The sequence below is a fragment of the Ciconia boyciana genome, chromosome 1 (genome assembly GCF_034638445.1).
Source record: "Ciconia boyciana chromosome 1, ASM3463844v1, whole genome shotgun sequence".
NCBI classification, from domain to species: Eukaryota; Metazoa; Chordata; class Aves; order Ciconiiformes; family Ciconiidae; genus Ciconia; species Ciconia boyciana.
The window spans coordinates 117,902,521-118,011,338 of NC_132934.1; the positions used below are offsets into that span (position 1 = coordinate 117,902,521).

The 108,818-nt window shown below is 44.4% G+C and overlaps 1 protein-coding gene across 3 annotated transcripts; it reads left to right on the forward strand.

Moving 5' to 3' along the window:
- Window positions 1-297: 297 nt before the first annotated feature.
- KCNE2 (potassium voltage-gated channel subfamily E regulatory subunit 2) lies at window positions 298-107,298 on the forward strand. 3 transcript variants are annotated; one of them, XM_072851993.1, is made up of 7 exons: window positions 298-319; window positions 37,393-37,516; window positions 53,735-53,860; window positions 55,502-55,793; window positions 56,166-56,293; window positions 60,963-61,162; window positions 106,903-107,298. In XM_072851993.1, exon 7 carries the CDS (start codon window positions 106,921-106,923, stop codon window positions 107,296-107,298), a length of 378 nt encoding a protein of 125 aa, XP_072708094.1. In that variant the 5' UTR covers window positions 298-319; window positions 37,393-37,516; window positions 53,735-53,860; window positions 55,502-55,793; window positions 56,166-56,293; window positions 60,963-61,162; window positions 106,903-106,920. The 3 variants fall into 3 exon arrangements, 1 of the variants encoding a protein (XP_072708094.1); XR_012040760.1 differs by lacking the exons at window positions 298-319; window positions 37,393-37,516; window positions 106,903-107,298 and adding exons at window positions 78,463-78,547; window positions 78,858-81,978; XR_012040761.1 differs by lacking the exons at window positions 298-319; window positions 37,393-37,516; window positions 106,903-107,298 and adding an exon at window positions 75,626-75,750.
- The last annotated feature ends 1,520 nt before the right edge of the window (window positions 107,299-108,818 follow it).

Genomic DNA, 108,818 nt, shown 5'->3' on the forward strand with positions numbered 1-108,818 from the left:
CTATTTGGCCTGCTTAGCAACTCTTGAAATTTGACAGGCACATGCAGTCAGTAGAGAGATTTAGAAAACTTGGCACCGAGGCATGCTTCAGACCACGACTTCAGAAGCTAAGCAGAAGTTTATAGGTGGCTCCTTGGGAATGCTGTAGTGCTAGGCACAGAGGCTGAGAGCAGAAAGACTGTTTTGTGTGCTCTTAGTGCTCCAGAAAGCATGCCAGAAAGCAAGATGGAGGAATTCTTCTGGATTACTACAAAAGGAATATAAGGGAGAGTACACAAGACTGAAAAGGAAGAGACAAAGATTTGATCAGTAGAGCCCAGTAAGTAATGGAGATCCGTTTTCACAAAGTATGTACCGACTACAACTGGCTACGACCGTCAGACTCAGCATGGGAGATGGTGAGGATTAAAGATAAGGAGGCAACTTCAATTTAATCCCTGTTGCTTTATATAAGCATTGCTGGGTTGTTTGGGCATACTCACCTCCTCCAGGACTCAGCCTCCTGGATGAACCAAAGTCATGCACAGACTGAGACTGGTGTTGGCTGCAGCTTTGCTTGGAGAGTTGTTGAAATGGGGAGATGCATTGTCAGTGATGCAGAGGGTACAAAGCAAAGTAAAAACAGTCTGGGTCTGGGCAGATGAACATTGGCTTGGCAATAGAGATTCTTTCCCTGCCTCCTGGAGAAAGTGGCCAAGATTGACAAGTGATGTAGTTTTGGGGGGAGAAAAGTAACACTGGAGGAGTTCTATGCTACCTGGGGTCAAAGCCCCCTGGTGCTTATGCTCTCCATGACAGAAGCCAGCACCACCCTCCCCTCGTTCCTGCCTCACAGTGTCATACAGGAGCGGCCCATGCTATGCTCAGCTTCCCTCTCCAGCCTGCAGGAGGAGGGATAGACAGACAGAGCCACAGTGCTTACGGGAGGGAAGTCTCGCCATATTGGGCAGACTTGACCAAAACACACTGGGAGCAGAGTGTGTAGTTTAGTCATTCTGCAGTTACTCATTTGACACTCTAGGCGATGCTGGGCAAACTGGGTCTTGTGGAAGCAGCAAGCCACAGGGACACCAGGTCCTATGCATGCGTGGATAAGCACAAGTATTTCTAGTGTTTGTTTCCTGTTTCCCTCTTGTATAGATGTTCTTTCACTCCTGTTCACTTTCTAATGTGAACATGGGTCTGGACTGGAAATCTTTGTGAGTACATGGAAAGGTTACCCACTATTCATCCCTCAGTGACTGAATAGCAACCTGGAAACTATTCCCAAACCAGTCAAAAGCCTCCTTCCTCGATGGTCCTGTGGTCCCTGTGGTCCCTGTGGTCAGGACCACAAATAAACCCTGTGGTCATCATCTTGAGTTTGGAGAGGACAAACCCCCTATATGAATCTCTGGGGGAAAAAAGTAAAAAGCATCTTATTTGTTTAGATGTTGTATCCATGTCCTTGTATCTTAGATAGCAGTGTTTTGACTAACTGGGAAGGTTCTGGAGCTCTCCACCTCAGAAGAGGACTCAAAAGTGCCAAGGTAGAGCAAATCAGTTAACTTAGAGAAGTTGAGGGATAGAGGAGATGATTGGTTTTGTTTTCAATCTTACAGTGGCCAATGAGATTAAGCCTGAACAATGTTTTTGCCATTCTATCTCCACGATAAACCCTGGAAACTGCTCCTGCTGATAGAATACCTGGAAACTGCTTTGTTGTTGAAGTGCTTCAGAGCCTTCTTTTCATTATTTACAGCTTTGCAAGTGGAACGTGGGCAGCTGAGAAGCTGAGAAAGATCAGGGAGGCCTGCATGCCTCAAGGTTATTCTGATTTTAGTCCCCTGTTTTATACACACTGGGGACTGATAGCATTTCCCTTCCCTTTTTGGTTATTTTCTATTCCTTCATCAAATCTCAGGAGCCTCTACCATTGTGTTCTAAGAGCAGCATCCTGCCAAGAGTCTGTTTATTGTGCTTGTGTCATTATTTACAGGCCTTGTGTCTGCTTAATGTGTCTAAGGCCTGATTTATACTTCCAACTAATGTAAATTTACACCCCAATCCTGTTTAATCTCCTCCTGCCAGGCTCACACACTTGACTGCATAGTCACAGAACAGATTTCTCCCTATTTGATCACAGAGGCTCTCCAGATTCAGAGCTTTGCCCTATTGAACACCTTCTAATGCAGACCCAGAGAGCTGGCTGGATAGGTAGGTGCCAAACTACTTGATACCATGATTTGGAAACTTATTTTGTTTATAATTCTGGATTTGTGCAACAGTATGTTGAGTATAAGCTCTCTTATGAAGTTTCTGCTAATCAGCAGAGGCAGCAATGTGATTTAGCATACTTTGAGGAGCAATAGAGGGCATTATACATGTGAAAAAGCAGTGGGCTGTGTCTTCACAGGAGATAATATAACTTGGGAGCTGCATCTAAATACTTCTTTCCTTACTCTGCTGTTCTGAGGCTGGCTGCTTTGCGCAAACAATAGAGACAGAGCTGCCATTACAGTATTTACGTCTCATTTCTCAAGGTAAACTGGGAAGAACAGGCAATAATAATGCTTCTTTACTGTGAATTGCCTCTGCAGATTCTCACTCTTGGGAACATGCCTCAGCATAGTCTATAGAACATCTCTAGCACATCACTGGGGATTGCTTCATGCATATTTATAAAGCACTTAGATATCTTTCAAGCAAAGGTGCGAGGCATGCATTGTGTTATTTTTAAAATGTGGCAAATACGCTGCTCCTACCACTGCACACTGCCTATGCTAGGCCTTCAGAGTCCACACACTCAAAGCAGGCAATTGCAGGCAGTAACAGGCAGTAACAAGCAGTGCTCAGAAGCTTTGAAAACTGGTTAGATAGAGTAGAGCACTGGCCATGTACATGTGTGTACATCGGCAGGGTGCTACCAGGGTCGCTCACCTCTGCTATTTGCAGAGTTGTTACCTGAAAGGAAGTCTCTGGATATTTCTCTTCCTTCCTTCCTTTACATTATTTGGAAAACGCTATCTCAGTCATTGGGAAAGTGCTGGTAATGAATGGTTTCCTCTGAGCACAAGTGGTGTCAGTATCTAGGGCAATGGTACCACTCATAAAGGCAGGCTGGGGAGCAGAGGTGAGCCCTTGGTTTCTCTAACTGTTGGACTGTGGGAGAGGGCTGCCTCTGCCTGGCTAATGAGTAGACTGAACCAGGTGTCCCCCCTCTTTGGCCATGCGATAACCCCAGGTGTCCTGTCTGCTCTACACTCTCTGCTGAAATACCAAGCAGATCTGTATTCCTACCTCAAGGATGAGGTCTCCAACCACATATACATGTGACCACCAGTGAACTACTGAAAAGGGCTGATCTGACTGAAAAATTAACCTGGAGATGAGATCACAGGCAGATCTGAGTTCAGGCAGTTCCCTGAACTCTCTGCTTGGTTGTTAGTGCTGACAGAAGAGGTTGGGCAATTGGGACACTGTAGGGAAAAGAGAAGACTTGGGCCGCTGGGATTTAGATCATATGGCTAAATTTCTTCTGTTGAATTTGTAGTGGCACACGAAGCCAGGTTTTAGTCCGATAGTTCAAGTGTCATGCTCTAACTTTTCCCTCATGGATGCTAAACGTGAATGCCTAAATTGAGCAAACTGGTGCTAGGTACCCTCACCTGGAGTACTAGGTACTTGGTACAAGATTTAAAAAAAAATAATTCATAACCAAGGAGCATCTGATATGACACTGAACGGCTGATTTTTGCAAAGATCTCACTATGCCTTGTGGGATAGGGTTTTTTTTAGAAATGTGGCCCATAGAGTAACACCATAGAAAAAAAGGTTTTATGTATAGGTGTATGTATATACAAATATGTAATATATATATGCATATATACACATACATAAACTTAGAAGTGGCATGGCTATTACAGTTGTAAGTCACTTGCTAGATAGATTTACCCTCTATTTATAGTGATAGTGTTACATGTACTTTCAGGTTTTAGTGATGGTAGGAGACAAATTAAAGCCACAGTGGCTTAGAAAATAATTTCCAAGCATTTTGGGGCACATATTGATTTAACTTGCTCAGGCACCACAAATCTCTAGGTGTTTTCCTTGTCTCAACCCTTCTTTGCCACTGCAGATCACTGCTGCAAAACCCAAGCTTAGCCTGGTTCTAGGCAGCTGATGGGAGAGCTAAAACCTGAGCTGCTCACTAGCATTTTGCCATTGACAGAATTTTTTGGATCTATTGGTCTCCAAGTTCAGTGTTGGTGCTCTCTGCTGTTTTTTTGTTGCGCACTGTATTCTGTTCTAGGAGGTGGTTTTGCAGAATGTTTATGTCCCAGAGGATGAGATTTCATTTTGAACTCAATTAGGAGTAAAGGGCTACTTCAGCACTGTCCTCAATAAACCCTTGTTTGACTAGCAGAAAGCTCAGCTTGCTCTGAGCCAAAGGGCTGACGTAGAAGTTGTGTCAGTAGAGGACTGACAAGGCACAGCAGGAGCTGAAGAGAGAAAAATTCAATCAGGACAACGCTGAGGAAGGAGAACGTTTTGAGCAGAGTGAGGGAAGAAGCACAGCCATTCACTCACCACACAGGCATGTATTTGGCTCAGGTGACAAACTGAAAAGTTTCTAGGCCTTTTCTCCACCTCAAGGAGGAGTAGAAAGTCCCTCTACTTTTCAGGCTTTCCAATGGAAAGGGCTCCAGGATGCAGGGCTGGTCAGGTCAGCCCAGACCCAGGCTGACATCTCCTCCTGGCACTGCTCCATGCTAAGGGGACAGATCAGCTCGAGTCACTGCTGGCATTGCAGTAGCTACACCAGACTCCCTCCCCAGAGGAGAAATGCACTTGGAGAGAGAAATCTGCACACAGGCCTTTCATTTTGTAAAGGGCCTCCCCTGCCCCTTTAGCTGACCAGTGTCCACAGGCACAGGGCTCCTGAGCAACCTGATCTAGTTGAAGATGTCCCTGCTCATTGCAGGGGGGTTGGACTAGACGACCTTTAAAGGTCCCTTCCAACTCAAACTATTCTGTGATTCCTCTGGGGCTGAGGTGCTGGCAATGCAAGCAGTGTGCGTGTGGGCATGCAGAGCCTACCCGCAAGAGGCGAAGAGGCATGTTCTGCACTCCCATTTGGGCTTGCACTGGCAGAGGTGTGAGGCGTGGACTTGCATTTGACCACGTGCCTGATGTGAAGCTGCTGTACCAAACAGGTGCTGAAGTGCCAAGGACAAAGCAATATCATCCCTTCCCTTCTGTGCAGGACTTACAAAGAAAGTCATGTGGGGGACCATACTTGTGCCGTGAAATAGGTGTGTTAGGCACTGATGAAGGCCGATTGATTTGCCTTGTTAACGGGAGGCTAAGATGTTGGAGATATCACAGTTTTACGTATTTACATAAGTAAAAAAATTCTGAAAACAAAGAGGACCCTATAGTTTAACCAGAAGAGAGGCAAATTCAGGCTAGAAATAGGATGCTCATTTCATCCAGTGACGCTAGTGCTTTAGTCTCAAGATCATCTTATACTACCAGAAACCAGTGAGTGAAACAGCCTTGCCCTTTCACTGCTTCAACGCTTACTTCAGTTCCCACATCACCCTCTCTTGGACACATTAGCACAAGTGTTTTCAAGGCCATAGAGAAAACTGGATTGGGAACTGGTCCAAGTTAGTCACACTCTCAAAAAGGAAAAGTTTGTTTTAACCCAGATCAGCATCCCAATTTGATTCCCCATTGCATCTCTAACGCATAGGATAATGGGAGGAAGTGAGCAGCATGGGATAAGACTGAACAGCGGGGGGCTAAGGGCAAGACGCCTTTCTGGGGTTCTGTTTTGGCTGATGGTGATGGTGAAACAATGGCCTAATCCCATCCCAATTCCATCACTTGTCTTGAAACCAAAATAAAATCTCTAAGAAGTATGTTCTAGCTCAACCAGGTGGACCAATTCTGTGAAAATCACTGTTTCTGTGGTAACGGATGACAAGCCTCACGCTGCTTTCACAGAGGTGCCATTCCCAGTGGGTTCATACGTGATTCACAAGCAGAAAACCAGCAGCTTGACAGGTGACAGATTCCACCTCATCCCATGGAAGAGGCCTGCAATGGAGACATCACTTCTTCCTGTGGTGGGTAGCCACTCTGATTTGAGACGTTTAAAATGATCCAAGGTGGAGTGATCAAGAATTTACCATCTTCTGCCAAGCAGGGCGTAACAGAACTCTAGCAGTCTACATTTCTCTGGTAGTCTGAAGTGTGACTTCTGATATATTAATTTGTACATAAATGGAAATGTTCACCTAGTCTGGCTTTTGCCTTCTTTTTACATTGGATTACTTTTTTAGGAACAGAGGTGAATATTGCTTACAAAACAAAGTTAAGCCCTTTAAACAAAAAAAACCCCAAAATGTGGTCTTCTGCAAACTAAGAGTTTCTGAATAATACTTTTATGCTCAACAACAATGAAGTAAGAAGATTTTAAGAGGTTGGGAAATAAATATTTTCTACGCTTACTTATTCTTTTAGATGAAGTCAATTGTAAAAAAAGTGCTTGGGTAATGAATGGTAAGTTATTCATGACTTTTTTGAAGAAGAAATAACAATGTGCCTTCTGTGAATATTAAGTAAAAGTAACCTTAGGGGGATGGGTTGGGCAGTGTTAGTCATACACAGGTTTTGAATTATTGATGTTCTACAACTGTCAGCCCTTACAAGCTTGCACTGTGCATCTTAGTCCCTTCAAGGCAGGTGGAATAAGTTTCTGCAGATCCATATATGTTTCCACAATAAGATACTATGGCAGCACACAGAGGAATTTGTAGTCGTGCTGATTTTTTAACTATCTCTCTGCAGAGTGGAGCCTCTCTTGCAAAACAGCATGTAGCCATGCTTTTCCCAGGGGCTATTCAGGCACACTTTGTGTGCTCCAGCCCAGTACATTTCCATGAACTACTTCCCATGTGCCTATTTTGAATACTCTGTGATTGCTTTAGGACTGCGGTTTCAGTTGTTTCTGAGCTGTTTCTCAGAGCTGAATTTGGTGAAGGTAATGCTGATGGTTAACAAGTCTCTGTCCTATAACGTATCGGTACCTTCAATCTAAGAAACCAGAAAGTATGAAGATTGGGACATAAAGCATTCAAAAGTTATGAAGAAGAATTATTAAACTGCTTGTGTGTTGTCCATCCCAGCTGCTTGTGTGTATGCAGTGTGATGTGGTTTCCAGTTACATGCTCGTGTGCTCTATTTTCTGTGACACGATGGCCCCTTTTAGCACTGGATGTGCTCATTGACTGGGTAGCAATTCGTTATTACTGGTTCATTCTCAGCATTCAGTGTGTGGCCCCAGGCCTTATTTACTGCAAACTATCTAAATCCTGCACAGACTCCACTCTAATTGATTTCCTCAGCTCCACTTTGATTTAATTTATGCCACTATACAGTATGCAAGCACTAGAGATAAAATTCACGCTTCTGCCATGAGTGGAAAAGCTTATGCTCTCTTGAAGGCTTCCCTGCAAGCTCTCCAAAGAGAGGTTGAGGGGAATTGCAGTGGTCAATAGTCCTTGGACTACTGGGGAGCTTCACCCCTGTGTTTTATGGACAGCAGTAATGGGCAGGCACTACTAGGCTTTGACTATCATTAGGAGAATCAGCAGGATGACTGTACCAGTGCGACAGAGGAGGTTGTGTTGAGGTCCTGGCCTGTCTTTCAGAGGAAGCTCAGGGAAGCATCCCCAGGCTGGGGGATTTCAGGTCTCAACAAAAGACCTCTGTATAGACATGCTACACATGTTTGCGTGACTCCCTATGCCTATAGTTATAACCACAATGGGTAAGTCATAGGCACATGGAGAACCAGGGTCAACGGCTGTTCTTGATGGAAGGGTGTGACAGTAGTCTTGGCAGCTGTGGGAAAAGGGGACGTGTCTCACAACCTCAACACTGGCTGGGGGTACGACAGAAAATCTCTTGCCTGTGTGCTCTCTTCTTTTAAAAGACATGATGGATGTTTTCTTGCTGGTGCCGCTTGAAGCACAGTGGTGGCAGAGGTCCTGGTGAGTGTTTTGGCCCCATAGTTGGTGGTGAGAGAAGCTCCAGTTCCTTCCATTGCATGTTAAACCCTACAGCAGAGACATTCCTGCTGCTGCAAGGCCATGTGCTGGACACCAGCTTCAGGGCATGCAGGCAGGGAGGGGTGGAGAGGGAAAGCAGAGGGAGTTGTCACCCCACTGTGCTTGTGTGCAGCAATGAACAGTGTACATGAGATATAATACATGAACAGCTGTCTAATAGTTGTGGTATAATTTAATCCTAACTGTCTTGATAGGCCTACATTCAGGATTTAGCATGAGGTGATATAGGAAATAATGTGTAATTACTATTAGAGACCGATTATGATAAGAATAAGAGTAGTAATTTAGGATGGATGAAAAGCTGTTGCAGGCAGTGTGTGTCAGCACAGAATTAAGTATGTTAAACAGAGGTTCGATGATCAGGAAATATCGGAGGTGTGGAGAGGAGACGGATGAGCTGGGCCAAAATGTCAGAAGAAATTCTCTGCTAGTCAGTTAGCCAATAAACATATTTTACCTTATTTAGAGTAGGACAAGATCATATGATTATATCCAATTATCATATCTAGGCTAAGATATTTTATATTATTCATTAAAATTAATTAAAATTATTGTTATCTGTTACTGCAAAAGACTAATCTTGTCAACTGTTGTGGCTTCTAAGGTCGTGCCTGGGAGCCAGCAGTCCAGGCAATAAGGGAGTTGGAAACCACGTGGACAGCAGCTCTGACCTCCCTGCCTGCATGGGGCAGGAGCCTGCTGGAGCTGCCTAGGGCTTCAGGGAGGCAGCGAGCAACCCCATCCTCTGTGCTACAGCTGCCCTCCTCCTCATATTATGGCCCCTCTCATCCCCTTCGCAGCAAATGGTGTAGCTGCTTGTGGGGCCCAGCCAGCATGGCTGGGGGCTGGCTGAGAGCAGGGAAGGACAGGGCTGAGCCTCGAGCACTGGTGACATTCCCCACTGCAGTGAGCTTTGCTGTCCCCTACCAGCCTGGCTCCCTCTACTCTCCTGCCCAGCAGGGCAGAGAAATTTTGCCCAGAGGGCTGGGATCAGCCTGTAGGGTTACAGGGAGAGGGAGAGAGACAGAGTCTTGGTTTGGAGCAGTTCCTCTGCTCCTCTATGCTCGTTCAGCACGAGCTGTGGTGGTGCAGAGAGAGGCAGAGGTGTGGGGAGGAGCATTGCCATGCTCCTGTCGTGCCTCTGCATGCCCCACCGAGGCTCGGCTGTGTCCAGCAAGGCACCTCTGGACTTCCTCCGTGCCTGGCACAAGTGGTAAATGAGACACAGATTGCTGTGTCTTGTATACAAAAGTGCAGCAAGCACAGAAGCTCTTCCCATCTTCTCTCCTCCTCAGCCAGGCTGCCACCTATGGAGAAAGAGAGTGGGGTCTTCCAAGGAAGGGCATCGTTCAAAGCGCCTTAGGAGACAATCTGAGAGGGGCCTGTGGTCAGCACTGCCTGGCTGCTAGCAAGGGTGGAGACAGTTCCCAAGAGTTTGAACACTCAAATACATTGATAGTCTGCTTAAAATAGAGTGGCAGGGAGTTTGTGACAATCCTGCAGTCTCTTGGGGATCTCCAATGAAGCAAATGGTTCAATGCAAATAAAAACAGACAGGTCAGGAAGAAGCTTTTCAAGCATAAAATACCACTGCCAGAAATATCAACTGAAAAATGTGCAAACTTTTTTTTTTTTTAATATGAAGTCTATACCAAATTATCATTGCTGGTTGTAACCATTTCCTCAGCCCCCACAGAGTAGTCTGTCTTCATTTGCTGCTATGTTTTGCTTAGATTCAAAGCTTTTATGGCTGAGATCTATCTGCTTTATGTGTTTGTAAAGCTCCATATATGTCTTGGGAGTTGTTTGAACAATAATAGTAAGTAAATAGCAGGTAGTTTTGGCTGAAATGCTGCAAAATGTATACTTCAGAGTCCTGTAAGGTGCTTGATTAAGTATATATTTGATTTGGGAATGCAACTGTGTGTGAAATCAGATGACAAAGGTTCAGGTGAGCTCTCAAACTGGAAGTCAGCCATATTGTGAAGACATTTCCATTCTTATTAAGCCCCTGGTACTGTCTGAAGGGCTAGTCTTTCCCAGACATCTGTGGTACAAGCCTGGAGTTTTCAATAAAAGTAAAGAAATAAAAATACAGATGAAAGTGTCTGCTTTTTGTTGAGGTAAATGACAGTTGTTGATAAACTGGGTCAGCTGAAAAGTGTCTGGAAGTGGGATTCATGTTACTGAACTTTAGATGTCTGGGGGTAGGTGTCTACATCAGAGCTGCTCCCCTGAGGTCTTTCTTGCCCTAATTTAGATATCTGCTTGAGGTTGGGATGAATCATGCCCTGCAAAGCACCTCAGCTGGCTAACTACAAAGGAAGCCTAGCTCAGTGGTTGGTGACTGCATTGGGGGAAGCCTACATTTTGGTTAGATTAATCCTGACTTGGAGGTTTCTATGCACAACAACAAGTTGATGAATATTGTGAAAGAAATAATTTGTTTCCTTTTACCTTTCACAGCAGGATGAAGGGGATTGCACCTCTGGGAAATGCAGTACCCTGTTTTTCTTCCTAGGATGTTTTTGCTTTTCTGGAGTTGGTGCTTCCGGAAATGACACTAGGGGGAACTGTGCAAGGTAAAACTTATTTTCCAGGCTTGTATTTGCGAGTATCAGAAAACCTGTCAGAGGGCATATCTTCATGGGCAGGTACAGGCTAACTTCTACCCAGAAGTCAAATAGCTGCCTTAGCACACCTGGCCACAAAGCCGTCCTGGAGCGTACAGAAGACCTCAGGTCTGTCCATACATGTCTACATAGGCATGATCTGAAGCAGTTGTCTAAAAAGCACAACAAAATCCTATTGCTGCGATTGAGAAAGGTCTGGATCCAGCTTCTTTGAGGTACATATGCAGATTACACACAGTAAGATACTGGATAACGATAAGGGCCCTTGATGTAGCCCAAGGAGCTAAATCACAGGAAATGTTTTAGAGATGGGGGAGTAAAAGAGTAGTTAGGGATGGAAGCGCTATGGAAATAGCAGAGAAACAGTCTTGGAGAAGCTGTCATGACTTATAATATCTGTGGCATTACAGGGTAGCCAGAGTCAGAGCAGTCCAGAAGGTACAAAGACAGCATCAAGCCCCTGGTCTCACTCTCTCTCTGCTGGCATCCTACCGTTCTTGGGAAAAACGAGTGGGGAGCTGAGCATGAGGCACTCTGGGACACTTCTGGCAGTGTGTCCATGGCACAAAATCACTGCTGTGTGATCTAGCTAACAGCAGTGACCGTTCACAGTCTGCCCACATGACCATGCCTTCAATTGCTACGTGACCTGGCAGCCCAGAGCTTTCACATGACTGAGGGATGAACTATGGCCTCAGAAGATGCAGAGGAAAATATAGCATGTGATATTGAGCTGTTTATAGCAAGGTGTTACTAGTTGCCTTGAGGCAAAATCTTTGCTCTATAGTAAGCTCCTTGCACAGTGAAATGGGAGGAAAAAAATAGATGAAGCCTAGTCAGATGCTAAGAAATAAGGGCTGAGATATTCTCTAATTGCAAAATGGAGGGTCTACAGTCACTGGCAATCACTGTACACATGAGAAAAAGAAAGCCAATGTACAGAAACAGTTAAGTGTGTCATCATGAGAAAAAGCAGAACTGACAGAAGGGGGAGACGAAGTAACCATAAGCAAGAAAATGTTCTGCTGTCATTTGTTTCTACTTTTTTTCTGGGAAACAGGACTTTGTGGGCATACTTTGTAAATAGGATCTCACCAAAGAATCTCTCTGATGTTGTCATTAATTTTTTCCTCCTTCCATAAACAAACCTAATAGCAAATAGCTCTAATAGTATGGTAGAATGTGCCCCTCAGGAAAAAAAGACAAGTTGCTTGAAGAGAAAAATATTGGAAATATGATTTGTGGCACAGTTTTTATTTAGATCCGGATGTAGGATAAGATATATCCATATTTGGCTCCAACTCTTGACATGAGACTTAGAAGAGAAAAAAAGGGGCCCCATCTGAACTTAGGACCTGAGAAAACTTAGGTTCCAGGCATATCCACATGAGACTTTCCAAGATAAATTAACAGCGGGCCAATTTGTAGATGTTGAGCTGGACTTAGATTTACAGACCAAGATGTGAAAGGAGGCTAAGAACACTTCACACAGCTGTGGAATTTGCCAGGGAAACTGAACCTTCATTTGTAGCAGCTCACCGGGAAAGGAAGTGGACAAAAAGGTGGAATTCAATTGCTAGGAGCCCTATTAGTCAAAAGTTGCTTCTGGTAGGCATCAAAGACAAAAAGCAACTGTAGCTTGGTCTATGATATTTTTCAACTTCTGGAAACACTATTAAATTTGATTTAGAAAACAAGAGGATAATGCAGAAATCCAGGGAGGCTGTTCAGCTAATTGCTCATGTGGTGATCAAGAAAAACTGGCTAGAAGAGGCTTGTTATAACTTTAAGGTTGGCCAAGAGAGAGAACCACGGTTGCCTAGTGAAAGTTCCTTGGAACCAACCTACTGAAGTGCAGCTTGAGTGTCCAAAGGTGGCCTGCATGCTTTTGGTTTGGATTTGGGAGTGGTGCAAGAACAGTGGACGTTTGTCTACTGAACAGGCAATAAAACTATGAAATGCACAGCGGTGATGGACAGCAGTTCAAACATAGCTCTTCTTAGACCTGTAGCAGTCCAAGAGAGCACTGTTCTTCAGGGCCTTGAGTTTCTGCCTGCATCTTGGACTGCAAGAGACAGCACAGTCCGTGCAAAAGAGAGGGGAGGGTGTTTCAAGTTCCCTGATAATGCTTTAGGCTGGAAGAGCTTTTTATTAATCTGTTAATTCACTGTGGCTTCTTTTTATTGGCACACAGATGAAACACCTAAGATTTGGGGGATGAAAAAGTCCTGAAAGCTCTGGTTTCTCCCAGGGTATGCAGTTTATTTCTGCACATAATTGAAAATTAGCCGTGACATCTGCAGTATCTGTCAGACGCTAGCACAGACACTGGCAATTAGCAAACTTTCTCATGCAGTAGCTGAACACGCTGGTCATCACCACAGCTGAGATTAGAACCAGGAACCACATGCTCCAGAGAAGCAACCCCACCACTGCATGATGTATGAACCCAGGGAAAGCTTCTTTCTAACCTTGGCAGTGCTCAGCTCGCAGAAGATGAACTTCAGCTATTTTCTCACATTCAGAAATCCTGATGTAACTAGATGTTCTTGTAGGAAGTGGGAGGTCTAGACAAATGAAAGATTTTAGGCACTCCTATTTGGGGAGCACCCGAGGGAAGGACTGTTTGAGTAATTTGTTTGTACAGTGCCTAAAATAAAGGGGCCCTGGTCCATAGTGTTAAGGGAATAGAAATAATGACAACAACAGTAGTCTTTCCCTTTTCAGAGGGGGCTCCTCACAGGATGGACATAGAACGCAGTAGGCTGGGATTTGACCTAAGAGAGACTTGTAAAGCATTTTTAATTTCTGTGTGGATGGACCCTTTTTGACATCTGAATATGACTCATGCTTTATCAATGTGACAAGTGAGGAGGAATGTGAGAGTTGGCTCTGCCTTTGTGTACAGGCAGATAGGTTTCCATTGAAGATGGAAGGTTGGTCATGTGCACCCAAGTGTAGAATTTGAAGTACAAAAAATACATCCTGTAAGTTCTGAGTACGTAGTGACCACACTACAAGTTGTTGATATCCAAACCTCTTTTATACCTAGTGTTTTTCTCCATGTGACAGACAGGAGCTATCCTTTTCCAAGGACTCTGGCAGCCCTGGCTTTGTACAAATGCTACACCTTCAGAGGTTGCCTGCTTTTCGTGGGGCGTTTACTGAGATGTGAAGGCGTTGACTTGTATAATAAGAGCTGAGCACTCAGTGTTCCCAGCCCAGCTTGGCTCCCCTCTGGTGGATTTGAGGTGCACAGAGGGAGGGAATTCAGCTGTTAGGATCTTCCTTTTTGTTCAAGTATAACTGCACAGAAAAGTATATGAGTGCTTTCAGACTGAGTGTCCTCTTCCTCCTCAGTAATGAAGATAGCAGGATGGGCAATGCAGTGTTTTCTTCCTTTAGCCTGTTAGCAGCTCAAGCTACCGTGGAAGCTGCTCTCTGCTGAATTTCACTTGAGAGGCAGCTGCTTTTCACATGGTGGGAGTGCACCTGGTGGGGTCATCAGGAGTAGCAGCTGTCAAAGTGAGCTGGACCCATTGGGGTTACAAGTTGCTTTTAACATGTTGTTCTGATCACCTCCCCTTGTGTCAGAGTTCCTGGGTAATGGCAGTATAAACACCTTGCCTCAGAAACCCACCTTCATGGGTGGGTAGGTAGGTAGTCATACGGTAGGTAGTAATTTTTTGGGTGGTACTATGGGCTAATACTAAAATAAGCTACTTACCTAAGATGTTGGAAAGGTCAGTGATGCTTTCAGCAAAGGAAAGTTGCTGTACTCCAATCCTTGCTGTTTTATCCTGCAGTTTGTTCAGCTCTGATTCCACAGAAGACTTCTCTTGCCTTTTTTTTCCTGATTGTTCTGTCACTGAATTGTGTAATTAATGTCTTTAATATAGCAATCATAACGTGAGGCAGTAACAGAGACACTCTGGCAACCAAAACAAGTGAAAACCCCTGTAAGATTAATGCTCTTGTTCTTTCTCCCATGGTAAAATGTCAATATTTTAGGAGAGAAAATGTTTTCAGCTGTGCACAGAAGGGTTTTTATTTAAGTGACCACAATTTCAGAGTTTCCATTGTGTTCTCATTCTCCCTCTCTCTTCCTTTATGAACAGGCTAGTATCATTTATTTAAAATTCTCTCTGTTTTCATTGGAATGTAGTTAATTGACTTGGAAGGAGTATAATCTCTTGAAGAAAAACATGCTTACCATGTAAATAGCTCCTTCTCAAAAGGTTTGCAAAAAAGCAGATTATGTACAAATTCTTAGAATGCTCCGTGGTGCCAAACACTGTTGAATTTGCTTGAATTGGTCAAGTCCTGGCATCAAAGCATGACATTTATATGATTATTTATGTTGTTTATTAACTAATGTATAGCTGTGATAGTCTAATTACTACTGCTCTTAGTATGGCCATATAAGCTGTTCACAGCAATAGCACAAACCACACGCAATTTGGCTGGTTTCAAGTTTAAGCAGGGAAGTAAAAATTACTGGGTTTCATGCAAAACTGTTTGGCCCATGAACCTTTCATCAAATCTGCAAGAATAACTTATTTGTTTTTGGTTCCCCCCCTCCCCTTCTCCCTACACACACCCCTATATTATGGAGAAGCTTAAATGAATGTTGTGTTTTTGTTATGTAACTTCAGGTCAGTGGCTGAAAATCAGGCATATGATAGGTTTCCTTGTCACTGATTGACCAAAACCATTGTATTTGAGTATATATAGGCATAGCAATGTATCTCACTACTGTGGTCCACCCTTCATGAAATGATGAAAAAGTCCTTGACACCACATACTTCAGACTCAGACCCAGCTCTGCTGGGCAGCCTAGGTGGGACACAGCTACCTTAACTCCACTGTAAATGTTTGGATTCAAAATTTAGCTCCACTGCTAAGTTGCCTCAGGGGCAGCTGAAGTCCGTGCTCATCTGCCCCTCTGATGAGAAAGCGGCTAAGATCCCATTTCTGGGCGTTATGGCAGTAACACTGTTTTGACAGGGTCAAAGCAACAAGCCTCTCTCTCATGCCCAACCTCCCTAAAGATCCTAAGCTTGGTGCTCCCAGTCTGTGTTAACTGCTGCACTCTTGCTCTGACCAAAGGTGCACAGAAAACACTCCCTGTACCACATCAGCCATCACAGGAAGGCAGATCGAAAGTACCCCCCTGATTTCCAGGCTCGCCCATTCAGCCCTGCTGTGGGACATTGGGGTTCAGTCCCCTCTCCTGCTTGACTAGATACGGATCCGTATCGCAGGTGACCTAGGGGAGCACTCGCTCTGCAGCCCCTTTGGAGCTGTGTCTGGGGCACAGCATCAGCAAAATCAGCTGACCCTGCAGGAAGGGTGGGAGGACGGTGTGGATTTATAAGCCTGTGGAAGCAGTTGAGGTCAGTGTCATGCCAGCTCCATGCTGGCACCAAGCTGGTGGGACCTAAGCCAGTCCTATGAGGCATTGCTATGTGTTGGATGAGAGCTATGTTGGCAGTTAGGAGGCCTGCTCTGCTCTTGGATGTGCAAGGTAGGTACAGTCCCATGCTCTGTGGTGGCACGGGGCTGGGACTGGCACCAACTTGCATCCCCCTGGCTTGGGCAGAGCTAACATGTGGTTGCATGCTGCGTCTGACTGTACAGACATGCCTTGTAACTCCCTAGCCCAGCCATTAAGGCAATGTTTAGAAAAGAGGAGCCTGTCTGCAAGTTGTGATACTATTGTACACTGAATAGGAAGACCAGGCAGAGGCAGATTGTACAGGTATCTACAGCAGCAGCCTATGTAGGAGCGATGAGAGGGCAAAACCACCCCTCTGTCTCCTTTGTCAGCCTTGGACAGTCTAGGCAGGATGCTGCTGCTGCTGCCCAGGGCGGAGTCTGGGTGCCTGGGACCGTGACAGCAAGTTGTCTTCCTTGGAAGCCAGCAGGACCAGCAAACCCTGAATTTCCAGTCTCCATCCCCTGATTCTCCGTTTAGCACTGCCGCTTTGTTTGCCTCTTTCGTCCTCGTTCCCCTCAGTTTTGGAGCAGCAAAATTCAGTTTTGCCTACACCGCTGAGAAGCCTTTAGCTGGCTTTGGGTGGGAGCGGACTTTTCTGAAAACTGCCGATGGCATCTGAGTCCTGGAGAGGGACAATATTGAGACATATCCATGTTTTTGGCATTTCCCTTGGCTGGCTCAGCAAACTGCACTTTGTGGCTCTTGCTTTAAAGCGTGCTGTTCTCATGCCTCGTTGTGGGAACAGAGGCCCCCGTATCTTGGATGCTGTGAATTCCCCATGGCAGCCCAGCATCTAAAAATTGGGCATGGCCTCATGAAGTGTAGCAATGCCCTGGAAAGCCTCGCTCAATGTCAAAGTATAATGGACAAAGCCAGGTCAGGGAAAGAAATTCATGGTGTTGGAGTTATTAGGCTTTGACAGATACATGGTCATTCCAGTTTTTGCTCCCTGTTTCTTCAAAATAGGTTTACTCTACCATACTTTGAGCATTTCATTACTTTTAAGCAGCAGTGTAGCCTCAGGGAAATGAATGGATGGCGCAGAAGGGGAAGTTTGTTGAAAGAGATGGCTGAGGGGGGGAAATGAGAGCACTTGTGCTTCAGTTCTCACAGATCAGGGATGTATTTAGCTGAATTCTGCAGCTCCACTGTCCAAAAGTACACAAACAAACATGTTTTATTCACACACAGAATTACTGTTTTTGTGCAGTTAGGGAGGGAGGCAGGCAGGGAGTGGCTGGACAGAGAAGGGCTTTTTGTTCTCATTTTGCCTTTGGCAAATGCTCCGCCACTCGACTCCAGCAGCGTTTGCAGAAGAGTTGAGATTCTCTGCTGAAAGGTGCAGAGCGCTGAGGCACTGCAGCCTGTTCTGCAGGCATGAAGCCGATGCGTGTGCAGCATTGGCCTAGCTGTGTTACAGGCAGAATACCAGTGCTTTCTACCTATAGCAATGGTTTCAAAAAAGAAAAGGTGCAACCACAAAAAGACTTTTTTTTTTACAAGCAGCAACATTTCTAAACAAATCATTTTTAACCAGCTCGAGAAAAGACAAATTAATTCTGCATGTTCTCAGTCCATTGTCCTCTACCATCTATCATTCAGGATAACGATAGATTTTCAGTTTATAATTGAGTCAGCCTTCGTTGACAATTCCCTCTAATTTGTTTGAAATACTTTCCAGACCTTTGGTTCTTCGTAATTGCTCAGCAGAGGGAAAAGGAGGGGAGTGAATACGTTTTCAGATACCTGGTGGGATTTGGAAGCTTGGAAGAAATAGAAAGCCGTTGTAGATGCATCAGGCAACTATGCAACACGTTAGTTCAGAAGCAGTCTCTCCCACCATTTACCAACAACCATGGGCACAAGCTACCCAAAGTCCTGTGCTGGAGATTTCAAGCTCTTCCAGGTTGTAGACCCTACAGCTTCTCAGGTGAAGTGCTGACTTGCTGATTTGCAAGTGTTGCACAAGGAGCGTAAAATGTCCTTTTGCAGGTCCCCTTAAAGGTAGGGAAGAATGCTTCTGTCCACAGACAAACCTCTCAATGGGTCTGCAAACCACAGTTTGAAAACTGCTATCTGTAACAGACCTGCACCAAAAGCTCTCAGAGCACAATGTGTGACCGAAGAGCATCAGGTCTGGCCAAGTGGACCATCAACATTCTTGATTTCTGCAGCAGTAAGGGTTGGGTGTGGTAAAAGTGCCCAGATCATACTGAGAAGGGGACAGCCTTTGCTGGGACAGAGGAATGGAAGAAAACCCAGATTTCTGCTTTCTGGGGAGAAAATTCCTTGATGATCTCAAGCCTAGGGGTTGGGAGCAGATGTGCTAGGTACCCTAGCCAGGCACCTTGAAGGAGCACTTTGCTTGTCACCCCAGTTCTAGCATGAACAGGTTAGTGTGAGGATGGGCTGAAGGGACAGAGGGGAGTGCTTGAGAAAAGAATGTAAGCAGAATGGCAGAAGAGGGACAGGGATTTAGGGCATAAGGCTGAGTGTTTTATTACAGAGCAGTGGGAAACACGACTGTGGAGAAAGACAGGGATAGCTGAGCTAGCCAGGTTGTTATGGGGACTGTAAGGTTGCTGTGGAGGGAGAGCCTGGGAGAGCTCCTGGGACCCGAATTTCAGTTCAGCGATATGTTCAAGATTATTTATTAGGAGTATTACAGGCGTGCCCTGGAGCCCTAGGCTGGGACCAGGACTCCACTGTGCTAGATGCTGTCTTTTCCTTCCACAGCTAACAAATCATGTGGGCAGCCTTTTCTGCTGCGTGCTAACTGTGCCTCTCTCCCTTTCAAAGCTCAGTGTCTGTGTGAATCATATCTAATATAACTAATATTTTATTACTAGGTATTTGGAAGCAGACAAACTGAAAAAACAGCAATATCTTGATTTGGCTTTTCTCTTAATGAACTACTGAGAATGTGAATAATGTTTGCTATCCACATACAACAAGGCACTGGGAGTCTGTGCTGTCTGACCGATCTACTGAATCATTTCTTGTGTAGGTTTCTAACGCTGGCTCTGGCACACTGGGAGGCTGTGCTGCTATGGGAGGAAGAAGAGGTCAGACAGGAGGAAGAGGGACAGTGCAGCCAGGCAACTGCCAGCAAGGCCTGAAGTGTTCAGAAGAGAAGGGATGTTAGCATGGTTTCAGCTCCATCCTTGGACTGCTAAATCCTGGCTTTTTTAACAGGAGCCTGTCGGTAGGCTGTGATAAAGCAGTATGTTGTTTGTTTGCCAGGTAACAAGTATGAAGAAACCTTCACAGCTGTGGTTTATAGCTCATTGCATGCTCTGGAGCTTTCTAACTGCTCCACCTGGTCTTTCCTCCTCCCTGGGAGTCACTTCTGTACTACTGCCCGGAGAGGGAGGACCGTCACCCTCTTGTGGGAAAGGGATGAACTGAAGCAAGTGTAAGACAGGCCAAGCAGGAAGGAATGCCTGATTTGTCCTTGTCCAACGGTAAGGAAAGCAGGTCAGTGCTGCCAACATCCCTCCCAGTTGCCTATCTTGGTCATATTCACAACCTTTTGTGTTCACTTTTTGTGGCAATCACCGGGAGACACTGATTTTTGGGACGGCTTGTCCCTTTTTCATACATAGACTTATAGAATGGTTTGGGTTGGAAGGGACCTTCAAAGATCATCTAGTCCAATGGGAAGGGACATCTTTCACTAGATCAGGTTGCTCAAGGCCCCATCCAGCCTGAACTTGAACACTTCCAATGATGGGGCACCCACATCTCTGAGCAACCTGTTTTCAGTGTCTTACCACCCTCATCGTAAAAAATTTATTCCTTATGACCAATCTAAATCTACCTTCTTTCAGTTTAAAACCATTGCCCCTTGTCCTGTCATTACAGGCCTTGGTAAAAAGGCTCTCTCCATCTTTCTTACAAGCCCCCTTTGTATATTGAAAGGCTGCAATAAGGTGTTCCTGGAGCCTTTTCTTCTCCAGGCTGAACAACCCCCTCCCAAAAATGGGAGGCCCCCATTTTTGTACCCCTCCTCTGGACCCACTCTAACAGGTCCGTGTGTGTCTTGTGCTGGGGACCGCAGAGCTGGACGCAGTACTCCAGGTGCGGTCTCATGGAGTGGAGCAGAGGGGGAGAATCACCTCCCTCAACCTGCTGGCCACGCTTCTTTTTATGCAGCCCAGGATGTGACTGGCTGGATACTTCCTGCGCTGCAAGCATACATTCCCAACTCATGTCCAATTTTTCATCCACCAGTATCCCTACATCCTTCTCCACAGGGCTGCTCTCAATCCATTCATCCCCCAGTCTGTATTGATACTGGGGATCACCCTGACCCAAGTGCAGGACCTTGCACTTGGCCTTGAACTTCATGAGGTTCACATGGGCCCACTCCTCAAGCCTGTCAAAGTCCCTCTGGATGGCAGCCCTTCCCTCTACGTATCAACTGCACCACTCAGCTTGCTGTCATCTGCAAACTTGCTGAGGGTGCACTCAGTGCCACTATCTATGTCATCGATGATGACATTAAAGATTATATTAAATAGTACATAAACAAGGGTATCTGGGCACAAATTATACATTGGCTATTCATTCTCTGTCATTCCTTATTTACTCATCTGGGGTGTAAAGATGGTGGGATGAAGGCAGATTTCTTCCCTTTTTGGAGATGTTCAGTCCTGGAATCAGGAACAGGCTGGTTAGGCCCCTGAAAACATTTTCAGCTATTAGACACCATGTGAACAAAGTTCCACATGCTTGTTGAGTTGGGACAACTCGGCAAATTGGTGTAAAACTGCTGTGCTGGCTGTTCCTCAGGAAGAGCTCTCCCTTGAGCAAGAAGGATACTGGATTAGCCAGTTTATTCTGATTCATGGGACATTCTGGTCTCTATGGAGTCCTAGCAAGAGAAAATGTCAACCCTGCAGCTTACAGTGGGAGCTGAAGTCTGAGAACAGGCCAGGTGGATGATAATGAGCAGCAATGGAGAAAACATGGCACCACAAGACTTGCCAGCCTTGATGAGCCTCAGGAATTGATGAGAGAAATTAGGGAAATAAAAATTCACTGAGGGCCATAATAAATAAAAAACCAAACAACATAACCCTCTGTCTTTAGCTCAGGAGGTGTAGATTGCTGAAGACTGGAAGAGCATATCAAGGAGGTACAATATATGCTCCTCCTGTTCTGGTAGTTCTCCCTAGATGTATGTCGTTGGACACTGCCCAATGCAGGGTGTTGGAGTAGATGGGCATGTGCTCTAAGATGGTATGGGCTGTTCTTAGGTTCGTCCATGTTTCAAATTTTCTACTGTACTTTTAAGTACAGAACTGCACCAAATCTTTATTAATCATTAAAATATTCTGAGTAGAAAAGCCTGTGAAAGACACTTGGTTTTGTTAATAATAATAATAATAATAATAATAATAATAATAATAAATCACAGTGGCAGAACTCTGAGGCTTCAATGGCGGTCAGTTCCTGTTTTAGTAGTCTGCGTGCAAGCTTATAGGATGCACATGGCTTGCAAAAAAAGGAGAAACTCAACTGCATATTATTGCTGGTGTGCAGTGGAAATGTCATTTGGTGCCAGCCTTGTGGGACTGGAAATGGCTTCCCCTAAAGAGAGATAGCTGCCCCTGAGGTCCAACTGGGAGAGAAAGAGAAGATCAAGTGTCTTGCAAAGTTGCATGGGTTCTTTGAGGACCCCAAGATCACTGTCCTCTCTTATGCTTTCCTGGAGAGACACGCTCTCTTACACCTCTTGTGGGCCCTTGCATGACATTGGAGGATGGCTCACAGCAGAGCGTGCCATGCAGGGCTGCTGCAGGTGGCCACAGTGGGTGGTGAGCAGACACTGGGGCACTTGCCTGGGCACCAGAGGGCTGCAGCAGTGCTAGCACAGAGCTCTGTGGGGGTTAATTTAGTAAGCAGAGCAGGCAGCCACCTGGGGTGCCAGATGGGTGGAGAATCAGCAAAGTGTCTATTGCTCTGCTGTCTATGCCTGTGCCAGAGCCCTGGGGAGGTGAGGTAAGAGCTGGGCTATGTCGAGTGGTGGTTTCTGCTGGAGGGCAGAAGAGGGAGGGAGGCAGAGGACCCTCCAGTCCCTCCCCTGGCAACATCAGATCTCATTCCCTTGGCAGCAGCAAGAGCTGGCTTGGAGATGCAGGACTCTCCTGTCCTTACCAGTCTGATTGATCAACCCTTGTGCCCACAGCCTGAGAGCTTGTCCACCCTCTCCCACAGGAAAGACACAGGTCCTTCTGGCTCTCTTGAACAGGAACAAGTTAGTCCCCATTCCTGCTGATGCAACATTCACTTTTGCCTGCCATGCTGGAAGGCCTTGAGTGTTTAATGCCCAGCTGGGTGTCTCTGTAGTGCAGACAGAGCCTGAGGACAACTTGTGAAATCTGCAGGCTTTCTGCAGGCAGAAATGGCCAGGCTTAGGTTCGCAGGTCCCTGTTGTGAACCTCAGCACCTACCCCAGGTACCTAGGTGCTGACCAGCCTTGAAGCTTATGAGGCTTGATGGGACCCCAGCAAAAGAAATCTCATGGCTCCATAAAAGTTGGGAAGCTGGTGCTGGCACATGGAGACACAGGTTCGCCCATGATGAAATCCCTCTTCTGCTGGAGGCTGGTGTTTGCTAATCGGAGAGCAGCTGCAGCAGTACAAGTGAGAAGAAGTGAGTCCTCCATGCCTTCCAGTGACTCTGTGCCCTGCGTCTGCCAGGCTCGCGGGCAAGCCTGTCAAGTTGAGTGTGTGTTCAAGGGCTTTGCTGAACCTCTGCTTGGACTTACGCAGCAGCTTAAAAAAACCGCTATATGCACAAATGCTTTTCTGAAGCAGAGCCCTAGATGCCACAAACATATTGGTCAGGAAGTGTCATGTTTTTCTTGCTAGGGATGTGCTTTGTCCTTCTCAGTGAGAAGTTTTAAAGCTTCTTAATTTCTCTAATAGGCCTATTGCATTAGGCCAGACTCTGCTCTTGAAGCACGTACATGATTCCCCTGGAAGCTAATGGAAAGTATATACAAGTTCAGCAGCTGGCCTACCCTCTAAAGTCAGCTTCTTCATATCAAGCTAGTCAAGTATTTTATTCTGTCTTGCTGATTGGTTTGCAAACTACAAGCCAGCTTGGCTTCACTCAAAAAAGACTGTCCCCAAATTATGATTTATAATAATCTAGATTTATTTCATTTCATCTTTAAATTCATGTCAAATCAGAGGAGGGTGGTAGTAAAACCCAGACATTTTTCTGAAACAATAACAAGGACATCGTTATGATAATTGCAACATAATTTACTCCATCAATCACATAGTTGTGTGGGTTTTCTTCTTTTTTTCTAAAAAAAAGAGAGAAGGATAAATGGTTAGAAAGCCATGCAAAAACAAAACAAAACAAACAAACAAACAAACAAAAACCCTCATGAATTTTTTAGCCAAATGTTTGTCTGTTGTTAATTATAAAAATCTGAATTTGCTGGCTGACTTATGGCTATCTTTCCACAGAGAATAGCAAACCGTATGCCCCTTAACTAGTACTAACCTGCCAAAGTTATGTTTTTTGCTGAAAGCAATCTGGAGTGGCTAGTGCACTCACTGCATCTGTTTTGCAGATTAAGAGAGAGGAACACAAAGGAAACTATTGTACTCCTGCTTTTTTATTGGCATGTCATGTAATAGCCCGGAGGAATATCACAATAGTTAAAAACTGAGATGAAAGTGATGGGAACCTGGTAAGATTATTTTTGTTAAGTAAGTGTGCAAATTGTAAGCCTATTAAACCAGGTACAAATGTCTGGAAAATATGGGACTCTTACATTCTTTTTAGTCTTTTCTCCAACCTGATTTGTACCTTAATGAAATTCCTACAAAATGCTGTATATACATGTACAATTGAACGTACGTTAAGTTCCAGCCCTTGAACTTGTGCTCCTTAACAAAGGGCAAAACCATATTTTTTGCAAATTTTGTTACTTTATTGGTTCAACTATGGGCTTGACTTTCGTCTGTAACACAATTCTTGCAAGAAATTATACTGTCCCACTAAGAAATATTTCTTAGTCTGTTAAATTTGTCCAAGGGGGAAATTGCAACATCACTTTAAAAAAAAAAAAAATCTCTGTTAACTTTTTTAATAAAACTGCTGCTAAGCATCATCAGTTCATGACAACCCAAAGCGAATAGCTCTGGAAGCTAAGCCTGCAATGTTATTCATGTGAATGATTCTCCCTCACATATCCATGGGACAGCAGAGCTCTGCTTATCTGAACAGTGAGATCTGCAGGACTGAGTGTGGGTCCCCACTTTTATGCCGGAGCAGTCTTATTTTACACAAGCAGCCTTATGAAAGCCAACCATCTCTTCAGATAAAGGAGGTCTTCATAAAAATGGAGGGCTGTACCTTTCTTTGGTCCAGGGGCGTACCCTATATTTAGGTCACAGCGGTTCTGCTAACCCAAATTTCAGCCACTCGGTAATGTTTTGCTAAAAATGGAATTCCATTCTTGACTAGTAGTCAGTCTTGTTTTCTAGGCAACCAGCGCTGTCCTGCTTTTAAGCTTTTTTGAATCTTTTACTCTTCTATCCTCCCACATAGGTTAGGGGAGCACTTACAGACTTGTGTACTTTAAGCACTCAGACATGCTTACAGTTCAACTCCTGGTAATGTGCACAGCTGGATAGATTTTTCAAGCTTGTATCAGTGAAAGGAGAGTGAAAGATAAATCTTCCCTGACAGGATTCAAACAAAAGGCTAGCTCCTTGGCTATAGGCATTTTCTTTATTTTAGTACCATCTTTCCAAGGTTTTTGTGGTGCTCCCTGTATTGATACTTAAGCACTGCATTAATTTATGTGCTTGAGCACAAGGCAACAGAATAAAAAGAGTTTTTCCACTTCAGTCCCTTCTTTCTCTTCATTGAGACTGTGAGGGGATTGGAGATACACTTTCAAGAAGCTCCTTTAATTCCAGCGAAGAGCTTCTTTCCTGTTACTTGCCTCTGGATGGCAGATCCGAAGGGTGTGCTGCCTACAGCAAGTATCCATGCATTTCTGTAGCAGCATCTCACAACCATTAGTAAGTTGCAGAGGAACAACCTGCATTTTTTACACTGTTTTCTCCTGGACTGAGCAGGGTGACGAGAAATTCTTCTGATGCTTCTACATAAAGTGGCCACTGTCCCATGAGTCCTGACTCCTGACAGCTGTCTGCCTGAAGCAAGGGAGTACCTGTCCTCATCTGGTTTGCTGCATCAACCTCACAGCCTTCTCCTGTGGTCTCTCTTAACCTTTCTCCTCTGGTCTTTCATGATCTCCTTTTTATAATTCCCTCTTTCCTGTAAATACTGTATTTTGTTTTCAAGAATGATATTGCAGGGCAAGGGTTATTTTTGCTGTTGTCATTATTATCTGGTGAGCATCCTCTCTCCCAGTCAGGGACCAACATCTCACTATATAAACACAGACACCTCACCAAACATAACAAGAAGCCTCTTGTCCAAAAGAACTAATAACTGAAAGCAATGCTAGAAACTCCACGTGGCAACTGAAGCAACCAGTCAAGGGAGCTCAAGGTTGCGCTAAGGCAATATTAAACAATATTAAGGGTTAATGACCTTGAATCTGTTGGTTGTTCTTAGGAGCCTGACTAAAGCAGACGCGCAACCCTCTCCTGTGCTCATAAGCTCACAAACTCTTATGTTAGTTTACCTGTTGTTAAGAGCTTATCACACTTACAAGCTCCCACTGGGGTAAACACCACTTGAGAAGATTCCCATCGTTATGATAAGCATGACTTCAGCATGCCAGGTGCCTAAACTCTGCCATGCCTTAATCGAGGACTTTTTAGCTCAAAGGATGTTGGAATTAGGCCTGATTTTATTTTTTTTTAAACTAGGATTTCATACACTAATCCATGCTGGACAATTACACTGCTCTGCCCAGGGGACCTCAGCAAGCCCAAGGAAAGGAGCAGAGTGGGACTGTAAAACAGTAGGGAGGTGGTCTAGTGAAGAGGGTAGCTTGTGCCATCCCAGCATTTACCCAGCTCCCACAGTCTAATGGGAATAATTTCATTTCCTTCTCACTCTAAGAGAAACAATGAGAGACTTCGATATGCTGGTGGTGGAGCACAGTAATGTACTTTTCAAAGACAGGCACGTACAAGGACATTAGGGAATGTTTCTGCTCTGTAAAAAAAAAAGGGAATTGTGGAGAGACACAAACAAGTGGTTATTTGACCTACTAAACAGAGAAGGAATTGTTTTCTCTGAGCCATCTTTTTTGTGTGGTTTCTCTGGTGTCTAATAATACCTTGCAGTAATTTGCACTAATTTAAATGTCTCCTTCACTAGCCTGCCCATTTCCATGAAATACTGGGCGAATTTAATATCTTTGAAACTTCTGTCAAGTTTTGTGAATTGGCCAATGGCTTCAAAAGGCATCAGTGAGAATGGGTAGTTTGTGTGAATACATAAGCCTGGTTTCCTTAGAAAACCGGGATAAAAACCTCATTAAAAAAATGAATTCACTACCTGCAGCAGAGCAATTGCAGCCAAGGTGACTTACCAATTCAGAATGGGGCCTGATATAAACACAGTGTTTTATGGTTTATGTATTAACCACACTTCTTTACAAGGTGTTTCTCCTATCCCTAGCTCCTAGCATTATTTTTCCTAGCTGTAAATTGATAGCTGTAATCATTTTAAGAAAATGTAATGATACTTTATAGAACAGGGTGACATTTACAGGAAACTTTGTAAATTTAAGATACATCTTGAATTTCGTCCCCTAAGAAAGAAAAAGGGTAGTCCAAGAAATTTGTAAAATCATGAACTTTAAGTTTGTCCTGTCTTCGCAAAATGTCTCAGTTGTTTTGAATATCAGCCAGACAGCATCAGCCTCTGCTTGAAAATATTTTACAGTAATGTTTCACATAAAAAAATCATTACAAAGAAGTATTTTTTGGGGTGAGGGAGGAGCAGGTTTAAAAAGGTGATTTTTTTATTGAATCGACTGATTCAGTTTATTCTAATTAATACTCATCACAGGTAATAATTGCTTTATTTTGTCTTGTAGACTGCAAATTACCCTTCTAAATCCTAGTTCAGCAGGATACATACATGTATGTCTGGCTCTAAGCAAGTGACAATTTCCAGTGAAGTCACTCATATGCTGAAAGGTCAGCTCTTTTTTTTTTTAATATTTTTAAACTGGGTTTTCATAATTACAAAAACCTCACAGTTAAATCATATAAAATTGATAGAACTGTGGTATTCTTCAGAGCAGTCATGCTATAAAAGGAGTTAGCTAATAAACAGGCAAATTAAGCAATGTAGCAATTTGGCCAACCTGATCTTCATCATCTTCATTTTCTAACCGTGCACAGGTTTATGAACTCTCTAGGATAGAAGAAGTAGGACTTGTCTTCTAAAATTTGACTTATGTCACCACATGGCTTTCATTGAAGACTCTGTATACAGCTCACATCTTCCATTCCACCTCAATTATTATTTTAAAAGGGCATTGTTTCCATCCAGATTTTTAGCTTCAGAAAAAAAAGTAGCAACTAATTCCCATATAAGAAGAGAAAGTTATTACAGTGATTTTTAATTTTTTTTTTTTTTTTTTTGGTCAGGGGTTAAAATTTTGCCCATCAGGCTACACATTTTGCAGCTTTTGTGACTTGCTATGCAGCTGCATCAGGGGAAGTTCAGATTGGACATTAGGAAAAGGTTCTTCACTGAGAGGGTGGTCGGTCACTGGAACAGGGTCCCCAGGGAAGTGGTCATGGCACCAAGCCTGTCAGAGTTCAAGGAGGGTCTGGACGACGCTCTTAGTCATATGGTTTAGTTGTAGGTAGTCCTGGAGGAGCAGGGAGTTGGACTCCGTGATCCTTATGGGTCCCTTCCAACTCAAGCTATTTATGATTCTATGATCTTTATTTAGGCAATTTGCACCTTGCACCATGAATTATCTGAATACCTACTGAACAACAGAACTGGCTGTGAACAAAAGTGATACGGGTATAAGTCTGCATGAGGGGTGAGTATCAGTCTTGCTCTGTATGAACTTGCTTGAGTCAGAATGATTTGCCTTGCTGCTGAGCCTGAAGAGCTTTGAATACTACATTTACACACTGGCTAAGCCACTGTTTGGGGACTGAAACCTAGTTCAACTTTTATACCATGAGTGCTTTTCATGAGCAGTATTTCTCCCAAGGCCGATGCTACTGCATCACAGACCGTGTCACTGGTACATTTTGTTCTTCGTCTATCCGTGAGGGAACAAATGCATTCCAGCAGCATCCTGAGCCTGCGCTGGCTGGTTGCATAGGGTTGTGGCTAGCACTGCTCGCCCTGCACGGCGGCTCCCCTTGCAGCTCCCCTCCCCTCCCCTCCTCCCAGTTCCCTCCAGTCACAGTTTGATGCCAGGCTACCTGACACAAGGTGCACTAGCTAAATAAACTGGGGTAACTTCAGCTGCATTATCCTAGCTGAAAAATTGGCTCGCAAAACATAATCTCTTACAGAGGGTCAGAGAAGTCCTTAGAAGGGGAGAAAGATTTTTATATGTGCCTAGGGGGAAAACCAGAAGGAAACATAAAAGGCTCATTTGTTTTTATACAAAATAATGAACTCAATTTAACCTGTCACTTAGAAGTACAGTTGTAATTGTGTATTGAACTATGTAACGTGCAGTGCGAATGAAAACTCTTAATGCCTGGCCTGATAAAGCCCAGAAAGGCTGTAAGCAGAGAGATTCCAGTTTCACGTCAAGAGACATGGATCCTGCAGACACCTCATTGCCTTGTATTACACAATTGTCCAGAGACAGATGCTGGAAGACAAACATTGTGCCGCAGGGGGATAAGGAATACGCTGTCACATGATATCTTCATCTGTAGCTACGAGGTCAGAGCTTGCTGGCATGTTTTGCACAGATTTTCAGGCTGTACTTTTTCTCTTTTTTTTTTTGTATTCTCATGAGTTTTATCGTATAAACACTTTTAACAAAGAAAAAAGAAAGCCAGAGGAACTGTAGGTAAGAGCTATTAAAAAGACCAATTATAGTCTGTTAAAGTGGTGTGTCATCACCTCAAAGGTAGCTGAGTCCTCACAGAAGTAAGGATCTAAAAAACTGGTTGAAAGCAAAGGTGGATCTGCTTAGTGTGGGTCTGAGGAGAGCTAATGATGGTTAAGCACCATACCATGCTTGTGCGTGTGTTTGTGTGTGTATGGATGTTTTTTCAAATATGGAGGGTAAGCAATCTCCCAGCCTGCGGAAAACCATAGAAGAGAACAAAGATACCTTTCTGTAACATCACTGGGAAGGATATAATGGTGTGAGGAGTATCACTTTACAAATAACACAGACACAAATGGACAGAATTAAAATTAAAAAAAGAATAGGTTCCTTTGCATGCAATTATGTTTTCTACAGCTGCAGCTTGAGAGTCGCAGGAGATGTATCTTGTCCTGCTAAAGAGGACAGAGGGCTTCAGTAGTTTAAGCCTGAATACAGGGAGGAGCTAATTCCATTGCAGCATGAGTAGCCTACTGCACACATTTTATTATTTCGGTTAGTGCAAAAGCATAGCTATATTTGTATTTACCCTGCCTCTCCTGGGAACTGAAAGAGGCCTCTCACACAGCAGAGAGAAAATCTGTATGAACCATATCTGAAAGAACGGGGGAAGACCACTAAAGGATGTACTAGTGTGTGATTAACAACAGAAGAACCTCTGAGAGGCATGGTGTTTGTTAGCGGTCACTGCAGTTTCTCAGCAAGACTTCTGACTAGTTCAGAAAAAAAAAAATCAGGTTCATGCAGTACAACTACAAACAAATACTAAGAAGATAAAAACATTGGTCTTGTGATTTTTGGCTTCTTTCCCTTCCTTTTTCTGCCTCTTTTCCCAATTCTCAGATATATTTCTGGTCATTGTCCAGCAATTCATTCTTCACATCTGTTCATTGTTCATTTGCTTGCTTGAAGATTCTGCATTCAGTTATCTTTCCGTTTTCTCTTACACTCCTTTCTCTTTTTGTTTTTTTCTTCGTTTTCCCCTCAGTTTCTGATTTTGCTTCAGTTTGATTGCCTTTCTGCCTCTGTATTTCTTCTTCCTCTTTTTCTAGGCTTGATTCTGGCCTCTCCATGATTTCCTTGTGTGTTAACTGGAGGCCGAGTTTCAGCTGGTATAAGTTGCCATAGTGGTCCTTCCTCTTACAGAATTCTTTGCTTACTCTTCCTGAGAAGCCAGCTTTTCAAATTCCTTAGAAACATCAAGGAATTCTCCTTTACTGAGATGTGTTCAGCCCCCTCACAGGAAAATGTGGTCTGCTGTCATTGTTGGATCCACTGGAAATCCAGCATCTCATGCCTATGAGGAATGCCTCACGCTTCATAAGATTATGAATCACTGTTTTGCAAAGAATAATTTAGAAGGTTGCAATTATTTGACAAGTCCTTCTGATAAATCTGCAATTGTAGTGTGATTTCAGCTGTTTTCGAAATCTGAGGAGCCAGGCTATCTGCCCTTCTTGCCTGTTTTCATGCTATCTTCCACCTGAACACCTGAATGCCAAAGGACCTGACTCGGAAGAAAATGATATTTCTGCAGGGTATGTGTGTGGACATGAAAAATGCCTCACTGTTCAGTGGAGATCTCACTGTGATGTGAGAAATGGTAACTTTGTAACTCAGTACACAGCCAGCATGTACTCATTCTACCCTATGTTTCAGAGAAAGAAAATCAAGCGGGGAGCAGTCCGCACTTGTTTCTTATTCTGTGTAAGATTAGCAGCATGAACTCTGATAAATTTATGGCAACATTTTACTTGCACATTTTACCTTGCCAAATTCTATAGTAGTTTCAAAGTGAAAAAAATTGCTCAGTACTTCCAGTAGTATTTATCTTACCTCTGCATCATCATTTAAATGCTAGCTATCTAGCCTAAGCTTGTTGATTAGGAACTCTCTGGGGGTCCATATAGAGAGATAATTCTGCCCTTGGATGTGTCCAGCTGCCTTTTGGAATGGTCTCTCTTTCCATATGAATTGTACAGGCAATTTAAGTAACTCAGTCTATACCACAGAGGCTTTATTCCCAAGTGAGGTACGATTAATCTCGTTCTTCTCAAGTTGCCTGCAGAGCTACTTCCCACTCACCCGATACAGACTTGTCTGTAAGTGGAATAATTTCCGTGGTGCCTGAAGTGATGCCTATGCACGGACTGAGTCAATTATACAAATGTTGTCAACAGGGTTATGGTTATTATAGTAACATAAATGTAAGATTATTCTTGAGAAATAATTTATTTCAGAACTCAGGAGCAGCTGATCTATAGTACAATTGGGTGCTAAAGAAAATTAGATAAAAATAAACAAAACTCTGATACAAAATAATTCAGTGTTATGTTAACCTTTAATCTGGTTTTCAGTCCTCACAGTGTTACAGTACTTTCCAGTGCTTTCCAGTCACATATTTTTCAAAATATATAATTAACAGAGTCACTGTTGATATCAGCTGAATTTTGGGCCCATTGTCCTTCAGTGTTACGGGTGCCCTTTTCTAGACCATTTCCTTGAAGGAATTATTATGGGGCTAAGTAATAGCTCTTCTGGCAGGTCAGTTTTTGGATGGTACAAAAACTACAGGAATACCCGTTGCCTTTTTTCACTGGTCTCACAAATAGCTCCCAGAGGCATTGAGTAGGTCTGTAAAAAACATCAACCCAGATAAAGTTTTTCAGTAAAACCAAAACCAACTTAGCAAGGTGTTACATTAGAAAGCAATTGTTCCGTGCAGTATGGACAATCAATTTTTCTATATTCCTTTCACGGGAACTTAAAGTTAATGGCACATTGTACAATGGTGAAATCACATAATGATATCACCAAGCCTTCTTGCAATTAATCACATGCTTTTCCAACCACATTTCAATATAACTCTAGGAGAAGTTTTGGAAACTTTCTGGACATTGTCTGACAAGCCATTCTGTTGACAAATATGCTAACTGCAAACCAGCCTCCTGGCTGCTGTCCCACCTGGGGAGGCAGAGCAGTGCCGAACCAGCGGGTACGGGGACTGTGCTGCACGGATGGCTTTGGGCAGCTCCCCGGGATGATGAGGTTGTGCCACTTTCACCAGATTCCTCTCCACCGCAAGGATTTATCCCTTTTGGTTTTGCAGACTGGTGTTTGGCAAGCATATAGGGCTAAAGTGTACTCTGCTTTTATTACCTGGGAGTCCTCTTTAAATGAGATGGGTTTAAGAGGTGTGATTTACAGCAGACTGTAGTGCAATAGCCTCCATTCACTCAGTGCTCCTCTCCACACCTGTGCCCATGATCGACAACAACAGCAAGCTGTGCCTACGTGCTCAAGGCTCAGCTGCCTTCGAAGCCTAAACCAGTTTTTCTGATCATTTCTTTATATAAATCAGAGGACCCCAGACTCTGAGACGAAATAGCTGGCACTCAAGTAGGTGGAGCTATACTGGTATATACAAACTAACAAAGCCTTGATACAGGAACACTGCTTGCCTGAAACAAAAATGTCCATGTTTGGGGAAAAGCCTGGGCTTCAGCATATCCTCAAAAGAATTATCCTGAGGATGAATGGTCTGGAAGCTGAACTGAACACAGACTTAAATTTTGCCTTCGCATCATCTGGCATGGGAGAGGATGTGCAGACCTCAGTGCTTCCCTAGCAGGACACGTTGCTTCCCTGGAGGGAAGGTTTGTTGCTGTGACCCAAACCATTTTCATCTGATGCATCCCTCCATCTCCAGTGACTGCACATTATACAGAACAAAAATGTTACCCCATGCAAACAAGCAAAAGATTACGTGCATGTCTTCATGTGCATAAGTTAAATGACATCTACTGTCACCAGGAAAGCAAAGTGCCCTGAATACTGGTGCCATGCACATCCTCTTGCTTCAGTCTGTTTGGCAGGGACTGGTTTATCAAGACTAAGCTTAATCACTATTTGTTTTGTATGCAGAAAACAAGAGACATTATCCTGCAACTGCAGATTTCCTTTTGATTTTATTGTATTGGAAGATGGACTTCCCATATATAGTTAATGAATATCTGCTTCTATCATTGCTGATAAAACTGCTTCTTTAGAAATGGAAACGTTTTTTTGTTGTTGATTTCTGATTGTGCCAAATGAGACTGTAAAGGGTTTCCATCTATTTCCCATTTAGAGCATCTAGACTCTGAGCAAGTGTATATAGGCTTGGTTACTAGGTATTTCTAAAGGCTTTTTGAAGCGTAGGTGAACCCAGGACGAGATTCTGCTCTTTCCTGTGCCTTTACCCCTGCTGTAGTGGGGTTACTCTTGTGTAACTCAGAGCAGAATTTGGCCTCGCAGATGGGCGTAACTGCATTATAAATTAGAACATGATACAATATGTAACCATGACAAATGCTCTATTAGGAGACCAGACCAGACTTTGGTGCCAAACTTGTAATAATTTACCATCTGGCTGGTCACCTCAGGCTTCTTTGCAGCAAATTAAAAAAATGAAAAACTGAGATTGTACATTTGATGCTAAGTATTGGACTGCTGTATTTGCATAGAAGTGCTTGTGTGGGGCTAACTGCAAGCTGACTGACAGCTGGAGCCTTGCTTTATAGACATCAAGGCAACATTTTTATGGCGCCTCTATTCCATGATGAACAAGGGGAAAGAATAGCCTTCCAGCTCTAAAGTCTATTTTAAAGTCCTTTCCTTACGTGCTGACCACTCCTTCTGCTGGAAAAGGGAGAATGCCATTAGTGAAAGACAGACTTCAGAAGAGCGAGGCTTGGTTCACATAAGAACCCATTTCTGGTGGTCACGCTTTGAATGCTGGCCTAGTTTGGTCTGGAGGATCTTCCTGGGAAGCCCAGAGCATCAGTGCAAAATAGAGCTTCTGTCCATGGATAAACTTGGAGTTATCCCATCTACTATACAGATGATTTCTGTGGTAGATAGAAATCTACTTTTTCCTGTCACTGATTTGTTCTTCATGGTCTGTTCAACTGGTCATAACAGTCCCTTTGGTGTAAGAGAAAAAGAGATCTATGAAAACTTTAAAGTTGACTTGTGTTCCCTGAAAAACGGAGAACTTTTGAGGGAGATGAAAGAAATACAAAGAATTCTGTTGGCAAACAAGCCAACAAAACAACCCCAGCATTGCAGGTGGCCTGGCTGCAGCTCTGCATGCACTCAGCAATCCCCTGTAAGTCCAAAGGAACTGCTGAGCTCCATCCCAGCACTACAGCAGGAGCCAGGGTACTTCCAAAGGTAAGAATCATTATTTTCTGTGAAAGCTTTACACGTTTTTCACATAGGAAATGAGGGTTCAGCAGTTTCAGCTGTGTGTTCCAGGTTCCCACTTCTCATCCGGAGTTAGGACAGTGTGTGTGTTCAGGAGAAAGGAAAAAGAAAAAGGGAAAAAAGAAAGTTAGAAGAGATATTATAAAGTGTCCAGTGTGAGACTTTTCGCTGACCTTAAACTGCTCTGTGATTAAGAGAAGCCTTCTCTGGTGACGGCTTATCTGCCTAATGAGACATTTCTTGCAGTGAAACACAAAGTACCCTAAGTGAGGGGTTTGGACTTGGTGGCCTGCAGGTGTGAGCAGCTGGCTGCTGCCATGGGTCTGTGCAGGAACTTGCTGGATTTGATGTGGGCTGGAACAGGGCTTAAGTCTGGATGGGAGTAAATCAGAAAACACGTTTCAGGCTGATTCACATGCAATTGGGATATAGAGAGTTATGTTTTCTGTCTATCTGAATGGGCTGTTACCTCCAAACAACTGCTTTTAAGTTTCTGAATTTAGGAGATCTTCCTGATGAGGTCCTGCAGGGTAACGTCTGAGTCAGACAGGTAACTCCCTCCAAGCACCCTCCTCAAAGCGGCAAGTTACAGTTTGTCACACAGTTAGTATGGTGCCTGAGTTCTCAACGGCAATGAGGTATCACAATTTCCTTTACATCACCAGGACATTGCTCTGCTTTATGACGCTGTACTGACCCTTGTTCTAGTTGTGTTGGGGTTTTTTAATGTGTTTTCATTTAAAAAGTATTAAGAGCAACTTGGCAAAATGATTTGGCTCAACTAAGAGCTATAATAGCTTAATCCAGATTTTATTATACTGAGACTTCATTATACAAAGTGAGTCACTATGCAGTAAGAAGTGAACCTCGAGGACCTTGAGGTTTTCCAAATCACAGACTAATCTGGGATTTGTGAACAGTGAACCTTTTACCACTGCGGTATTCACCCATTTTCTGCAAGGGAGTGATGAACTAAAACTGTGGCTAAAGCGAGCCTTATGTGCGATGGAGAAAACTCTTCCCCAGAGCTATGCTGGCAGAAATGCATGCCCTACACATGGCAGGTACACTGTGTTTTCAGATGAGAAGTTCTGTCTCTTGCCCCCTCATCTTTTCTTTTATGTTCTGTGTGTACTGATTTTTGTAATACCTACTTCTTGTTCCATTTTCGTAATGCCTTTTTTTTTCCCACTGGCTTTCTATTTCTCCCCACTTTCTTCCAGCAAAACACAAACTTAATAACATTCAAGTTCATCACTTAATACCAGAGCGCTCACATAGGTTCCAAAAGAAGGAAAGTGAATTTACTCAGTCTGACCTCAGAGGAAGGACATGACATAGGACTCTGTTCAGCAAAAGAGTCAGGCACATGGCACGTGACTACAGGAAAAATCCTGTGCTAGAAACTGGGCAGATGCTTAAACATGTTCCCAAACCATGTGAATCACAGCCATGTCTAACTAGGTGTAAACACACAATACAAGCTGTTCCAACAGGTGCAGGATTTCATCCTTTCTTCTGCAAGGTTCACACCAACACAGGGGAAGTGATGCTGGTGAATTTGGGCAGGGAACCAGGCAGAGTGAGCACCAGCATGCTGTGTGCAGGCAGGAGCTGCCTTAGTGCTGGGCTGAGAGACCCAAGCTGCTGCTGGCCAAGCTCTGGCTTGGGCTGTTTTGTTATGCCTGCCTGGGGCTCCCAGAGTCCTGGGGCTCCCCAGGATCTCCTGCATGTCGTCGTTCTTCCTTAACCACTCCTGACCATCCTGAACCACTTGCTAGCCACTGGATCCTTCTGTCTCTTTGGCAACAGGGATTAAAAGGCTGGGTTATTTTCTATTGCCTATCAATCTTCCCTTCCTATGAGCTGGATAGCATGAGGTCCCGAAGCCTGCCATTGCAAGAGCTATTTGCCAACCACTGGATCATTCTCAGGCCCTCTTTTTACTTCTGTTTAGCATTCCCACATCCTTCATGAAGTGTCATGTCAAATTCACCCAATTCCTTTAGCCAAAAACACAAACAAACCCCAAATAGAAAAAAAAAAAAAAAGAAAAAAAAGGAACATTTCACTTTGTCCTAAAGCGAAACATTCCCGTTTTTGAAATTCATAGCAACAAACAGTTCAGAGTATGCCTGAATTTTATTTAAAAGAAAACGGAGTTGTTTCCCTTTTGATCAAATTAAATATCTCACTTGGCCTACAATGTTTTCCATCCTTAGTATTTTGGTTTACTACAAATAAATAAAGGAAAAGGTTACTATTTCAGATTGATTTGAAGCGATGTGAGGATTTTATTATGACCTGCTAGTTAACTGAAGTGTCAAGAATATGCTGCCATTCTTGCTTGGAGTCCCAGAGGATGAGGCACTGCATAGTCATAAGGAACTAAGAAAATATTCCCTTTATTTCAGTCAACTGCCAAAGCAGCCTAACATTCCTAGCCATCCAGACATTATCTCTTTAAGTTTACAGAGAATATATTTTATTTTCTATGTCGCTACCAAATGACCTTCCATTTTTGTTTTTCACCAGTTTATCCATCTTAGTTTGGTAAAAAGCAAATAACTATCCCAGCTGAGAACTGTTCACCTTAGTGCCAGTAGTCATGAATGTCACATAATACAGAATAATTAAAGAAACGCTTTCACGTTTCCATGAGGAAGAAAGCCATAGGGCACTCGTCAGTCATATGTTTTGGTACTTTATTTTTAGAAACTCCCATAAATCAAATTATGAATAAATAGAGGGAAGAAAGACACAGCTTCTTTTTTTAAAAAAAAAAATATTTTACCACAGTGGGATTCACATATCACATTTTCCCTTCAGGGAGAGAAGACACTGGGGTTTGGTGCAGCCTTTTGTGCAAAGTTTTCTTCCTCAAGTCCACGTCGTAAGGGATAGCTCCGCCCTGCTTACACACCGTCCAGATCCTTGAGGATGCCCATTCCAGGTCTGTGTGAGGATGGGTTGTTCTTTACAGTGCAATTACTAGAGTTTTCTCTCACCTATTTTTAAGTGCTCCAATTAGTAGGAACTTGTGCTAATTCCGCTTGGTGCTTGCTTGCAAAATCCACAGCAGAACTTTCTTACTCTTGCAGGTGATAGATGTCTTAGGACCTTCTTTTGCATCCTTGCATAGAGGAAAGAGTTCTCAGTACCTAATGCAACCTGATGATATAAAAAAGGCCTCCAAGAGTAACTGCAGTTACTTAAGTTCAGTGACTATTGGCTGTGCCAATAGTTGAACATATGCTCAAGTGTTTTGCTGTGCTGTGGGCTAGCTCTGGATGGATTTATTGCTGGTAATTTGAGGAAGGCATTATAAGTGGGAGGTAAGGTAATACCAGCTTGAATTCCTCATTTGTGAATTTCTCCTTCCAGGTCATGATTAAAAAGCATTAAGTATTATGCAAAAATTCAGAAGCTATTTGAATTTATAGGGTGAGATAATAAATAGCTCCCTCATTCCCTTCCTCCCTCCTGAACCTCAGCTCCAGACAATGAAAATATCAACACAGAGCAATATATTTCTGGGAAATCTCACATGGTATTACAAGGAGAGTGAAGGAAAGATCTAAACAGCACAGAATGAAATACTCTATAAAAAAGCACATGGTCTAACACCGACTGCTTAGGTATCACTAGCCTGCATTTTAAATGATGCTAGCTAGTATTTTTCTTTCCTATCCTTTAGCAGCTCTGATCTTCATATTATTTATTGCCAGAAGAAGTTAATTTGACTCTTTTTTTTTTTTAAAGTAAAAGATTTTATTTGGCACTGGAACAAATGTTTTACTGAGAGGCTAATGTAGCTGTAATGCATGTATTGCTTTGAGTATACTGCAGTCATTTTTTAAATTGTGTCAAAAAAGCAGCCATATCATTTTTGACCAGAGTTATTGTGCTGCTTATTGCTCAATAGTCTGTTATTTTCCAGATGTTCAGTAATTTATTTTTCTTAATATTTGTTCCATTACTACTAGATACAGTAGTCAGACTTAAGAGGGGGTAATTTCTGGAACCATTGAATTTCTTGTTAATTGCTACTCATTTTTGTTGTTATTATTGTCAAAGCATCTAAAAGCCCCACCATGATCAGGGCCCATTGTGGAAAGCACAACACGTACATTTAGGAGGAGACAAGATTAAGCAGCCTAGTATAATATACAACCTCCCCTTTTATTGAAAATCGGTGTTTTGCTTTGCTCTAGCACTGTAGTTCTCCCAGTGCCTCACAATGAAGGAATAATTATTGGCGTGGCTAATTCATTGATTAACTCCTTTGATACACTAGCATGAACACCACACAGCTAAGAAAATGTATTCGTATCTCACATAATCCCTCTCACATTCTTTCACAATAGTTTTTACTGATTGGTGAGCATATAAATGGATTTTCTTAATGTTTCTAGTTAAATGTGAATGTTCGAAAGGGGATAAGCACCTTTTTGGAGGGTTCATGAACACAGCCCTACCCCTCAGCTGTTGGTAGGTGTAGTATGTCTTTACCTGTAGTCTTTCCCTGTAGTATGTCTTTTCTGTAGTATGTCTTTACCTCGCTCAAGTTGTCGGTTTTTCTGTTTGCTCCTGACTTCGCTAGCTTCAACAGCATAGTGAGGGGATCTTGTTTCTGGTAGCTTGTTCAAGGCTCTCTAAAAGCTTGAAATGGAGGGCACTGGAGGAGAACACAGTTGTCCTAGTTGTGAGCCACAGGGTGATGGTAAATCTATGGTAAATCTGCCAAATAAGTGGCAGTGAAACACCAAAGTTAGCTCTGTCTGAGCTTTGTTCTGGCAGGCCCAAAGCCTGGTTGTTTAGCGTTATTCAAGCACCACTACAGCTACTTTTGATCTGCAGGGCAGATACAACCTTTGTCTCTACCACCTCTCTTTAATTTTGCCTTTGTTTTTGCCTGATGTTATGCCACTTCCATAGGCTGCTTGTGTCACCTGCCTGAGGAACATCTCCAGGCGACCACAACTGAGACCTAAGGTGGACCCTGAGCAACTAACCTCTGACACATACGAGTGGAGTTGTTTCACTGTGACCTTCAGTGGCTTAATTTAGAACTAGGACCTTGGGATCCCATGGTGGAGACCTTTGGAGTAAAGACGCTGCTGGTTTTTTTTTCTTAAACTCAAGTTTTGAAGCTATAACCCATTTTGAGATGCAGAGAAAGGAGCTCTGGACTGTGACTCCCCACTTGACTGCATGATGGGAGATGCCAGTTTGCCCAGACTTGGCATGAACACCAAGAAGAGAACTTAGCTTTGCTGCCAACCCACAGAGCTTCACACTTGCTCCTTTTGATTGGTGCTCTTCTAGCTCTATCAGTGGCACCCAACCTTTTCAGCCTGGCAGGCCACAATAACCTTAAGCTACTCAATAAGCTGTAGCTTGCTTATTAAGAACAATTCTTAATACAATACTCATGGACAGCTCTTGGGTAGCTCATGCATTACTCATCCCACGCATCCGGGCAAGTCCATGTGTCCTGAGCAGCATCTAGGAAAGTAGGAAGCTGTGAGCATGTGGCTGCCTGAAATAGCTGCCTTTGGTCTGCTTCTGCTGGAGCAGACTGCAAGAAGTATTCTCATGGCAGAGGCCTGTGTTGGCTTCCCTCTTTCTCCTGAGAGCTTCTTGGAGTCAGCACCCGCGTACATTGTGAGCCAGATGAATTTCTCTGTCAGTGGTGGTAACTCAAGAGATTTCTTAGAGGCTCTGTGCCCCATGTGTCCCTAGGAGGATGTGGTGGGAGAGGCTAGCAAATATCCCAGAAAGGAGCCATGTAAATCTCCCAGGAGATGGCCGCAAATGTTCAGAATTGTTCTGGTGGGCCGTAGATCTTCATATTCCTGTACCAATACCTCTGGTTGCCATAGATTTCAAACCCGCAATGCCAACAACGTGGGCGAAAAAATACTCCTCCTGGATAAATCTGGTGTGTGCTGACTATTGCTTGGCTATGTAATTGCCAGTGGGACCATCACCAAAAGCTAATGGCTGTCTTGATATTTCATTTCTGAGGCCATTTCCCTAGAGGCAATGTAGCAAGCTCCTTCAGTAAAGTGTCTCCATCTCTGGTCACGCAGTTTGACCCAAAATTAATCTCATTCTGGCATGGCAGCTGAAGAATCTTTGAAAAATCTCTTGACTTGAAATCATGTCTAGTAACTGTATTAGCCATGTTAAACAAGATAGCAAACGTATGGTCCTCTCAGGTTTCATTTTGTGAAAGGAACCCCGTACTAAGAGTTTCTTGTGGTCCAAGGAATGTATTTTCCACATCTGTAAATTTCACACAAGAAGCGGTGCAGTCATGTAGCAGCCCAAGTTTTGTTCCCCACAACTTCTCAGTGGTGGTTTTGCATCCATAATTAAGATGTCTGTTCCTACCACATAACTTGTTATATTATCTGCTAATGACCCAAATGTTTCATTTTTCTGACATGGAACCCAAGGATACCAGCATTATTTCTTACAAAAAGTACGAAACCGCGTGTCAGGCCTCAGAAATATGTGGGATTTGCCTCTAAGTTAGGCCTGTATTCAAAAGCTAAAATGGGCCACTTCCCTGTGTTGTCATCAGGACCATAAATCAGACTGGCTGAATCCCAGGGCTAAGAAAGGCTGCTGTTCCTTATCAGACCCAGGTGGGTGGTAGCTTGCATTTTCGGAGAGTCTGGCTGAAGTGCTCACTTTGGTGAAAGAGCTGTGAACAGATTCACAGTGCCCATGAGCATCAGAGTTGAATTTCAGCTAGCAGGGGTCAAAAACAACAGCAGGGAATATTAAAACTATAAGTAAGTGAAGAGGTATTACTGTTTACTCCAGGACCTGAAAACATTGATCACAGGGGAATATCCACATGTAACTTCTGAAAGGGGACGTGCTTTCTGCTGTTTTGCCTCCGACATGGTCTGTGAGCATTTAGGTATCATTCCTGCTATACTGTTGAAAGTGGGGTCTGCTCCCAGGGTTACCTCTTGCATTTTCAAAGAGCTGGTGTTGGCTGATAGCTTTCTCTAGGAAATGTGCCTTACAGCCTGGGATCCTTTCAGCTGACCCTCTCTGGGCAGTGGCTATTTTTGCTTGCTAGGAGATCTGGAAATGCGTTCAAGTGTACGTTCCTTGTTTTGTAGCACACTGCTCAGTGCCAAATGCTGCATGCTTTACTTGTCTCAAGCTGTTACATGTTGCTCTCTAAGGGTTTGGACTAATGTTAGTTTTTCATTCCCCCTCCTTTTTGTTCTTTCTTTCTTTCTCCTTTTTTAAAAAATGATTTTTAACCTGAAAGCACGACAAAATGGTTAGAAGTATTCTAGACCTTTTTTAATTTAGTTACCCAGTCTCTGCACATACAGTTTTTATACAAAAGATTTTCAAATAATTGGTGATTAAGTCAAGAGCTGATTTATACATTTAGCCACCTTGGCTAGATGTTGGCAGCAGCAGCTAATTGGGACTTTGCAAGGATATGACAAATATTAGAGAGAGGTCATTTGCCTACTAAAATCAATGCAAATTATTGTAAAATCAAATAATGAAATTGTAGCTTACTTTCTTGACATGAATCCCACTCTGTCTTGGTATTCATCTACTATTTTTGCCTGGCTTTGTACTTTCAATGGTTTATAACCCCTCTTCTCCTTCCTCAGATTACGTGCTATTTTTCCAGGACTCTAAAAGCCGCTGAAAACGGCAAGGATTTTTTCTGTTCTGTTGGGGTTTTTTTTGTTTTTTGGGTTTTTTTTAAATGTTTTTAAACCTGTCTGACTGTAGCTGAAGAATCCAGAGTCCAGAGTCAGTCTCTCTTCTCCAGGATGCTATACTCCTTTGACAAAAGCTTTTACAGGAAACTCATCCCAAGATACAGAAACACAGACAAATTAATTACTTAACATGTGATACAATTCCTCAAGCGCTGCCCATGTGCACTTTCTTACCCTGTGACAAGCAGGGGTGGTTTCCCTGCTTCTCAGTGGAGATGGGGTCAGCTAACCGGTGCTGGCTGTGGGAAAGGCTCAGTGTGTGTGTGCAAGCCCTAATCAGAGAGCACCTGACTGGCTGGAAACGCACACCTTAGTTTACATTGCGGTAACTATTCCTGTGCATGTCCCCCTAGGTCTTTTTGGGACCGCGCTTTTCCCCGGTTCCCGCTCCTTGTCCCCATGCAGTGCTCGTATGGCTGGGATTCGTTTCTTGGCCAGCTGTGGAGATCTGCTCCTGGGCTGAGTCTTCCCTCCTCCCACCCCCTCTCCTCTTCATCAGCACCTCATCTGTGTTGACATCTTCAGCCTCTTCTGTTTCTCCTGCGTCCCAGGCAGCTGACTGCCCTTGGTTTCCTTCCCACTCAGACCACTGGCTGCCTTCCTCACCTCCCCGCAGCACAGCGCTGGTGTGTTTGCTCTCCCCTGCTCCTTGCCCAGGAGAGGTGGCGGTGTCTGAGGGAGCACGGTGAATGTCCTAAGGCAGCCTGGACTCTGTGCAGTGCCACTCCATCTTAGTGCCTTACAGCCCTGCTGCTGCGGACTCAGGAAAATCCATACATCACTCCATCTTCCTCCTTTGTTCAACAGCTGTTTTCTGACAGAAAAACAACAGCTTTCCCTGTGCTGTAAACCCACTGAACTAGCAATAACTGTTTTATAGTTTTGCTGCTCTTGCTGTTAGCGGAGAAGTGTTAAGTGTGTGTGTATTCTTACTTGGCTACTGGCAACCCTTTCAATTTCTAGTGCAATTTTTCTTTTGACATTCAGAGCTGCTCATTGTAAAAACAGACCAGGTATGTTGCAAGCTTTGGGGTAGCCTTAAATCTTGTTGTTACTTTTAGGGTATTCCAGCCTTTGCTAATGGACTTACTGTTTCTTTCCATTGCAGATGATTCTTTCTAGTCTGACTCTGCCAGTTGCCAGTCAGCCTTCTGCAACTCTCCAGCCCCGACATGGATTTGTTAGGTGTTCTCTGCAAAGGACTGAGAGAGGAGCAGTAATGGGGGTGACAAGAGGGACATGTAGAGTGAAAGGGACAGGCAGGAGAACCTGAAGTAGGTGGGTGGCAGGGAAGTTGCCTCTGACAGTAGTTGTCTCACATGGGAGAGGAAATATTTTGTTTGATTTTCATCTATGCTGCCTGCTGATATTTCAGACATGTCAGTGGATATTTTGTCATGGTGGCAATGTGGTATGTGGGCCTACATGTGTCAGAGAGTGTGGGGAGGCACGTGATCTTTGAAATCAAGATGACTGGCTATCGCAGGAAAAACAAGACCACTATACTATCTGTTAATGTGGACATAGAGCCATATTGGCCAACCAAGCCTTAGAGCTGTTTGAGACTATCAGGTGGTTCTGGGGCCGCCTTCTGCTGTCTTTGAGAGTACAGCTAGTATTACAGGATTGGAGTGGCTATTGGGAATGGCTAGAATAACCCTGTTTTGTGTAAGAAAAGCCCAGGCAGCTTATGAAACTTTCAGCAACAAGAAAGCCTGTTCACAACCTTACGAGAAGGACAGATGTTTTCAAAAGCCTGGAGGTAACTCTGGGCTAGGGTGATCCCATGGAGATCATGACATGTCCAGCTTGGCCATGATGCCCACCCCCATTTCCCAAGCTGTTGCCCAGGGACTCAAGGAGAGGAACGATTTAAATAGAAGAGAGTCAGGTTTTCTCAGCAAAAGGGTAACTCCCTCTCCCACGTCCCAGATAAGTTTGAAGCTGCAAGGACTTCATTTTCACCTCAAAAGCAGTATTGGTTGACTACCCTGCTGTAGAGCTTTCATAAGACTGTAGGTGGGATTGGAGTGAGCCACCTTGCAAAATCAACAGAAGAAATGATCCATTAATGTACTGCCTACAGCACTGTCTACTTCCCTGTGTCCTACCTGTTATACAGAGAGCTTGTGGCAAGCAAGAACCAAGTGGGCTCTGGCAGGTGCCTCATACCCAAGTGGGCTGAGTCAAACTGCCCCCAACACTCCTGTGGAGGGGCTGTTGGGATGCTTCAGCTGGTCCCACTAGAAGGGGTTGGGCGAAGCAGCACTAAGTTTTCAGTAGCCAGCTAGCTTGTGAATCATTTATAGTCTCGTTTCATTTGTGTATTAGCTGGTTGTTTAGCTGGTCTGGCAGATAAGCAGGAAATAACTGAGTAGTGACACTCCCTTATGCACAAAGTATTTGTCCATCTTTCCCACTCTAACATAGCACAGAGGATGACAAGTACTATAATACCTCATGTAATGCTGTTCATTCTTAGATGGCAAACAGATATTTCTGCTTATCCTGCTATGCAAAATCTCTCACAGGACATAAATATTTGCTCTTATCAGCAGGGTTTACAGTGAAAAATGGATATTGCTTGCAATAAGCTAAGCTTTTTATTCTTTTGCTTAAATTTCTTGTACTTATTTTAGGCCTTTGTTAATGAGATGCACATTGAGAATTTTAGTGGTGTTAAATACATTCAGTTGCCACTAACTATGCATGAATGTGGGTATCTCATGCTTTTAAAGTTCAGCCCTTAAAGGAGCACGTGTGTAAACAAATGCATGCAGTGATAAGCAGTGAAAAAGAAGTATGTGAAAAGTGGCTTGACTTCTGTTCTCAAGATCTGTATGCAGTGGAAGTGTTGGCCCCTCTAAAATTATTGGTACCTGGAAATGTCATGCAAGAGATCAGCTGGGTGACTTTCCTGATCTCTCCTATTCCAAGAATAGATGCACTGGACTGTTGCAATGCAGGTGGAGGTGATAAATGTGTGCGTCACTGACTAATTCTTCAGCCAGAAGGATGAAGGGACTTAGGATGGAAGCATTTTTAAACATGAGTCACCCAGATACAGTGATTATTTTCTGTTCATGCTGTGAAGGATCTACTTTCTGCTGGAAGACACAAACATGGAAACCATAGATCTATCTCTATAAGAAATCATTTTTGCCAGTTCTAATGGCTATATTTTTCCAATACTAGCTGTTCCAATATTACTGGAATTATTCCAGTGTTTATTGAATGTTTGAAAAATGGTAAATTTCCAATGTATTGAAACAGTTCTTATATTACTGAAATTCAATGAGTTGGGCACCCAGCTTTAACAACAAAACCAAAAACCCCTTGGTTCCACCTGGGTAGGCCAAGTTAATCTAATGGAAGTCATGCAGTGAGCATGCTGTAAGACAAGAATACCCCCTAATACTCCCCATGTCTGTCAGGATGGGTGAGGAGAAACCACTTAACTGACCCAGGCCTTCAACTGATGCAGCTTGTATTGGGACAGCTCTTAAAGAACCAAGGTTGTGGAATCAGGTATCATGAAATAAAAAGTCAGTTTGTTTCCTGTTGCAGTGATTAGAACTGGACTGGAAGATTCCTCCCACAGTTGCTTTCAGGGCTGGTTGGCCCACGGACAAGACCTGTGTGATCCAAAGCCTGATGGTTGAGTTACTGGCTTGGCACATAGGAAATTTGGTTTCAAGTTCCTGCCTTTCCCAAAGCAGACTTGACATTTTTCATTCCAAACCTTTACTGTGTTCCAAACTGGGTGACTTGAATTTAGGATTCCACATGCCAAACACAGTACCACAACCATCAGGGTATGGAGCATTTGTCTTGAAATGGAAACATTTCCATGAAAACCCTAGCACTGCTGACAAAGCAACCTACTTAGATGAAATGGCAATCATTGATGAAGGCCATTTCTTAGATGAAATGACTTTTTTGAGAATAGAGCTGTCCTGGACCTGATGCTAGCTGGAATACGAATGCACTTTGGTCATGCCCTTTGCCCTGCTGGAAGCTGGGAAGAGTCAGTGAAGACCCAGGTGGGAAGAGCTCTTGACCCCTGAGATCATCCATGGCCCAGGACAATTTTTAAGAGGAGAAGCACCAAGCAGCTGCAAGTCGAGTGATCATCTGTCTCTTGGTCCAGTGTATTAACACAGTCCTTCCTTTGTGCAAAGGAACAGGCCACCTCACCTTTTATAGCTGTGCAGACTGGCCAACCTGTTATCGGTGGCCTACTGAAATGGCAGATAGATCAAGCTGAAGCCAAGCTATTTTGTGGTGAAATTTATTAGTATGAGTTGTCTGTCCTAAGAATAAATAATCTCTGGACAGATCCTGAAGGCCTCTCTCAGTCTGTTTTTGTTCAGCTTTTAGCGAGGCAAAACCACTGTTGAAGCCAAGATAATTTTCTTCTCTCAGTGGAAAATGGCAATGATGTCAGGATTTGGCCTGGTAAAATAATGATAATTCTCTGCATTTTACAAGCTCTGTTTATATGATGATCTCAACCTATTTAAAAGATGTTAATCAGCCTTCAGTACCTGTGTGTGAGCTGGATGGCAAACGGACATTTTTGCAAGCTAAGGCAGAAGGAAGCTAAGGGCTGCATCTGTGGTCATGTCGTATACTGACAACCTTTCAGTCATTTTTGCCAGTGGTTGGTCTATTGGCTTCAATTGACTCTCCTCAATATTAACAAGCCAAGGAAGAAAACATGAGGAGGTGTGTATATATATTATATTTATATATTTATATATAAAATGGTGGCTCAGCACATCCATGTACAGGCGGGTTTTAGAGAAAAATGTAATGACTCAAAGGGCCAATTTTAACTTTGCTAAAAGCAGCTAAATGATGCCCCTGCCCTACATTAAACTATGCTGCGATCAAAGAGGGCAGATGCCAAGCACTTGTGGTTTTACAGCTTTCAAATAAATATTGCTCAACCTCATAAAAAAGAGCATGAGAACAGTGAGTGGATTTTTCCTTTTTTGTTTTTGTGTTTATTTATTTATTTCCAATATGCTTTACAGGTAAAGGGGGTATTGCTGCTGCTCCTTCTCAGGGTGTCTGTGGCGCATTCAGCTATGAATGCTGCTTGACCTCAAATCCAGTTAATTTAGGTTGGCACGCTCGATCGCAAAACGTTTTATGGGCTGGCAGATAGAGCGCCCTGGCAGATCTGCCGTTGAGCTGCAAAGTCCATACCCAGCTGAAACTTTTTTTAATTCAACACTGTCATTTTTAAATAACAGTGCAATTGCAAAACAAATTGGCAGGTACTTATGAACTGAATACTGCCTGGGGCTCTGTCTTTTCATTTTGCTGACCAGTGTGCCTGGTCTTCAATTTAGAAAAGCACCCAGTAGTTAAAAAGCACTGGTGAAACCTTGTAATGCAGAGCTAACCGCATTGTTCATGGAGAGGGAGATGCTTGCTCTGACTTGTTGATCCTTACAAACTGGTTAGCTTCACGGTGGAGGGCAACGTTTAAAAATAAAAGTGCTCCAAAGTGTCTATCTATTGCAGCAACCACCTGAGCATGAACCTTCTTTGCAAAGTTTAAGCGTTCTGTCCCAGGTCCTATGTGAAGCTTCAAGGAATTCTGGAATATTAAACTGGAAGGGCCCTGCTGGGTCACTGACTCCCAGTGCTCTGCTATCTTGAGCAACCACCTCATATGATCTCTTTCCTGGACAGTAGATTGCATCAGATATGTGTGGGCCATCTCCTATAAATCAACATAGCTCTGCTGAAGCTGATCTGTGACGCTCCAGCTTTTGCTGTGTGGCTTTGTAAAAGTCCTTGCTGCTTTACCTATACATTTGCATTGCTGTCTCCCTAAGCATAGTAACCAGAGGTGGAACAGGGTGTTTAAAGCAAGTAGAGGCATTCAAGTTATCTCACAAAGTCCTGCATCACCACTGCACGAAGCCCTTAGGTTGTCAGTCTTCTATCAGTCACTCTATGAACTAATCAGTTTAGCTGCCCATAAGCCAAGGTGATATGTAATGATATGACCCAAAAGCCAAAAATAAAGTGCTGTGTTTGGAACGTTGCCTCACATGGGCTTTGATGACCCAATGGAGGATGCAGCTTTCATGGGCTGGAGTCTTCAGCTGGTTGTCTTGTAGGATAGACAGAACCCAGGAAGCACCAATAATAGCATCTCTGAAGACATTTCAGTTGCCATGAACCAGGATAATCCAGGTGTGGATCTAATAAAAGAAGGAGCACCTCAAACCAATGTAATTCTCCAGCCATTGCCCCTGAGTGAAATTCACACACCTTATGGTCATGTGTCATATGGTGTGGGCCTGAACTGTGCCCTGTTTAGTGGGCATCCTCTGTTCACACAATTTACTCTGCAATGTGGCCATGGAACAGAGGGTGCCTTGCAAACTCTGTGAACATCTCCAGTCATGGGACTTTGTGAGTTACACCACTGAGATGTGATGTTGAACTGTGGGGACAAGGGGAGTATATCTATATGTTATGGGTTTCCACTTACCTGTGAGCTCTCCAGATCTTAGCACTCACTGTGGCCATGATAAATCCTGTTGTGGATGCTTTGAGGACGGTGTCTTTGACTGCTTAGGTAATGCAGTCACTTCCTTAAGGGACATCTGCCAAGGACATTTAGCAACACCTGTACTTCCCAGTTAACACTGCAGTAAAAGCTGTTGTAATCTTTGGGCCACTGGCATTGTAAGTGATCTGTTTCTGAACATTGTCTGGAAACTTGAGTCTGCCACCCTGCTCAACGCAGATGGGAGCATAAGGATATTTTCCTCAAAAAGAGTTTCAAATAAAGCACTAGGTACTCTAACCCAGGACAGAAAAGGCAAGGATAACACAAAGGACTATGCTTGCCTCTTTTGCATCAGCTACGGGCAGCAAAAAACATTTGGAAAATGGTGTGAGAGGCCCCTCTTCCCAATTCACAGCATATCTACAAGCAGTGAAGAATCCAGTCAGAATATAGGAATCTTCAGAGTGTTTGAAAGTCCATAGTACTTGCTGCTGGTATCTATATTTATTCCTAAAACCATAAGATATCTTCCCTATTCCAAAAAAACCCATTGTGTATTCATCTTGAGTGAATATATCTTCAAGACTACTGATTTTTCAGAAGGGCTTTGCTCACTCTAAAAGTCAATTGCATTTAAAATGTAAGTTGAGACAGGCAGAATCATTAGTTCCTCCTCCAGAAAATTGGCCTCTGCAGCCATGAGAAAAGGAACTCAACTTGAAAGCAGACAAATATAGTTTCCTGACATAAAAATCAATGTGAATAGGAGATATACCAGACAAAAAGATGCTAGGCGTTCTCTTTCAGCAGGACAGAAGTGTTTGTGAGAATATTTGTGCAAGAATTTTATGGCTAAGTGTATCGGATGTTGAGGTTTTGGTCACCTGGTGTGTACTTGTCATTTTGCCAGCACTGAAAGAAATGTCTGGATACACTTCTTCATTAATTCAGTTATGTTGGTCCTTGTAATCATGAAAGTTCATGCAGTGTGTTATGACACTAAGAAAAGTTAAGGAACCCATTGCTTTTTAAGGCAAAATCTTTTGTTTCATGGCTTTCTCAGAAATGCGAATCATCTAGCATTGGGTGAGTCCTTTGGTCAGTTGTCTCTGCACATTGACCAGTTCAGCTGATTTATGGCCACATGAACGCTTTTTGAAATTTCTGGCTAAGCGCCATAGAAGTTCTAAAACAATCTTCGAGGTTTTGAGTCCCTCTCCTTCTCCTCTAGGGAAGGGAAGCTTGTATAAATGTGGTTATTCTGGGAAAGCCTATGGTTTTAATTTCTCTCCCAAGGGGGTAGAGATGTCTTCCAAACCTAGTATTGAGAAAAAGGGCCAAAGGACTACCTCAGGAAAGAAGATACAACTTGGGAGGCTGGTCTGCATTTTCTCTCTCCAAAGCTTTTTGAAGGAGAAGATATGAAGCTGTGAATATCTGGAACTCTGTCACCTGGACACTTTCTTTCCTTTACAGGAATCTTTCTTGCAAGTGAAATATTAGAAGCTAGCAAAATCATTCCAGTGCACCCACACCGAGTGGGTGGAAGAGGTATGTGAAAATGAAATGTACTATTTAGAAGCTTCTCTGGATGCTTCTTGCTTTCCTGGGGGGAAGAAGGACCTAGAACTGTTTGGTCCTGTCTTTTTTTTTTCCCCTTAATTGGCCTCAATAAGATTTATCAACCATTTCTGTCCAAGCAGTGTGCTAACACATATTCAAAACAAGTTCTGTTCTGAGAGCAGGCTGGTACTTGCTGGCAGGTAGGATATAGAAACATTCCATAACTCTCAGTTTCAGGCTCTTTTCACACTACTCTGGTATTCCCAACAAACCCTTCTTGTGCATTTCATGTGTCAGACATATCAGCACACACCAGAATTCTTGTTTTTACAAGTATCTCCCTCAAAAGCCTGATACCATGCGCTCTCATTGCTTTCCCCATCTGACACAGTGTGAAGCTCTTTAGAAAGCCCAGCTTTGCAGCCAGGTGGTTCTCTTGCCCTGGCTTATCAGGCAATAAAACCATTGCTTCCCTCTGCTTTGAAAATAGGAGCCATAATATCCTTGTGGCTGCTCCCCTAACAGGCTCAAACTACCTCATACTGTAAAGAACTCTTTCTTGTTGCTCTGAGTGTGACACCAAGTGACACGCTGAAAAAGAGTGAGACTACTTGTGCTTTTGAGAGCATTTCTCAAAAGGTTAATCATTTTGTTGATCTGCGGCTTTAGTCATAGTGCGGAGACATGGACTATCCTGTAAACAAGGGATCAGATTCCTCTAATGGAATCTCATTTATGAACTGGAGAGCCTGGCTGCAGATGAAGAAAGTGAGAAACATAAGAAAAGTAACAAATACCCAGGTCTTAGCAAATTGCTGTTGTTACTGAAGTTGACATGCTTAGCTGTAAATTGGGTCAATGGTTCCCTCCTGGCCCAATCATGCAGAAGCAACTAAGGCACTAGGTAGATGGAGGTATTAGGCTCACGCAGCCTTAATGCTGAAAGAAAATTATACGGCCAGTGTACTGCAGGGTAAATGATCCCAATCTTCTCTTCCATTCTTAAAATCCAAGGGATTGACCTTCTCAAATATATGACTCATCTATTGCCAGGAAGGTGAAAGTCCAACTATTAATGAGTTGCTTCATTGTATACAGCCTTCAAAGCCAGGCCTCTGCAATCAGCTCAGCTGAACGCTTTGGACGTCTTCCCATCACTTGATCCTAATCATGGGTCTGCACCTGGTCCAGCTTTCTGTTTGGGACAATATGTTAAAAATTCATTGTTGCACTTTTTTTTTCTTTTAATTGACTTTTTCTTCCCCTCTGAGTTAAATGAATGCTTTATAGGATGAGAACTGAACAACGTCAATGAAATGAATTGTGTGGGAGAGCCACAGGCACGGCTCACGTTCAGGAGAAAGCAGGAGTATCCAGCTGTATCCTGCTTGCCTACTTTGATGTCTTTGACTGAGATAGTGACACGTGATTCAGACCATCTACTCTCCAGGCCCTGGCTCCCTAGGTGGTCAAAGGGGAGAAGAAATCGTGAACCTGGCACAGCACACCTGTAGCGTGCCTCGTGCATCCTTCTTCACTGACTGCACAGGCAGCAGGCATTTGGCAGCCCTGGGCACTACGTGGTTTCATGTGGTTGTCCCTTTCGTGATCTTAAACACTGTAGTATGGGCCTGCGTCCACCTGAGGCACCATAGGATGCAGTTTGAGTGCACCTTGCCATGAGCACGCCACTGTGTCTGTGTTTGCCTTGCCATTTCTGAATAAGACCAGATGATCATGTGTATGCTTTACCTACAAGCAGTAGGCAGTATCAGGACAGTCTCCACCTGGCCTGGAGGGACTGTCTCTGGAGAGGAACGTGTCTGAGGTAAATCCAGGCAGCACATCAACTTTCTGCACACTATGTTAGGGTTTTTCATGTTGTTCTGTTTTAAACTCTCCTTGGTTTTTTTTTTCAAGTGGGAAAGGCATCAGGAGGCATGGGGAGGCTGAGAAAGCACTTTGGAGGTGATGCTCACGCTTTACTCTTCAGCCTTTGGAAGTAATGGGGACTTAGATCTCCATCGTAAGCATTTCTGTGTACTTGCAAGTGAAGTGAGCGACAGAGGAAGCTGCTATAACAACTGTGGGCATGAAGGAAACCCATAGTCAAAGGCAGCTTATCTGCTAGGGCTTGCCCAGCTGCTGGTTATCATCCATGTTGCATCTGGCTTTTCACAGTACATCTGTTTAGCATAAATAACTTTTTTTTATTGGTGTCCTATGGTACATCCAAACAATGAACAGAAGAAAAAAGAGAAACTGTAAATAAATTTTACAATGTCAGTAAGACTATTCACATTAAGGGAAACTATTTTGAGTGAATGCCCGTTCTTAATAAATTGCTATTATTCTGGTGTTTTTACAAAGACCACAAGGAAAAAAAGAAGAAAAAACCAGAAACGATTGAAAAATGGAAACACTGAATGTCACTGCTCAATCACTCCTTTTAATAATAAATACTTCTAAGCTGTTCTCCTAGCAAATGAGGTGCCAAGATTTTTTTTTTCCTTTTGGTGTCTATCTGAAAGCCAGTGGCATAAAAAAAGACCATGAGTCAGCTGGCTGAGCTCCCTTCCCTGAATGCTCCCCGGGCAGCTGTGTTTCAACCCATATTACCAGCCCTGGGTCTGAGCAGGCTTTCTGGCACCTTGGGGCTCACCTGCCCAGCCCAGCACTCTGCAGAAGTGCCTGCACTGACTGCGAACCCACAAGCTCAGCCCTCAGAAGGAGGAGAGCCCTGCTGCCGTGCCCAGCTGGTGTGTCACACTTAAGACCAGCAACACTTCTTAAGACAGCAGGTTTTGCTAAGAAGGATGCCTACGGTCTTAATTGCCAGTTACTGATGCCTTGTTTGTTGCAATTTCTCAGAAATGGGACCTTAGAGTCCACTTTACCAAGAACTCTGCTCAACCATCCAAATCTCCCCCTGGAGCTAAAACTCACCCTTTCTGAAACATTATCTCCTGGGTACTCCTGGTTCAACTCTCTAGGACCATGTGGACTTTCTAAATTTCTAAGGAAGGAAATTTCTTCCTTAGAAATTCTTCTTCAAGGAATTGCAAGGAAATTTCTAAATCTCTATATCAATGAGGCGTCATGGCAAACCATAACTGTGGGCAGCACACTGCACAGCGAGAGCAGTCTTTTCCCACAGCGTTCCTGTCACTGAGCATCACGGGGATAGTGGTTCACATTTCAGGGGTCCCAGCAAATCTTCTTCTTTTTTTCCTCTTTTAAATTTTTTGGGTTTTTTTTTAGCGATCAGGCTATTTTATCTGTGTCTATTTTACAGCCCCTGTGTGTTTCCCTCAGTTAATTCCCGTCCGCAGGGATTCTGGGAAGCTGCTGTCTTTGTCTGGCATCTCCACACCTAGAGGAGCCCTTTGCTGATAAAAGCCCCTGGCACCACAGGAGTGAGGTATGTAATGTGTGGCTGTCCTGGAAATCTTACATTAGAAATATGGATGTCTCACCTGATGTTGGAAAATCAATGTTAGGCTGACCATGACAGATGCTGATTGAAGGTCATGGCCCAACAGGCAGGCAGGAGCAGGGGCATACTGGAAATAATGCCAGAGGATGGGGCTCTCAAGCCACAGCGGTGCCATCGTTCAAAGGTTTGCAAACCTTGCAGATACATTAATCACAACAGGTACTGCCTCCTTGTTGGGGAGGATTTCCTGGGCAACATGGCCATGCTCCTGCATGGTGGTGCAGATGGCAGTAGGGTCTGGGGAGATCAGACACCTACAGACAAGGAGAAGCTGGGCTGTATTCTAGTGACACAGGCACTGGTAGCTTGGGACAGTCTAGGGAGGACCTTGCCATCCTCTCTTTTTCTGTCGTGGCATCTGGAGCTGCACCCAGAAAGTCTGGGGTTTGTGTAGAAAAGGCGGTTTTGCCAACAGTGAGAGGGCTCATCCTCCAGGAGCGTGAGGCGGCCAAGGTCATGGTCTGCTGTACCCACCACAGTCTGCCAGCCAAGGAAGTGGGCCCGGGGCCTGAACGAGCTCTTTTGCCTTCTCGCACACCCCAGAAGTGCTTTTATAATGAAATAAGGCCAGGGCCCAGTGAGCCAAAGGGAATTAGAGACGTTGTATGTGCTCACATGCTTGCTCCATGGGGCAATTTTAATGAGTAATTGATTGCTAATTATATGTGCTGCTTTGTGGTGAAACATCATGGTACTTTGATATCGACCAAGAACTGAAAGTTTCTGTTGTGCTTATTTTTCAAAAACTTTTGGCCTGCTGATCTGTATGGGATATTTTGTGCCTGATTAATTTAATGTATTGTCTTGGGTGAGTGTTGATTTACTTGCTGAATTCAAGATCAATTTTAATGAAGCTCTTAGTGCGTGCTGGTTTGGGGACACAGGGTGCCATGTTATTGCTTTGTCTAGATTGCTCACTGTTTTGTTAGATTTCAATAAGAAAAATTCTGGCATAGTGACAGCTTCCCACTTCCCTACAATTAAGTAGACAACAACAGAGCTTAAACAGACAACAAACTTTATTAAACTCACATGTACATACATAACAAGTAGAAACGTTAGAGCAAGCTAGTTTGACCTATGGGCCAACAGCAACAAAAAGTATATTCTTTTTTAACTCCCAAACCAGGTGCAATCAGGGAAACAGCAACTGCAGCTGAAGTGCCAGGCTGTAAATTAAAAGGGAAAATAAAATGCAGACATCATCAAGGATATTAATATCTGCTCCGTTCTTCACCACCACTGTTTCCCTTCACCCTTTCTCTTTTCCTACATCTGGGGCAGGACAATGCAGTCATAAAAGTCCTGGGAGAAGGATGGGGCAGGGGCTCAGAGTGCTGGGAAATGCCTCATGGAGCTCCATGTAACCAGGGCATAGAGCTGGGATGCTGTTGGACTTCCAGTGTGCAGCCAGCCATGGCTCTTCAAGGTGCTGGGGCCTCCCCAGGTACTACAAGTCTGCTGTGGAGGTGCTCAAACCCAGAGGGCTTGCAATGGCATTGCGACCACGACTACCTGTATCGATGCAGCTGAAACTCTGGTGTTTGTTTTTTCCCTTTTCAACAGGATATGGCTGTGCCCTCTGGATCAGCGGCTGCATGTTTGGAAGAACATCCTGCTTGGACAGAGCAGAAGTTAACTAGGACTTTTGGAGCTGGTAGTGGTTATGCTGGGAGCAGACCAAGGGGAATATTTGCTTTCCAATTCCAAACAGGAAACTATAAGCGGATCCAGCTTGCAGGGAGTGTGGCGTGGGAGGACGCGCAGAGACACAGGAACAGGGAGATGCAGGAATGCTGGTGGAGGACTTTTCCACCCTTGAAATGCACAGCCACAGTTAGCTCCCCTTAGCAGCGAGGTAAATCACAGCTCCACGCCTGGGACTGGAGAGCACCTGTGAGCTTCTCTCACCTTGGGAAATGGCATTTGGCCCTTCCAGGGTAGACAAGTGGGTGGTGCTGGCAGGAACGTGATCATCAGTTCTTTCTCATTCTTTAGAGAAGACACACACTAACTTGTCATGCTCTCTTTAATTTGATTTTGTATGACAAACAAGCCCAACTGTTTAATGTCCTGTGCACAAGAAGGAGAAAGCAATTATGTTGTTTGAGGGGAAAAAGCCATTTGCTTTGCTTCTGTAAGCAAAACATGAATTGGCACTTATGGGGTCCAAAGGACCACAGAATTTTCTACAGTATCAGATTCCAGAATGCTGATGTTTCTTTTCCAGAGAGATTTAACAGCAGGATGAGACAAAAGGATACACAGCAGGCCTGAAAGGTCCTTCCTCTCCTGAGTAGTCCCCATCAAGCCAATGGGTAAATGTCTGCAGAAGAGGACCACACTGAAGTTCTGTTGGTAGGTGAACAGCAATGCTTGCCAAACAAGGCACCCCATTCAATCTGTTTTCAATGATTTAAAACTGAGCTAGAAAATGTGAATCCAGGCAGGAAATTGGCATTTAAATTATACACTTGAGATGACTGAGCCTTTTTTTTTAATACAATTTAAAAAATTATAATCCTGAGGGATGTGAAAGGAGTTAGGGCATGGAGACGACATGAAAACAGAGTCCTTTCATATGCTGCTTGACATTTCAGTAATTCTTCAAGAAGCATTTTTGACTTCTTTTAAATTTAGAGTTTTCTTAGCCAAGTTTGCAGCATGAGAAGACTGAAGTTTAATCTTTTCAACACACGCAGTCTTGATACAGAGGTAGCTCTTTCCTGTATGTTTGTGCTGCTACCACTGTACACATATACCTGCCTTGCTTCAAGCCTAGGAGATACTAGCATTAGAAATGTTGCAGATGACGCAGCAACTAAGGCATTTGGCTATGTCATGGACTCAAGTGATCTTGAATGAAATGGATATATATAGATATAAAATTAAAGTGTAATTCACATATTGGATATTTACAAACTATAGGATATATACATAGCATATATAAAATTAAAAATAAGTGCATTTAAGAGTGTTTCTAGTAATAACCTGCCTCATGATTAACAAGATCAGCAAGAAATTGGTGCAAATTTTCTTCTTAATCAACAGTGCTAGGATATAATGATTAATGTAATAAATATGTGTTAATAGTGGAAAGCTGACTTGGGCATCAAGGGATTGACCTGGGCCTCAGAAGCTCTCTCTTCATTTCCCTGCACTGTTAGACTCTTCTTGACTGACTACTGATAGTATAAATTCAGCATTTGGGTATCTGACTGTTGTTAACATCAATGGCAGGTAATGTTTGAGGGTGCTGCCAGGGAGCACAGGAGCGAAGAATATTCAAGTGGTTCTCCAAAACTGTGGGCTGAGGTAACTATGGAGCATTTAGCCCAGAGAAGTTGATGGTCCTGATCTTCAAGCACCTAAATCTATGCATTCAGCACTGGTGATTAAAAAGCCCCCTTGCCACCACTCTCTCTCCCAGCTACCCCTCCACCACCATATGACCATTGTAGGTGCATGCAAGATGCTGTGCATATCTCCTATGCTGCAGTTGGGGGCAGCTCCACCCCCCAGCCCAAGCCAAAGTTCTTCAATAGGAGTCTCGGTTTCACTACTCTAAAGGGCTGCCATACATCTGTTATTTTTGTTATTATTTGTCATTCGATTTCCCCCTGGGTATGGCCCTTTTCTTTTCCCACCTGGAAATGGTGACTTGGCAGGTTCTAAGTTTTCCTGAGAGCTTCCAGCTGCGTGGTTGTCGGCCTTGACAGCCAGAAGGTGCTATTTCATTTTGACTGTATGGTCATAGGATAGATCAGCACAAAAGCTCCTTGTGTTATGGGTTGAAATCATGGTTATGTTTTGTTTTTCCTTCCGCACCAACTCCATGGAAGCTGTGTAGTGTATCTCCATCACTTCAGGGTGCAATGGATGGCTCTAGTGCTTATGTCCTGCATGTAAGTGCTAAGTTCAGCACTCTCTGCTGTCAGGCACAGAGTGGATGTTGAGGCATCTCCAGAGTAATGTTGATAGCTCTAGTATTGGTCAATGGCTCTGGGACCATGTTCAAAGCACACAGCGTGAAAAACATCTAAGGTGGGAGTGCAGATGTCCTACTCATGTCCTGTTCAGCTGCTCAGGCCCAGGCACTCAGCTCTGTTCCTCTGAGTCTCAGTTCATTTGCTTTCAAGGCCATCTCCCAGAGCCATATAATTGTCCCCAGGCTCTCTGCAATGAGCCTGTATGCCCAGGCACTGGGGTCACAGCAGGAGGGAGCCCACAAGCTGTCAGGGCCTCTCAGGGCTAGATGTGACCACAGGGAGTGGCAAAACGCCAGAGTTTTGCCATATGGACAACAAGCACACACTGCGCTGACTGTCCCTAGTGATCAAGGATGAAAATATCCGCATCCTTGGCTTTCTCCTTTCCTCCACACTGGAGTGCCCATTTATCTTGGAGGCTACAGCTTCGAGTAGCCGTCCCGAAGGTCCCCACCAGTGAGCTGGGTGGTCAAAGCCATTTATGAGAGTCACATTGTCTGGTTCTGCTCATATGCTTTAAGTCCAAGGCTATTCTTCTTCCTCTTATCTGATCACATTTCCCCAGCTGTGCAGTATGTGCCACATATAAATTCAGAGAACATAAATAATTTGCTTTGTTGAAAAGCAACCCATGATATACTCATTGCCTCTTCCTCTTTCAATCCACACTTGCTCACAGTGCCCTCCTTGCCCCTCGGTGCTTTCTGCTCCCTTGGCCTTTAGGACCCACTAATAACTCTCTCACCAGTGCACCATCAACGCACTGGAGGAGAGCACAGGAGTGGTAATTAAGGGCTGTGATGCAGTGGTACGCTGGGAGGGGATGCTTAGATCTCTGTGGCATGCCAGCACGTTGCTGACAGCTGTGCACCATCTACCAAAAGCAAGTAGCCCTGCTGGCATTCAGTTGTGCTGCTAGTGTTTTAACACAAGGATATTGTCACAAAATGGTGGTTTGCAGGCTTTAGCCACAGGAAGATACCAGTTGTGCTGCACTTGTTTGCCACGTGAAGCAGGATGGTGGGCTCAGGTATACTGGTGTCCCAACTTTTTGCTAATCTTGCTGTGCTGTTATCAGTCATTGGATGTGGCTGATGGGAGCTCTTGTGAGAAGTCACTCTTGTGCAGTATGTTCTAGTAACTCAGAAAGTTACCATTGTCTGAAGAAAAGAGTTTCAACTGAAGCTTCAGGAGGACTTGATAGTGAGCAGAACATCTGGCAATTAACTGTGACCAAGTCATTGAATTTACTAACTCTTTGCATCAGGGAAGGATTTCTTGTGCAGTTTTTCAGCATTTTGTTGGTACTAGTAAAATTACTTCCCTCTGCTAACCTTTTTAGGTGATGAAAATAGTGGGAAGTTTCACTGGACTTTGGATCAGGCCCTTAGAAAAGACAATGATCATGGTAGTCATCTGCCCTTAGACTCAGCTTCCTGACCTACTCACCTCTCTGTTTTTTAGGTAAGACATACATTCCCTCACGCATGGAGGGCTGGATAGGTGTGGCTCAACTCTTCCACTGCAGTGTGACCCAGTCACATCCCAGCCATTGCTAATGGGAAAACTCAGCTCATTCAGCCCCTCTGGGCATCTGCCTTGAATGCTACCCACGTGAGCTTGAAACATCGGTGGGGTTTGTTTAATCGGGGAACAAAGGCAGGGATTGACAAAAGTAATTTTTACCCCATTTGTAAATGCACATGCACTGGTGAGTGTGAAAGTGGACTGGGGTGGATTAGCCCCTCTTTGTCCTCGTCCATATCCCTTACCTTCCCCTGATTCCCACAGAAAGTCCTCTTTGTTGGCATGCCAACCATTGTTTCCTGGCACACTTCTCCTAGACATCCCTGCTAAGCATATATTGTTACCTCCCCAAGAAGGTACCCAAGTGTGGCAGCGCGCAGTTACAGGCAATGCATATATGCACGGCAACTCATTAGCCAGGTCTTTTTTCAAAGAATTTTTAACTTCATCTTTGGTTGCCTCAGCCAAAGGAAAGGTCAAAGGAAGGTGCAGAGAAAATTAAAAGCATGTAAAAGGTGGAGTGGCTTTGTGCTGCATTGAGGGATCTTCTATGCCTTGCTTGTTATGTAAAACCCATCAGAAGGAGGGGGGACTAAACAAAAGAATTTTCTTCTCAGCATGTGCTGGGACCCAGCACTGCAAATAAATGCATTGTTAGTTGAAATCAGTGTTTTGGTTTCTCCCTTCCTTTGTGAGATGCTGTAGAGGAAGCAGATTAAAGATTGCCAGCTTTCTGGCAAAATATACTGGTGGCATCATAATGACTTCATTATGGTCTCTAAATGAGCTAACAGACTAATAATGTGTTCAGGAAAAAATACACATTATGAACATGAACACAGGTGTAGGGTTAACCCCTTCTTTGGCACCCCTTGCTTTGAATCCAGCTACTGCAGCTTAAGCCACAGTTCAGTGCTCTACTAGCTGGGCAGTAAAGGATTTAATTCAACAGCTGCATGCCAACTAATTGCAGCTGTATTTTCTTCTGAGTTCATCTACAATGCAAACAACATGGCAGCTGTTTGCTTGTTTGTTTGCTTGGCTGGTGGTGGCTGGGAATGCTGCTGCTAGGTGGAAATGCCAGCACAGTGGTGCAGAGGCTCTGCGAGGCCCTGCAGCTCAAACCTCCTTTTATTAAAAAGGATTTAAAAAGTGGCTTATATGACATACCCCTCCTTTGGTTTTTCCTTATTGCTTTACATGCTGCATAAAACATGTTCACTGGAGGAAATGGAGATTCAACAGCAGGCCAAATCCTTCTGCCCAAACTAATTGTCTGCCTGCCTTGCTGATGTCTCCTCCACCTCACCTTCAACATCACTGGACCCAGACTCTTACTGTCCTCATCACAGCTCCTGTAGTCATCCTGCTGCCTCATCTCTGCCTTCATCACTTTCTGCCTCGACTCATCTGTTGCTTAAGTCTCTACATAATTTTTCGTTTTGGATTATGAAAAATCTTCCAGAATGTCCTTGTTAGCCATATATAGCTCTTCTGTGTTTTCTCTGTAGGTTTTCTGGACGTGATAATATGGACAGTATGGTTACAGAATGAAAGCATGGAAGCAGAGGATACACAGGATGCTCTGCACATGCTCGGCAAAGCCAACATTTCCAAACATGGGGGACTTTTGTTATGTGTGAAGACCAGCTATGAAACACTTGTTCAGGCATCTCTGATATGGCTCAGAAAACTGAGGTCTACCTGCCAGGTAAGTGTCTTGTACAATGATAGATACTAGTCAGGCACTGTTGCTGTATGGTAGGGTGTACTAATATAGTGCGAGTATCTGGGATGTACAGCAGTCTGTCAGCTCTGCTGCCCAGGTCTCCCTGCATCTGCCAGAGGTCCAGGAATCCAAACAAACATAGGAAGTCCTGAAAATGTCCTGAAATATCCTAAAAATAGGCAGAATTTCTAGGCGGAAGAAGAGCATGGGTTCAGGAAAATATGAGCACATGGGAACAAAGATATCTTTTATGTAAGCCACCTTTAATGTACAGACATTGCTACCCTGTTCCATGAATATTCGAACTTACGTATCCTGTTTTCTGATGGATTTGTATCTGGAGGCTGACTTTGGGAAGATGCAGCATCTGATGGAAGCTCTTATGTCATTGGGATCGTTTATATGGCCTCTTTCTCTCCCACATGATGTTTAATACAGAGTGAATTCATACCGCAGCCCATGGATGGTGTGGTCAAGTCAAAGACTCTTCTAGGATCTCTGTCTTGTGCCTGCCCTCTATTTTCATGAACTGTGTAGGAGTTTTGTATTTTGAGATCTGTTCACCTGCCAGATGTGGCTGAACTTAGTCACTGGGTGCAAGAATTATGAAATAGGACAAGAGACGGACACTAACACATGGATAATATAATCATATTGGAATTCTTTCCTTAGGAAATGAGGCTAAAGTCTGCTAGCCCGGTTCCTGTTCTTCCACTCCACATAGTGCTGCAACACCCTTTTTCTGGCCTTACTCTACCCGCCACCCTACCCAATAACTTTCTATTGAGAACATAGTCTAGGGAATATTGTGCTCACTGTGCCAATCCTCTCTGTTCAACCTGTACACTGGGTCTTATTTTCTATTACATGTGAGCTACTTGTCCACACTGTCCTGATGGAGAGATGCCTCTCTCCTTCATTCTTGTGACATCATGTTTGGTGATAAGTCATCTCTCATCTGCCTTGTTGCTAGCATCTAATGTCAACGTTAGAGCTTTAATCTGAGTTCTTCCTGCTCTCTTACATAGTGCCTCTTTGGTGAGGGAGCTTCCCAGGAAAACCTGCAAGTTACTTCACTATTTGCTTTCAGATTCCCCTTCCCTGGGCTTCTGCGACAGCAGCTTGGCTCTGACAACAGTTGTATGCTATGACTGCTGCCGACTGCGCTCTGCGGTATTTTCTCCTTAAGTCCTGGCATCCCTAATCTACATCCATTCATTGTCTTCAGTCACTGTCCATGAAGTCTCTGGACCAGAGTTTAGTCAGGGGGTTTGCTGTTCCTAGCACAATGAGATACTAACCTGAAGACTGAGTTTCTTAGGCAACATAGTAAGACAGTAAGTAATAACATCCCATAGGTAACAGTAGTAACAAATCCAGCCATTTCCCAGCAGAGGAATGGTGCATCAAGATCCTTTGTGACTCAAGCACTGCACCTGAAAAAGAGAGGGACCCGTACCAGGAGTCAAGCTGCTACAGCTAGGCATTCAGTCCTCTTCCTGCATGTAGGGCAGTGGAAGTATCTATGAAACTAAATGGTCAGCAAACTGATGGGAAGAACCATTGCTTAAACTGGCCTGCTGATGGGAAAGTGCAAGAGAATGAGAAGGACATCTCTGAGATACTAATTATTCTGCAAGGCCAAGATAACCAGGAGATGCCAGGGCAGTGCCTGTCAACCTGGTCCACTGAAGGTCACCAACCTTTTCTTTAGGAAACATCATCTTCTGGTGTATTATTGCTGATGGTTTACACTTGCCATCAATTTAAAATGAAATTAAAAGAGGACTACTCTTGCAGTTTTGATCCACTCTCCCCCCATTTTGTGGGTTCCTTTGGTTGCTTCTGTGTACATTAAGAAATGTTCTTCTGGGTACATTAAAGAAAACTAATTACAAGCCTGTTGCACTCACTTTCGGAAATGTTATCACTGGTCTTTAGTATGCAGGTTGAAAACACCTCCTTTGAAGAGCTAGACTGCAGAGCCCAGGAGTCTAGTTGGCATGCTTCAAAATGGACTAAACTTCTTAAATAGCAGAAGCATTGCTTCACTGCTTTTATTGGTCAAAGCCTGACAAATAGCCCTCTGCAATGACAAATTCCAGGATAGTCTGTGAGCCTGATCGATGCTGATTTATCATGCTCCATGCTGTCCTTGCCAAACTGATGACTATATGCAGATGTACGTGTAAGAAAAGACGTCTGGGACTCGTTTATAAACAGTATATAACGAACAGTTCTTCTGTAAAACAAGCTATTGTTTATGTATGACTGCATCACCACTGCATCTTTTTAGGGTTTCTGTAAGAAGTGGGCAGTTGCCTTCAGCAAGTACATAAGTGGCTTGGCTGTTCCATGAAAAGTGGAAAACAGAGAGAGAAGCTTTTTGATTGAGGGTGAAATTTAAGGTGTGAGTGGCTATTATCCATATCTTCCCCTCCTCTGAGTCTGCAATAAAGCAGACCAAGGGGTAATAAAGCTGTTGAGCTGGCATGAATGATTCCTTAGATGGTGTTCTGCTTAAGCATTCATTCCTTTCAAGCTATTTTCTTGCTTTAAAACTGCTGTTTAATGTATGTAGCTCAGGAGCTATTTGTAAGAAGCAGAGAACCCTGGCTGCATGCAGGTACCATTCATGAACAACAAAGTCACCTTAAAGAGTGTATGGATTTTCTTTGGAGACACAAGGGGTTTCTTTTGTAGGAACCCTTTATTAAAACAGATAATATATATAAGAAGCAGGGAGTCATTTTCTGCTGCCACTGAAGATATTTAGGTCAGGGTTTTCAGATCAATTCAGGTCTTGGGCAGCCTTAAGTCACCTGGAAAATGGTGGCCTGTGTACACTGTTATTCACTAAAATGAGCTGGAGCAAGTCTGGACTTAGGAGGTCGATAGCCAGATCCCCAGTGATCTACACTGATTCTACTGGAGCAGCCCAAATTCATACTGGATGGAGATGCGGCTATGAAGACTGAGGCCATAGTCATTGATTTTTTTATTTTTCCCATTTACTCCCAGGTCTTCAAGAAGCTGGAGGCCAGCTCCTGTTCTCAGTTCATGACTACAGCCTGGTTGCACTACAGACTTAATGGCTCATATCTTCCTTCTTTTCTGATATTTTTCTCTAGAACATGGAGGAAAAAATATAGCACACAATACATCAGCTTCCTGTTCCAATCCTATGAATGTTTTATGGAGATGAGCCAGCTTTGTGTGCAAACACATCACGTGTTTGCATAGGGTTTGAATGCAGAGTGTTCCTATAGGGACAATGAACATGTCACCTGGAAGAGCAGCTGGTTTGCATATGATCTCAGCTACTGAGCTGTTCAGTGCCAGAAGTGAACAGTGTGGCACCCATAAAATCTTTCATTCATGCTAGCATAAAGCTAAGCAGCAGTTGAGGTTGCATGGTCCAACTACCTTTCTGTTTGCTTGCTCTAAAGGTAAAACCTGCCACCAGCATGGAGAACATATTAATGAGTGAAAGTTTATTGATAGGAAAACAATTGAAGGAACTGAGCACTTTCCAAAAACAATAAGTGGGCTTTAAGGAAGGTACATTTGAGGGCTAAAATTCTTATTACTGTACAACACTCCTTGTGAGGATACAACACCCAGCAGAAATATGCAGGAGTAAGTGGGAACAAGACTGTTCACGTAGGAGAAAACAAAATTATCCTGTAACAAGTTATAATGCAATCCTAAGTGGTGATGCAAAAACTGCCACTAATTCTGAACAAGGTTTGGATGGGGCCTATAGCAAGTACAAAGTGAATATTACAGGTGATCCAGGTCCTCACAATGGGATCATCTATTTTCTTTCAAATAAAGTGATTGGGAAACAGTGTTCACTTTGATGATGGCTTTTTATTGGAAAGATTTCATCCTTGTTGGACTACTGTAGAAATGAGAACCATCATTCATACCGATGAGGATAGTACAGATTCTCAAACACAACTACATGCTTACACTGAGAGGAAAAGATGAAGTGACCTGAATTAAAACTGTGACAGTATGAAAGAAAGTGAGAAAGGTCAAAGGAGACCTAGATGTGTGAAAGGGGATATATGTCAGTGGGCACGGTTAGACGAGGAAATGAAGGCCCCAGGGAAAAATACCAGAGGACTGATGAGATAGCTGGCAAGGGGGACTCTCAGAAAATATTCTGAAGGGAAAGAGAAACTGAAACATTGTTTGGAGAATGTAGGGCATCTGTGACAGCTTCCTGCCAATTATACACTGTAAAAATGGCAAGTCACTGACTGCTTTCTGCGCTTGATATTTAGAGGAGACTCTGCATTTTGTCTCGCAGCATTCTTTTCTGCCTCCCTTGGACTGGCATCCCTGTATAATACACTCACAAGACATCATTTTAAGGAAAACAAAGACTGAGGGCTTTTTGTTGGTTTTTTGTTGGGCTATTTTTTTTCCAGAAAGAGACTAGCATTTACCTAAAGCTGTTCCCAATGAAGTCAGTGGTAAAGTTCCCATTGACATTTCATTAGAGAACAGTTGTAGTGTCACGGAGGCTTTTGGAAAACACTGCCCTCTGCACGCCAAACAAATCAAGAGCAAACAATACAAACCAGATCCTGCAGTTGAATTTGTTTCTGTCCCCGTTTCTGGGCCAGAAGCAACAGGAAGTCTGTGCAACCAAGTGAAGACCAAGTGTGGAAGTGTGCGGTGGGTGTATTTTGGGATCTCAAAGGGAAATCCTTTGCAGAATAGTCACATGCTGACTTTGAAGGGGCTGTCATTCCATGTGGGGATGATCTATCCATTCTTCAGGTTTATTTGTCCCTACCTTCTAAGTTGGGTTAGAGTCGTTCAGATCACCCTAAGGTAATCTTGTTCACCTCCTGCCTTTTCGGTACTTGAGATATTAGATATCCATAACTCATAAGTCTACCAGGAAACTATTTTTTCCATAGTAATTTTGTTTGTGTTATGAGGAACAAGGCCTGTGAGGAGAGCTTGTATCGTTAATAGGTTGGCTGATATTTTGATAAATGTCATTACAAGCTCATTTAGAGCAGTGTTTTCCAATGTCTCCCAGTTAGTGGATCCCTACAAAATTTTTAACAGAGGTGAAGCATAGCATAAGCATAGTGACAACTCTTCTCCTCAATCACTTTTCCCAGATCCCTTGTAAGTAGTTCACATGCTACCATGGGCCTGTAGGCCAGAGGATGGCCATCATTAACTCAGAGGCTCTTTTAAGGCTTTTACCCTTAGATAGTGTAAAGAGACGGTGAAAGAGACAGCCACTGCCCCAGACAAGTGGGGAGTTAAACAGACAGGATCCGAGTTATGAAACACAAAGAGGGAAGGGACTTTGAACTCTTTTACTTTCTAATGGTTGCCCCAAAATTGACATTTTTTAAAAACTAATTTGCAAAGAACAGTGCCACTAATTTCTGTTAGTCCCTCAGTCCACCTCTATCATTACTTGCCTCTAGGGAGGCTGATCTGTGGATATTAAAAATAGCCCACATTTTGTCAAAAGCTTTTTTGTATGCAAAGGCTTTTTTCTGTATGCAGGGTTTCTGTGTGCTCCGTTTCAAGTTCTTTGGTAGATAAACCCGGCTTCCTCCTTCCAGAATGGTTCAGGTAAATACTTGAAAATATTTGAAGCAGCCCTTCTGATTGAATGCAGGAAAGATGATCACAGGGGAGCTTGGCTGTCTGGCCATCCACAAGCCTACATCTGTAGTTCGGTGACTTGCAAATTGCGTCACATCTGAAAACTGTCCTCAGGCGAGAACACAGTCTAACATGCCCAAATGTAACTAGGTCACTCTATAAATATGTTCTGAACGGGTCTTGGTTTCCCTATTTGTGTAAATACTTACCTGTCTCACATGAGTGTTGGTGAGAAGTCATTAATTTATGCTGAGACAACACTTTGAAGGTCTGAAACATTGTATGTGTCACATCTTACTATTATAATGGGCCAGATCCCTCACATTTGGTACACTAGCTGGCTTTGAATAGACATTGAAATGCCATGTACTCTGCTCTTAAGGGTACTATAGGCATTGTTAATTCATATTTGTTTCTAAATACTCAGAGGGTGCCTACATTGGAAGCACTGACTTCTTTCTATTGTGTTTAGACCCAACATGAACTCAAGTGCTCTGAGACTGTCACCTCATGCAGCCACAAGAACCTGGAACTCCAGGTCCTAGAGTCGCTCCAGTGCTTCACATTTTGTTATACATGATGAGTCAAATGATAGGTATGTACATTTCAGACCACTGACTGGGCAAGAGAATACAGAAAAAAAGTCAGAGGTAATGCGTTTCTAGTGACTTGCTTCTTTAAGTTCTAATTCAAGAGCTTTTATGGGTTAAGATATAAGGCATTTGTCCTAAAACAGTTGCAGTATGGATTTCATTCAGACATCAAGACATGCTGCTCTTTCTACTACGCCTGCCTCCCCCCACCCCACATGTTTCTGACTATTACTGTGCGGTTTTCTCACGGCTCAGTCCAGGAGTTTTCAAGCCTGTTCATCTCCCAAATGACAAATTTTCTAGTCCAAATACTTGTGACTGCGGTGACCATGACACCAGTGTCTTCTTTTGTTTTACTTCACATCTTCTTACGCAGTACTGTTGGTTTCTTTCCTGCTGTTGTCTGGACCCTCTGTTTTCTACTTACTCCCCGGGCTCAGCAGCCTCAAGGTGGTCTGCAAGCTGTGTTGTTCTTTCCCAAATTACACTTTGGATAAGGTTGGCAGCTGCCTCCTCCTAGAAAGTCAAGGTGCCTCCTATTAGTTGAGTGACTGTAACTTCCTCCCAGGGGAGGTCAGAGGGTGTTGCTCTGGCTGAGCTCTGGGCTTGCTGGAACCCAGCAGATCAAGTGCTGTCTTTTAGCCTGAGAACCAGTGACTTCCCATTTACAGCATCCTACTGAATCCAGAATTTGCTCCCGTGCCAGCTGTGGCAACCCTCCCGTGGGTTAGCTCTGGTGTTGCACACCCCATCCTCAGGTGTGAGGATCCCCAACTGTTTTGCAAGAAGCCAGTCATATGAGATCACCCCACAAATTTATACCTTGTTTAAGGTCTACCAGGCCCCTATGGTGGGATTCCTCTGGCTGAATTCTGTGGGATACGGATCAAGCCCTTACAGAGGAAAAAAGATGTCCATCCATTTTTGGGAGGGGGGTGTCTGTTTTGAGGGGAGGGGAGCTGCCGGCTTTGCATTTCCCCTTGAAGTCTTCAGGTTTGTGCTCGCCCAGGGTGAGAGGCTTGAGATAAGATCTCATCCACGGTTGTTCATTTTACAGTTCTATTAAAAAAAATAACATGGGGGAATTTTCTAGATTCCATCCAATCCATAATAACTTTTGAAAAGTTAATTTGCTGCAGCTGCTTTATAACTTCTCCTAAGGCCACAACTCAACATGATTACACAACCGCAGTAACTTTTATGGCTGAGTGGAAACACTATCCTGGTTTTGTTGTTCTACAAAAGCCAATATTTGGTTTAAAGATTCCCTTGGATTTTTAATCCACTTTGCTAGGAAATCTCACTCACCACCAGTATTTTTAGAGACTTCACCTGCTTTTGTACCTGCTTCTTGCCACATATCTGACAGGTCTCCTGCATATTGGAAAAAAAAACCCTGTCCTCCATCCTCTGGGGTATGAAATACATCATTGGTGTCTTCTGTTAGGTTCTACTATGCAGGCCTTAATGGGGACTCAGATTAGATACCCTATTCCTCCTTCCTGATAACCCCCTCCTGTGTGAGAGCAGCGTGTTGAACACAGCATCCAGCCGGCTGGCCCCTGGGTATGCTAATAAAAGTTCTGCTTCTCCAATCAGCCAGCTTTGCCTGAGGAGTCTGTCAGCAAAAATAAAAAGGATATTTCTATTTAAATGCCATACAGTGTCTGCACATTGAAAATATTTTTACCGTGGTAGCATACATGCCACTACCAATAAGGGAGTATTGTTGTTATAAGTTGGCTGTTAAAATTCAGCCAGGACTAAAAATTGCCATAGAAAGTCTCAGCCTAGAAGGTATTTGTTTATTTTGACAGGTTATTTAAAACAAGGAATGAAAAATAATTAGTGGTTTTGGACTTCTACCTTGCATTTTTCTGTTTAAAAAGGTCTTACATTATATTTTCTGATGATGGGACCTGACAGAAGGCTTATATCTTGGGGAGGAGTGGGAACAAAAAACTAGCAGGCAAATTCTGGGGTTCCTTTTTTAGAAAAAAAATCTACTTCATTTTCAGGATGAGAACAACTGCTAGACCTTTCTGCTCAGCAAGTGTTGAGTTTCTCCCCACTGACAATACAAAGGGGATATTCAATGACTGTCCAAATCAAGTGTAATTACAGAGGTATAATAAACATCAGTACAAATGATAATTTTTGCATTTCTCTGTTTGGATAAGGGATTAGAGCATTTCCACCCATAACATGCTGAGCCTCTGTCATGGTTTAACCCCAGCTGGCAACTAAGCACCACCCAGCCACTCGCTCACTCCCCCCTGGTGGGATGGGGGAGAGAATCAGAAGGGTAAAAGTGAGAAAACTCGTGGGTTGAGATAAAGACAGTTTAACAGAGAAAGCAAAACCCATGTACACAAGCAAAGCAAAGCAAGGAATTCATTCACTACTTCCCATGAGCAGGCAGGTGTTCAGCCATCTCCAGGAAAGCAGGGCTCCATCATGCGTAATGGTTACTTGGGAAAACAAAACGCCCCCTCCTTCCTTCTTCTTCCTCCAGCTTTATATGCTGAGCATGACGCCATATGGTATGGAATAGCCCTTTGGTCAGTTGGGGTCAGCTGTCCCAGCTGTGTCCCCTCCCAACTTCTTGTGCACCCCCAGCCTACTCGCTGGTGGGGTGAGAAGCAGAAAAGGCCTTGACTCTGTGTAAGCACTGCTCAGCAATAGCTAAAACATCCCTGTGTTATCAACACTGTTTTCAGCACAAATCCAAAACATAGCCCCATCCTAGCTACTATGAAGAAAATTAACTGTATCCCAGCCAAAACCAGCACAGCTTCTGAAAGGCCTGAAGAGATGGAAGTGTGCTCCTGGGTCCTCTTCATTCGTAGGTGGAAGTTATTGGCTCAGAGAGATGAATCCCCACATGATCAGCCGTGCAAACTAAAGGCAGGCACCTAAATTCATATGTAGATAATTGGCCTGACATCCAGGAAACACAGTGCTCTCTCCGAGTTCAGCGGGAGATTTGGTTGGCTATGTAATGTGGCCATATAGGTCTTGAATCTGAGACACATAGGCCAAAGATTTAAAAAGAATGGATGCCAAAAATAAAGGTCCTAAATCTATACTTAGACAAATAAACAAACACCTGATTTTCAAGCTGCTGAGCACCCAGTGGCTTGGCCCCAGGTTTGAATACTTTGGCTTACGTGACTTGTCCAAAGCCACACAGGAAATCTGCTGCAATTCCAGGAATAGAGCAAAGATCCTGTGCTTTGACCACAAGCTGGCTCTGTTTTATTTGTCAACAGTCATTCCCACAAGGAAGCTAAACCAGAGATCTCACTGCATCTAAAGTCAGCAGGGTTACCTACTGGTAATGAAGCTAAAAGATGTTCCTTGTTCTCTGAGCAAGTGTTATGTACGAGACCCCGGAACAGCAGCTGGGTGCTTTGAAAAGCCTGTCTCCTTAGGACACACAGGATTAGACATCAGAGCTAAAGGACAGGACGCCCACTTCTGCATCTTCTGCATTTCAGGCTGCTGCACGGGTTGAAACTGTGCAGATCGGAAGAGCTGTTGTAGGCATAGAGGGGAGAGGTGGGGCACGCCCTTTAATTTCTTTAATGAGCTGCTCCTGGGGTACCCAGCAGGACAGAAGCTCCTCTGCCCACAACTGATCTTTTTTCCTTTGCCAGCTGTTAACAAGCTGCTTCTCAGCCACGTGAGGTGGGCAGTCTAAGACTACTTGTGCCAGTCCTGACCTTGGAGACATCACTCCTGGCCCCTACATGCCGTTGCCAAGGCTGCAGAGCCAGCATCAGCTTCTGTGTCGCACTCTGGCTCCGAACCTGCTCTGAAGTCTAGGCTTGCCCCCCCACGTGCACTGTGTGCACGCATGTGCCGGAGGACTGGCGGCCAGGAGGACTTCTGATTCTCTGACGCGGAGGAGTTTGAAGGCCAGAGCTGTAGCCCAGGCTCTTCTGTCAGTGGGCTGCATGCAGGAAGGATGGACGAAGCCAGGTGTCCAAGGGACAGCCCAAGCGGGGTTCCTTCAAGGAGGGCATGGATGCACAGGCCATGTACTATGGACGAGAAGTGTGTGTGCTTGAAGCCAGCTTGTATGCCCGCCTTACTTCACAGTGTAGGGATGATCTTAGGCTGCTTTTAGGAGATCTCCACATAGACATAACTGCCCTCATGCTACTAGGCTGCATGTGCTGGATGATATCAAACATATTCAGAGCAGCTGAATCCGAAGATGAGGCCTAAACTGATATAACTAACTGTTTATTGATGGTATATTGCTTTATGCTATCAGGGAATTGAACTTTTATGAAAGAACTGGTTGCTGCCTCTCATTGCATTTAACTACACTTCCCATAAATACCAGAATGGATTTAAAAATCTGTAATTTCACATTGGAGTTCATGCCCGCGAGCTGGAACTGTTTTATACAGAACTGTTGTGCAGGTGAGAAGGTGCTGCAGAAAAGAAGCACCGAGCCACCGTTTTTGTAAAGAAAATGTTGAGACTCTCTTCAGGGTATATGCATTTGACATTGTATAGCGCCAGATGGTGGTTTCCAAACGACATCTTATGTAACTCCCGAGTCAAATAAGATAACAAAAAGGTCTGTGTTGCAGTCAAATAACCATAACTAAAAACTCTCTGAACATTATACTTATATACTTATTGCTAAACCAGTAAGGACAGTTACAAATTACAAAGTAGAAAATCTTTGAACATTCATTACCATATTTCTTCTATCAAGGCAAACCACACATTCCTCTTAGACGCATGCCAAATGTGAGGCTTTAAAGAAAATGTTTCTTGAGTTATCCGTGCGTAAGGAGCATCTGAGTGATTTTCTTAATTGTTCGGATTGTTTGGTGCTAATCTGAATGGATTTTCTTCTCTCTTAAAAGGAAATACATTGAACTCTGGACTAAGACCAAACACAGAAAATTTCAGGCTACACAGTAATATGAAGGGGGGCGGAGGAATTGTAAGTGACAAGTGGGTTATATTGGAAGTCCCATCTTGGTTTCAACAATAGGACTGGTATCTTGATACTTGCATTTAAGAAATGTGGATTTCCACATACTAACCATCTTTCATGAATTACTGCAGATCCGACAAATTTGAGTTATTGTGCTCCTCCTGGGAGATTTTTAAAGCCAATTGTAACAACAGATTATATGAAACAGCTGGTCAAACAGAATGAGGAACCAGTTCATTGGCATTTGATGAATTAATAAAAACAGGCACAATACAAATTTCAGCAATAGCTAGCAATTCTCCAGGAGAATAGGAACCAAAAAGAAAAGAGCAGGAATCAAATTACAGCAGCTGTTTGGCCAACAGGTAGGGGGTAACTATTGCTTCATGGCTAAGGCTTGGAAAACTCTTAAAAGATTCCCTGGAAAAAAATGCACTCCTTGCAACTTGTGCAGATGATAACAGAAGTATAGTGCTTAAATAAATTTCTGACTGTTCTTTTGAGGAAAAGCCAGTGAAAGAGAGAAAGGTTGCACATCAGATTGTCTGCTAATGCAGGGACAGAGAAGAACAGGCTTGGGTGTCTCATGGGGAATGAGTGGCTGTAGGGACAGCAATCCTTTTGCTGTTGCCTTTACAGTTCCAGTGGCGAGAGGAGGGCTTTGAGAACCAATGTATGTGACTATCTGAAAAAATGGGGAGAGGTGTTCCACAACAGCTATAGCACTGAACTTTATCATGCTAGAGTTTTCTATAGCAGATCATACAGAAGTTCCCATGTAGGAGAATATCTTTACGTGAGTCAACCTGAGGAACTGTATGAAGGTGAAATGTCAGGAGAAGGAGCTGAACAACCAGCTGATGAAATGATTAGTAATGAATTATCAGGACTAGACAGCTTAGACCCTAGAGTACAAAGGGAAATCAAGTGGATACAGTTGAACTGATGCTTACAATGGGCTCTCTGTCACCTACATCAGCCACCACACCTGGTGGAATAAAGAACCATGTGGATAACAGTGATTTCTGAAAAGCTTTTGACGAGGCCACTCAGCACAGGCTGTTAAATAAACAAATGAGTCATTGCATAAAATGGAAAGAGGGAAAAATGGAGGGAGCTTATCAGTGGGATCCCACTGGGATGTCAGCTGCGACTGCTGCTGCTCATCACCCTTAGCAGTGACCGCTAGTGAAATTCCACAGCCGTTCCTACACAAATAGTACAAAAATAATGTATGGCTTTACACAGCCTAAAGTGAAGTGCAAGAAGGTTCAGAAGGCACTGACAATACTGCATGACCAAGTGACAAAATGGCATATGAACTACAATATTCACACATGCAAGATAATACATACAGGAGGAAAAAAAAACACCCTAGCTATGAACAGTGTAACTGAGCTGCTTCTATTCAGAAAATTGGTCTGGGAGTCACTGGATAATTCCCTGAAAAGTCAGCTCAGTGTTCAGTGATGGTCAAAAAGAGAGAAAGACAGGTAGCAATGATTAGAAAGGAACTAAAACAAAAACCAAAATAGATTATGCCTCTGTTCAAATCCATTATGTACAGTTCTGGTTACCATAGCTAGAAAAAGATAGAAGGGAGGGAAACAAAGCTGATGAGAAATATAGAATGGTTGCTGTAGGAGAAGAGATTAATAGATTGGAAAAGAGATGAATGGTAATATAGGTCCATAAAATCATGAAGAATGAGGAACAGGGAATGAATACTCATCGTTTCTGGTAATAAAAGAAGTAAGGAGAAGCTAATAAAAGTATCAGGCAGAGGTTTTAAAGCAGACCAAAGGAAGGACTTTTTAATTCAATGTGTAATTAAGTCATGACACTCTTAATCCTAACATATTGTGGAGGCCAAAGGTTTAAACCAGTTAGAAGACAGATTAGACAAATTCATGTAGGATAGGTTCATTTGTAGCTAATAAACACTGGCTACAGCCTCCAGCCCAAATGGTAAATCACCGATTGCCAGAAATGCAGAAGGTGTGTCGGGGGAAGAACTGTGTTATATGCCCTGTTTCTTACGCTCTTTCCACAGGTGAACCTGTGACACCATTGGAGGTAGCAAGCTGCTCAGATCCAGCAAAACCTATCTATTCTGTTTGAATTCAACTTGGTGTAAAGAAAAGTGATCAGCGTAAGAGAGTGTTAGGAGGTGGTATTTTCCTTCTTCAGCTCTTGCAGATATCTATTTGACCTTCTGTATAAATTAGTTTGAAGATAGACCTCCAACTTCCAACTGAAGCAGGAATTCAACGACTGTTTCAGTAGCTGCAGATAGTCCAAATCTCTACCCTCCTGGCGTATCGCCTGCTCCATGCCATGGAGACACCTTCTGGGAGGGGAACTCTGAATAATGTGTGCGTAACAAAAAGTAGCTGCAAGTCAAGAGCAAATGTTTTCAGTTTCTTGGGAAGGGATACTTTCCCAAGGCTATCCTCACCTGTGCATATCTAGTGGGGAGATGGATCTTGAGCCCTACCCTTGGCAAACTGTGACATGGCAGCTTCGTAAGAAGGAGCAGGCTCTGCATTTGAAAGGTAGATGTTTGAAAGGAAGGTTCAGGTCAATCCCTGAGGCAAACCTGCCATTCTTGAGCACTCCACCATTGTTTGAGCGGTTGTGTATGTGTCTGCAGGTTTCTTGGATTCCCTTTTTGACCAACTTTGAACAGGTAAACCTAGATCCATAACCTGTGTCCTGGGCTGTGTAGCAGAGAAGCTCACTGGTCTGCCATCTGTGGCTTGCATGAAATCAGCATGGAGTGAACTGGAGCAATAATCACAATCCTTTACCAGCTTTGGTATTGGACAAGTTGAACATTTACTAAAGGTTTAACTACTTACTTTACAGGAAATACATCTGGAGGTCTTGCAAATGGAGAAGGGATTGTAATTGAACCTCCCTGTTAGGACAAACATAGCTTGTCATTGCTACTATGGAGGTAACCCTCATGACAATGAGACTGGCATTAAGACCTCATCTGAGATTTAACTGCAGTGTGTATCTTCATTACATACAAGATTTTCTGACAATACCTGCTCATGCTGTCATTTTGCTTTGCATCAAAGAAATGGCTGTGTCCACAAGGAACTGTACTTCAGCCTGGGGTAACACAGATTATTAGCTGCTAGATGCTAAAGAATCCTTAAGGAATCACAATAATGAGGTTGAATGATGACTGGAGGTTTTGTGTCTGTGTCTGTGTGTTTCTGTCTTCTGCAGCACTGAGGAGATCTTACCCTAACTCTGGATGTAGCCTCGTTCTCTGACAGTGGCCTGTTGCCATTACACTGAATGCTATTAGTATAGTCTCCAGAGCTTAAATGCATAAAGACTATGGAAAAAACCCTTGGAATTTCTAGTAATTTGTTAAAGTGCATTTAAAGGTAAGGAGATGTGTTTGATTGATAATATTGGAGACTTTCTTCAAACAGGCATGTTTTTGCAATGGCAACACAAGCTTCTCCACAGCCCTTCAAGTGTGTTCAGCTCTGACCCAAAGCAATCCAGAGTACTGCATTGCCCATGACCTTTTGAGGCGCGAAGCTCTACCAGAAGAAATCATTAAAGACCCAACTCAGTTTTCTGCAATAGGATACATTATCATTATTACCTAGATGGTTACACTATGTGAAGGAGTACCAAGAGCTGTATAGGACTTGAGGCAATTAAACTTCAAACTGTTGGCTCTTTTGAACTCCGTCCTTCAGCTCTTTTAGTCAGGAGTCATTTTCAGGAGTGACCTGGAATAGTTTTTATTTGGTATCTCAGTGGAATAGCACTCCATCTCCCACCAGCAAACACTCTGAATAATTTAGACGTTCCGCACCCACACAACAAAGATTTTCAAGCCAAGTTTTCAATGGATCTTGCACATATTACTTTTTTGGGGAAAATGTGCTTTATATTTTTCACTAGATGTAATAGAGTTACATTTTTTTAACTCAAGACTTCCTTAGACAAATCTTTCCTCACCAAATGGAAATGACCTATTGTAATCTATTTGATGGGACTTGGTTGTGACATTGTCCAATTCTCAGTGTGGATTTATCTAGGGTAGAAAACATTAGTTGTCCCTGGAGTCTGAACTCAGTTAACAATAAACACTCCATTGAAATATCCACAAGATTTTTTTCAACAGGAAGAAGCCCAATAAATTCTCAGCTGTTCAAAATTTGTAAGAATGTGTAAGAAAATGCTGCATAAATGTATTGGTTGAAAACCTAAGTATTCAGTTATCATGCAGAATGTCAATCAAGGATTTTCCATGGGGGACTCCGCTAAGCTGTTTGGCCGGCTTACTGAATAGTAGTCAAATATTTCAGGCCTTAAGCCTTTTCTGAAGTTATTTTAACAGATTAAACTGGAATAAGGGAAGCTATTAATTTTTCAGTCATATGATCTTATATTTACTCTTGTAATCAAATCACATTCCCACCCCCTCAGTTTCACTAAAGAAATGTGAATCTCATACTCTGCCTACAGTTAAAAAAAAAAAAAATTACAGTGAGTTTACTTTATATGAAATTGCTTAATCAGAATGCAGAGTTCCACTAATCATATTTAAATATAGTCACTGTAAGCCAAACATTGACCTTAGGTTAAAAGATTTTTATGGCTTACTTAATGGATACCCATTTATAGAGCACCATAAAGAATTCTAAATCATGTAGATGCAGGGCAAAATGAGATGATTAGAAATGCAGCAATGAACTGCCACAACCATTGCCATGCCTTAGAAATAGTATTATTTTAAATTGCGCCAGCTGTAGAGCCACTGTAAGTGTAATAAAAATGGTGGGAAAGAAGCAGGAAAATAATGATTTTTGGCTCCAGGACAGTAGAGATTTCCAGAATGTAAACATAAAGTGCATTCCATATGCACCTTAGACCTTCATATGCACCTTTGTTTCCAACATGCTCTTCTGGCCATCAGCACAAGGTAGATGTGTGAAGGTAAAGATGCATGTGCGAAGATGTCTGCCTGCCTTTGTCTTCTTAATTTTTCTTCTTCTGGTAGTACCAATGTCAGTGATGATTCTCAAAGGCACAAACAGATGTTTAGCTGGATAGCTATCAAAAAAATGAGAGGGAATTAAATGTTTATCTGACAGTCGTGGCACTGAAAATCTCCCCAGAAGGTGCTAGCATATCATGGCTGCCATGATTTTATCTACTTTTGCTCCTGGTAGGTGTAGCATCTGTATAATTTTAACTCTATGGTAAGTAGAACAGTAGTGATTGTCAGTACTCACAATGTAAAGCTGTAGTAAAGAAGGATTCAGGTGAGACTCTGATCAGCACGTACAGCGTCACTGGATGTGACTGCAAGTGAGCAAACCTGAACTAGGTGGACCCCGTACTCTCGCATGGTGGGTTTCTTGTCATGGCCCTATTTCCACTGCTGTTCCTTATGATTACCTGTGCGAGTATTTCTCTGGACTTCAGTGACATGCAATTGGCATCATGAGTCACTGTGTCAGAAGAAGGGCCTACATTTTTTTTCTTATCTACTGGAAGGATACCCGTTATAATCTTAAAGCTCATACATTATTATATGTAGTTTTTACAATAAATGTAGACACTTATAAAAATCAAGCTTTTCTTGCCTTGTAGTCTGTTTGCAACAACAAGCTCCTTTCCCTGCCCTGTTTTGTTTTCATTTTGCTCTCAATTTAATGTTTTCTGAGTCTTGTTTAGCTAACATTTCTGAGAATTGGAGGCAGAGGTGGGTTGGCATTTTCCTGGGCTCAGAAATGGCTGAGCTAACCAGTGAGTGAACGTGGGCCAGCTAGCCTCAGAAGAACTTTAGTGTTGACGGGCCAAAGTTGATGTGCTGCATCCCAGCAGTCCCCTGCAGCTGGGCTCACAGGAAACTAGCATTTAAATTCTCATCTGGGTTCAGTCAAATCATTATAAGCCATGTTAGTTCTTCACTGTTTTATCTTTCAGTGCAGTAGCCAACAACTCTTCTAGGTTCAGACGGGCTCCTTGGGGAAGCTCATGTTGCAGCTCTGAAACTAAGCTGAAACCCTCTATCTGTCTGTCTGTCTTTCCAGTCCTAAACCAAGATATTTATATCCTGCGCCTCACTGAAGCAGAATGCTGTGCCGAATTTCATGGATCCCGCAAGCTTGCATGGATGTGAGTAGGCAGAATTTGGCCTTGACCAACAAACTGTGAAGCTGAATCAGCCCTTTTTCCTTCCAGTCCTTCACAACTTTGTCCACGGCATGGCTTCTGTTGTTCTGCTCCTCATCCAGCCAGCACGGCTTTCCTGAGGCCTTGGGATGTTATCTGCTCGTGGAAACAAGGGGCCAAGTTCCTGGAGGGGCTTAGGGAATGCAAACGTGCAGTTGGCAGCTAGTCAGGACACCGGAGCTTGGGTCCAAGAGGGGGAAAAGGTGCGAGACAAGCTATATATAGTGTCTGATCCTGGTTTCTCTTCTTACAGCCAGTCCACTGACCTGAAGGACAGTGACCTATTACAGCCACACTCAACTGTGAGGCAAGATCTCCTTAGCCTTTGCAAGGGAAAAGACATGCATCTTAAACCCAGGTGAAGACTAGAGGAGAAAATGTCAGCCGCTCCTGGCCATCATTACCTCCTGCTGTGCTCTGGCAACCAGGAGAAAAGGTCTTTCCACCACTGAAATGGCAGGCACTCTGTATGAAGGAAGCAGCAGCAACCCTGAAAGAAAATACAGTGACTGCAGATGGAAAAGATCATCCTGAACTAGGCTCTGGTAAGTGAGAGCAATCCGTGCAGAGGAGTATGATTAGCCCAGAAAATGTCAGGGTGCGCACATATGGGGTAAATGTGTCAAAAGGGGAGCAGCCTGGGGACAGGGTCCCATGTTCCCAGGGAACTGAAGGAGGAAGGAGTGGAAATGGACAACTGTAAATGCAGATGCCCAAGCAACCCTTTTCTTGTGTCCCGTGTCCCATCCTTCTGCTGCAATGGAACCCAGACCAGCAGTGACTTGTGCCATCGTTGCACAGTGGAGTCCTTCCTGTGCAGGTCACTCAAGAAAGTCAGATGTGCCAGGAAGAGAGGGCAGGGGAATTAGTGAGAGGACAGAGAGAGAAAGAGATCTCCCGAACTTCCCACAGACTCCCAAACCTCTCCTGGTTTCCCCAAACCTCATTGTCCCCATCCTTGGGGTGGTGACACACAGTTTGAACAGCTGCACTGATGCACACCCACCTCAAGGGGCTGCAGCATGGGCTGAAGGCTTGAGAGTGTCTGAACAGGTGAGACCTCTGTGTTAGCAGATCTCTCACCACGGAGAGAAGTGGAAACCAAAGGCAGAACAGAAGAGCAGCTGAAGAAGGGAACAGGACACGTAAGGGTCTGCAAGGACCTAGAAATAAACAGCTGTGAAATTAATGTGAGACAAAGAAGCATTTTCATCCCTTACTATCCAGGATCCCCAGACTGTGGGGAGACACTTCCTCCCTCACCCAATTCTTTAGCAATGGGGGGCTCCTTAATCCTTGGGGACAGAGAGAAACAAGGCTTGGTGGATGTGCAGTACCTGTAAGCCTGATGCCCCGACCTGTGAGGGTGCAAGGAAACTGCCTGCCAGGGTAAGAAAGGAAGCATGGCCTCTCCTTCTGTCAGGGAGGCTGTGGGGAGTTAAGCATTGTGTAGCACAGAGGGACCTGCTGTAGGGATGGTTTCAAATCTGATGGCTTTTGGGACCCATGAAGTGCAGAGGAAAATTGCAAAACCAGACAAAACAAGAAGAGCTGTAAGGAATAGGGTGAAAAGGAGAGAAGATCATCTGGATCTCAGAGAACATTGGCATCTCATGTGTCTGATAAAGACAGTGAGGACCAGTAGCAAATGGGGAACCCTCTGATCTCTGATGACCTTGCTACATTTTGGGAACACGCTGCCATTTTCCTCAATACAGGCTGTGAGGTTACTCCTTCTGGAAAACCAGATGTCTGGGACTAGGGAAGGCTTAGGCAGAGACAGTCCTTTCATGTTTCTCTGTGGTTTTCTGTCTCATTCCTGCCTCTCTGGATCTATTTTCTCCCATATATCTCTTCTTTCCTCCTCCTGTCTCCCTTTTTTATGCTCTTGTAGCGTAAATGTTGTCTTCTTCCTTCCTGGGCTCAGGCTTTCCTGTCTCGCTCAGAGCTCAGAGCCCAGGTTCCTACAGCAATGAATGCAGTCATTTTAACAGGTTATGTTGATACTTGTCTTGCTGAAGAAATCATCAAGAAATGATGATTTTGAAATGCCCACAGTTTCATTTAGAAACCAGCAGACGTTACCCAGCTGTCACAGCCTTCCTTTGCTTCAAAGTTTTTCCAGCATTTGAACAAGGAACTGAAGTCAGTAATGGTAACACGCTGGTTGGTAACACCAACAATCACGATATTGTCTGCTAGATGTGGTGAGTGTCCTGACTTCCACCAGAAAGCAGCACTAGGATCCATCTGGTCACGTGCAGATATTGACAATGTAGGCATTTCCAGCAGGACTAGTCACCCTGCGTGCCCTTCATAGTCAATAAAGACAAATAAGCACTTGCAGAGTCATTTAATCTTATCCTAAATCAATCATCTACTTTAGGCCAGATGAGTCACACCCTAAAAACACTTGTTTCCTTCTTGCCTAGTGCGAGCAGTTTAATGCAGGTGTCCATACTGTATTTACTAAAGCTAACAGGATCCATCTCCCCATGTCTCTGTCTCAAGTACAAGCCCAGAATGGTTGGTTCCAAGCATCTCTTCGGCTACTGATCATAAGGCAGCTCATGCTGTGAAGTAAAAAATATTGCAAAATTGGAAAGGACAACTAACAGCAGAGTCAGGAGTGCTCAGCCCAAGGGAAGAAAAAGTTACTCAGTTCAGCTGTGCACCTAAAAGGGATTTGCGATTTGAAATAGCGTTTTGGCCATTGCTTATGGATCCCTGCAGTCCTTCTCCGTCCTTTCTCTCCCCTTCAGTGAAGGAGTGTATAGGGAAGGGCAAACTAACAAATTGCATGGAGTATGGTTTAAAAAAAAAGCCACCAAGCAGACAGCTAACAAGAAGAAAGAGAGTCCGTTAGACAGGTGGAATGGGGAGCGCTTACTTCTCCTCAACCAACGCCTTTCTCTGGAAGTGCCATCTCCATGAGTCTCATCAGGGACCTTAGCTCAGGGGTACAGGAGCCTTTCTTTTAAACTTTTCAGCTCTCCCTCAGATATAGTAGGGTAATTTTATCTTAACATTGGCACTCTACAGAGTTCCCTATGGAATATTGTGAAGCTACACAAACACAAATCCTAGAGAAACAATATTTAGTTTTCGAAGACAATTGAAATATTTTTAAGACCAACCACTGTTTTGGCCCAGGGTATGCACTTTCTGTATGGCAATCTCCAATTTGTACCAGATGCAAAGGCAAAGATATTTACTACACATACCCCAAACTGCACAAATTCCTTTGTCTTTGTGTTCACTTAACCTCAACTTCCATTCCACATAACTTACTTCACCTCAACTATGTTTCTTGGAATAACATTGAATTTTGGTCAGTTCATTATTGGCTTTGTTTGTCTTTGGTGCACTGTGCGTTACAGGGTTGGCTTGAAACACAAAACACTGTGGAGAAAGAATCCAATATGGTAATACAATCATTTGCCTACTGTTGCAGGAATAGTTTCCATTATGGCCCTATTTTTCACACTCTCCTAACTTTCCAAAACACTCACCTTTGGAGATGGAGTTTTCCATGGTTGGTGTTTGCCTGGAGGTTAAATTTGCCTGTGTGAGCGGAAGTTCTAGCAAAGACGTCTAGTCACTTTTACATTATCGGAGAGTGGAAAAAAACCCTACATTTTTTCCGGCTTGGGAAGAAAAATGTCTAACCACATTTCTAAGAAGGGCAACAGCAAATCTGCTGAGGGTTGAAATTTGACAGGCACAATCAGTGGAGAGCCCAGTCCTATGTTACGGACCCTGCTTTTTGAACTCATCTCTTTGTCTCCTGGTGTCTACAGGAGGCTATTTGTGTTCAAAAGCCTGCAGGATGAGAGCACAACCAACCAGTCACCCCAACTGCCAGCAACTAATTCCTGTCCCTTTTTTCCCATGTAAGCCCAAAATTAAGAGCTGTATTAACAGCTCTGTCCCCAAGGGTCTGGAAATACTAAAGTTAAATTTCTAATCGTGTTAACTCAGTCTCTCGGAATGTGTATAAAAAGTTTGTGTGTAAAGGAGTTGTTTGTCCAGTTAAACAAGGAGAACTGAGTGGTATTCAAAGAGTTGGTATCTTTCTTCTGCCATTACTTTTCTTTTTCCTGCTTAAAACATCTACCTGATCTGTGTGAAGGGCTTGCAGCTGGCCTGTAGTAGCTTATGAATCCTACATGAAGTCTGGCTATAGAGACAATTATTGTGTGGTTATTGGATTATTACCTGCATGAAGAAGTTGTCTTAGTTTAATAGCCAAGCCATCAAGGAAAAAAGAAGGAAAGAAATACAATAGTTCCACAAGAGCAACTTCTTGGCAGACATATCAGGAACTCTTAAGAAATAATGCCTGAGCTACAGGCTGTAAAGAGGCTACGTCCACACAATGTGCAAGTCAAAAAAGCCAGGAAGATCATCATCGTTGTGGAAAGTGCAGGCTGCAGTCACAGGGATCTCACTGGCAGATACCACACGGGAAGCTGAGGAAGCTAGGCTTGCTCAGGACCAAGAGTGATTACAACCTGTAGGGGAGATAAAAGGTGCAGGTTTTTCATTATTTTGGGGAGGCAGACATACCTGGAGAATGTTTGAAGCTTTAAAATTAAATATCATGCTTCTACTGCCGAGAAGACACTTTTAGGTCACCTGCATTAATGAACAGTCATAAGCAATTAGTCAGAAATTAGTAGCTTCCAGCAGCAGTGGAAGTGCTAAGAAATTGTAGCTAGGAGCTCTGGTAGGAGGCGTGACACTAGGCATGTGCTTGGTGTGATGGGAGACAGGAGTGTTCCTGCAGCCATGAAGCCACGTGCTTTCAGTAAGGGTAAGTCATTCAAGCAGTAATTCCAGAGCAGGAGCAGTGAATGAACAAACGTAGGAATCCCTGGCTGTATCTGCATTGCTCTTTGAGGTGCTCCGGTGAAGGACTAGAGCACCCTACCTGTCTCCCTGTATGACAATCCATAGTGTATGGCATTTCTCCCACAAATCGCTGCAGCATTTCTCCCAGTCAAGCCCCCCTTAATACTTATCCTCAGTCTTGACTTATCTGCTTATCTGCCCCATGCACACTCTTTTAGCTGACCATGCCTGAGTGCGAGGCTAGACTAAATGACCTCCTGAGGTCACATCCAACCTGGATTATCCTGTGATCCCATGACCTCATTGCAGAGCAGGCCTGCCACCTGATTTTGCCATGCAGCTCGGTAAGGAAAGTGATACTGCCACATCCCTGTGGCACAGCAGGTCCCTGCAGTGTGGCCAGTGTCACTGTGGAGGTCAGCAGGGCTGTGCACTGGATGGATTATTCTTCTGTTCCCGCTGTCCAGGACATGGCAAAGCATCTCCCTATTTTTGAGCTCATAGGCAGGATGCGTGTTGCCCCACGGTGTCCCCCAAATATAGCAATCACAAAAGGTTTGGTTGTACCCAGGCCTCTCTGATCACCGCAGGTGGCCCTTGCGCTCCCCGATCAGAAGTGCCAACTGTGCGCGTTGTGCCTGTGCTTCCTGGAAGTCCTTCGCCTGCCACCTGGGCCAAGTGTTTACTCTCTCAAATGTTGACACAAGATATCAGTCTCCACAATGTGATTACGTCCACTTTCATCTTTATCAGCGCTGTGTGACCCTCTGCAGCCTCCACCCAAATGACCATGGGGAGTTCAGTCACATCCTGAGCATCCTGAGCTCCTGCCAAATGTATCTTCGGGTGCCTGAGAGCTGTCTGGGAGATCAGCTGAGTGCAAGACCTGGGGCACCTTCCTCACCATCTTGTCCCAGGAGTGAGCAGCTGGTCCTGCTCAACCGGAGACAGGGATGGGACGTGGTGGGATGCTTTGTCCATGGGGCAAGACACCACGGGACAGAGGTAAGGACCATCCTACAGGTCAACGAGTCAAGAGGAAGGCACGTGTTGTAAAAATACTTTCTGGTTGACAAGTGTAAAGCCTTCTCCTGTGGTCAAGGGCCAGCAATCTGCATTGGCCTCACACAGAAGCTTCTGGTGAGAAGTCTTTCTTGAAAGCCAGCTCACATTATATCGCACGTCTGGGATCACTGGCTCCATGGAAGGAGCACAAGCCCAGGGAAGACGTGCAGACTGGTCAGCCCTCTCCCCCCTGCACCTCCCCTTACGCTGGGGACCACCTCATAGTGGTGAGAAACTCCAGCTGCAAGTATTGTAGTCCAGGCTTGGTACGGGGACGGAGAAGGTGCAGAGAGGACCGATAGCAGTGACAGGCTTGCCATAGAGATGCCTCTGTCCCGCACACACCATGCAGACCTTCCTGAACCAGAAGGGAAGGGGCCAAGGCAGCTCACATGAGGCACCACGCAGAGAAAAAAGCTCTTCATTGATCACTGGGGCAATGTGCAATCCTGGAGGTCATTCATGTTCACTGTACCCAGACGAGATGGGCCACAATACTGGGAGAAAGGCTGGGAGCTTTATCACAAGCCACATGCTGCCCTGGCCTTTTTTCTTAAACAAGCTATAAGTCAGACCTTAGACCCCTCTGTCAGCTATGCATGGCAGCAACTCCGGGCTAAGGGCTATTTGCTCTTCCCCTTGCTAAAGTCTGTGGTATCAGAGCCTGCAAAAGAAGGTGCACAAGGCATCCCTCCCTAAAGATGATAAAAATCAAGAGGACCAAGAAAAAGTAGAGCTGAAACAGAGCCCCAGGGCCCTCAGTTACCCTGCTGGCCCCCTTTCAAGGAGCTCCCTGACCCTGATGGCCTGATTGCCTCTGGTTTAAGGGCTCAGCCTTGATGTTGAGGACATAGGGTTGAACCTCCTACCACTTCACCTGGCTGACTTCCTGGAGCCATGGTCACGGGCCCTCAAGGAGCATGCTGTTGGACTGACCTGATCAAAGCAGAAATAGGGAGTGGGGTGACCTGAAAGAAAAATCCCATTGGATTTGGTAGCTAGAGCCCACTCCTTCCCTTCTACTGGGAGGACTCTCAGTGCTGCTATTCAACTTCTGGCAGGGATTTTCTGTGATATCTGTCCTCCAGCTCTGTATGGTCGTTGTTGCTGCATGAGGTACCACTTGACCTCAGGACCGCTTGCTCCCCCTAATTTACTCCATGGCCTCCCTAATGCAGTTGCAGACCTTCTGGTGGTCAAGCTTTCGCCTGCTGGTCTGCTGGGGAGGGTAGGATGCAGGGTTTCTCCACAATTCAGGCCTGGATCCACCTGTACTGCCCACAGCAAGCAGACTGCACCATCGGTGGTAAAACTGTGTGAGGCAACTTGCCTGCACCAGGTGAGGGAGGCTAGGGCAGCTATGATTTTTCTGAGCAAGACAATCTTCTCCACTAGGATGGCATGTGCAGGGCAGGAGCCCATGTATTGCTATGTCTTTAAGCCTACGTGGTAAAGGAGGGAGTGAACATTTGTGTTTGGATCTGATCCCAGGAGCTTATCCTCTGGCTTTCCACTTGCACAGCTAGGGCTGCAGGGCTGTGTCTCATGGCTCTCTCTTGGGCTCCTCCACCATGATCCATCAACATAAAATTATGTTGCTCAAAACCAGACTCACTACTTCCCTTCTTTTGCTGCTTAGGGCGTATTTCTGGGGGTCGTCCTGGGGAACAGGGGGGTTCCCAGCAAATTATTCTGGAGCAACAAAAATGGTAGCATTATCTGGTGACTCCTTAGCAGAAGAGTCCTTGATGCTAAATGGGCCGACTGATGGAAGGGCTGGTGGTGTGACCTTGGTAGGTGGAGGCATGGCATGGGTGCATAGCTGAGCTAGGGCTGGTGGTCTGGCCCTAGGGGCAGACAGCTTGCTGCCAGGAAGTGATGATCCTAGCCAAAGAGTGACTATCGCTGCCGGGCTGGTGGTGCATCCCTAGCAAGATGAGGCCCACTGTGACATGGATGTGCTGACATGTCACTGCCATCCTCTCTGATGAGAGCTGTGAGGTTTCCTTCGAATCTGCTGCAACCTGCTGGTGGGTGAGGAGTTATCTTTCTCTTATCCAAGGGCTTTCCTGTCTGTGGGCTTCCTGAAAGTCTTCACACTCGAGGCAAAAGTATCTTTTCCCATCTCGAGTGGTTGCTCCTGCTCTTGGTCTTGAAGGCATCCTTTAACTTCTTCCCCTTTCCCCAGCACTGCCCTCCAATTTCCATTTCCCCCAGCAGCCAGTCTGGCCAGGGATCTCTGTGTATCCCATGGCCACTGCAGCTCTGCTCTGTGAAATCACAGCCCTGCATGTGTTTCTTTTCCCCATTCCCCTCAACCTCTCCTCTCCATTTAGTGAGGACTATGTGGGCCTTCTCTGGCCCCAGAGCCCCACCCTTGGGTGTCAGGTGGTTGGCATGCCTGGCTGTGGAGATATAGATGAGAGGACCCCATGTCCTACCTGCAGTGCCCAGCTTTTGAAGAGACATGCTGTGTTTGAGGGGACATGGGACGGGGGGTAAGGTGTCATGGCCCACATTGGTCTGCCCTTCCGGATATATGTTGGCAAACTCTGGTGTTCCAGAAGTGCTGTTGCCATGTGCATGACTGGTCACACAGATATGGAGGTGTCCTAAAAGGTTGGTGTAGTGAGCTGGGTGCTTCTGAAACACCGACTTCTGTATGTGCTGGGGTGGTCTCAGGTGTGTGTGCCCGGGGAGGTCAGGGAGGCAGCTCACTCCCACCCTGCAGGGGCAGCCGAACGGGGCACAACAGCCACAGCTTGGTGGCACGGTGGGAGCTGCTTCACCTCCATCCCTCAGCCAGGGAGACATTATGTTTAAGGGCAGAGGGAAACAAAACCCCACACTGTCACCTTATTGCATGGGTTTGGGAGTGTGGTCCAGCGGGGTGAGTCTGGACAGACAGGAGCCTAATGAGGTTCAGGTCTGCTACGTGTCTCTACGTGGGCTTGGCAATCGGCTTGCTTGTCCGTCTGTGAAAGGGGGCTAGTGGTGCTTACTTTTGGTTTTGGGACATTTCACATCTCAGCATGAAATGTATTATGCAAACGAGGAACGTTTCTGCTGTTATTTCCTAGTAATGAGCAGCAGACCTTGAATTTTGACCTTTACATGTTGTTGGCTTTTTTTTGTTGGGTGGTGTTTTTGGTTTTTGGGTTTTTTTTATGACTCTCCGTACTCGCCTCACCAGGCCTGCACTGAGTGGACTGGTCGCAACTGAAGGTCAGAATCATTTTCCTGCCAGCTCTGACCATGTAAGTAGGGGTTAGAGCAGCGCTGGAGGGGGGTATGTTTATGGGCATGCAGATGAGCTACCATTTGGACGCCTTTCTGCTGGTAGGTGGAGGGATGGAAGCACAGCTCTGTGGGGACACGCTGTGGTCGCTCCCGAAAACGGCACCCGGTGTGGATGAGCTGAGCCTCTGGCTTGCTTTCTCCTCAGCTGGGTGTAGGCAGAGAGCAAGAGCGAAGACCAACCTGCCTGTCACCGTGGGCCAGCAAACATAGTGCCAACTTGTACGGTTATCTGGCCCTCGGCGCCAGCCTTTTGGGTGGCCAAACTCCAACGCTGACCAGCTTGCAAAGAGGAAAAATATTGATTCAGTTTTCTGCACTTTGAATCCTGGTTAACTCTGCCCTCGATCTGCTCAGCCGGATTCAGAGGAAAGGCTAAGTGTGTCTCTGCCGGCGTAAATCATGCCTCCTTCTGCCTGGCTCCATCCGTAAATGATACCAGCCTAGGCTCGGGGTTTGCCTCCAGAGTAACCCCACATGCATAAGCATCTCTCTGTGCGCGTTAACCTAACTGGGAGAGTTATTCCCATGCAATGGGACTATAACTGCTCCCCTGCATACGCTATGGTGTTCCCAGCAGGCTCGTACAGCTGCAGCTGCCCTTCCAGGGGAACTTCTTCAGTCCATTGGGCTCTCCTAGATTCAGGCCCCTTCTTCAATAGATAACTCGTATATAGATACATGCATCAAACCTGAAGTTCGACATCTGATTCCTTGTTCCCTACAGTTTATCAGCTAGCCGGAGGGATGTTCGTGTGTTACTGTGTCAGAAAATAATTATTCATTAACTCAACTGGGCCAAGCCCAGATGTGTGCTCATCTGCTGCAGGTGCTGCTATCCTGATTTCTGAAGCAGAGCAAGCCCTGAGGAGGGACATGGTTTTGATGTCCATGGGCTAACCTCTGGATTAGTCTGTCTCTGAACTTGTTCATATACGCACCCAGGAGCTCCTGTCCAACCTCTCGCGGCAGCCAGCGGTAGGGGCAGAGGGAGAGTGCCATGCTGGAGCATGCAGTGCTCTCCAGAATACAACAGCAGTATTTCGTTAGCACCGTCTCTGTGGACTGAATCCATCACCATGACAGCTGGCTGAAGAAACAGCAACGGAACAAGGAGTCTTCAGCAGTTTGTCAAAAGTGTTAGGTTTGGACGAGGTTTTGACAGACCCATCTCACAACTCCTCAGTAACCCAGGCACTGTGCAGACTGCCCCTGGGCTTCCTGCTCCCCCTCCCCACCCACCTGCCTGAGACTCCATTCCCTTTCCAAGATGAAGATGAGATGTTTTGAGTTTTAGTCTGGGGTGGAAGGCAACTAGATTTCATAAGGGGATTACTGTTTTCTGCCTAGTTCTCATTGCGATGCTGTGCAGGCTGTGAATCTTGATCCTGGTCCTGCACAGGCGGTTCATGTGTTTCCCTGATTAGAGTTGAAGATGCCATAAAATTTAGCAGCAACATTGTTCTGGGGTTCTGGTTAACCTAGGAAGAGCTCAGATATCCAGTGATATGAATCAGGATCAGGTTCTATTGCAAAGATGGCTCTGAGCTCCTGAATTCCTCCTGTTAAATGGGATAGTTGGTTTCAATCCATTATTAATGATTCCTGACACAGCATTTGATCTCCAGTTCCACAAAGTCCAGGACTGTTCAGATGAGCCTTTGGTCCTTACTAATCTCATTATGTGAGCTTCAGCCACCTATGATGTGATATTAATGACCAATTAAAAATACCGCTCATCTATGAATTAATAACAGGAATCCTTGTTTAAAAGAGCAAGTGCAGTTCTACGAGACTGTCAGATTTGTGGGGGCTCTCTTTCATCATGCAGGTAGCATGGATATTAGGTTTAAGGTGGGGCTTTGTATAAGAATGATAATTTTGATGCATGTTCTGTGGAGGATGGGGTTCATAAATCAGTCTACATGAAAGGTATCAGGAGTCAGGGGGTCAGCAGAGACAGCCACAGCTGAGAAGACCTAGGTTCAGCCTCTTGTCCCATCACAGTCATTCAGTGACCGGACAAACCACTCAGCTTCTTAAAGCTATTTTGCTTCCTAGCTCCCACTGATTTTAATAGGTATTACACACCTCAGTATCCTTGAAGGTCTATGTTTGCAGTTGCTTTCCTGAAAGAGAGTCAGCAAATCAACGTTTTCATTTGAACTGCTCAAGTCCATGGTGGTCCTGTTACCAAAAAAAGGCCCACAGATACTAGGATAGAGCACTGCATGCAGCCCTGCAAACGCAGACCTCCTGGGATGGCATATCTAGAGGCGGCTCTGTGCCAGCAGCCAGGCTCTCTCTCTGGGTGGTACGTGTCTGTGTCCTTCAGAAACAATGTTCTTACCCTTCCTTAGACTCGTATCAGCTGTGGGATGCTGCAGGGTACGGCTCATGCTGTTCCCGCCTGGTGAGATAAGGCTCCCTTCAAAGTTCCAACTTGTTAAAGAAAAATCTCACACCACATGCAGCGCATCTGGAAGCTTCCAGATTGTTTAGAGTTATATGAGCAAAACTGTATCTGTATTTTCAGCAAATATCTTCTGAAAACATGTGAGCTTTGAAATACATTGAGGTTGTCAAAAGATGCCAGCAAAGAAAGTGGTCACTGTAAGACCGAGCTGGTGTTGTGTCAAAGCACCTTTGAGATTTCCAGACAGAAGTGTATCTATCAGTACAAGACAAAAAAGCAAAATGCCTGTAACTTACCGGGTTAGAGCATCACTTCTTCCTATTTGGCCATTTCTTCGTGGCCTGACTGTTTGTTTCATAGTTTTCAGCTGCATTCGTAAAAAAATTAGGAGGACCCCATTTTGGGTCACCATAGGGTGCTGACCTGGACTTTTGTTACTGGACTGATATCCGAAGGGAAACAGAAACATTTTGGTTCTTTAATAAGACCTCAGCTGGCCCTTCAAATAGGAAATGGTATTTAGAGCAACGATGCCAGCTGGAGTTGGTGGGACCTGCATCCTCTGCAGTGTCCCATGTGCTCCAAGAGAAAAAGCAAGGGATGTCGCATTGTCCTGATTTATGGAAAAACACATCTCTGGAAGAGATTAAATCCGCTTTTGCTTCACTGGCAAAAGTGACCCAGATATTTTTATATCTAATCATTGGGTTCCTTTTCATTTATCATGATGTTTAGCCAGAGTTGTAGGTCAAACAAACAGCTTTGTGCTGTGTGCCAAATGCAGACTGATATGGAACCTTTGAAGTAAGAAATGTGACCAATCTTCTCCCCCCAGGTTTGGTCCTCCTGATAAGTGGGTACACAACTGGCACATCACTCTTCAACCCATTCTTGAGCACTTCACTGGCATATTAGCTTTATGGTAACTCTCAGCAATGAGGGGAATACTCATCAAAAGTAAAATCTGAATAGAGAAAGCAGAAAAAATTAAGTAAGTTTTACAGATCAGTTTTAAGAGAAAGTCTGTCTTTAATGAGAGGTTTGAGACTTCCCTTCTGAGAAGATGAAATTACTCTAGGTGAGCCCTGAGCTATGGAAACTGTTTTTATTTTAATTATGCAGAATATGATAATTCTGAATGTGGGCTGGCAAAATCAAACCCCAGAGATGGGGAGCCCTCCAATTCAAGTCTCCTTTTCTTCAGCCAATCCATTCACATTACTACATTTGGATTTTGAACGTTTGGGGTTCTTCTGGAGGAGGATCAGTTTGATATAAGGAACCTCTCCGTTTTTCACTGCAGGCTAGGATCAGAGGTGAGCTCATGATGCAGCACTGAGATTTCACGTCAAACGTGAATGTATTAACATGGGGAAATACGCACAGTTGAAGTTCATCTTCTTATACAGACATACAGATGTATGAATGGCCTGCAGCATTTGAATCCAGGTCTGGATTCATATTTTGAACCCTGGTTGAGTTGAGGGAATTGAGGGAATTGAGGTCAGAAAGGTCAGCTCTGTATCCTTGTCAAGCAAGGCTCCTGAATTATGTCACTGGAGTAAATTTTTAATGAAGGAACATAGGAAACTTACTCAACATAGTGCCTTTGTAAGCTCATTAACCATTTCCTGGATAACATATAGCACACTATCTTTCACCTTCCCTTCAGACTGAAAAGCAAGGAAATTTTTAATCATTCAGCATATCCACTGGGTGAAATGTAGTCACCCTTTCAGTCCTGTATCTTAACCTTTTCTTGAAAGCTTGCAGGATACATTGCCCTTAATCCATGTTTCTGGGCAGAGAGAAATCTCCATTTGCTGAAAACCAAGACCTCCATAGAGAAAGGGGAGACACACAGCCTTTGTGGCCCAACGCTAAGAAGCATCTCCTGCTGTCACTGAAGAAACACTTGTGGTACTTGGGAGGCAGTGAAAGTTCTCGTATTGACTTTAGTGAGAGGAGGCTGAAAGCCTGATCCTTTTCTAAACATAAGAAACCTTTTTGCTTCTGTCAAAGCAAATATCTTCTTGTGAAACTTCTTAGCTAGTGGCTGGAGTAACACAGTGCCATGAGGGATTTGGTGTGAAAAATGGGTAAATATCACATTTAGGATTTGGATTAAGGTCTCAACGATGCCTCTTAAGCACCTCTAACAGTCTCTGAGGTGGTTGCTTCAGCTAGTTTCACTTCTAAGTGAAGTAACAGAATTGGTGTCCACCAGCAGATGGTGCTTCTGCCTGAGAATTGTTTTCTTTCATGACCATTGAAAGATACAGCTTCTCGCATCATTACTGTAAAAGATACCATACAAGGCAAAACATTGTCCATTACATTGTATGGATCCCATATTTTAGATAGGTCCTATGTATGCCTTTGTCTCTGCTCTTCCCTTACCTCCAATGCCACTTTTCTTTAAAGGGCCTTTGAGTAGATGGACAATTTCCCTTTAAAAAATATCCCACAGAAGGTCCTTGTTTAGGAGATGTAATACCAGGCTGAAGAACTTCAGTGACAGGAAAAAGAGAGATGAGTGATGGTTTTTTACTTGGGATATCTTTCAGGCTAACTTCAGTGGAGACACATATGTGCAAAACCAGGCAAGCAGTCTATCCCTTGTAGTCTACTGATTCCCAGCTCCCCAAGGACAACAAGCTGAAGTTTGTCAGCTCTGAAAGCATCTGGAGCAGATGAGGAGGCAAACAGGCAAATAAACACCCACTTGACTCCAGACTATTCTCTTTAATGTTTGTGGGACCAAACTGCTAACTTCTAGCTGAAATCTGGTTGTGTCTATTACAACTAATTTGCATTAGGAACCTTGTACTGCTTTTTCTGCCATTACAATGGCAGAAAGTAAGCACTTTAAAATGAAGATCCAGGATCACCCCCACCGAGTTAGGTAATACATAGTCACACTGCACCCAGGTGTCTTAAGACTCCTCTCCTCCATCGTATCCTCCATCAACCTTGATGGTTGACACATCTAGCCCCTTAGTTCACAGGCCACTGTGTGGGCCTGGTGCGTTGTTCAATGCACCAGGGTCCAAGCTCAGGTACAGTGCTGCTTTGGGCTGGAGGGTTGCACTTAACACTGGGCTTGTAGCTAGCCCTGGTGATGGAGAAGGAGTGATGGTAACAGTAAATGTCTGCATTGCAAGTGCATGAGGTATGGCAATGCCTGCAGATGAGCACAAAACAGGAGTTTGATTCAACGCGTTAGACTGGAATATGAAGCTACCCCTTGTCCTAGAGAGCTCATGGTATTGAGCCCAGACCTGCCCTCGGCAGCCTGCACGCTGACTGCTGTCCTCTGGCGCCTTCCATGCTGCCCTGGGCAGCTTCATCCCCATCCAGAAGATACCAGCATGGGGACTGTGGTTATCCCGCTGAGACGATGAGACCTCTGAATGGTCTGGGTCAATGCAAAAGCAGGGTAAGGTACCAACATGAGATGGAAATTTTGTGAACACGTTCTTACATGAACCACAACAATCACACACTTATACACACGAAGAGGTGTGCGTACTCCAGTCGTGCAGGTCTGCAGACATTCTTGGGCACTACGAAAAATCTGGTTTATTTTAAAAGTGACTGATTTTTTATGAAAATGGGAATTTCTGCTCTTTCTTCCATCTCAGAAATGACCAGTGAAAGGCAGCAGCAGAAAGGCTAAACTCACCCTTCTCAAAGAAGGCACTTTGAAGAACCACACATTATATAGCCCTGGAACTAAAAGAAAGCAGGACCAAAACGCACTTTCATGACTTTGGTGGGATAAATGTACATACCATGCCACAATGCTTGCAGCATATGTTCCTGGCCACAACATTCACAGTATTTTTGAAATCTAAGGTGACTCAACAGTCCATGGCTCTTTACTGTAGCTTTTACTGGAGCCTTTGATGGAGATGCCAGAAAACAGTTTCTAGAGCGCTGGACATTAGCAGATCCAGGAGGGTAATTAATTGGATGGAATCCAATTAAAAGATTAACCTCCTGTTCTCCAGATAGGGTGCTATACAGATGCACAAAATTATCTGTTGAAACCCCTCAGGCAGCTTACTCAGAATAACCTTCTTCTGGATCCACTCCAGCTCCCAGCGGAGGCTCTAGTTCAGGAAATCATCTTTATTCAGAACAGCACTTAAGCATTTGCTTAAAGTTAGGCATGTACATAAGAGCCACTTCCAACAAGGCTGTACTTAATTGCACCCTAGCTGCCTTCCTAGATTGAGATTAATGTCAACGGGAAGGTTCCAGCTGATTTCGGAAAGCTGGGAGGAGGCTGCTGCTGTCTCCACAGTCACTGCACTTCTTGACCACGGGAATACTCACAGAGTTATGTAGTGCATGGTATATCTAAAATCACTCATTCTTTTGGGCCTGGGAGCCATCCGGGGGGGTGTGAAGATGTGTGGCTTGGCGGATCAGCACGAGGAGCTCACCTCGGCTCCCAGCATCTTTCTGGGGGAGCTGGTGCCGGATGGGAGAGGGCAGGTAGCCAGCCCCACTTGGAGCGGGGTCAGCACCGGATCCAGAGCAGGCTGGTGCCAGGGGCGCTGGGTTTCTCTGCACGCCACCAGCCCCGCACCCCGAGCCAGCGGCTGCAGAGTGGTGCCGAGGCCAGGCAGCAGGGAAGGCGCAGGAAAGGTGTGCACGTGTGGGTGGCCTCTGTCTGCCGCTCCGGAGGCAAGGGTTTTCTGCTTGAAGCAGGAGGTGAACGCAGGCAGATTGCAAGGCCAGTTTGCACAACTGGATTGTGGCCATATAAGCAAATGTGTCCAAGGTCAAGGAAGGCTGAGGAAACAAGAAATGTGCCTGGGCTCACGCAACATATAGCAGGTTAAATGAGCAATTATTTCTTAACTCATGTGCTGACACACTTGTTTTCCTTCCTTGTCAGTGGGCTTGAAATGATCAGTTGTCTTTACTTTTTAGAGCTCTCGGGGTGATGTGGGGCCTCAGGAAATGTTTTGGCCTCAATGACCAAAACATATGGATTGTTGTGTGTAGAACACAGATTTTTTCTGCCAAAAGAAATATCAGTGTAATGTAACTTTCTCTGACAGTGGAGTTGGGCTCAGAAGATGCCATTGCATGAGGTTGTGTAGGGTGCTTGCTCTGGTTTTCTATTATTTCAACAAAATGTCCTGACTTGGCCTTTGCTTCCCCTTTCACTATCACCGTGTGAGCAGTATCAACTGGTTCCACGATCACAGGATGCCACTGAAGTCCCAATTATGAGCAATGAGCACCTCTACTAGGCTGTATCTAGGTCTACAGGTTGGGAAAAATAAACAGCACTTTTTAAAATATGCAATGATGGAGTGCATTAAACCCAAAATAGATAGCAGCTCTAGACCTAACTTGAGATTTCTGCAAAACGCTGAGCTCGTCAGCAGGTTGCACCCAGCCACAGTGATCATGCTCATACCAGCTAATACTGGCACGACCTGTGCTGGGTGCTCTCCTCCTCTTCCTGCCTGCGCTGCGTAACGTGGCACAGGCACTCTGCACGGATTGCTGGTGCTTGGACCCCACCAGTAACAAAGCTGCTCATGCCACAAGACAAGAAGAGCAGCTCTCAGATCTCTTCTTTCCCAACACGGGAGGCAGAGACACACGGGCTTGTGCGGCTGAGGGGTGGCTGCTACGCTCAAGCAATGTGCTTGCTCACTAGCACCAAGGTTTTGAACATGGGGCCCTATCAGGTAGCACACCGCTGGCTAGCAGCCTTCCTCCGGTGTGAGATCCAGGGCCAGAGGCAGCTCCAGCAGACCAGCAGCATTTGCCCACCAGGTACCTGGGTGGGAAGAGGCCTCGGTGCACTCCTGGAAGCGCAGTGAAAGCTGAGCTCACACTGAGGGCTGCATCTGCCCAGGCGCAGATGAAGCACTGAGCTGAGCTCTGTTCTGCTCCTGCATTAAATATCACAGATTTGCACAGTGACTTGCTCTCTTATCAGACTTGCCAGCTTAAGCTCAGCCTCTGCAAGCCTCAGGCTGTATCTTGAGGTTTCCAGTCCATTTCTCCTCCCCAACTCCTTAGTAAAGCACTTATACAGCCTTTACAAATAGAAGGCATTAAAAGATATAAACATGTATGTTTGTACGTAGGCATGCATTTGCATGCAGGCATATGGACAAAGGTGGAGTTTTAAACACAAAGTTGTTTAACATGAGACTGTGCTTGTTGCAGCCACTTTCATTTGGCTCCTGTGCAAAAGGGACTGGTTTGCACTAGGCTCTGGATAGGGGGAGAGAGGCATGCTATTTGGCAAGTACTTTAATTCCCAGCTTCTGCGAGTCACTGACTCCCGAGGGTACCTGCTGGGAAGGCATGCTGCTCTGACAGTGCTTCCTCTCACCGCCCCCGAGAAATGGGGCAGTGGTAGCTAGCTACCTGCTAGACTTTCAAAGGAGGCCTGTCCTGAGCAGAAGCATTTCATGGCCATGCAGGAGGCAGGTCTCGATCACTGGCTAAATGCGTCTGGCAGGGGAGAGATCAAGTGTGAGGTAAGGCAGAGTCTTTTACATGTGGCTGCAAGCTGGTTTAAAGCACAGCTGGTTCTGGAGCAGGTGAAGTTGTCTGTGTAGTTATATCCACTGGCCGAGTAACAGATCTGCTGTAGGATCTGTAGTGCTTGGTAATACGAGGAAATGCTTCCCACAGAACTTGAAAGGCCCAGAAGTGTCTTGTAATTTTTAAGAGACCAGGGGGGGCTAGAATTTAATCCTTGACTTCAGTCCTCTATCTTCTAAACAGCATTGCTTTAAAACGTGTCTTGAAATGCATCCTTGTTAGGATGTCGCAGCAGCCCTCCTGGAGAAATGGCTGAACTCTCCTGCCCATGTGAATCAGACCACTTGTTTTGCTGAGGAGTTATGAAAACAGATGATTCACTTATATGTGCTATTTTTCAGCAACAAGTCCATAAGTCTGCAGACATGTGAGTTAACAACATCAAGCCCTGCAAAAGTGTGTATTGGCAGTAACTCCAGCTCCAGTTCAGGCTCTCCTTGCTCCATTCCATCCAAATTCCCCGCTGGCTTCTGTGGACTTCACGTGAGCCAGGAGTGCAGAACTAGCTCGCTTGCAATCTGGGTCATGCCAGAGGGGCAGCCCATGGGAGGGCTGGTACCAAAGCTGGCCTAAGTACCCCTGCACCTCTGTCCTGATCCACCTCTCAGCTGTGACTCTACATTGCTGCCATCAAACTTGGGGCTTAAGCCCACTCTGGAGCACCAGTGGGCTACAACAATGTAAGGATGTCTATCCTGCATCAGCCCTGAGTCCATCTAGCCTTCTGTGGCAAGAGGGACACCCTGGCACACAAGTACCCTGAGGGTGGCAGGTTGTGATCTCTCTTCTGACCCCTGCAGAGCCTTCTAGAAAGGCTCTGGCTGCTCCCCTGCCCGCCCCTTTTTATTTACCTTGTCCCGTCTGAAGCTCCATCAAGTGATGGCACCCTTGCCCCCAGACGGGGAGGTCTGACAGGAGCATCCTACTGACCTTTACATCCTTCCCTTTGTCTTCTCTGTTGTCCACTGGACAGGTTGATTCCTACATGTTTTTTTTCTTTCCCACCATCCTCTTTCCTGCCTCTCCTGAGCCTCTACCAGACAGGGTGGGGAGGTTTCGTTAAGTGAAGAAATCAGCCAAGGGAATGGACAAACCTGGAAGCCTAAGAAAGACCATAAAAGTGGGGCAAGCATGTAGTCATGCTTCCCCAGAATAATCCTCAGCAGTCTGCTGTGTCAGGGCATGATGTCTTTTTACTCAAATACTCTTGATACATTTTTCTTCTCTGAATCAATCTAATCGCTTTTGAATGCTTGCCAGCTACTGGCATCTACAGTGTCCTGTGGCAAGAAGGTCCACAGCTTAGCAGTGCACTGTGTGAAGAAAGAAGGGGACGAGTTCCTTTTATAAAGACTCAGAGACTCAGTCAGGATTTGGATCCAGCTTACAGGCCACCCTCTGCAGTTAGGATATGAAAGGAGAAGGAACAAGACTTGAAGCCAGGCAGTGTTACTGTGGGCATTCAGCCCCATCAGAAGCTGTGAGCTGTCCCTGCCCAGAGGAGCTGTTGCAATCGGTGACCTCTGCCAGTGCGACGATCTCCTGCCAAACCCATGGCCTGTTGCTGTAACTACTACTCTCCCTTCCCTCGGCTTTATGAGGACAGGACTTTGCAATAAAATGCCGTTTCAGCAAGGGTGCCTCTCCCAGTTTCCATTCCCCAGAAACTCCTCGATACTAGCAGCTCGCTCTTAAGGAGACCCCAGTGTCCAGTGAGTTTGGTGGTGAGAAATGGCTTTTTGCTAGAGAGCAGGTGTGGCACGATGCCTGCTACCATTGCACATCTGTGCTGCAATTTCTGTGAACTGCTACCCACTGCAATCCCAAACAAAACCTCAGCACCACCAAGGGTCTGCCTTGCCTGTCTCTGGATGCCTTGTGGGGAAGCGGAGAGAACATGTAAAGATCTGTTTCCTTTCCCCAGCCCAGGCATCTAAAGACCCCACACACTCAGAAGGAAGAAAAGTTAATCTGTCATCATGTTCAGCTGTGGACATCACTGGAAGTCAAATTGACATGCAGGTATAGATGACACCTATGTCTTATGCTGGGCTGGCTCTCTGCACAGGGCAAGCATTTCTATGTGGCACCAGCAGTCACCACCTTAGTGTCTCAGAAGGTCTTATTCTGTCTGTTAATTGAAGTGCACAGCACACATTTCTTCAGTCAGCCTTTAGCTACACAGATAGTGCTTATAAGAGCAAATGCCAGGACAAAAAAAACCCCACTTGAGCCTGATGGATCGTGATGCAATTTTATTCCCAGGACCAGGAGCGTAGCTGTCAAGTGTATAAGCATCAGAGCTGTAGAGGGACTCCCAGGGCAGAGGGCCCAGATCCCAGGCTAGGTGGGGGGCATGAGGGACAGCGGTGCCTCCATACCACCATTGGTGCTAATTCAAACCACCGATGGCAAATGACCTGTGGTTTTCAGAGGTACTCTGTGGAAGCAGAGGGCAGGTGGGCACAGCCAGTTACGCCGCTGTGTGCGCTGCCCTGGGTGACATTTATACTCCCCGTTCAACTCTTTACTACCATCTCTCCCACTCTTTAACTGCTCTGGCTGAGCTGCTGATTGTATTTCTCCATAAAGGCCTGGAGACTGTGGGTGAGGAGCAGAGAGCAGCTATGTTGGGTGGTATCGAGTGTGCTTGCGCATGCGGGAGGTGTCTGCAGAGCTCTGTGGTTCCTACCCACAAGCCAGCAAGCAAATGACCTGCAGCTTTCCATCCAAAGGACAGATTCAGCTTACTCTGTTAGGAGCAAAATTGCTGCTGTCAGTTATTACCATTAACTTTGCCTTTCATGACACTGGCCTGGAACAGGACCTTGCCTTCAGATAACTGCAGGTGGTGCACTGCAGTTTAGCTGCAGACAACAATAGTTTAATTACACCTGAAAGTATGGTGAAAATCCACTCGGTATTTAGGAGGGAACCTGTGCGGGCACCTCAGGTTTCTTTTCTTCTCTGAGGGACACACATACATGCATTCCAGTTGCCACACCTTATCTTCCCAGCCAGAAGGACGCTGTCCTCGGGTTGTGGCGGAGTGAAGAGGTCAGGCTGGAGCTGACAGCCCCATCTGCCTTTCAGGAGCTCTTTGGCTGCCTGGGCTGCAGTGAGGATGGGGTTTCCACGTGAGAGCTGATCAGCCTAGCGCAGGCACACACACTGAGGTGGTAACGGGCATGTGGCCATAACAGGTAGCCCTTGTTAGTCCTACCCTAGTGTTAGGAGACGGGAGGGGCACAGTGCCGCCAGCTGCTGAGCAGTTTATCAGTGGTGCGTGCAGGTACCATACCCATTGCCCGTGCTGGGAGTGGAGGTCACTCAGCAGCTCATGTTCTCCAGGGCTGATGTGGGGATGCCCTTTACCTGCCGCGTGTTGGACAACACTTCCCTCAGAGCTATCTGTCCCCAGCAAAAGCCATCCCTGTGGCCATTGTTTGGAAAGGCATTTATTTTCCCTCTTGCTTTCAGAAGGGTGCTCTCAAAAAGGCTGAGGAGTGAATTTCCTTAAGTCACTAGAAGCTAAGCATCGGACTTGGTGAAATATTAGTGTTTGCTTTTTCATTTAAATGCTATGTGCAGGCAACACCCTTATTTATCCTCTAAAGCTTTTGCAACAGCAATACATAAAACCATAGCAACAAAGCTGAATGATTGCAGTCTCCGCCTGGCCACGATTTCTCCATCCCTGCAGCTTGGACGGAGGGGAGCAGTGCATTTCTGGGCAGGGTGGCAGGTGCCGGTACCTCAGTTGCAGTGCAGTCTCGGCACTAGACACAGAGTTCAGGACACGACTTGTTCTTCCTGGCTGGTTTTTTGAAGCATTCAGGGTTGAGAAACTGCTTAGGCTAGAGTCTCTCACTGTCGAATGCATCCTGATGAGATACACTCTTTTTGCAGAGACACAAAGGGTTTTCCCCACAACCTTGCTTATGTTTGTACTGCTTAACAAAATATGTTTAAAATTCCCTTTCCTTCTGAATGCTTTTCCTCTCATTTCAGTGATGACTGGAAAATGTTACTTTGTCACACATATTTTCATTTAGTCACAAAGGACCGTTCCAGCTGTCCCTCTCTGCTGTCTGCACTCTTCATTGTTTCTACACAAGGTATTAAGGACAGTGCATTCTGATGTGGGTCTCTGATGTGACGAGGGAGCGATCTTCAGACATGGAGTTATTCTAATATTTAGAGATAGGTTTTTACCAGCTATGAACATTTTGGGGACAGCCTGTCAAGATCCCTCTGAATAGCAGCCAACCTTCCAGCAGATCAGCTGTTCCTCTCGGCTGGCACCCATGCCAGATGCTATGCGAAGGGATGGGGGTTAATACTTTTGCAAATGTACCCAAAGTGTTATAACAGGTGATCAAACTGTATAACACGCAATTAAGTCTCAGGGTCTCTCAGAAAAACAGAATACCCCAACCGTTGAACCAGCAAATGTATTTACCATTGAGCAGACAAGGGACCAAGAAAATAGGCTAAGAATGAAAGCTCTAAACACTGCTCCCTGAAAGATGGAAGAACAGTTACATAAGAAATAAACTATTGCAACAATTTCTTTTAAAGTTATTTCCTCACTTAAAAAGAAAACCCAACCTGCACAGGGCAAGACACCAAAACTCCCAGCTGTGACAAAAACCATACCCTTGAGAGGAAACGATGTACAAATCCTAACTCCCTTACCCTGGGAAAGAAAACAACATCCATCATGCATGGGGTGAATGCAGAAAGAAAATGAAACCATAATGATTTGATCAGAGGAAATGCAAACAGAGGCAGAAGAGTTAAATGTTTGAGAGGTGGAAGTCAAAGCTCCTGGAGAGGTGGTAGCTTACACATGCTGACCCACTGCAGAGGCTTGGCACAAGAATTCAAGAAACAGTAAGAGACCTAGAAGCACAGCTGCAAAACAAAAAATAAAGAGGCAGTATCTTTTAATTATCAACACTGCTATGAGAAACCAGAAGGAGCTGGAAAATGTCCCAAGATGTAGTAAAAATTAGATTATAAAGAAAAATCAAGATAAAGAAACAGTTCAAACTTAATTAATAGATGTAATCTTGAGTAATCTTAGGAGGAAAGGTTTCAGCAGTCATGGTTAAAGAGAAAGTATAAAAACCTAGTGGCCTTGGTAGGTCTTTTTGTTTTACAGGGCAATCGACTGACAGACAACAACTTGAAAAGCAGCAGCCAGACCCAGGGACAGAACTGTTGATTTCACTAATGTTCTTTTAAGCAAATGTGTAAATACCAGAAGGAATCTAGGAGGGCTATCAAGAAGGAAAAAAGTTTAAAGCAGTGGGGAAACTAATTAAATGCTATCAGCACTCTAAGTATCAGTAGTTAGCGGTATAGTATATCAGTAGTTAAAGGCTGAGAAGATTGTGGGTTAAGTCTGTGTAGACAAAGGTTTGAGGTCTGAAAGGCACAGTGAATAGTACAATATTATGATTTAACCAGAACAAATACCAAAGGAAAATTACATAGGTACATACGAGAGGATACTCATACCTCTCCAATAACCACACTTAACAGCTATATTCTTTTGTTTCTAAGAATTAACCCTGTAAAATTCATGATCCTAAGTAATGAACCCTATAATTCATGAATTATGTATGGTTAATTTCCTTACTTTAAAGAAAAGGAAGGAAAAAGAAGATGGCAAAAGCTGTGTATAAATACATCAACTGCTGATTTAAAATAAAGTGTAAAGTTTGTCTGTTTATTGTAGAGAATATGGGGAAACAACTGATGGAGGACTGGAAAAAAGCAACCGAGTATACTGGAAGCTCTTATGAAGGGAAATGTCTGGGGAACAAAGATCACTATTAATAACAATCTTCTGTTAATCTTATCTTCTACAGAAAACACAGAAAACTGAGCACCCCATTCCAATCCTATAGATACTGATCTATGTATGTTATGTGTATGCATGTTTGTGTTTATTTATGAGTCTCCCTTTATGTGTTTACAATAGATATTGCAAAATGTTGGGAGAGGTGAATTGCTAATTAACTCACATAAACCCTCCTATGAGATCTGGGTCTAATCACAAGATCTTCAGTATGTCTGCTACCTTCTTCACCGTCTCACCAGTAAGACTAACAAGGGATTTGTAAAATAGTCAACAATGAATACATTACTAAACAGTCACAGAAGGGTTATCAATCACAAAGGTTATGAACACTTGAATATCATTCAGTTCTGAGCCTATTGTACATCTAAAAAGAAAATGTTTTCCTCAAATGGTGCCTTCAAGACCACAGGGCTGCTACATGTGAAAATGCATCCAATTGTAATGTTGTTTATACTAATTGTTAAATACCGTGCATGTTTACATGTGGTGTACCTCCTGCTGATGACAACACCCTGTCACGGGATGGACCCACCTGCTCCACAACGCCTGGGAGGCAAGAGCAGATGTTGCCACAGCACTGCATCATCAGTGAATGGTCAGTCGCTGCGATGGAGCTGGCAGATGCGTGTAAAAGCACTAATCTTCTTGGTTCTTACATAAAGCCCAGCATCCAGATCTGCCGTGGGTTGTCATTTACTCTATCTTGCCCATGACAGTGGTCCAGCTAGTTCTGGAGTCCACACATCTGGTCCATATCTCACCAATCTGGCTACAAGGATATTATGAGAGACCAGGCTGAAACCTTGCTAAAGCAAAGGTAAACCACCACTACCACTCTGCCTTCATCCACTGAAACAGTCCTCCCATCATCTTGCAATAGAAAGCAATCAGCTTGATCAGGCACAATTTGCCCTTGGTAAATCTATGCTGGCTGTTTCCAATCAGCTTTTGTTCTTCGCATGCCTGATAATGGCTTCCAGAAGGATTTGTCCCTTAATCATCACATGGTTTGAGATGTGGTTGATCATCCTTCAGTTCCTTAGGTCATCATTGCCCTTCTCAAGGATAAGCATGACATTTGCCTTTTTCCAGTCACCAGGGACTCTTCCTGATTGCCATCCTTGGGGTAGAGACAGGAGGCTCAACCAGCCGTTCCTCCCTCTCTCCATTAAGATCAGGAGCATTTTGTGTAATATTAGTCTCCATTTGGGAGAACAATATTAAGACAGTCACTTTTCCTGCCCAAGACATTTGGCTGCCCCTCCTTCTTTTTAACCAGTTCCACACTGCCTGTCCTTGATCACCTCGTTGCTTTAGAGACTAAACAAACCCTGAGCAAATGTGACCTTCGGGGGACACGCAGCAGAACATGATTATTCAAGGACTTTTCTGGTGTGGACGAGAACAGAGTTGGCAGTTAAATTTCATGTCTGCTTGACAACATACGCATCTTTTATATAGGTAGGTATGCCTGTGTGTGTGCGTGAGTGTATGCCTGCGAGTATTGGCCAAACAGGACTGGCCAGAAACAGAAGGTAGAAGAGGTTGCTTGAAGGAGTGGTAAGTCCTTTCACCTGGTTATTGGCAGTCCAGGGCAGCAGTTCCCAAGCCATTCTGTTTGGGAACCTCCAGGGCTATGGCTCCTCTCTCATTTCCATAGCCGGGCTTACAGCCCTGCATTTGGGTGCTCCTCTAACAGCGTGCTGATGGCTCCGAGTGACTTTATTCAGCCAGGACCAACAAGGGCACGTCCCTGGCTGCGCAATGCAGGAGGCTGGACTTGCAGTGGTCCCTCTGGCTTATGAGTTTCATCAAACAGAAGCAGCTTGCCAGCTACCTCAACTTCGAGGGGCCGAGCTGAGGGCACATGGGAAACTGCCAGAGAGAAGCGGGGGATCGGAGAGGAAATGCTGCCAGCAGCTCGCCCCCGTGCTGGGAGGTGTTCATGCACAGAAAATCATCCAGAAGAAATGATAGCAGTAACCATGACAATGTCAGCAGCACGGCACTAGCAGGGCTTCCTCGGGGATTAACACTTTTCCGTACCAAGAGCGTATCTCCCTTTTTCTGATGTGCGCTGTTGATTCAGTGGTTGCTTTATCTTCCTCAAAGCAGAGCTCCCCAAGAATTGCTTTCTCTGCAAATTGCTTAGGCAGGACTACCTGTAAAATGAAACTATTTTTTTACAGAAAGTCTGTCCCAGCCCATGTGTTTGTGGACCACTGTGCACCACAATTCCACCCTAATCCCCGTCGCTTGGATGTCCCCATCATGGCCAGGAACTGGTGCTGACTAAAACCGAAGTTGTCTCATTTCACTGAGCACGCTGCTATTTTCTAAGGTCTGACTCAGAGCCTTTCAGTTAGGTGTCAGCATGTGCTATTTGCTAGAAATAAAATCAATGTTAATTAATTCTGCTTATTTTTTTAATAAGTTTTTATCTTTTCCTGCTCCAGATCACGAGTGAGGTGCATACAGAGCAGAGCTCAGAGAGGCTGGTCTTGGCTGTGTCTGAGGACCTGCTTCTCACAGCAAGGGCTTCACGGAGGGGTTAGTCACTAACAAGCACAGTCCTGGTGGAAGAAAAAGAAAGGCAAACTGTGTGGGGAATCCAGGGGAAAGGGAGAGAAAGGCTGAGCTTATGGCAAAGGACAAGGGAAACATGAAATGCAGGAAGGAGAAAGAACAGAGAAAGAGACAGGAGACACGTATCGCTGACCTCCCAGGGGAAGCAAAGGAGCAGAAAATTCTTCCCTTTGGGTACTAAGCAGCCTGGCAGGCCTTTCACACTGCCTGCTCAGTGCTCAGCCTCTTGTGCCCGTATCAGCCAAGGGAATTATTATTATTATTATTATTATCATTATTTTGTAGAGCTCGTCTTTACTCTTCTTCTGTCTGGGTCAACAAAGATCGAGCTACAACAATGTCTACCTCTAGAAAGCACAACAGTGCTCTTTTACAATACGTGAAATTGCAGTAATAAGCATAAAGAGTAGTACTCGGCATCTGACAGGATGACTGATGTAAGCTGTCAGCCAATATTTGACTTTCCAGGTGAGATTAGATTTAGCATTAAATTTAATATAAACATAAAGCCTGCAGTACAAGGCACTTATTTAACAGACAAACGCTTATAGCCTTGTGCAGGCTGGAGGCTACTTAAAGTTTAAGATATCTCTGCTCCTTTTGAGAGTACCATCATATTATCCAGAGGAGTTTCAAAATCCTGATTTTTACCGTGAATCTTATTAGAGAAGGACACAGGAAAGGTAAGTTTCTGTTGGTAATTCTTGATTTCCTACTGAAAAAGCATAGCAATTTTTGTTCTCTCTGAAAGCAGAGAGATTTTACACAAAAAAAATTTCAAGGCAGTTTGTATTTGGATTTTCTTATAGCTTGCTTAGTTTCATTAGATTACCATTATCCCCTGTGTCTGAGCGTGTGTGAGTGTATAATTGCAGAGAGACCTACATGCACGTGTACCCGCGTCCTTCTGTGTGTGTGTGCCTGTTCTGTGCATGCTGATTTCACAAGGCTAGTCCAACAAGCAGAGGAAGGTAGACTGCTGAACTCAAGCTGGAAAGACACCACAATTTCTTATTACTGATGAAAATTCAGCACCCCTTACCATAGGCTGCAGTAAGCTCCTCATTGCTTGAAGACTGCACTGAGATCAAGTGACTTTTTGTGGAAGCTTTGCCACATGTTGTAGGGCTTGGTTGGCCTGAAGCTTTGAAGGACAGGCGTCATACAGGAGCATCAGACTGAAATCCTGTACCAGACCCTTTGCTTTTTGCAGGCTAGCAGGCTGCAATGCAGTCACACCCTCCTCTTTAGGTAGGAAAGGCAGAAAAGGACAGTGGCTTTTCTCAGAGCTTCTTGAGAGCTACTGCCTCAGCAGGGAAGGCAGCGTGCCTCAAGCCCTATAACGTAGGTCAGGAGGGTCCACGCTCATGGGATTTCACCAAAGCGTGTTTGGCTTCCCACAGACCAAAAGTGACCTGAGTGAGGAGAGTAAGACCTCCTTGGGTCTCTGAACATATTGAACCACTCAGAGATGGGGATTCTCAGCTGACCTAAAACTGGTACTACATTTGCACTGGCAAGTGGCAGGTGTTATTATTTAATTGCCATAATGTGGACAAAAGAAAACAATGTAACTGTTTTATAGATATTTGATTAAAATAAGTATCGTGCTGTCTTTAGTAACCGTAACTTGCAAGGATGGCTGAAATGCGAAACTTCACTTGGGCGGTGGAAAATATTTTCAAGGATACCTTTCTCACCTACATGAATGGCTGGAGGAAAAACATGACAGAAGCGGCGGATAAATTGCAAGCCAAGGTCGATGCTGAAAACTTTGACTACGTTATCCTTTATTTGATGGTGATGATTGGGATGTTCTCCTTCATTATTGTGGCAATCTTGGTGAGTACTGTGAAATCAAAGAGGCGAGAGCACTCCAATGACCCCTATCATCAGTACATCGTTGAGGACTGGGGCGAGAAGTATAAAAGCCAGGTTCTGAATCGAGAAGACCTCAAGTGTGTGATCCATGAAAACTTGGGTGCAAAGGACAAAACAACCCCTGGATCACCTTGACTTTTTGGAAACACTAGCAATGAGGAAATCATGAAGCCACATGTAGGGAACCCCCTGGAATTACAAATAGCTGTGAAACTGTTCATTAAATTAACAGACAGGTCAATGTGGAACAGAGTGCTGAGGAAATCAACATTGCTGTTTCCCATGAGGACTTTGGCACAGCTGCTTGGGGAACACCCATGAAAAATGCATGATTGTGCTTTGCTTTGATAGTCTGCTCTTCAGGAAAATAAAACCAAGAGAATGAATAACTTGATTTCTTTTAGTATTTTTTAAATCCAGAAGCAGACCTGGATGTTCCCACCTCAGAATAACTGTGATTTAGTGGTCAAAAGTGCTGATTTAGATCCAAACTGTATGACTAAAGCCCATCTTAAAAATAACTTGAAAATGTACAGTAAAATATCAAAATCTCCATCTATTGACTGAATAATGCCATGAATCATAAGAGGTAACCTATACCTACACACATTCATTCCAAACTATTTTTTTTTAATGATCTGGCTCCCATTTTGATTTCATTATTCATTGGCAGCAGAGATTGACTCATGGGCTTCTGACAAGGCCTGTTTTATAGCAGAAGAGCTGCTAAACTAGCAGTCTCATCTAGGAGCATGTCGCAGTTGTCCAGGGCAGCTTCCAGAGGTTCATCATCTGTCCTCAAGTCCATAGCTGGCCAAGCTGTCTTCTCTGCTGCTCCTTGGTTCTCCAGAGCAATTCGTCTACCTGGGTTGCAAGCTGGGTGACAGAGGTGCTGGTTACATCCCATCACCCAGGGCTCAGTGTAAACCACTGAGATCCTGCCTTGTGGCTTTCAGAGGAGGGATTTCTATACCCAGCTATGAAGGCTGTCCCATTGCTGTGCTTCCTAAGGGTTTCCCATGTTGAGTACTGGTTTCCACTGGCTGGGAAATGGGTTTTCAGGGTGGTTTATCTTCTCCTTTGCTGCTGAAGTATCACAACACTGGCTCTCAGGGAATAATTAGAAGCAGAACTGGTGATACTTCTAGTATTAAAACGTGCTTCCTTTTGTAAGACTCTGGGTTTAGCTCCTATTCATGTTGCCAGACTTAAATCGCTTAAGCTAAAAGTTCCCATCCTGACTGTCTATCGTGTGGGCTTGTTTGTTTTTAGAAAGTTTTGGCTGAAACACTTCAGCCATGTCTGGAGCTGCATTTCCGACAATTTTGTTTTGCTTGTGTTAAAAAGAAATGAAAAAGAAAAGGGCCTCTTTTGTTGGGAAGCTTCGGCTTGTTTTGGCGACCGGTCCTGAGATTTGGCACAGCAGCTGCTGTCACGCTCCAGATGTGCTTTGTGCTGGCATAGTAATAAGCCTTTGAATGATCTCAGTCCGTGAGCGCCGGGGAAGGCTTGTCAGGTCCCAGCGCAGCCACCTGGTGAGCCTCTCCCCGCCCAGCATGCCCCCTTTCCCCCACCTCCCCTGGGTGGCCTGTGGGTGTCTGCCAGCTCCCCTGCTCCTGCCGTGGGCGTGCTGCACACCCAGGCTGCAGGACCTT

Coding starts and splice junctions, on each gene's coding strand:
- KCNE2 (XM_072851993.1), top strand. CDS start 106,921: ATGGCTGAAATGCGAAACTTCACTTGGGCGGTGGAAAATATTTTCAAG.